The sequence below is a fragment of the Lissotriton helveticus genome, chromosome 7, assembly GCF_964261635.1.
Source record: "Lissotriton helveticus chromosome 7, aLisHel1.1, whole genome shotgun sequence".
Taxonomy (NCBI): Eukaryota; Metazoa; Chordata; class Amphibia; order Caudata; family Salamandridae; genus Lissotriton; species Lissotriton helveticus.
In genome coordinates, this window is record NC_136068.1 from 551,573,648 (window position 1) to 551,717,826 (window position 144,179).

Genomic DNA, 144,179 nt, shown 5'->3' on the forward strand with positions numbered 1-144,179 from the left:
TGGCCAGCCCCATGTATGCCCCTCAGAGTAGATTTCCCAAGTCCTTATCAGTGCAGGCAAGCATTGGGTGACAGTTGGCACTCACACATCATTGGACTTTGGATTTTCTAAAGGACATTGGACTACATTTCATTGTTGGTTTTCCCTTCCAGATGGCAGATTGCTGATTAAAGCATTTTTTGTTCTCCTTGTGCATTTGATTTAGCTGTAGATTTTGTTGGTACTGTTTAGCCTGACCTTGGTGTGATGATGCAGGATTTACAAATGTCTCTTACTAAGGTGTTGATGTGGTGTGCTCCATGTGGCCCATGAGATGTGTTTCATGTTCAGGTTGGTATCCATGTCATCCTTTGCAGCTGAGTGGGTGTGTCATGATTAACTAATTTAGCACAGGGATGGTAACATTTAATTGGCATTGCCACATCTGTGGCTTGCACACATACACATATGATGTGCTTTACAATGTCCAATTTGACAGTTTCCCTGACTGTTGACCCATCTCCACTGTACATGCAGGTGTGAGCATCATTGGTGTAAAGTCAACTGTGTCCTCTGTGCAACTTGGTAGACATATGTATTGTCTATGTGCAGGTGACTTAAGGGGCAATACCATACCCAGGCGAATGTCACCAGTGCCTACATTGGGTGGTGGTAGATGGAAGTTGACTGTACAGGTGTTGTGCTGACATGCCCAGGAATCATACATACTGTTTGGCATGTGCTGCTATTTCCATGATGACACCTACCTTGTGGTCACTGTGATGATGGGTGATTTTTACCCTTTGCCACAATGCTAAACTTTAGCTGCAGGTGATGTCCACACATTTTACATTGGATGTACACACTGATGGGTGGGTTTTCGCACATTGGCCCAGTGCTATTTCAAAGCTTGACTTGTGTAGCCCACACTCTGGTGTTGTTCACACATGTGATGGTAGTTACTTTGTGTGTCATGAATCAAAATCACTGTTAGGGGTATTTTTCAGGCACTACACACTGTTGCCATGATGTTGTTGTGAAATGTATTTGGCTGACATGCCTGTGGTTGATATTTGATGATGTGTGACGCATCATCCTCCCTATGGGTGGGGGTGTCAATATTGTCTGCCACACTGACCGCTATGGGTGGGCGAGGCAGTATTGATAGGTAACATGCCCCTATGAGTGGGGTGGCATCAGTGATAGGCAACATGCCACTATGGGTGGGGTGGCATCAGTGATAGTCAACATGCCCCTATGGGTGGGGTGGCATCAGTGATAGGCAACATGCCCCTATGGGTGGGGTGGCAGTGGGGGGGGGTAACATGTCCCTATGGGTGGGGTGGCATCAGTGATAGGCAACATGCCCCTATGGGTGGGGTGGCATCAGTGATAGGCAACATGACACATATGGGTGGGTGAGGCAGTAGTGATACACAACATGACACTTATTGGTGGGGTGGCATCAGTGATAGGCAACATGCCCTTATGGGATGGCATCGGTGATAGGCAACATGCCCCTATGGGGTGGCATCAGTGATAGGCAACATGCCCCTATGTGTAGGGTGACTGAAACCAACACTGGGCTGGGGCACAGAGCAGTAAGGCCAAGCCTCAAATTACTATACAAAAAAATTACTGGCAGTACTGTCACTAGATTTGAACTCTAGTTTTCGAAAGGACACATTTGCCGGAAACAATATGTCAAATAGACTACTCTTTCTGTATGAAACAAATCAAATTCTTTTATTTTATGTTTACATATCAAAAACAGTTTTTTCTTTTTTATACATTTATATACACTTGATTGACATTTGCACCTTATAACATCCTAACACATTCTGTATTTTATCTATTCCAACTTGTCATGCTCTCTTCATACATCCAACATACAACCTATCTACACACTCTCACTTTCAAAATAAAAAAAATAACATTTTGCTTATATTATTTACAAACAACAGCCATGGGATATGTTTAGCCAATTATTTTGAAGTTTGTATCTCTTAGAAAACATTCCTAAGACTGAATGAAGAACTGGTCTACGCGTTTCGAACTCCCTAGACTTTGGGGAGTTCTCTTCAGGACCACGTAGCTGAAAAACAATAATAATATTGTGTAAACTGGGGGATGCCCTTGACCTCTTAACTCTAGTCGGCAGACTGTAATAAAACACAAACACAAAATGCAAACTTAACTTAAGCCACCAGTTTCTTGCTTCATTTCCTATCCAATTTTTACAGGATATGCCCGTCGCTTGACATATAACCAAATACTTTGTTTCACTTACGGAAATATGTTCTAACTGTGCCCTTGTAGTTTTAAGTAGGGGATGGAAGCGGTCGTCTCTACAAAGAGAACAGAATGTGTATAAGCTTGTTTGTACCGTGAGGCCAGGTTGTTCCTATTAGAAGCGCTCTAGGAATGGCTTCAAGCAATGACGAACTTACTTTTATCGAGGCGCTGATGAAGTAGTGTCTTTTTGTTTTTAAGGGTCTTAGTCCGTACGGCGTGAGCGGTCCCGCAGTCTCTGCAAATCGAAATCGGGGATATTAAACATGACTCTGTTCTCTTGGGGAATCTATCACTTAAAGTGCATTGTGGCTTATTCGATCTATTTATTACCTTAGTACTCCGCTTGGTGCGCAACGAGTGTTCACATGCCAATGCTTGCTTCCGCATTTGTATTGCTGATTCCTGCTTCCGCGTTTATGTTAAACTCACGTCTTTTTACTTTTTTCGCGTCTCGTGGCATCTACGGCGCTGAGCTTCCTGGGGCATGTAGTTCCAACAATTATTCCTGGATGTAAACGCCGATGTGAATAAATAAAACTGGCATCTTCTCTTTGAAATTATGACCCAAAGAGAACGCAGCATTAAATTGAAACCTGCTAGTCGCAATTCCTAATGTTTGCACGATCTATAATGACTTATCTCCCATTATAAATGAGTGGAGAAACAGTGTGTTATTAAGCGCGACTGGTCTCTATCTAGGTCAGATCTTTCTTGTTTGACTGATATGAGTGCAATGTTCTCCAATTATATCGAAGGATCATGGACCTCCAAATTTTGATTGCATTGGCTGAAGGGGCTGGGTTTGTGGGGCTCTGAAGTCGCCGGATGGGTTAAGAATTGTGTTGGGATCTGCTTTGGACTCATATGGGTGGGGTGGCAGTGGGGGTGGGGGTGGGTAACATGCCCCTACGGGTGGGGCGGCATCAGTGATAGGCAACATGCCCCTCTGGGTGGGGTGGCAGTAGTGGTGGCCATGGGTTCGCTAAGGAGGCATGGTAATGGTGGACAGGGTCTGGACCCACTGGATTTGTTTGTAGGGTGGGTGTCCGACTTACCGTCTGCGCCTTCCGCGTCTGTTCCTGATCCGATCATATATGTACAGGACTGGTATGACCTGTGCAATTGGATTCATGCTTCTTCTCGATCCGTTGTTGGCTGCTCCAGCTCGAATCCGTGGAATGGGTTGATGGCGCGAATCGGAGTTGATATGCAGCTCTTCCGGGTGCTGTGACATGCTGTACGTGGCAACCCGTCCGGAACGTAGGAACTGTGCATTGTACTTGACCGGCCGGAAGTAGCAGTGTTCATGTTGCCGTGCAGCACGGATTGGGTGTTTCCGGGTCAGGCTCGGACGGAAATTGATGATGGAGTCGGAGCGTGCAGATCGGTCTGGAATTTGGCACTTTTCCGCATTGTACTTCCTCGCCCGGACGGTCCCGCTCCTGGTACGGTTCTGCCGTAAGGTAAGGCTACTAACACGTCTCGGAGGGCTGACTGACCGAGATCAGAATTGACCCCTACACGCATTGCAGAAGTACTAAGAACTGGTAATATAAAAAATTTTATGTGTGAGGTGGGCAGCTGGGAGAGAAGGGGCAGAAAACAGCAAAGCCCCTGCACTATACAACAGTGATGATTGATAGTTCAGTATATAGAAAGTCAATGCAATAGATAAAAAACCACAATAGAACACCACCCTATTCAGTTGGACATTTGAGACATGGGCGAACAGTTTTGACAAACATAATGGTGTAGAGATAATCCGCTGTTGGTGTGAAAGTTCTGTTTATTGTTCCTATATGTAGGCCAACACGTGTTTCATCGCAGGGAAACAAACTGCGAATCTTCAGGGCTAAATAGAAACATAGAGAATACATTTGCGATCATGTTTACAATGCAAGTGTATAAAGAGGTGACTTGGTAGTGTCACCCATTGTGAAGAAAGCATGCCATTGTGTGACTCTGTGTCAATGTGCAAAAGAACATTACTTTGGTGCAATGAGTGAAATTCAATGTTGACTGATACTCTCAATACTAACTCTAGACGCAAAAGTTTAAGCCGCGGAGAGTTTAAGGTGAAAAAGTGAAAAGACGTGAGGTGTGTTCAAAAAAGAGAATTCGAAATCCCCAGTGACTGGAACAGTGTATTTACACATATCTAAAGAATTCCTATGTAAACCTCATTAAAGAAAACTTTGTATCGTCTGTCTTTGTTTCTGAATAAACGCCTGTTTTAAGTCAAGTTTGATCAGTTGTTTTTCTGAGGTGTATGGGTGGTAGGAAACTAAGCTACACTGTTCCTTATTTGTGTGTTTGTTAAATTTGTTATAACTGAGATATGTTCTCTATAATCTTTGAACCTTCATGTGGATAAAAAAAAGGACAAAGCTGGATTATTAAGACTACGGAGTTTCTGAGTTAGTGCACTATATTGCTATGCAGCATGTTTATCGTCTGCGTCTACATTTAAATTGTACTGAGAATGGGAAAAGGTGAAACGAATTACAAGAGAGGTAAAATAGGTATTATTCTCTTACAGAGGAGCGGTCCATGTGTATGACCCCCTAAAAAGAAGACAGCATATGTTAAGTCACACATCCTCTAAAAACAACGAGCTAATCCTTCAGGGGACAGTAGAAAACTCACCCTAATAGGCGAGGGGCATAAGCACCTCGGTCCGATATATGATAGGGAATCCTGTGTTTGGAGTTTAGAAGATACGTAGCATCCACTCCAAGAGACTTGATGAGTCTATAAAAAGTATAATCAGGTGGTTTGTTTACCATTCGGTTATTTGCTATGTTAAAGAAATGATAGTCTGTAAGTAAAAAAACACAAAAAGAAAACGCACACCGCTTAAGCGACATACCTTAAAGGTTTTGCAAGCTTGTATAAACCGGAAGGAGACGATAAAAATGTAGTATCCAAAAGACGTCGCTGTTTCAACGATAACAAGGCGGGTGCACCTGTATCTATGCGTAAAAATAAACAAACGACACAGAATGTTGGAAAGCCTCTGATGTACTGCCAGCGAACAGTATCTGGTGTTCGGTAGCTATAGAACGCGGGGAGGAGAGCTCGCTTACCTCTTATTTCGTGTTCTCCCTCTTGAAGTTCCCGGCGCCGTTTTCCTAGGACGGTCATGTGACAGGAAGTGAGGCCTGATTAAATACCGGTTCCTCACTTCCTGATCGAGAAACGACTAGACTGTGACCCGTGTTTCTGTTCTATTGGTCTGTCGGTCATATTTAGAAGAAATACTGCTAAACACCACTCGTGTGCGAGTGTGGGTGCACTATCATTTCATAATATGAGTTTTAATGGTCAGGAAATGTTAAAAACAAATATCCCAGTGGGGATAAATATTTTGATACTAGACTATAATAGTAGGCTGATCGGGTAACGTTGTGCGGCTCTAATTTTAGTAAAGTTCATATTTATGATCAAGCGTGTGCCTAAATAGTGCTCGTTGGAGTTTTGTATGTGTGATTTACAAAAGTTATAATGTATGCCTGTATAACGGAGGTTGCTAGCATTCTTCAATAATTTTACTGCTTAGTTATGAACACAACAAGAGTGTAAAAAACTCTATAAATGACATTAAAAAACTCTATAAATGACATTAATGACCTATTCTCGGAATGAGAATTGTAGATAATTTCATACATTTGCTCAAATATCTATATTCATGTGCAGTTGTGATTGAACAAATGTCATTGGGCATTATATACAAAAATTGGGCCAAAAAGAGAAAACACAAAAGCGGAACAAGGATCAAAATACTGTATATTCAAAGAGTTTTAATTTCCTAGAAAGAATTGCATCTCTGGGTCATAATTTAATCCGTGTTCAATGCTTTGCAGACGCATGATCCAAGTTGCTTCTTTGCGTCTGAGTGCCAACTCTCTGTTGCCACCTCTTACATGTATAGGCACGGTTTCAATTCCAAAAAAAGATACTGAGAAGTCTTCTGTGTTAGCCTGACAAGTAGCCACATGAAGAGCCACAGGGTATTTAGGATCTTGTTTTTGAATAGCCCTCATGTGCTCTGATATTCTTTCTTTAAGTGCTCTGATGGTGCTTCCGACGTATAGTTTGCCGCAACGACATTCTATAATGTATACCACATATTTCGTGACACAGTTGATGTTCACTCTTATGTCATAGATCTCTTTGTTTGGTCCATAGAAATGTTTAGTTTTGTGTTTTGCCCATTTGCACATGGTGCAGAAACCACATTTAAAAAACCCGTTGCTGCGTTGAGTTAGCCAGTTTGGGGTCATATCACTTCGTGGGACTGTAGGACTAAGTCTGTTTCTCAAAGTTCTTCCTTTTCGGAAAGTAATTTGAGGAGTTGTGGGTATTATTTCTTTTAATGTTGAATCTTCCTTAAGCATACCCCAGTGTTTGGTCATACTGTATCTAAGTGATTGATGCAGTGCATTATATTCAGTGATCATTCTCACTGTTTGTTCTTTCGGTGTTTGTAGGTTCCTGGGTTTCAGTGTGTCTGGTCTTTTGACTTTGTACAGTTTCTTTTTCGCTTGAGAAAGGATGGTTTTTGGGTAACCCCGTTTCTCAAATCTTTTTTCCATGTCTTGGATAGTTGTTTCTAGATTTTTCTTGTCACTGCAGTTACGCCTCGCACGGAGGAATTCGCCAAAGGGTATCGATCTGATCTGGTGGAAGGGATGAAAGCTGTCCGCTCTTAAGATGGCATTGCAAGAAGTCGGCTTTCTGTACAGTTTGCTTTGCAGTTTGTCCTTCTCCACATAAAATTCTAGGTCTAGGAACTCTATGTGTGTTTTGCTTGACTTCATTGTGAAGTTTATTTCCCAGGCATTGTGATTGAGATGATCAAAGAAGCTTTTTAGTAATTCCTCTGTACCTGTCCAAAGTAGGATGCAGTCGTCTATATATCGACCCCAAAATATGATGGAATCTGTATATATAGTACCTTTGTTGCCCCAAAAGTGATCTTCCTCAAAAGCACCCATAAAGAGATTAGCGAAAGATGGGGAACATTTTGAACCCATGGCCACCCCGCGTTTTTGTTGATACCATTGTTTGTGGAAAATGAAGTAGTTGTTGGTTAGGATTAGGTTCATCATTGAAATTAGCATCTGTGTGTGTGCCCAGAGAGACGCAGGTCTTTTGGATAGGATCCGAGTCATTGCTTCCATGCCTAGGGTTGGATTAATGCTAGTGTATAACGCCACCACATCCATGGTAACCAGGGTAGTATTAGGTTGCCATTCTAAGTCGCCCAATATACTTAGTATGTGCTTCGAATCCTGTATATAGGAGGGCAGGTTTTTGACCAGCGGGTTTAAGAACATGTCCACATATTCTGCAAGTCTCTCCGTGGGACCTCCAATTCCGGAAACAATGGGCCTGCCTGGAGGGAAGGGGAGATCTTTGTGAATTTTCAGGAGAGTGTAAAGCCATGGGTATGTGGGTTTCAGTACTTTGAGATATAGGTACTCGTCATCATTGAGGAGACCATCTTCTTTCCATTTCTTTAAATGGTCATTGATGGTAATTGTCAGAGCGCCCATTGGGTTATTGGCGATTTGTTCGTAACAGGAATGGTCTGCTAGTTGATTCAATATTTCATTATTGTAATCCTCTGTGTTCATAACTACAATATTACCTCCCTTGTCTGCCTCACGGATAATGATAGTTGGAGTTAGGGTGAGTGTGCTTAGTGCAAGACGCTCTCCTTTGGTCAGATTGTCTTTAAATGTAAAGGTTTCATTGTATTTTTTTATATTGACTCTGTTTAGATCTTCCAGAACCTGTCTATGAAAGGTATCAATGCTGTTACCACCCGGTAAAGTTGGAGTCCAGGTGGATTTGTTTTTTAGACCACTTACAACATCCAAATTGGTATCTATATTCATTTCTTCCAAAAGTTGCCCCATTTCCATAGGGCTGTCTTCCCGTTCCGTAATAGATAACAGTAAATGAATTGCTTGAACATCTTTTATTGTTAGTTCATCATTCATCAAAACATCAGGAATATTATTTACATTTTTGTCGCTAGGTGTTTTTCTTATAAAGTGCTTTTTTAACTTGAGATTGCGGACAAATTTAAAGAGATCTATTTTAATTTGACAAATGTCTCCTGTGGAATAGGGATTAAAGTTCAGGCCTTTAGAGAGAAGATTGGTCATGTCTGGAGTTAAGGGAAAGGAGGAAAGGTTTATTACTTGAACCTCTTTGTTTTCATGTCCTATTTCCTTGTTGTTCCCGATCTTAGTTTTTTGCGGTAATCTTCGTTTACCACCCCTGCTGCCTCTGTGGGTCTTGGATTTTGTGTCCTTCTTTGGGGTAGAGCCCTGTATCCCTTTCGAATCCGCTCCATTTCTAATAAAAAAGGAGTGCTGTTTGCATCTGGGGTGTCACCTGTTTCTGGTCCTAGTTCGCTTGTGCCTGCACTGTTGAGGGATGTGTTACTAGACGAGACAGAGCTTGGGGCAGAAGGGTTATCGCCCGATCTTGTGGGGTTTGTTGGTCGAATCATTGCATCGTATTTACGATCATAAGTGAAGATTCTACCATTGCGGTAGTCTCCATCGTCTCTCTTTATTTGTCTGGCTTTTCTTTCCTTTATTTCATCCTGATGTTTAGATAGATACTCATCTAGGATGGTGTAGTTTTTCACCGTGGGTTCTGGTAGGTTGAGGTCTTTTATTTCCTTCTCTAGGATCGCAATTTCCTCTAGCAGTTTAATTGATTTGCGATCTGCGCTCTCTATCAGAATATCCATGAGAGCAAAAGAGTTATTAGTTACACTCTCCCGAAAATTCACAAAGATCTCCCCTTCCCTCCAGGCAGGCCCATTGTTTCCGGAATTGGAGGTCCCACGGAGAGACTTGCAGAATATGTGGACATGTTCTTAAACCCGCTGGTCAAAAACCTGCCCTCCTATATACAGGATTCGAAGCACATACTAAGTATATTGGGCGACTTAGAATGGCAACCTAATACTACCCTGGTTACCATGGATGTGGTGGCGTTATACACTAGCATTAATCCAACCCTAGGCATGGAAGCAATGACTCGGATCCTATCCAAAAGACCTGAGTCTCTCTGGGCACACACACAGATGCTAATTTCAATGATGAACCTAATCCTAACCAACAACTACTTCATTTTCCACAAACAATGGTATCAACAAAAACGCGGGGTGGCCATGGGTTCAAAATTTTCCCCATCTTTCGCTAATCTCTTTATGGGTGCTTTTGAGGAAGATCACATTTGGGGCAACAAAGGTACTATATATACAGATTCCATCATATTTTGGGGTCGATATATGGACGACTGCATCCTACTTTGGACAGGTACAGAGGAATTACTAAAAAGCTTCTTTGATCATCTCAATCACAATGCCTGGGAAATAAACTTCACAATGAAGTCAAGCAAAACACACATAGAGTTCCTAGACCTAGAATTTTATGTGGAGAAGGACAAACTGCAAAGCAAACTGTACAGAAAGCCGACTTCTTGCAATGCCATCTTAAGAGCGGACAGCTTTCATCCCTTCCACCAGATCAGATCGATACCCTTTGGCGAATTCCTCCGTGCGAGGCGTAACTGCAGTGACAAGAAAAATCTAGAAACAACTATCCAAGACATGGAAAAAAGATTTGAGAAACGGGGTTACCCAAAAACCATCCTTTCTCAAGCGAAAAAGAAACTGTACAAAGTCAAAAGACCAGACACACTGAAACCCAGGAACCTACAAACACCGAAAGAACAAACAGTGAGAATGATCACTGAATATAATGCACTGCATCAATCACTTAGATACAGTATGACCAAACACTGGGGTCTGCTTAAGGAAGATTCAACATTAAAAGAAATAATACCCACAACTCCTCAAATTACTTTCCGAAAAGGAAGAACTTTGAGAAACAGACTTAGTCCTACAGTCCCACGAAGTGATATGACCCCAAACTGGCTAACTCAACGCAGCAACAGGTTTTTTAAATGTGGTTTCTGAACCATGTGCAAATGGGCAAAACACAAAACTAAACATTTCTATGGACCAAACAAAGAGATCTATGACATAAGAGTGAACATCAACTGTGTCACGAAATATGTGGTATACATTATAGAATGTCGTTGCGGCAAACTATACGTCGGAAGCACCATCAGAGCACTTAAAGAAAGAATATCAGAGCACATGAGGGCTATTCAAAAACAAGATCCTAAATACCCTGTGGCTCTTCATGTGGCTACTTGTCAGGCTAACACAGAAGACTTCTCAGTATCTTTTTTTGGAATTGAAACCGTGCCTATACATGTAAGAGGTGGCAACAGAGAGTTGGCACTCAGACGCAAAGAAGCAACTTGGATCATGCGTCTGCAAAGCATTGAACACGGATTAAATTATGACCCAGAGATGCAATTCTTTCTAGGAAATTAAAACTCTTTGAATATACAGTATTTTGATCCTTGTTCCGCTTTTGTGTTTTCTCTTTTTGGCCCAATTTTTGTATATAATGCCCAATGACATTTGTTCAATCACAACTGCACATGAATATAGATATTTGAGCAAATGTATGAAATTATCTACAATTCTCATTCCGAGAATAGGTCATTAATGTCATTTATAGAGTTTTTTAATGTCATTTATAGAGTTTTTTACACTCTTGTTGTGTTCATAACTAAGCAGTAAAATTATTGAAGAATGCTAGCAACCTCCGTTATACAGGCATACATTATAACTTTTGTAAATCACACATACAAAACTCCAACGAGCACTATTTAGGCACACGCTTGATCATAAATATGAACTTTACTAAAATTAGAGCCGCACAACGTTACCCTACTATTATAGTCTAGTATCAAAATATTTATCCCCACTGGGATATTTGTTTTTAACATTTCCTGACCATTAAAACTCATATTATGAAATGATAGTGCACCCACACTCGCACACGAGTGGTGTTTAGCAGTATTTCTTCTAAATATGACCGACAGACCAATAGAACAGAAACACGGGTCACAGTCTAGTCGTTTCTCGATCAGGAAGTGAGGAACCGGTATTTAATCAGGCCTCACTTCCTGTCACATGACCGTCCTAGGAAAACGGTGCCGGGAACTTCAAGAGGGAGAACACGAAATAAGAGGTAAGCGAGCTCTCCTCCCCGCGTTCTATAGCTACCGAACACCAGATACTGTTCGCTGGCAGTACATCAGAGGCTTTCCAACATTCTGTGTCGTTTGTTTATTTTTACGCATAGATACAGGTGCACCCGCCTTGTTATCGTTGAAACAGCGACGTCTTTTGGATACTACATTTTTATCGTCTCCTCCCGGTTTATACAAGCTTGCAAAACCTTTAAGGTATGTCGCTTAAGCGGTGTGCGTTTTCTTTTTGTGTTTTTTTACTTACAGACTATCATTTCTTTAACATAGCAAATAACCGAATGGTAAACAAACCACCTGATTATACTTTTTATAGACTCATCAAGTCTCTTGGAGTGGATGCTACGTATCTTCTAAACTCCAAACACAGGATTCCCTATCATATATCGGACCGAGGTGCTTATGCCCCTCGCCTATTAGGGTGAGTTTTCTACTGTCCCCTGAAGGATTAGCTCGTTGTTTATAGAGGATGTGTGACTTAACATATGCTGTCTTCTCTTTAGGGGGTCATACACATGGACCTCTCCTCTGTAAGAGAATAATACCTATTTTACCTCTCTTGTAATTCGTTTCACCTTTTCCCATTCTCAGTACAATTTAAATGTAGACGCAGACGATAAACATGCTGCATAGCAATATAGTGCACTAACTCAGAAACTCCGTAGTCTTAATAATCCAGCTTTGTCCTTTTTTTTATCCACATGAAGGTTCAAAGATTATAGAGAACATATCTCAGTTATAACGAATTTAACAAACACACAAATAAGGAACAGTGTAGCTTAGTTTCCTACCACCCATACACCTCAGAAAACCAACTGATCAAACTTGACTTAAAACAGGTGTTTATTCAGAAACAAAGACAGACGATACAAAGTTTTCTTTAATGAGGTTTACATAGGAATTCTTTAGATATGTGTAAATACACTGTTCCAGTCACTGGGGATTTCGAATTCTCTTTTTTGAACACACCTCACGTCTTTTCACTTTTTCACCTTAAACTCTCCGCGGCTTAAACTTTTGCGTCTAGAGTTAGTATTGAGAGTATCAGTCAACATTGAATTTCACTCATTGCACCAAAGTAATGTTCTTTTGCACATTGACACAGAGTCACACAATGGCATGCTTTCTTCACAATGGGTGACACTACCAAGTCACCTCTTTATACACTTGCATTGTAAACATGATCGCAAATGTATTCTCTATGTTTCTATTTAGCCCTGAAGATTCGCAGTTTGTTTCCCTGCGATGAAACACGTGTTGGCCTACATATAGGAACAATAAACAGAACTTTCACACCAACAGCGGATTATCTCTACACCATTATGTTTGTCAAAGCTGTTCGCCCATGTCTCAAATGTCCAACTGAATAGGGTGGTGTTCTATTGTGGTTTTTTATCTATTGCATTGACTTTCTATATACTGAACTATCAATCATCACTGTTGTATAGTGCAGGGGCTTTGCTGTTTTCTATAGTTTGTATGGATCGATCTTGGTCCATCCCTGAGCGGTTGTGAGGATTTACCGTTCGCTCTATTGCCTATACTGACTATATAATAATCTCTGAAACTTCACCTTACGGGCACTCTGGCTGTGCGCCTTGTAATTCTGGAATACCTAAAAAACCTCCCAGTTGTTTTTTGGGAGAGAAGGGGCATTTGTTAATAAGGGAGAGGGTGCTGAGCAGTGCCTTTACCTACTTGCGCTAAGCAAGCTGTGGGTTTTATGTAGTTCCACGTGTGCTGAGCTCCCAAGCCAAGTGAATATTACAGCGTAGGTCACACGCTCCATGCATGTCTGTAGACTGTGAAAGCAGGCCAGGTACATTTAACTGTAAGCTGTTCACTTAGTGAGAGGCAAACAAGAGCGGCACTACTCAAGATTGTAAATATGAGCACTGATAATATTTTTCCAGAGAAATCCAGAGCTATCCTAATAATCCTGCCTGCTGGCTGTGATGGTAGATGGTGCGTGGCAGCAAGGGTCTGTGTGGCATGGTCCTGCACTTTTATCCAATAAATCCTGCCAGTTTCATTTGCACATACAATTTGCACAGTGTGGCAGTCTTTGGCCTACCCAGATATTAACACAAATGATGGCATGTTTTTGGACACCTGTGACTAAAGGGACTGACAAAAAAATGATTTTTTAAAATATGTTTACATTGTCTTTCGGAACAGACCTTCGACAGTATAGCTTATACTTTTATAATGCTCCTGCAAAAATGTTTCCTTATATTACAACATGAATGTTATGTTGTCTATGAATAATGAACATCCTTTAGCTGAAAAAAACTACTTGGAGCGTAAGAAAATGGCTGTACAACGTCCTCATTCCAGGTACATTAAGCCCTTTGGAACACTGAATGGGATCCTGGATGGTACTTTAAGAACTACGATGTACCGGCATGGAACGTGGTTGTCTCAGGGTCCATCAGAACAGTGCTTTAAACAGGAAGAGACAGAATTTCATTTTGATTTGCTAGGTAGATATTCTTTTGTGTCCCAATAACAGGCAATCATGCACTCATGTGAAAGCTGGACTAAGCTGCAGGCAGGCATAAGGCCATCAAGCCGACAGTCCGCTGAGACCAAGTAGACGCATATGTGAAACTGGTGTTTGTTTCAGTGATGTGGTGGGTCATCAGCAGGGACAAAAAGAGCTATTCTAGCCTTTAGTACAAGGCTGATCCTGTAACCTAATGCTTTTGAGTTAAACACTGAACAGACAGATGACGGATACAATATCCTGGTGAAAGGGTGTCCAGAACCGGCAGTGGTTTGTGAAATGGAAAACTGCATTATTTTTCAGCTATCTGGGTAGCAACATTTTAGGACCTCGTAGGAGTGATGTGCACTGGCAAAGCAGCCAGTGCTTTGGAAATGGCACCTGTAATGGCATGATGGAAGGGCCATGAATACCAGTGCTATTGTGGAAAGAGCATGCTATGTTTTTCCCCCTTGTCAACTTTTTTACAAACTCTGGAAAACTCACAAAGGTTGTGATGTATATATTATAGGTAACATTTTGGCACTGTGAGTGAAATGCAACATTTCACTTTCAGTGGGACATGCCTTTCAAAGAATAGTTTTGGAAAGACAACTGTTCTGCAATAAATGTTTCCCGAGAATTAATAAACTGTACAACCCTCATGGAATGCAATGTGTGTAAATTCCACTGGCAACATGTATTTGTTGACCTTTGTTCTTGTATTGGAAATGTGCAGTCACTACCTGTATTTTCAAACATGTGTTTCCCATTTATACAGTGCTCAGTAGCACATTTTTCTGGAGTGATTCTCAACAAGAAACTGGGTAAAAACGTTCTAAATGTGACTGGCTTATTTTCACAAAACAAGTTCAAGAGTGGATGAATCCTGCCTTTATTTTTTTTTGCTACGATTTAATTTTTTCTTTACGATAGTTTGGAAAGTGTAACTGGAATTATACCAAAGGTTGTACTACTGGGTTTTACAGCACTTATTATATAATGAAATCACTGGCTATCTGCCTTTCTTTATGTTTTAAACACAACCAGTGCTATTACAAAAGTTGTGTAAACCAGAGCTTTTTAACTCCAATTCTGATTGGCTTCAAAAACGCCCAACTATTTACCTCACGAGTAAAAGTTACGGACTGTCAAAGCAGTACAAGGACATACAAATGGCATACTGTGTGCTATTCAACTGGTGTTGACTATGAAACTGAATGTTATTTAAATACACTTCATGCCTACTTCTCTCTTGTGTCTATTTATGTTGCCCCATACTGTAGCACTGTGTATGCATAGTTGAGATTAACAGTTATGTGTAGTGCCTACTACAGACTAAACTGTTCCAAGGCAATGCAGCAGATGCCAGCACTCCATCGAAAAGTTTTCCACCTGAACAGTTTACTATCGGCAGCGCAGGTGGTCCTAGCAGTCACCAAAATAAGTAAAATTACCTAAATCCTGTTTTTTCCTCCTTATCTAAACAAACTTCAAGCTGCAAATATAATTAGAAAGCCATTCTAAATGTGTTCTAGAGATGCGCTAATGGTCCCTGATTAATAATTAAAAGAAACCAAGGCACAAAACTCAAGTTATAAATGAATATATACGATTTTGATTTAAGCCCTATGTAGTATGTACGGGCCTCTTCAATACAACAACCGTCCGGCTTTTTTTTTCTTTTTGAAAGAAAGGAACCATGGGAACAGCAAGGAGGCATTCTTTCTAGAACAGATGGGCTTTAAGTCCTAACAATTGCTCATTAGTGAATGATTTTGTAGGAGGAATAGTAGCAAGCAATTCTACAACTGTGGTTCGGTGATAGAAAAACATCTTTCTTCTTTGGCAAAAGCAAAATTAAATGATCAGCAGAAACACCCGAGTAGGTGTTTAGTGCCAGATTTTCCTAAAACAGGCTGCGATTAATTCACCAAGGCGTTTTAATGTCAGAGAGATAGTTCAGATTCAACTGATGAACAATGTGGGAGACGTGGCGGTTCGTCCATTGGGGGCGTTGGGGCGTTGCCCCACTAGCCATGGGCCCCATGGACGAACGTCACGTCACTGACACTGCGCATACCAAAAAATTAAATTACGAGCGCAGCGCCGGCCCGACAGTCATAATAATCGATGATTGATTTTGAGGTCGGACCCGGTCGGAGTAAGTCACTAACTACTAACGGAAGCGCCGAGGGTGTGGGGGGCGGGCCTGCGGCAGTGACTAGTGAGTGGCGGGCTGGCAGCAGATAGCAGCGTGGCAGGGGCAGTGTGTGCGCATTTAGGACAAGTCATTTTTTTGACTTGCCCACGCATGCGCACACACGCAGTAGCCCCTTCCCTCCTCCTCCTCTAGCACGAACACAGGCAGAGACCCGGGGTAGCCGGGTCTCATTATGGGCAGTATTAGCCCTGCTCTTTAACCAATCCTGGCGCAGTGGCGATGTTATGCTGCGCCAGGATTGGCTGAGTTACCGCCGCGCGTGCCCTAGATGAATTTAAACTAGGCCCACCACGGGCACGAGGAGCGCTGCACAGAACCCGCATCTCCAGCGCTGGGTGTCCCGGCCACAGCGTCAGCGAGGCCCGGAAGATTGCTGGCCTGCGAGAGTGTCAGTGAGCAGCTTATGAAAGCTGCCCTGCAAGACCACCAGTCTGAGGAGGATGCCACCACCAGGATGAGAGACAGGGCACGGCAAGCCCCGATGTGGCACTTAGAGAAGTTAACAGCATAAAAAAAAAAAGCCAAACTGTACTCCCCGCGGCCCCGCCTAAACTCTCTGTAGAGCTGCGTGAGATCAGATGGATCCGACCTAGTCTCCTGCTTTATAATGAGGGCGGGAGCTGTTAAGGTCAGGAAAGCTGAGACTGAGAGACTGGGTGAGAGCGCACTGTGAGTGTATGCCCCCGTGGGGTCCGCCACCGAGATGTTCATGTTCTACTCGGGCAGACGGGCATGCTGTCGGACTCGGAGTCGGGGAGGAAGGAGGCCGAGATCAGGGAGCAAGTAGCAACAGTGCTAACAAGCTGCTCTGCAGCGAGCGCGCCCACACTGCGCAGAGGCTGGCAACTCTTTCGTACCTCTGAGAGGCACAGCGACAGCTCTGTCGGCACACCTACATCACTCCGTGAGGCTCAGACCGGTCAGTACACAACTCCACCATACCTCTCTGTGAGGAACAGCACAGTCAGTACACCTAGCTGAGCTCACAGACTGACAGTTGCTTGGGTACCTCTGTGATAGGAGCAGCACTGTCAGTACACCTAGTTCACTCTGTGAGGCACACCTACATCACCCTGTGGTCAGTGCACAGCTCATTCACACCTTTCTTTGAGGCACAGCTATGTCGGTACTACACCTGTTGGTACACCTACCGCACTCGGAGGCACAGCGCAATCAGACACCTAGCTCAGGGCCTAGCAGCTCCTTCATACCTCTGTGAGGCGCAGCACTGACTGACCGTACACCTTGCTCACAGGCTGACAGTTCCTTAATACCTTTGTGAGGCATAGCAGTGACAGTACACCTACCTCACCGGCGGACACGTTTCATGTCTTCAGTGAATCTGCAAACTCTAACTCTACACACGGGCTCACGGTCTGACAGCTCCCTCAGCCTCACCTCGTGAGGCGCAGTAATCCTGCACAGCCAGGACACCGCCCGCGCCTCCCATGACTCCCAGGAAGATTGTGCTCTTTGCACATGGCTCGCGAGCTGACATCTCCTTTACACCTGAACCTCAGTGAGGCACGGCGCTGTCTGCACACTCAGCGCACCTGCAGACAAGTCGTTTCTCCCATCGAGACAGCAGTCTCAGCACACGCAAAGCAGATCGTGTGCTGACAGTCGGCATTCAGAGGAGGATAAAGAAGTTGGTGCAGCAGTTAGTTCATGCATAATGACAATGACTCAGCCGACCTGCTGCCTTTGGACGGGCTGAAGAAACTGGGGACATCAAAGCCGGACACTGTGAGTGAGCATTTACTAATTACATCCCTCCCTCACCCTTACTTTCACTTAGGAACATCTCTCAATATATATAAATGTTGTAACTGGAGTGGGGAAAGGACGTGTTCAAGGTGCGTGAGCACGCAATGAATATTTAGAGAGAAGAGGTAGTAGCATCCTATATGAAATGGGGGGAAATTACTCTTTCATTCGTTTTGTCCCCTCCCCCCTGATTCTCTTTAGTGGGAGATTTACAGCAGCCTGTAACCCTAGAGGGAAGTATGACATGATTATTATATGTTTTAATAATTATAGTACTGCTGTGCCTGTGTCGAAGTTTTATAGATTAAGCTTTGGTTTTTTATAATTTTGTGAAGTGTCACCATCCATCCATGTCGCAGCATAACTGCTCAATTACAAATCTTTTACTTGATTTGTGGGACACCGCATTATCGCATCAGTTTATTGAAATGCAGCCTAATCTCAACTTAAGCATACTAATAATGTAGGGGGAGGAAATCCTGTTGCTGTTGCTCACCTGCCACACGGAGCCATTTGTTGATCATCTCGCCACCGGACGCCATCTCGCACCTGGGGCCCTGACGCTGTGGTCTCGCCGCTCCACACCATCGAGGCGGCTGGAGACTACAGCTCCCAGAGGGCAGTGCGATGACTTCCGGCTGGCCATTTCCTGACGCTGCGCGCCCGGAGGCGCTACTTAAGCAGGGAGTCTCCTCCGCGTCGCGGACGCGCGCGGACGGCGCCGGGTGAAGCCCGGGCAAAGGGCGGGCCCTCTATGGCCCTCAGGGGACAGAAGGAGACAGGGCAGGGCCCGAGGTTCTGTTCCATTTGCTGAAATAGTAAGTAGCGACCTACCTACTATTATATCTCCTCCATTGTATTACGATGGCCAGTGCTGCTGCAAGCCTCGCTACTACTGGCTTAGATAAAAATGGGGGCATATTAAATCGTACTCTGGATGACTATTTTCCCAAAGTAGCTCCTGAGGGCAGTAAAGAACTATTATTAGCAGAGCGGCGGGCTGATCGTCGTCATTCAATTGAACGTATTAAAAACAGGACCATGTCAGAGCCTATCATGTCTGTTACTTTGGACAATGACATGAATACCATACTGTCCGACAATATATCACCGACCGCCAGTGTGCCCCTACTACTTAAGGAATGTCTAGCTCCTGTTCCTTCCCCTACGCAAACCCAGCCAGAAACACTAATCATGACATATGATGGTCCCACTACACCTAATCCTCCCAAAACTATGATCTCCCCTACAATAAGGCCAGGGAAGGTTGTAAGAGGCAAAAACCTGGGGCCACTGCCACATAAAATACACGGGCCCCCACCGTCCAAAAGAAGACGGAACAATTTGGACCTAAACAAGCCTCGACTAAGCCATACAGAATTTGGGAAGAAGTCCAAGCCTGTTACTAACACAACTATGGGAGAACATGTTAGTATACAAATAACTGGATCTGATTTAATCCCCCCTACATCTGCGATATCATCTTCCCAAACTGCCATAGCGTCTGATATAATCCATACTTCTGTGGAAGAAGGAGCGCATCTTGACTCCCCGAAGACTTTATTGGACAATATAGAATTGATTGTGCGTAGCTACATGTTGGCCATAGCGGAAAGACTCAAAGGAGTAGAATTAAGGTTGGGGAAAATAGAGCTGGATCTGACAGTAATTGGGAATTCTGTCAGGTCATTAGGGCCCTTGAAAGCATCACAACTTCCTAATACCCCGACTCTGATACACACACCCCTAACACACATAGTGGCTGCAACACCCTCCACTTCTACCATTGATAATAACCAGAAAGCAGCTATTTCTGTCGCTTCTAATTATCCGCCAACAGATGCATCATCTGTTAGTAAACCTCCCATTAAATCTATACCAAAACAGCCAAAAACATCTATAGGCAGACTAAATACAACATTTAACCACAACACCAATATTCCAGCCAACACCCAAGTAAGGGAATTAAGTATCTCTACGATCAGACATCAAAGACCGGAAGAGAAAGAGATTAGTTATGAAGGAGGGGGACAGGGAAGGAGACCACCCACGGAACTCCCGCCGGAAGCTCTACCATATGTGGTGGTACTCACTGGTGTCCCTGAACTCCCAAGTGGTAAACGGGAAGGTTACTATCAACTAAAAAACAAGATAATGCACTGGTTGTCATTGTATAGACCTAAAGCCAGTCATGTAAATGGAGAAATAGCCCATGTTCGTCGTTTATCATGGTTGGGAGGAAGAATAAAAGATATAGGGGGTGATATTGTTGTTGTAAACTTTAGGGACAAAAAAGCTGTTCAATACATTCTGAATTGGCCTTATGGCAACGAAAACAATTGTATTGTACCGCGCCCCTTAACTTACTTTTATCCGAGAGCAACAGTACTTCCCCCCCAGCGCTTAACCAACAATTTTCCCTTCACCAACCATTTCCTTAATATGGAGATGGCCAGGAATTCTGCTTATATGCACCAACCAGCTCCAACTCCCGCGACGTATGCTTGGAATATTATTCCGACTAGCCACAATGTGGGAGGTAATGTAAACATGGCCCACAAGATACCATTTACTCCCTTAGAATTATCAAACAGGTTTGAGGTATTCAGTGGCTTGGAAGAGTGCGATTGATGTTTAAAGAACAGAGAGGATGTTGGGGGAGTTGAAAATGTCTCATGCTCTGTGGGGTATAATGAAGAACCAGGAAAGAGTTACCTGGAGTTAGGTTTACGTACTGTTGTAACAAGTGATGTAGTTACCAGCAGTTTGTATGTTGTTCCACCCGCAGTGTCTCTTGGGACAAAAGAGGGATCTTCCTTGTTCTCACCCGCTTCAATTCGAAAAAGTAGAGATGATGCCAGGGGGGACGAAAATATTTTACGCACAGTGGAGTGTAATGAAGAAAAAGGAACAAGCTGTCCAAAGACTGGGTCAAGTATCATTGCAACATGTGATGTAGTTAATAGCAGCTTGTACACTGCCTCACTGGTAACGCCCCTTGGGTCAAATGGGGGAACACCTATGTTTTCATTTGTTTCATGGAACATAGCAGGGGTGCGAGCTAAATTATGTGATCCTGAATGGAACAAATACATGAATAGCTTTGACATCTGTGTTTTACAGGAAACATGGGCCACAGTACAGTTACACAGGGTTGGTTATAAATCCTATCAAATAGAGGCTGTGCCATCATCAAGAGGTCGCGCATCCGGAGGTCTTCTAATATGGATTAGTGTTGCTATCAAAGTAGGTATAAAAATGCTTAATACCGATTCCCCAGATATTCTTGGGCTGGAATTAACCACAGCTGACAGCAGGGTGATCTACCTCTTTAATGTGTACAACAGTCCCCACTCTCCCCACAAGGAATCACCATGTATAGGGAAATTAGAATCATTTATGGATACATTAAAAACAGATGGAAGTGTTATCCTATGTGGGGATTTGAATTGTAATTTTGAACCAATCACAGGCATAGCTCAGTTATACGAGGATGAGGATACTGCTAATGGAATACCAGCCCTGAATGAGAATAGAACGGTTGTTGGTACTGTATTGGCTCTTCAGATCACAAGGTTGTTAACTTCTCACGGTCTGAGAGCATGTAACGGGCGTATGCCATCTGATAGCCCGAAAGCCCCCACTTTCAAGAGGCGTGATTATGACAGTAAACTAGACTATGTCATTGTCTCCTTTGACCTGTGGCCATTTGCAGTAGACCTAAAGGTCAAAGAGAGATATGAAAGCGACCATTGCCCCTTAGAAACTAGTTTCTTACAAAGTATGTTAAAGGGGCTGGGAGCTATAGATGGAGATCATAGCCTAGTACCCCTATTTACTACAGATAATATTGTTCTTAGCAATAATCGCAGGGCGGTTAAATGGGCCTACATATTGGGAAGAGAGGACCTAATGGCCAATATTTACCGCACTTTTGTAGATACCTTTCACTCATATTGTCCTCAAAGTTGCGACTCCAAAGAATTCCTTAAACTACACAAGTCGCTTTTCAGTAAATTACTAGAACTCCTTACAAAAAAAACCAAAAAAGGTGTATGCACGACTAATCCTAAATCTATAGGTAAACCCTGGTACAACAAGGAATGTCGACTCGCCAAAACTGCCCTGATTGATGCTGTTAAAGGGAAAGGTCCAATAGAAATCAGAGATAAAAGGAAGGCTTACAATAAAATAATATTAAGAGCGAAATCCACTTGGGATGAGGAAATATGGCTCAGTATGTTAGTAGCCGCTAGAGTAAAGGACCAGAAACAATTTTGGGAGCTTGTAGCCAAGGAGAATAAATGGGAGAAAGGCTCCAGGGAGGTCTATCTAGATGAGGACACATGGGTTAAGCATTTTACATCACTGTATGCAGCCAAAATTTCAATTGATGCTGCAACAGATGTATCCTCTCCTATAACTCCAGTTAACACCCACCCTGTAGTTTTTGACTTGCAAGAAACAGAGACAGCAATTGCCATGATAAAAAAAGGGAAGGCGCCCGGGCTCGATAAAATTCCAGGTGATCTTTATCTGTATAACGTCGACGTGTGGGCACCCTATTTGAATCATTTATTTAATATAATTGCGGCTAGTGGCCACATTCCGGACACATGGAATGGCGCAGAAATTATTACAATTTTTAAAAAAGGGGATCGTGGCGATCCAGCCAATTATCGCCCCATTAGTCTTTTAGACATAACCCAGAAGATATATGCCAGGCATATTTTAAATCGAATAAACTCATGGTTAGAGGAGAAGTCAGTTTTATCCAAATATCAGGCGGGTTTTAGGAACAAAACGGGAACCATTGACCAGGTATTTAGGCTATGCTGCTTGTATTGGAAATACGTTATTATCCGCAAAGGTCACTTGTACGTGACCTTTGTAGACCTACGAGCAGCATTTGACCTAATTCCTCGTGATTCACTTTGGAAAACTCTGAATAGACAAGGACTACCAGGCGAATTGCTAGCACTTGTGATGGGCTTGCATCAGGAGAATTTTGCTAAGGTTAGGTGGGGCCCAAATGGGGAACTTACAGATCCAATCCCCATAAAAAGGGGAGTGCGCCAGGGATGCGTACTGGCCCCTACACTTTTCTCCCTTTACGTAAACGACATAGCAGCCTATATGGAAAATTGTGAAAATGATTCGCCCCGATTGGGGGGGGAACGTGTTGCGTCCCTCCTCTTCGCGGACGAAACAATTTTAATATCACAAACGCCACGTGGTCTACAGATCTTACTAGATAGGTTCCAACAGTACTGTATCTCAAAAGGATTAGAAATTAAAATAAAAAAAACAAAATATATGGCACTAAACCCGCATTAAACTTTTAAAAGGAACTTAATGTTAAACGGCCAGAAATTAGATTACGAGCAAAGTTTTACATACCTGGGGGTCCTGCTTGACTCGAAAATGGGATGGGGCCCACAACTAGAGAAATCAAAATTGGTGTTCAAACAAAACTGTTTTCCAATATTACAGAGATATAATAAAAGTGTGAACAAGGCAGTCACCCCAGCATTAGAGCTCTATAGATACAAGGTTCAATCTGCTGCACTGTATGGGGCGGAAATGTGGGGGTCAGTATGCAAGAAAACTTTTGAAATACTGGAGAATAAATTCATTAGGGGGCTTTTAAAAATTCCCATCAGTACCCCCTTGATCCCCTTATTCCTTGATCTAAACATCAAACATACAGATTATCATGTAATACTGAGACCAGTATTGTTGTGGGTCAGATTGTGGACAACCCATGAATTATCTGACTACAAAAATGGGTTGGAAGAAGTCCTTGAGCTCGATAGTGACAGTAAAATGTATTGGTTCAAACATGTAAAAATTTGGTTGACTAAGCTCGGATTAACACATTATTGGAACGAGCCTGAATCCTTAAATTCAGCATCCAAGAAAATAGTCAAATTGTCCTTTTGGTCATATGTGAGCCATGATTCCGTGTACGTAAGAACACACGGTCCTCTTACAGAAAAATTCCTTATGGTAAAAAATGAGGCATCCTTTGAACAATTTTTTGATGAAATCCAGCCACCATTGGCCAAAACGTTGTATATAAAATTTAGATATGGAATGCTGAGGACAAAGGTAACCGAGAAAAGATGGGGGAAGACAGATAATGACATTTGCACCATGTGCACTAACAACCAAAGGGAGGACATTTTTCACATATTGCTTTTCTGCCCTAGTTATGGTAGGGCAAGGAAAAGATGGATAGCTCCATTGTGCCGCAACATTGGTTCCATTTCCCATAGGGAAGCTGGCAGGATCTTAAGCATGGACACTAGCCAAGTAATTGTGTTCGGCACCAGCAGATTCTTATTGGCCGTATATTTTATTAGACGGAAACTAACCATTCCATTTTAACCAAGAAAAACTGCTTACTCTGGACCTGTTTATTCATGAATTATGTCTAGTTAGCTGTTTCATCTTAAACTCCTGGCTGTTATAAACTAATTTAATGTTTTCTTAATTTGCTTTTTAACATTTTTAAATATTTATTTAATTTCTGTGTTAAATTCAAACTATAACTGTGTGACCAAATATGATGAAATGTGATTTTGTAAATAGGGTCCTTAAATACAATGAATTGTAAGTTGATTGTTGTTATATGTTGCATTATGTTATGCTTATTTTTATTGCCATCTTTTATGTTGCAATTAAGCCTGGGCGTAGTGGGCGTAGTGGGGCTCCGCGGAGCTACGCGGAGTGGGCGAGAAGCTACGCCCACTCCCGCACTCCGCGTAGCCCCACTACGCACCTCCCTCCCGCTCTCCCCTACATTCATTATTTAAGCAGCTAGCCTGAAAAATACAATTAAAAAGCACTTACCTTGTCCGGCGCTCGTCTGGGGCTCCCTCATTGAATAGCGTCGTTTCCTGGATACCAATGCGCATGCGCGGGCGGCCGTGCATGCGCATTTCTCCCGAGAAATGCGCATGCGCGGCCGCCCGCGCATGCGCATTGGTATCCAGGAAACGACGCTATTCAATGAGGGAGCCCCGGACGAGCGCCGGACAAGGTAAGTGCTTTTTAATTGTATTTTTCAGGCTAGCTGCTTAAATAATGTATCTAGGGGAGGGCGGGAGGGAGGCGGGTGGCGGCCGACTCGGCTACGCTCACGGAGTGGGCGTAGTGTTGCCGGCTACGCTGTCTACGCAAAATGCGTAGAAGGCAACACTACGCCTACTCCGTGGGCGTAGCCGAATCGGACGCCCAGGGTTAGTTGCAATGCAACGAAATAAAGATTGAACTATTCTTACTTACACATGAGTTTAATGAAACACCACTCGACTAGCAGGTGGCTTGACAGTACAAGGCAGCAAATTCGACATTCCAGTGCTTTGAGTCTCCGCCACATGGCATATTTTTCCACAGAAATTGTACAAAGTCCATAGGGGAAAACGAAAATGCTAATTTGTGACTATTTATAAACATCTCTAAAATGAGTTCCCACATTTTAGAATTAGCCTGGTTGAGTGATGTCTGTGTGAGTGCAGGTTGAGCAGTGTGCCTGTGTGAGACCAGGGTGAGTGATGTCTGTGTGAGTGCAGGGTGAGTGATGTCTGTGAGAGTGCAGGGTGAGCAGTGTGCCTGTGTGAGACCAGGGTGAGTGATGTCTATGTGAGCGCAGGGTGAGCAGTTTGCCTGTGTGATTCCAGGGTTAGTGATGTCTGTGTGAGTGCAGGGTGAGCAGGGTGCCTGTGTGAGACCAGGGTGAGTGATGTCTATGTGAGCGCAGGGTGAGCAGTTTGCCTGTGTGATTCCAGGGTTAGTGATGTCTGTGTGAGTGCAGGGTGAGCAGGGTGCCTGTGTGAGTCCAGGGTTAGGGATGTCTGTGTGAGTGCAGGGTGAGCAGGTGAGCAAAGTGCCTGTGTTAGGCCAGGGTGAGTGATGTGAATGGGTGATTGCTGGCTTAGTGATGTGTCAGGGAAGGGTGAGTAATGGGTCTATGAGTGCAGGGTGACTGTGCCTATATGAATGCAGGGAGAGAGATGTATCTGTGCAAGTGCAAAGAGACTAGTGTGGCTACTCCCAGAGATGTATTCGACAAGCCACCTCTTTCTCAAATCATTGTGCTTGAGACTGCACCATTTGCCCACTTTTTTCAAAATGGTCTCGTGGGAGAACCCCCCGAACCCCCCATAGGTCGTTCGGCCTCACTCGCTCGCCACAGTGCAGTGTTTACGCCTCACCACTTTCAAATGTCACCAGCCGCCAAACTGATCGATCTAAGGAAGGCATGAACAAGTATGGGTTCCTTACACCAGAAATCAGACTGCCAGTAGTTTGCTTTTCAATATGCAAACCTCCAAATTCCTCTCTGAGAGCAAAGCTTGTTGAATTTCAAACAGAGTAAAAAATAAAGTAATGTAAATACACGACCCAGTAAAGTCATGGCATGACAGGCTTATTAAAACTGAAAAAACGTTTTAGCAGTAGTGGGTTAGGGCAGATGATGTTGATTTAAATCATCTATCTTACCCCTCATACCACTGTCCACTTTTTAAGCTTGGTAACATGACACGAGCGACAAATGACTCGCCCACTAATACAATTATGGCTGTGATATTTCATAGCCGAAAGTCCATGGGCGGCTCGACTGTCAGCATCTTGCACACTCGGTGAAACTGCTCGAGGCTTTGCTCGTGGCGGCTTCCTGCTTAATTCATGCATTCTGAATGACAGATTCCTAGGCGGTGTTGAGTTTCCCGCTATCATGGCAACTAACGGAGAGGCATTTCCATTCATCATTTAGCGCACATGAAGTCTCTGCCAGTCTCATTATGGCATATAGAGTAACCTCCTAGCGCCGCTTGGGACTCCATTGAGTTGAATTAAACAAGCATTAGGACTCGCATTTATGCAAGGCCTATTGCATTGGAAACGAGAGTGTGGGCGAGCAAGAAGGCACCACCTTGAGTGCGGTTGGGGAATGGGGGGCGAGAAGTCATGGACTGCGGGGGGGGGTGGGGGGCACAAGAAGAAAATTGTGTTTGAAGTAAAGGGGCCAGTACCATAGAAGGATACTAATGAAGACATGGCAATCATGAGGAGGGACTAACAGGCCTAAAACCAATCGAAAGGCAGCATTTAGGACCTAAACCAATGAAAAGATCGGCAGAGTGTTGGCGGAGCTTCCACAAAGCTTCCATGCCATACTGAATACTGCATGCCTCGCAAAACCGCTATAGGCTCGACCTAAAAATAGCTGAAGAAAAAAGTCTTTATTAAAAACATTCAGAGACATGGGGGAGATTTACTAAGGTTTTGAATGAATGAATGAATGAATGAATGAAACAGGTTTTTATAGAGCGCAGCGTTCATCGAATGAGCATCTTGGCGCTAGATGACAGAAGACTGAGGGGAAGACAGGAGTGGAAAAAGTACAGAAAGGATGGTTGCAAAGGTATTAAATGAGTTCTAGGGTTTCCTGGTCCGAAGTGCTAAAGATCCAAGTTTTTAATGCCTTCCTAAACATGGACTCGTTGTTAGTGTGTCTTAGTTGGGTGGGCAGGAGATTCCAAGCCTTTGCTCCCAGTGTAGCCAGGGTTTTTCCTCCTTGGGTTTTCATTTTGAAATGGGGACTAGCGAGCAAATTCTGGTTGGAGGACCGCAGAGTTCGTTTGGTTTGGTAGGGTCTAAGATGATTTCTCAGATATATTGGCCCACTTCCAATGGTGGCTTTATAGGTGACATTTAGGATCTTAAACAAGATCCTTTTATGGATTGGTAGCCAGTGGAGGGTTTTTAAGGCATCGGTCGAAGATGACCGTTTGGGGAGTCCCAGTACCAGCCTGGCAGCGGCATTTTGGATAACTTGTAGTCGTTTTATCACCATTTTTTTTGTTCCAGCATATAGTCCATTGCCATAATCGAGGCGAGACAAGATTAAGGCCACTGCAACAGTTTTCCTGGCGTGCAGGGGAAGCAAATCAAAGAATTTCCTCAACATTCTTATTATTTGAAAACAAGTACCTGCCACTGTGAGGGCCTGTTTGTGAAAGGACAGCGAAGAGTCGAATTTAAAACCTAAGTTTTTGGCTGTCTCTACTGTGGCGGGCGGTGGATCTGAGTTAATGGGCCACCATAGGGTTGGGTTAAAGTTGTTAGCTTTCCCAAACAGCATAATCTCTGTCTTGGAGCTGTTACACCTAAGATGGTTTGACTCCATCCATTTCATGACTGAGGTGAGGCAGTGATGAAATCTTTCTTCTGCCGCTGTGGAGTTTTTATCCAGGGTCAGAATCAATTGGGTATCGTCTGCGTAGCTGATTGCTTCCATATCAAAAGAATCAATCAGTGTAAGCAGAGGGGACATGTACAAGTTAAAAAGGGTCGGACTCAGGGAAGATCCCTGTGGGACGCCTGAGGACAGTTCTTTCCCTGTGGACTTATATCTGCCTAAAGTGACAACCTGGTTCCTATTTCTAAGAAAGGCGGTTAGCCATTCGTGGGCTTTGTCGCTTACACCAATGTGCTTCAGTCAGTTTATCAAAATGTTATGGGAGACCGTATCAAAGGCTGCAGAGAGGTCCAACAGAACCAGCACTGCGTCCTTGCCTTGATCTAGTGCCCATTTCAGGTTGTCTGTGGTGTGGAGCAGTGCTGATTCTGTTGAATGCCCTGCTATGAAGCCAGATTGCTTGGGGTGAAGGCAATTGCAGTTTTCCGAGAACTCATTCAACTGAGTGTTCACCAATTTTTCCGCTATTTTACTTAGACATGGGAGAAGGGATATGGGTCTGAGATTGGAAAGTATGGTGGGGTCAGATAGTTTCTTTTTTTGGAGAGGTTTGACCGTGGCTATTTTCCACAGATCAGAGATTTTTGCTGTTTCAAAAGTGGAGTTGATAATTTGGTTTATGATCGGGTTCACAGTCTCGATTAGTGCGTGAAGAATCTTTGGTGGACAGGGGTCGAAAGGGGACCCTGATTTACATGAAAGAATAGCCTTCTTAGATTCGTCTAAGCTAATTTTTTTAAAACATTTGAGTTCTATTCTAGGACCTGGGTTTAGGGCTGGGGGGTCTTGGGCTATACAATCAGAGAAATTGTTTTTTAGCTCGCTGATTTTATTCTCGAAGTACTCTTCGATATCATTACAAAGTTTTTGTGAAGGGGGTATTTCAGAGTCTAGGCTCGCTGGATGGGTGAAAGATTTAACTATTTTAAAAATAGACTTTTGGTTGTCATCTGCCTTTTCAATGAGGTGCGTATAGTATTTCTTTTTTTCCACCTTTATAAGTAGATGGTAGGAATTTAATCCTAGTCTAAAGGATTTCAAATCTTCTGTTTTGTAGTGCTTTCTCCTTATTTTCTCTAGGGTCCTACATTTATCTTTCAGGATTTTTAATTGGGGTGTGAACCAAGGGGCTGACTTACGTTTAGTGTTCTTGCCCTTCTTCCATGGTGCTAGCGTGTTTGCTATCGATAGCATCCATGTAATAAACAGATTATTGTCTGTGTCTGGATCATTAGTAAGGGTGGGTTTAGTGGATTCCGCTAAATGAAGTAGGTTGGGGCTAGATAGCAGATTTTTCCAGTTGCGGACAGGCGGGGTGGTGATATCATGCCCTATTATAGGTCCGTTTCCATAGTATATATTAAAAGGCACCAGTTTGTGGTCAGTCCAGGCAAGGGTGGACGGGGGAGGTGTTACTATGTTAGTAGCATTTGAGCATATCCCGTTTAGGGTATGCCCAGCTTGGTGGGTGGGACCTTTATTATAAATTTTTAAACCAAGGGCGTTGGTAATTTCCCTGAAGTTTCTTGTGTTAGGGCAGTTTTCCATTTCCAGGTGCAGGTTAAAGTCACCTAGAACAGTAAAATTGGCATAACGTATCACCATGGGACTTAGAAAGTCACCCAGAGTGTCTAGGAACTGGCATAAAGGGCCAGGGGGTCTGTACACCAGTACTCCCGCGAAGGTGTTTTGATTATTTATTTTGATATTGAAGCAGAGGCTTTCTGCGTCCTTCAGTTCAGAAGCAGGTAATATGGTACATTTTAGATGTTCTTTGTAAATGATCGCAATCCCCCCCCCTATTTTTCCTGTTCTGTCCAGTCTGGATATGGTATATCCCCGTGGGAGTGCTTTTGCTAGATCCGGGTTAGAGCTCTCGGCCAACCATCTTTCCGTGATAAACAAACAATAAAAGAGGTTGTCAACGAGCAGGTCATATACTTCTGTCGCGTGTTTGGCAAGGGACCTGACATTTATAAGGGCACATACTATGTGATTTTGCCGAGTTTTGGATGTAAGTTGTTTTGTAGGGTTACTCCCATGGTCCAAGTCCATGACATTAGTCGTTTTGATTTTGTTACCTGTTTGGGATGGATTTTTCGGTTCATAGGATATAATGGGATGGAGGATTTTTAGCTGAGTGTTAAGACTAAGTAACTCTTCCCTGGTGTAGATTGTTCTTGGTAGGCCGCCGGCAGCATGTCTGGTCCCGGTCGCCGGTCTGGTGCGGACGGGCGCAGACGGGCTTGCATTTGGCGCACCTTCGGCGCACAGACGGCGCGCCCGCTGTGCTCGTCCGCTGCGCGTCCTGGTAATGCACATGATATATAGGGGCGGACTTGGGGGGGGGTGTGGCTAGAGGTAGTGGGCGTGGCTTGAGGGTTCTCTGGGAATGGCGGCCAGCAGCTATGTTCGTATCCAGCAACAGCGCTAAAATCCGCTGTGCGGAGATCACCAGAGACGTGATAGCAAGAAACAAGTGCCCAAGGGAGACGATTTGGGTAAGTGAAGCACAGTATCACAGTGTAAATATTAAAAGCTTAAAACGAAAAGGTCTCCCGGCTTCCGCCTCTGGAGAAGAGTATCATCTGACTGACTGCGCTGTGTTTGTGTCACAAAAGTGATCGAAATTGCAGCAAAATCATTTTTACCCAATTTACTTTTCAGCGCTATAGTTGTTTAGCACTGGAAATAACTGAAAAGTAATGTGAAGCAGCGCATAGCGCTTCTTTGCATTATTTTGCGCTGTGAGGGCATACCAAGGGTGGTGCATGGGCATTCCCATGCAACCACCCAAGGTTTCTCACACTAAACCCAATTTACTAAATAATGTGGATTTGATTTAGCGTGAGAAAACTGCACCCTTTTCAAGTAGGTGGAAGGATGGAGAAATGCTTTTATTTCTCCTTCCTTTTCTGACTTTGCATGTGTGCTGCACTTTACAGCACACATACAAAGTGGGAAAATGGTTAAAGTGAGTCTGTGCGTACTGTTTTGTACTGGAAGGGCTCCTACCAGTACGAAGCTTATGCTAGACTCACAGAGGTGTCTCTGTGACTCACAGCAGCTGATTTCAGTGCTGACACTTGTGAGTGGAGAGGAGAGAACCTTATTTTAGTAAATAGGGTGCTCTCCTCCTCTCTCCTTTTCACGTAGGGCAGTGCAGCATTTGTAAATCTGCCCCTCTGTGTTATGCTGATTCCAACAGGTCACCTTCCTTGTTATTTCCTCCAGTCCAAAGTGAGTCGGAATTTGTGACCTACCCCGCTAATATTCATGTGGTTGGTTGGATTCCAAACGATTTCATTTAGTTTATTAGCATTATTTGATAAATGAAAAACAATCATAAAAGCATCTGGATCATGAATATTCAAAGAGCAATAATATATAAGTAGAGTACAAAAACAATTAAAAGTAATTAGGAGATACATTCAGATGTTCACAAAGTGTCTCCTACAATTATGATTCAGATTTTTAAGAATTGATGTATTAGTGTATAGGTCACTTCCTAAAAATCTTTACTGGTTGTGAGACTACTGGCCGCAGTTCTTGATCAGTGTTTGGCAACCTGATATTCCTATAGCTGACACGGTATTCTATACCACCATCAATTTACAGCACTGTGAAACTGCAATTTGTTGGTGACATTTGTCAAAACATTTATTGTTGACATAGTATATTGTTTTTGGTATAAATTTGAAAAGGTGGTCATCAGACGTTGGTCAAAACAATGTTATTTTGCCTGAAATTGTTAGCATCTCCTGTTTTCCATTTCTAGTCCACCAATTTAGAAAGATTTGTTTGTGAGTATATGTGGGATTTATTAGCACCTACCTATGATGTGTAGTCGGCATGAAAGGTACATGAGGATATTATGGCAAAGTCACTTTACTATGGACAACGGGTGTCAATCACTGAATTGTGGGTTACGCTCTTAAGATATGCTTACATAGAATTAATCTAAATGCAAGCTATTTACATGGCAAATCTTTATGCTGAAAATTTGGCATATACCCAGCTCTCCTACATCTACATCTATATCTACCTCTGCTTTACCTGCACACTTTAGTTTGGCTGTGATGATTCCTTCCTGCCTGCTGTTAAAACATTTGTGGACTTTGGAGGATCCTTCAGCCAAATGAAAACCTTCATTAAGCTCTGATGAGTATTATGTGGAGCAGACAAAGCATTGGCCTACACAAACATCACACAGAAGCCCCCTTCTCAGTTTCTGTTCACTCATCTTACAACATACTCTGCATAAATTCAGATTCTTCCCTCGAGTGCATGTTAGAAGAACTCACAAATATCTAAGACTTGCTAATTTTATCCACTTCAACAGCCTCTCCGAGACCCTCCATTTTTTACTTTTCCTCCTGTTAAGTTAGTCCACAAAGATCTTCATTCCCAGAATGTGCCATAATCTTCCATTCTTAAGTAGCAAGTTCCAGCACTACTGTGTTCGGTCTGCTGCTTCATATTTCTCATCTGCCTAATTTTTCCAAAGAGGTGGCTCTTTTTCATGTGGAAGATGATTACCTGAATGGCAGCAAATCAAAATCTAAGATTGCTCTTTGAAATGTAAAATTGCCTTCAGACGTCAGCAAATGTCACATGAAGGTCACCTCTCATTGCTAGGCACACAAAAAATTGATGACATCAGTATGGATGATTGCCGTAAATTGATAACTAATGCCAGGGACAACCACCTCTGGAGACATTTGGTGTTGAGAAATAGTGTTTGCAATTTTAAATGGTCATGCAAAAGGTCGGAAGAAGATACTGAAAACATGTCACTTGGGAAGGAAATAAAATACAACAGCATGAAAGCAGGACTATTTAAAATGAGGGCACTTGAGATGAAAGGACATGAGGGAGTTGTTTCTGGAACTGTAGGAAAAAAGAAAGTGAAAGTTCCAGTTGTGGAAAAAAGGTTTTGGAGAGGGGAGTGGCATTGGAGAAGAAGGCTCTGGAAAGAAGTGGAGAAGAGCGATGGGATAGTGGCCCTGAAATGTCGGAGGAAGAAATGCTGGGAAACTGATGAGGAAAGAAGGTGACTTGGGGACATGGAGCAGCAACAACTGAAAGAGTGGATCCAGTGAGCCAAATGGTAGATGAGCCACAGAGGAGTTTTGTGACCAGCATTAGACTCGCAACTTGGGCCCAGCGAAAACTCCAGTCCAGATGGCTATCGGAATAGGAGGCTTCACCAAGCATCTTAGGCAAAAAGAGGACCAACTTTCCCTAGCCCCAGTCCTACCGAAAAACTTTGATCTCAGGTAGGTGATAAGGGAGTGGCAGATGCAATGTGGGAAAGGAAGAAGGGACTCACCACAAACCCTTGATACTGGGAAGCCTTGGGAGAAGAACAGATGGCTAATGTTCAAACCTTGAGGTTTGAACATTCCATTTAGAAAGATGGTAGTTTCCCTATTTTTGGAGTTAGAAAAGAAGTGGCCACTGCTCAGAAGGAGGAGGGCACATACAAATCTTCTGTTGCACTAGTGATGTGTGGAAGTGTGAGTTCCAAGACAACGCTAACAAACAGAAACAAACTGACTTGTCTCAGGTAAGTCTTGGCGGTGAACTCTGCTCGGGGAGTTTTCCAGCCTTCTCGTTATGCGGAGCTCGTGGAGTTCTAAAAAAACTCCACTTTGCATAGAGGAGAGGAGTTTTTTCCTCGTTCGCGTTCATCAACATCAAGTTGGCGAGCGCGAGCGAGGAAAATTTACCTCCTGGCGAGATTTTCCCCCATTCGCGATCGTCAACATCAATTTGGAGAGCCCGAGCGTGGAAAATCAACCTTCCGGCTAAATTTATCAATGGGGGCAGTCAGATTTCTCCTTACGAGTGATTGCGTATGCTTGCTACCACTCAAGTTGAGAAACCATCTGTTCGCCTTGAGAAAGCTGCAGCTTGAGTATAAATCTACTCGAGCGGTAGAAAGGAAGAAGCACCGGCTTGTGCTGTGCATGATGCCGTTGATGATGATTGCACAGTGCGGACACACACCTGGCACGAAAATCACTGCAAACAGCACTTATCTAATGCACTCTGCTGCTCGTGGAGATCCACGTAGTGCAGCAGAGTTTTTTTCGCACAAAATCCGCCCAGGCTTAGTCTCAGGAAGAATGAAGCAAATTGGAACTTTCTTTATGGGGATCATCGGACTGATGATTTGAAGTAAGTTTATTTATTAACTGTTCAAATGATTAAAATCATTACAGTATAAAAGAATCGTATTAATACTCAGCAAAATCCCACCCTCCTTTCCCTGGCGCCCTCTCGTTCAACCAGAACCAGGATTTTTAATGATCATGTGCCCTTAAACAAGTTTGTACAGCCCCCAATGTTCTGTAAAGTCATACTGATTAAGAGCACCTCTCAAAAAAAAAAAAAAGCACAGTCATAAAGAGCTGATAATAGGAAGTACACTCCTCAATACTTCTCAAGGACCAGTCTGCTTGCTTCCGCAGGGATTGGCGTACCAGGCGCCAAAATTAGATTGCTTTCATTCAAAGCTTTTAAGGCAACCCTAATCAGATGCGTGAATTTCCCCAGTCTTGCTAAGAACATTGTTTTTGTTTTGGAAAAGCACAAAGCTGATGCTTCACTGCAGGTCTTTACTCCGTTAGCGATGCAGATTGGGCGCAGGAGTTGCCGACGTTTGTTGTGGAGGTTGGGACAGCAGCATAGGGTATGCAACCAGAATTCCCTCATGTAAGAACACACCCTACATTTTATATTTCCTCCCTTGCGGCCCATACAGGATTAAAATCAACGTTTCCTAATGTAATTAGTCTCATATAACAAATTTTGCTTCTAGCTTGTAGTGTAAGGGCCTGGCTTACGTAGGGTTATGCTTTTCCTAGCATATAGGATTTATTCAATGGATCAAGATGAGAACCTTAGTGTCTTGATCGAAAGATATTTCACACACTTGTCTATTTATTGCTTTTTTCCAAGCATTTAGTGAAATTTCCCGTGACTGCAGACTTGCTTCCTCTATCTTCAGTGTGCCCATGGCTTTGCCATGATTTTAAGTATATACCATTTGCTGTGATAAATACAAGGGTGGCATAAAATCTCATATGAGACTTGCCCTATAGTGATTTTTGTGAGACAGGGCTTCAAATTTTATAGAAGTATGCTGCCCATTTTTTTGAGGTAGCGGACTCAAAACAAGTAAGATGTCACTGGTTGTCTGTGTCTACTTCTGGAGGCCAAGGACTACCAGCACTATTTTAGTTGTGTAAAATCTACAGACTAGAAAGTAGCCCATGGACTAACATTCACAATTTTTTAACACTGTCTCTCTCTCTCTCATTCTTCTGCAGTCTAGGGACCAGGGCGTGTTTACATTGCCCTCCTATGTGACCCTGTTGTTTTTTTCCCATTTTGTGAGTTGAAGGGAATATGCCCACATCTTGTAATAGCAGGCACAAGAATGTTTTTTCTTTTGTGGCTGGTCAACCAGAGCCTGCAGGCCTGCTGTCCCCTTCTTGCTTTCGGGACCCGAAAAAATGCCCAACGTGAAGCCTTTATTTGTTACATTTTTCAGTCCTCAGATGTCTCCAGATGTCCACAGATCTTATTCCGTCAACCTTGATGGATTAAAAGGCAGAGATTTATAAAAGTGTTAACAATTTCAGGCCCATTCGGCACTGTTTCATACCCATCTTTCTCAAATACAAAAATAGATTAAACCAATCTAAAAACAGCAAGGATTCCAAGTAAAGTTCTACCCTAATGCCAAGTTTGGTATACATCCATACGGATGTTATGTTCTAGTTGCAAATAGAATTTCAGAGAGCAGGGACAATGGGGACACGCATCCCCCCCATGACATTTAGCCCCTTAAAAGAAGTGCATGAAATTTGGCAAGTCAGGCATAAGCTTTCATATTTGGTGATAAATTGTATACAAGGTAAAACATTAGAGGCAAATAAAATGTGCATTTTTAATGGAAAAGGCACCTGAACCATAAGTGTACAAGGAAAAAATTTACACTTTTTGGGGGGGCAAAAGGTGAGGCTGTTGTGGGTGCGATAAGTCTGGGAAGAGGTGCTGTAAGATTGGGTTTTTATAGGGTTAGAGAGGAGGGTGGTTCTATTGCAAGTTTTGTGTTTTTAGGAGTTGGTAAGCAGTAGTTTAACATATCTGTTTTTTTGTGTACACAGAGGCAGAGGGTCTCTTGTGAGTGGTGTAAGGGGGTTAAGTTTTGTATATATAAATATTCAGTGAAAAAAACATAGGTTTCAGTCATGTTATAGTTAGGAATTAGCATTCAAAAAACCTTAGAAATTCACTGAAAAAACCATAGGTTTCACACATGTTATAGTTAGCTGAACATTTCAATCACACAAAACCATTGAAATTCCCCCGTTATAGTTAGTTCAGCTAACTATAACTTGCGCGCCCGCAATGCATTGCTGACGACGTCTCATATTACATCACTCATGACATGGTCAGTGACATCACTCATGACATCACTGATGATATCTCAAACGACATCACTGATGACATCACTGATGACATCATCCAGTGAATGTGTGTCTTTCCGAAAAATAAATAATTTTTATGTATGTATATGTAAAGGTCAATGGAAGAATAAATGGGTAAATAAGTGTCTAAATGGATGTTTTTTTTGTAAAATTGATTGTATAACTGACTTATTAAGGGTATCTTAGTGAATACATGTATTAACGAGTAATGATTAAATATTTAAATATCTGTATCAGTGTCTCACTTTGTGTATAAGTGGCTGCATGGGTTGGTGATTACCTACATGAGTGTACTACTCAGAACTTGGCGATGAAAGGTCAACTACTTGGCTGCACTAAAGAGCAATTCGAAAATTAATTATGCTACGCTCTACCACCCTCAGAGGCACCGCCCTACCTCCGTATACCTTGTAAATCAACCAACATGTGAAGGAGCGTACTGGTAACACTAACTTACTATACAATAACTTTTAAATTCACAATGACAATTATCCAAAGCTTCTTCTGTATTTGAATATTCGGTTTATTCTTTTTGTTAGAAATCAAATGGTCACAGTATAATCAACAGCCGGCGCGTTTCGTCCTGAGCAGGGACGTCCTCAAGGCAGTGAAAGAGAGTACAAACTAAAATTACTGATATATTCATCATTGAACATGATACATAAACAATCTAATATAAATCAAACTCCTAATGTACCGAGTACCATAAGCAGGCTGTGTATCTAATTCTTCATCACATTCAAAACATTATCTGAACAATTACTTTTTACCTCAACAGATTACCACTACCTATTGAACATTCTAATCCATCAGTAGAGTTTCTACGACCCTCCATTTGCAATAATCATGTCTACGCCTGGTTTCCATGGAGCTTCGTGTTCTGGATCACATCTTCTAGACAAGAACATAACTTATCATAGTATAATGTCTCACCTTAAAGACTTTATTTCATCCAACATGTATAAAGCACACGGATCCTATCTTCACGTGGATATTCAGAAGGCGACCCAAAATTCAGGTTTATAAAATCTACAAAGTGACAATGAATATCATATCAATGTTACTGTAGACTACGGTTACAATAACTGAGTTGTCTCTTGCTGCTATGTTTGCCCCACTCTTTAAAGTTCAGTATTCTGTAATTATAGTGTCCTCATGTCGTGCCTTTTTTGCAAAACACCCCCTATATTCCACTCGCTCCAGATATCCTCTATATTACTACAAATCAAATGTCTATAGTTACCTATATCACACTAAGTGCGCTCTCCTTGTAATCCTCTTCTATATTCAGATCAATGCGCATGCTTAATCAGCCTGATAATCCCTTAATGAAGCGCTGGAGCAAAGCAAATAAATGAATACATTGTATGATTATCTATAGACCACAAGATATTGCCTAGTTTACCAAAAGAAAACTATCTAAACCAACTGACTGTGCTTCTCACCTTATTCTATTATAAAGTGCGAACTCCTTTCTGGTTCCCCTCGTGTTAAAGTATCTTGCATATCTCCTTATCCTGTTGTTTAGCTGATCACTAATTGCCATAAAAATCGACACTGTATAAAACAGACAAAAAACAGTCTGTTACCCCAAAGACACCAAGTGTAACACGTGTCCCATACAATTACTATTCTATTCTGCTCTCATCTTATGTATTCCTCATGGTTGCCTTCCCATCTACATCTCCGCACAAAAACGATCCAGTGTGAGACAACACCCTGTGTTGCCCGCATTTTTATACTGTGTTTCTCCAATCCGTGAAAGCTTGCAATCTGCCTCGTTATTCGTAAATGCTAATCACCTGTACATGAATGAGGGGTTCCTCTCAGGTCCGCCAGTCCTATTACATCCGGTCAAGCATGCCTACAGTCCCGCTCCAACTTCATTCATTTCCTGTTAGTTCATACTAACTTCTGATAGGCTAGTACACGGAAATTAGCCATCCCATTTGCTAAGCCCCTGCCAATCCCAATCTCTGTTTGTAGAGTGAGAACCGCTAAAGACGACCTTCCATACACCCGTCGTGCTCTTTAGGAACTGAACATTCAAATCATGTCACCTTTATTAAAGTGCAGCAATGTTTACGATAACACAACCATTAAAATCGACATATCAATGATTCGCTGATGCTTAATCGCCGAGTGTTATTGAATATCTGGCACTTTGGAGTGCCTCGGCTCAAAATACTTGTATTGTTTCCAACGTCTTTCCTGATAGGCCGTAACCTAGAAGAGAGCAATCCCATAGGTTCTGCCCAAACCAATCCCAAGACTGTATACCGTGTCCGGCTGCTAGTTAGGACTTTCCGGTACGCATTCGTTCTGTTAATTGCCACTAACTCTCGGATCCTTTCCCAATATACTGCTCTGTTGCCATATATCTCACCAAAGTTAGAACTACAAACAAGGGAAAAGTATTATTGTTAAGATCAACCAGTAAATAATGAAAGAGAGTAAGGATAGGAAGAGCGCTACACTCCACAGCAATCTCTCGGCGCATGTTTCGAAGCTCCACCCGATCAAAAGTATACTCGGAGAGGTTAACCCAAAAAATAATGCAATTCTGAATCCTTATTAAGCCCCTGTCTCACCGATCTGCATTGCAGAGAGGTGTTCAGAGGGCACGCCCCCTTTTTACAACACTCTGCAAAGCAGCTCCGTGGCGCTTACTGGAGGTACCTGTTGGACTAGTTGCCCCTAGGGGACCTCTGGATTGAAGAGGAATTAATTCCCCAACTTAAAACGTGACACAGGGCATGTTTTCACACATATCACCTCAAGCCCCGCCCCCTTCCTTCACCACTGTGCAATCACGCCCGTAGCCGGGGATTAAGTTTCCTTGCATACTGGGGGTCTATGGGGGGCAACTAGCCCACCAGGAACCTCCAGTATGCGCTAGGGGGCTGCGTTGCACAGAGGTGAAAAAGGGGCGTGGCCTCATAACACCTCTCTGCAACGCAGCCCTCTGGCGTGTTTTCAGAGGGGGAACTAATTCCCCTTGCTTACTGGGGGTCCCTGGGGGCCAACTAGCCCACCAGGAACCTCCAGTATATGCCAAGGGGCTGCGTTGCAGAGAGGTGTAATGAGGCCACGCCACTTTTTACACCTCTCTGCAACGCAGCCCCATGGTGCGTTTGCAGAGGGGGAACTAATTCCTCTTGCATACTGGGGGTCCCTGGGGGCCAACTAGCCCACCAGGAACCTCCAGTATGCGCCAGGGGGCTGCGTTGCAGGGAGGTGTAATGAGGCCATGCCCTTTTTACACCTCTCTGCAACGCTGCCCCCTGGTGCGTTTGCAGAGGGGGAACTAATTACCCTTGCATACTGGGGGTCCCTGGTGGCCAACTAGCCATCCAGGAACCTCCAGTATGCGCCAGGGGGCTGCGTTGCAGAGAGGTGTTCTGAGGCCACGCCCCTTTTTACCCCCTGGTGCATACTGGAGGTTTCTGGTGGGCTAGTTGCCCCCCAGGGACCCCCAGCATGCAAGGGGAATTAGTTCCCCCTCTGCAAATGCTCCAGGGGGTGAGTTTGCAGAGAGGTGCAGGGAGGGGGCGTGGCCTCCTCCCGATCCCGTTTTATTTTTCTTTACTTTTAAGAAGGGGGGCTGTGTAGCCCCATTCTTTTTTTTGGGCCCTGGGGACCCCCATCCCCCAGGGCCTGCCCGCAATTTCACAACGGCGTCTTGGTAAACATGTGCTGTGAAGAGAAATAGTGATTCGATTTACCGGTTCGAGCTCAAGATAATTATCAAGCTACGAGAACCATTTACCTTTTCAACTAGATGTGACACGTTTCCCTAGTTGGGATTTGAATTCAATACATCGGTCTAAATATAGGCTGTTATTGACTTGTCTATAGAAGATGAAAAAACTATAATTATCACCACTCAGGAATCTTATATGTATCTGGTCGTTTGAATTTGGAATCTTACTCCTTTTTTTGATATTGCCTCTGAAATATAATTAATTTGTCCTGACGAAGTCATTGGCCGAGGAGCCAGACGAAACACGTGTTGGCAAAATCTGTTTGGTATTTGTAATGCTGAAGAACCCTTTATGATTTGTACCCGGTGATTGGACTGAACTATGAATATGAATTGGAATAAATGACACAGAATTCATAACACCTGGAAAAGGCTGTCATTAATTTGGACATTTGTACTTACTAGCGTTGCTCAGGTTGAGAACTGTATTTGTAATTTAGGATAGATATTTATCTGTCCGTTGTTACAACCTTTTGGTAGGGGTTGTACCTCTACCTTAGAGCATATACTAGTTTAAGATATATAAAGAGTAAATATTTTTACACTGTTTTGCGCATCATTCCCTACTGCCAATCTTTTGTGAAGTGCTTCAACAATGTTACTTCGGTGGCAACAAAAGCGATCCTTACACGCCGATTTGAAGACTTTGTTATTAAATTCTTCCAGTATGTTGGCAGCTGTATGCGATTCTTGATAGAGAATATTGAATCTGCTGCCTGCTGATAAATGCTTTTGAAAAGCATCAGTACAGGTGGTACCTAGAAAGACCATACCCTTAACTATCTTCAAGGAGATGCTGCCTCAGACTTCGCTAGTAATAAGATTCCAGGCCTATATCCTCCCTGCTGGGCCAAGTTATTTACTTCTCTCTCCAGTAGAGGGAACAAACATCTCACCACACAAAAGGAGCAATTACGAGCAAATGACCAAGTTCATGAGAAGGAAGGGTAGGGAGACCAATCTGCATCTATTAATTAGCTGTTCACAGTGTACTAAGACAGAGACAGTCCCGGTCCCCTGTGCTTATGTCTGGTGAGGTGGAGGGTGCACTTTAGCTGGCTCCTGCACTAGCTACTGGAGCTTGCTAGGCACAAATGAGCCTGACAGGTTAACGGAGCCTTGGCACTCCCCTGCGGCTTCCACCATGAAAGTCAGCATCTGGGTTTCCTGAGTGAAACAAAGGCAACCAATAACAACAGAGACAACCCTGCAGTCAAGATGTAACCTAAAGGAAAGCAAGGGGCAAAGCAACTGTTCTAACATGCAGGAAACTGAACCGTGGAGTGCCCCATAATACCCTTTGTGAGCTGATTTGTCTTGTTTATGATCCGTTGTGCTTCAAGGAGTGGCAGGGGCATTATCAACGATCTGACCATCGGGGGTGGCTTACATTGTTTAAAGAAGTGCAAACTCAAGAACTAGAAGTGTCTCCCGTAGGACTGCATTGTGGAGATTCATCTAGGTCGAAGACATGGTTGGCACTAAATGCTGGTAGTTCTGTGAATGAGGGAGGATGGAGGACAAGAGCCGAATGGAGCCGAATGGAGTACATAGCGTGGAGCACTCTTCATAGCTCGTGGCTGGTTACTGGATCTCTGGGTCACACTTTGGGTGTCCCCGGCATTTTTCGTTCTCCCTGGTATTGTTCTTCCCCCACTGTGCCCCATTTTGGATTCTGGTCCACATTCTGACCTTGAGGCTGCGGTTTTTCATGGTTATTGGTAATGCAGGTTAGGCAAACATATTTATTTTATTTCAGCAGTTTCCGCAGTACCCTCCACCTCTTGCCTGCTTCTTGTTCTACCTGTTTGCTGGCTGGGCACTTTGCAATACCCTTTGTCCATTGCCAATTGCATATTGCATATTGCCTACTGCCTACAGGGATTCTGTTGAGACTAAGACCTTTCTTAGGTCTGCTATTAGAGGTGTGTTTGATGGTGGGTTTATGAAGGGAAATTGAAGATGTTTCCAGAGACTTCATATAGTCCAATCCAAACGGCCAAGCCATGTCTTTCTTGGACGAGAAACAAGCATCCTGGACCGGTTTCAGGCTAATCAGCCGTCATCAGCCAGGCTACCTTAAATCCACTGGCAAAGTAAGCAAGGGACCCACGTCTGGGCATACCCTGCCAACTTAGGGCGAACAAAGCAAAACCAAAGGGGATGATGGACGGAGTGTTGAATATTGCAAGCAAGTACCCCCAGTCAGCTGATCTGGGTTTAATCCATCATCCTTCTTTAGCTCATTCCGCCACCCCAGTTCAGACATTGCCATAAGCAAATCAGTCTGGCCCTGTGAATCATGGGAACAGTCCAGCCTGAACTGCCAAGCCATGTCTTCCCTGGACCGGAAACAAGCATCCTGGACTGGTTTCTGGCTAATCAGCAATCATCAGCCAGGCTAGCTTGAATCCAGTGGCAAAGTGAGCAAGGGACCCACGTCTGGGCATACCCTGCCAACATACGGCGCACAAAGCAAAACCAAAGGGGATGATTGATGGAGTGTTGAGCATTGCAAGCACTCACCCCCAGTCAACTGATCTGGGTTTAATCCATCATCATTCTTTAGCTGACTCCGCCACCCCAGTTCAGACATGGCCATATGCAAATCAGTCTGACCCTGTGCCTCATGGGAACAGTCCAGCCCGAACTGCCAAGTCATGTCTTCCCTGGACCGGAATCAAGCATCCTAGGACCAGTTTCGGGCTATCAGCCGTCTTCAGCCAGGATAGCTTGACTCCAGTAGCTTAGTGAACAAGGGACCCACTTCTGGGCATACCCTTCCCACATAGGGTGAACAGCAAAACACATAAGATGATGGACGGAATGTTGCACAATGGCAAAACATTCACCCCTAGTCACAGATATGGGTTTAATCCATCGTCATTTTGCTCACGAAGCCACCCTAGTTCAGGCATGGCCATATGCAAATCAGTCTTGACCCTGTGCCTCATGGGAACAGTCCAGCCCGAACTGCCAAGCCATGTCTTCCCTGGATCGGAAACAAGCATCCTGGACCGGTTTCATGGCTAATCAGCCGTCATCAGCCAGGATAGCTTGAATCTAGTGGCAAAGTGAGCAAGGGACTCACGTCTGGGCATACCATGCCAACTTAGAGCGAACAAAGCAAAACCAAAGGGGATAATGGACGGAGTTTTGAACATTGCAAGCGCTCACCTTCAGTCAACTGATCTGGGTTTAATCCATCATCATTCTTTAGCTCACTCCGCCACCCCAGTTCAGACATGGCCATATGCAAATCAGTCTGACCCTGTGCCTCATGGGAACAGTCCAGCCTGAACTGCCAAGCCATGTCTTCCCTGGACCGGAAGAAATCATCCTGGACTGGTTTCTGGCTAATCAGCCATCATCAGCTAGGCTAGCTTGAATCCAGTGGCAAAGTTAGCAAGAGACCCATGTCTGGTCATACCCTGCCAACTTTGTACCACATTGCCATCATTGCTGATGTTCCATGATTGTTATGTGTGTGCAGCATTGTATGGGAGTTGCCCCTGCAGCTCTGATTTCAGGTACCCTTCTTGCTCTGAGGTGGGGTGCCTCAGAATTGTGTGCTTTTCAGGGGCTGACTTGTTTGCGACTTGGGTCATATGTGCTCTTTGACAGATCTTGAGGCCTGGTGCATTGTTCGTCTGCTGCGTATATTGTGCTGCATGGGTTGTGGGTGCACGTGGATATGTCAGAGTGTGACCTGCTCCTTTATGGATGTGATCTGCACTGGGCCTCCTCCATGTCGATCTGTGAACCATGTCATGTTTTTGGGCTGCTGCCATGCTATCGGTGTCACTTGCATAGTCAGCGTGGCTCACAGAGACACTGCTTTGCTAGATTCAGCACATGTGCATGGGTAGGTGATGGTATTGGTGATAGGGAGGGGGGGCCTTCTTTGTGCACATTGTGGACGGGGGCCTACTTGGTGTTTCTATGTGTGCTGCAGTGTGCCAAGGCTATCCGGGACATGTTCCACAATCATTGTGGGTGCGCAGTGTGCTAAAAACATAATTGTGCATGTGTGCCATTGTGCCCATCTCCCCCTGTCTCCCCGGTCCATTGTCATTACTCACCCTGTTGCTGTTGGGTCATGTCGTATCAAGCTGTGTCCAGGCCCCCAAATCCTGCCATCGTCTCCACACTTCTAACTGTGGCCACCATTTCCTCCAGCTCATCCAGCTCCTCCTGTGTCCCAGGACTCCCACCTCCAGTCGCCGTTGCTGCCTTCCTGCTGGCGGCGAGTTTCTGTTTGGCCTGCCTTTTAAGATCTTGCCAGCGCCTCTTGACCTCCTCGACACTCCGACTGCACTGACTTTGGTGACAATTGACTGCCATATTTCCGGTTGGGTTGCCAGTGCCGCATCGGAGCTGCCGAAAAGTTGTTGATGGTGTTCGATCACCTCTGTGACGATGATCCAGTCTTCCTGCGGACTGAACCCCTTCTTCCTATTCCTCTTCTCCTTGCCGTTCCCGGAACATGGTGTACCATGCTGGTCCTCCGTGAGGCTTGTGGAGTTCGGCTTGCCCTCTGCACTTGGTTCGGGTGCATCCATGGTGCTACGCAATTTGATTTGGTTTTGGTGTTTTTCTTTTCTTTCTTTTATAGTGCATTTTCCCGCAAGACGTGTGGGATTTACAGGCCTGTGGTTGGTTTTTGCAGCTTTTTGTATCGTGCTTGGCCTCATCGCCGCTTTTTTTTGTGTTTGTGTTTCACCTTTTTGCAGCGTGGCGTTGTTTTTAAGGCACCCATTTGACGCGTTATCTGGTGACTATCGCATGATACCGCCTTTTTGTGAATACTTGGTTAACACGAGGTAAATTTTGCGCAATAGACTGCGATGTTGTAGGTTGTGTTAAGTTACTTTTGCGATGATTATCACACGTTCTTGATAATATGCCACAGGGTCTATTTAGCGACACTTTGGTAATGTGCATACACCCACTAAGAATGTGTACAATGGAAAATGGCACTATAAATACTTTTTTATGCACTTGTACTTTTTGTGAAAAATAACATTCGTATGTGCATATAATAGAATAATATTTGAGGTTGTTAAGAAATAAATTCTGTGTAAAATGAGGACATTTCTCAATGTGCCTAATGTTATGTCCGGCTATGATACCAGATACAGTTTTCAGACTTCTAATATATATTCTGAACACACTGTGCACATTTGCTGTAAATCAATGACAAAATGAAATGGTCACAATATTTAGCCAATGATGATATCAGCTCCATTGAGACAAATTGCCGATATACTGAATTGATCCAGAAGGGAATTGTCTTTTCTACACACATTAGACACAATAGGCTACTCGTACTAAGGCTCAAAGTAAATGAACTGATGTCAAAATAGCTCCCAGCTGTCTCTTTCAGAAAGGTATCAATGTGTCAACAAAGATGGCGCTCTAGTATTTGGGTATCTATAGACCAAGGACAAGGGCACCATTTCTGCCTATCCGAAGGATAGGCAGTAGTGCATCCATGCATCTGCACAGTCATCGATAACCAGGTCACACTACATTGATCTTGCTGATAATTCGGGTGAGCATTATGTTTCTGGGGATGATTTTTAATCTTTGTTGTGTTTGTTTGTACTTTTACTTTGTGTGTTATTTTATCTTTTTACTTGACTTCTGACCGACTACTCAGTGGCAAGCAGCAACCATTTTGGGGGAAACAAAGTTAGCAATCTAGTCACTGGGGATCCATAAAACATGTGCAAGTCTGCCATTTCTGTTTATTTGAAACGAGCATGAGAATATCTGCATAGCAAACATGCCAAAGGCGTGCTATAGGTAAGCTCTTCTGTACCAGTCAGTGCCCGCTAAGAGACCAGTGCCAGCTTTGCTATTTTCTATTAGTCATTTTAAATTGTTATACCTTTTCATACCTTCCACTCCTGACAAGAGCTATGTTTCAAAATCAAGTGTTTCCATTTTCCATTCTCCACATTTAAGCCTAACCACTGCCTAAACATCATGTAGAGGTACACAACCTTCTCCTTCACCAACATTCTTCCTAATTCACGGCTGCATATTGGCCTCAAAGAGCTTCTATCAGAAGCCATCTTTCCTGGTTTATTAATCAGACTTGACAAAAATGCTGGTAGAGGAGAGGGGCTATAATAATGTTTAAAGATTCATCTTCTGTTTGCTCTTCACAGTTGGACATTTTCGATGCTGCTGAATTATTTGCCTTCTGGTTGGAACTTTCCCCTTCCTTTACCGGGATTTTGTTTGATGGTAACCCTGCTTTGGACTCCGATGTAAACAAAATGTTCTTTATATATGTATGGTCACTTGCTTTATCTACTTCTAATTTGTTATTTAAAATTCTTTTTTAAACTATGTACAGACTGCCCCATGTGGGGTCTGGAGATTGTTTGGAAATGTGTTTTTCCCTTGACCTCAGTCTGTGCATGACCCTACACAAGTTAAATGACAAACCCTGCTTTTTTTTACAGTAATTTATAAAGCACATGGCTACACCTGACAGGAGTGTCCCAGCGTTAAAGGTCAGAAGCAATTGAGTTAGACAACTTGACTGCAAGAAAGCTAAAAGAATTTCACCCGGATCAAACTTTTTTGAATCTGGGGACTTACAGTAGCAATGCTTCCAAGAACCTGAAGCATCTCCTAAGGGAATAGGGCCTGAGGAGAGAATGCAAGTAGGTTGGACCAGTCTTCCTGAAAATCCTGTAGCAAAAAAATAGGGCTTTGAAAGAAAGGCACTTCTCCACTGGGAGTCAATGCAGTTTGTGGAGTGCTAAGGCCATAGAAGCTTGCTTACGGAGTTTAAGCAATAAGCGGGCTACTGAATTCTTGACCCACTGGAGTCTATTAATCCTAGTGTTAGAGGCTCCCAAGTAGAGGACATTACAGTAGTCCATAAGGGAGACTACAAAAGCTTGAGCAGGTAAGAGATGATAAAACATTTAAGGGATTTAATGATCCCAAAGCACTTGACGGCTAAGGCTGTGATTTGACTGTCAATAGTAAGTGCGCTGTCAAACAGTAATCCCAAGTTTTTAATCTTGGGTTGAGGCTGGTGACCAAAAGGAGGGTTGTGGCCCAGGATCAGGACCTCCATCTTACCTGCATTTAACTTCAGGCAGTTGAGGTCCATCCATTGGGACACCTCCAAAAGGTAAGCCCTCACGGAATCAGTGGCAGAGGTAGAGTTCTGAGATAAGGTGACAATTAACTGGGTATCGTTGGCGTATGATAATATTTCAAAGACATACTGCACAATAATGTCTGACAGGGGGGCAAATGTAAAGGTTAAATAGGGTAGGGCTCAGCAAGGAGCCCTGTGAGACCCCCTGAAACAAAGGAGCCACCTTAGAACAGAAGGGGTTCTGGAGAACTTGAAAGGTACGACCAGTCAGAAACGATGCTATTTTAAAGCCTTGTGACCTATACCATAGTCTCACAGACACTATAGAGGGCGACCATGGGAGACAGTATCAAATGCCTCACTTAAGTCCAGCAGCAATAAAGCTGCAGAGTCCCCTCTGTCTATAGTCTGGTGCAAGGACTCAGAGGCTAACAGAAGCGCCGACTCTGTGCTATACCGGGGGGGGAAAAACAGATTGTTTGCTATCAAGAAGATCCTTCTCTTCAAAAAATCCTGACAGTTGGAGGTTGACATGCTTATCAACCACCTTCAACAAGAAGGGGAGCAGAGAGGTGACCGTCCTGACGCTCTCAGTAGCGGTCGCTCCCCAGGCTCCCTGCTCTGATCCTAGCATCGGTTGGCCCCCTGATTGACTACTGACATCGCTAGGCTGCTCATTTGATAAGTATTGTTTTGCTGCCTGCCGTGCACGTTCGCGCTATTGTGTGACTAGCCCTGCCAATCTGCATATTGATTTATACTAGCTGCGCTCTGCCGTGTTGCTCGTAGCCATAAGTGTGTGATTTGAAATAATATTTGAAGCGCTTGTCAGAATTGAGATTTGGAGATTTGCAGCGCTTTACAGATTAGTTGCAGAAGCTGCTTGATTGTAGCCCAGCCTCTCTGCAGTCTCGTTCCTGGGACTGCTACGGCCATTTTGTTGATGTTTTGCACTGCAGACCCTCCCCTTCACCTCGCACCCGCCTCCCAGCTGACCCTCCCTCCCACTGAGCACAGAGCCCTGCTCCCGCCCTCGACAGCGCTGTGACCGTCCTGATGCTCTCAGTAGCGGTCGCTCCCCAGGCTCCCTGCTCTGATCCTAGCATCGGTTGGCCCCCTGATTGACTCCTGACATCGCTAGGCTGCTCATTTGATAAGTATTGTTTTGCTGCCTGCCGTGCACGTTCGCGCTATTGTGCGACTAGCCCTGCCAATCTGCATATTGATTTATACTTGCTGCGCTCTGCCGTGTTGCTCGTAGCCATATGTGTGTGATTTGAAATAATATTTGACGCGCTTGTCAGAATTGAGATTTGGAGATTTGCAGCGCTTTACAGATTAGTTGCAGAAGCTGCTTGATTGTAGCCCAGCCTATCTGCAGTCTCGTTCCTGGGACTGCTACGGCCATTTTGTTGTTGTTTTGCCCTGCAGACCCTCCCCTTCACCTCGCACCCGCCTCCCAGCTGACCCTCCCTCGCCCCTCCCCCTCCACCATCCGCATATGATAGATGCTTTTGCGCGCAGCGTTCACGCGCAGCGGTCGCGCCGAAGGTAAGCCAAAGGTAAGCCCGTCTACGCCCGTCCGTGCCTGGACCGCGCCCAGTGCCAGACCCGCTGGCCCCCGCTCACCTCACCCATCCCGCATAACGTACGATGCCGCCACCCTCCTAGCCCTTAACACCGGACGCACATCACAATGCTACGAAGCTGTCCCAGGACGTACCCACGGTCCGTTCGCCTGCCACTCCTGCAAATTTACCAGCATCAAGACCCATACCACACCCACCAACCCCAAACACAGCTCCGACTCTAACCACCTGAGGTGCATCCTGCTTAACACCCGCTCGATCCACAGACACGCCACCGAACTCTGGGATCTACTCGACACTACATCACCTGACGTCGCCTTCCTTACTGAAACATGGATGAACGCATCATCAACACCCGACATCGCCATAGCCATCCCGAACAATTACAAGATCATCCGAAAAGACCGCACCATCCAAACAGGAGGAGGAATCGCCATCGTCCATAATAACTCCATCAAAATCACGACTAGATCCGACGATAACCTTGCAACCGCCGAACACCTTCACTTCCAGATCCACACCGACCCTAGGACCACACTTAGAGGCACCCTCATCTACAGACCACCAGGAACCTGTAAACAATTCAGCGAAGATATCACTGACTTCATCAGTCCACATGCCCTCGCCTCCGAGAACTACATTCTACTAGGAGACCTCAACTTCCACCTGGAAAAGAAAAACGACAACAACACCACCACCTTCTTGACAACCTGGCCAATCTCGGCCTCAAACAACTTGTCGACACCCCCACCCATGTAGCCGGACACACGCTCGACCCAATCTTCACCTCGAGCAAACACATCTCCTTCGACCGCACCACAGCTATCCATTGGACGGACCACAGCTGCGTTCACTTCAGCTACAAAACCACCTCGACCCACAACCCCCCACAACCTATTCCCCGAAGAAAATGGAACAAAATCACCACCAACCAACTTCTCACATCGCTCAACCAAAACACACCCGCCCTCTCATCGGATCCAAACCAAGCTGCCATCAAATTCAAACAATGGATCACTCACAGCGCTGACGAATTAGCACCCTTGAAAAATCATCACACCAAACAAGACAGCAAAAAGGCCCCCTGGTTCAACGATGACCTTAAGAAATCCAAAAAGCTATGCCGTACTCTCGAGAAAACATGGAGAAAAAACCCATCCACTGACAACATGACCACCTTCAAGACAGCCACCCGCAAACACCACCAGCTGATTCGATCCACCAAGAAATCAGCATTCAAGAATTGACTTGACAACAACGCCCATAACAGCAAGGAACTATTCAACATCGTCAAAGAATTCACCAACCCCACCGCAGCCTCAAACGACATCACTCCCTCCCAAGACCTCTGCGACTCGTTATCCTCCTTCTTCTACAACAAAATTGCCGACATACATAACAGCTTCGAAAACAGTCCCAACGAACAATCCTCTCCACCCCCCTCTGAACCTAAACCGCCATCTAACAACCTCAGCACCTGGAACCCAATCAACACTGAAGACACTATCCGCCTAATGAATTCCATCCACTCTGGCTCGCCAACCGACCCCTGTCCCCACCACATCTTCAACAAAGCAGACTCCATCATCGCACCCCATCTCCGTGATGTCATCAACTGCTCCTTCAACTCTGCTACCTTCCCAGAAAGCTGGAAACATGCCGAAGTCAACGCCCTCCTGAAGAAACCCACAGCAGACCCCTCTGAACTTAAAAACTACCGCCCCATATCCCTCCTCCCTTACCCGGCCAAAGTCATCGAGAAAGCCGTTAATAGCCAACTCGCCGCCTTCCTCGAATCCAACAACTCCCTCGATCCCTCACAGTCTGGATTTCGAGCCAAACACAGCACCGAGACTGCCCTCATCGCAGGAACAGACGACATCCGAACACTACTGGACAACAGAGAAACAGTGGCCCTCATTCTACTCGATCTCTCCGCCGCCTTCGACACTGTCTGTCACAGCACTCTCATACAACGCCTCAGCAACATCGGCATAAAAGGAAAAGCCTTGGACTGGATCATCTCGTTCCTAGCTGGGAGAACTCAGAAAGTCCGACTTCCCCCTTTCAAATCAGAGGCCACCGAAGTCATCTGCGGTGTACCACAAGGATCATCACTCAGTCCCACCCTCTTCAACGTTTACATGAGTCCACTCGCTTCCATCGCGCATCAACACAACCTAAACATCATCTCCTACGCTGACGACACCCAGCTGATCCTTTCCCTCACCAAAGACCCCAACACCGCCAAAACCAATCTTCACGAAGGCATGAAAGAAGTAGCCGTATGGATGAAACACAGCCGCCTAAAACTTAACTCAGACAAAATGGAAGTGCTCATCCTAGGATCATCCCCCTCTGCCTGGGACGACTCATGGTGGCCTTCGGATCTGGGCTCATCACCCATACCCACAAACCACGCACGCAACCTTGGCTTTATCCTAGACTCCTCACTCTCGATGACCAAACAAGTCAACGCCGTCTCATCCTCCTGCTTCAATATACTCCGTATGCTCAAAAAAATCTTCCACTGGATCCCCACCGAGACAAGAAAGACTGTCACCCACGCACTGGTTACGAGTCGACATGACTACGGAAACACCCTATACGCCGAAATTACAGCCAAATTACAGAAAAAACTCCAACGCATCGAAAACGCATCAGCGAGACTCATTTTGGACATCCCTCGCCAAGATCACATCACCGGCCACCTGAAAGACCTCCACTGGCTTCCCGTCAACAAAAGAATAACATTCCGTCTCCTCACCCACGCACACAAGGCCCTCTACAAACTAGGACCCGAATGCCTCAACACTCGACTATCCTTCTACACACCCACACGCCAACTAAGATCCTCCAGTCAAGGCCTCGCCGCAGTTCCGCGTATCCAAAGATCCACCATGGGAGGTAGATCCTTCTCCTACTTGGCGGCCAAAACCTGGAACTCACTCTCCACTCACCTCCGCCTTACACACAACCACATCTCCTTCAGAAAAGAACTTAAAACCTGGCTATTTGATAAATAATGATCCCCCTCCCCAAGCGCCTTGAGACCCTCTGGGTGAGTAGTGCGCTATATAAATTCTTGAACTTGAACTTGAGAGATCGGTCTATTGTTCTCTGGCTTAGAAGGATCAAAAGTAGGTTTCTTAAGCAATGGCACAACAGAAGCATCCTTCCAGCTCTGATGTACCTGAGCCCTTATAAAGGAGCTTTTAAGCAGCTCTTTAAATGCAGAGAAAAGTTTAACACCCCGCTTCAAAATGCCCAGAGCAGCTAAATCTAGTGGAGAACCCGACTTGATAGATGACATATAGATCTGCAGTTCTTACTCTTCAATAGATTCACACTGAAGCGGGGCAGTGGTGGTTCAACCAAACATCCAGACAAGGAACAATTCTCGACGCCTCTTGGAAGGAAGCATAAATAGAGGCGACTGTATCCTAGAAAAAGTTAATAAGCGTATTGCAGCTCTCCTCCCATGGAGAAGTTACAACAGATACTCTATCCAGCGATGTGAGCCCTTTAACAATAGAGAAGATTTTCCTAGCATAATTTTGAGCTGACTCCATTTTATTACCTTAAAAATTACGCCACACTTGCCTAATGCGACTGTGGTAAGTTTTTATAGCAGACCGATATGCCTCTTTACTAGTCTGATCAAAGTGCCTATGCCAAGCACACTCCCATTGCTCTCAATTCTTTTTAAGTATAAGCAGTTTCTCATTGAACCAATCAGCTGTCGATTTGGTTCTGCAAACGGTTCTCTCTACCACGGAGCAATGGAATCTAATGTTTCAAAAATCCAATCTTTAACTTGCATGTTGGCAACAGTGGGGGAGCCATCATTAATAGGGTAATTCCCAGAGAGCACTTTAGTGAAATTCGGTGAGGTAGCCTTAGCCTATCTCCGATTTTTTACCTTCACTTCGGATGTGGCAGTTGGGGAAGTGTTATGAAATGAAAACCAGAAAGGGCCTAACAGCCCGAACGTAGGGGCCAGCCTTAGGTTAAGAGTCAGGGCTTACCTCTGGGCCTTAGGCCTGTGACACTGAAAAACCAAAACCACAGTTATCACACTCCCAGGCACTGCTTTCTGGATCCAGCATCTGGTGGCAGACACACAGGAGCAAATCCCCTACCCTCCTGATTTCCAGGGATATATATTGTTTGAGGGCTGGTGTAACACTACCAAGGGTCCTAACCCTGGTGCCTTCTGGACGCAGACAGGTGCAGACGGGCTTTCCTATGGCGCACCAGCGATGCGGACATGCAGATCCTATCCTTAAGTAGCCCACCTCTAGAGGGGCATGGCCATGGTGCAAAATGCCGAAAATGGGTACAAAGGCAAAAGAACTTGAGCACAGCAACTCACCTTCTCTCAGGTGGGTGAGTAATGGCACAGAAAACAAACTAACAGAAAATAACTTAGAACAAAAGCATTTACATTGTACACAAAGGGCAACCTGGCCTCAAGATGCCCCCCCCTGGTGACTGGAGCCAGGCACTACAAGGAAACAAACTGTGTGGATGTCAGGGAAGTAATTAGTTGTCCAGGAGTCATGGGAGCTCCCCTTGGGAGCTTCAGCTTTTATTATCATCCAGTACTAATACTGAGGTTAATTATTGTGGACCTTTGTCTTGTAATGGCCATCATCTATTCATGTTCACTTGGGACCTTGGTGGTATAAGCCATTCCAGTTTGGACCCAGCCATATGCAAATCAGTCTCGAGCCTGCTCCCTATGGGAACAGTCCAGTCCGAACTGCAAGGCCATGTACTCCCTGGGTCAGAAACAAGCCTCCAAGACTGGTTTCGAATTATCACCCTCATCAGCCAGAATAGCTTGACTACAGTGGCATGGTTAGCAAGGGACACAAGTCTGGATACACCCATCCCACTTAGAGTGACAAATGCAAAAAGAACAAATGATGGACTTAATTCTGACAAACACTCACCCCCTGTACAGAGATCTGGGCCAACATCAATTGCTTTTTTGCTCACCATGCCATTCCAGTTTGGCACTAGCCATTTGTAAATCAGTCTTGATACTGCTTCCCATTGTAGCAGTCCAGCCTGAACTGCCAGGCCAGCTCATCCCTGGACCAAAAACAAGCATCCTACGACCGGTTTCAGGGTGTTGTGTTCATCAACCAGGATAGCTTGACTCCAGTGACATGATCTGTTCAGTGGCAAGCAAGCGTGCCATTCGCCCTAATGCAGGAATGCTAAATGGGATTGCTTGCTGAGTAGGTAAAATAATCTATGATTTGGCCCCATGTGGCCTAGGCCCCGGTGCTATTGAACCAGCTTCAACATTGATAGCTACACCAAAGGTTCAATTATCTTTCCCACCCTTTCTGCTCCACTTTTAAAAGAAGAAGCCAAGCAAGAGGATTTAATTTTCCATCACTAATCTTCCCAGGAAGTGACAGCATTGGATTTTTCATCATCCATTTGCACAGGAAACAACATCTCTAGCTTCCCACCACAACAATTCTTAAAAGAAGAAGCCAAGCAAGAGGACTTAATTTCCCATCAATCATCTACACAGGAACTGACATTACTGAATTTTCCATCATCCATCTGCACAAGAGGCAACATCATTGGTTTCCTCCCCACAACATCCTGCGTTCCTTTCTTCTCTCAGAACTTACTTAACCTCAGCACTTATGGGCCCAGCAGGCCTGCCAACTGAGCCTCAAGGCAAGCCGGTCTGAGATAGCCTTCTTCAGGCCTAGTGCCAGGAACCATGGTTCTCCCCTACCCAAACACTACCCACACAAGACTCCACTCTTGCATAGATTCTCCTCAACACCTGCTCACTCACCAAACACCTGACAAAGATATTGGAGCTACTGCACTACCACACTCTGGACCTGTTCTTCCTCAAGGAATCATTGCTAAACCCAACCTCTGCATCAGACACCATCATATTCAAGGAAACCATTGTCTGCACCATCTACACAGACACTCGCTCTAGCTACATGGAACACCTCAAATCAAGATATGCATCACAGCCAGCTTCTGCCTGAATGGAACCCTCATATACAAACCACCAGGAGCCAGCACAAATTATGCCAGCGACATCACAAACTTTGTTGCACTCTTCATTATCAATGCCAGCACCTTCATCCTCCTTAGAGACCTTAACTTTCACTGAGATGTCGACATCCATCCAAACTCTATGGCCCATCCAGAAAATGTTGCAAACCTTGGCCTCATCCAGCATGGTACCAAACATCCCACATAGCTGGAGACTTACTTGGCCTGATTTTCACCTCACTCAGAAACATCCCAGTCAACAAGCCAGCAACCATGACCTAGACTGACCCCACCCTAATCAGTTTCAAAATACCTATCCGGTTCCACAAAAGTTTTACCACCGCCAGAACTTCTAGCTGCAGCTGGAAAAGCATCAAAAAGAAAAACTAGTATCCGCACTTTCCGCGTACTAGCCAAGCACACCAGCAACTTGTTGAAAGCCATCAAGAACCTCAAAGGCTAGAAGCATGCACTAACACCCTGGCTGTCATTGTCATCACTGCATCCTGCTTCCATACACTGAAGATGCTAAGGAAGATATTCAAATAGCTCCCAAGCAATGCTAGAAAATATGTCAATCATCTCCTAGTCACCAAGTCCTTGGATTACCTGAGCAACTCACTAGAAGATTACCAACCATCAAGAACTCAGCAGTAATGCTCACCTTCAACCTCCCACAAAGAACTCCCATCAAGCCACACCTAAGGGAGCTTATTTGGCCTGGCGTAAAAAAACGTCCTCATTTCAAACTCTTGAGCCACAAATTCAAGCCACTACACAACTTGGTCCCTACCTACCTGAACAGTTGCATCTCCTTACACCACCCACCGAGACCACTCTTCTCTGTAGGACTCCTGCTTGCAAACATTCAACACATAAACAGAAACAGATTAGGAGGATGGGTGTTCTGTTACATCGCTTCTAAAGCATGGAAGTGCCTGCCACTCCACAACAGAGCCCCCTGCTCTCTTCTTGAATTCTGTACAAAGCTGGAGACCTTGTTTTTCAATTAACTACGTATCATAGGCAGGGATAGGCAAACACAACTGCTTAGCGCCAGGATACCATTGCAGATGATAGTGCGCTTTACAACTACACATAGCATAACATAACACTTATGTCTTTGTTGCTGTGCCAAAAAATGCGTTGCAAGTGTAGATCTTTGTGGGAATGACATGGCAAATGCTATGAATGTCCTGAAAAGTAATGATTTTGCAGGTATTTACCTCTTGTGTTGCATTTCTTAAACCACCAACCTGACATTCCCTTGGGGAAGAAATACTATCGTTGTGACAGTGAATCAACTATGCAAGTGCAGTTTGCATGTTCAGTTTTGAAGCAAAAGGTGAATTTAAAAAGTGACTTTTTAGAATAGAAATATATGTTTCTCCTGCCTTTGTGAATCTGTTTGCAGTTTTGCATGTGGATTTGAGAACATTTCAACATGCAAGGCCAACTCACTTGTGGAAAAGGTTTGCTGAATCAGGCTCTAACATGTTGTTGGTCTAAACTAATTTATACGTATGTTATAAATTCTTTTTTGCACTCTTTACCACTTCCTTGTGTTCAGGTACCTGTCTCCATTTGCAGTGAGCCTTGCCGCACAGGTTATAGAAAAACAGCTATAGAAGGGAAGCCTAGATGTTGCTTTGAGTGTGTGCTATGCTCTGAAGGAAGCATTACTAACCAAACAGGTGAGTCATATTAAGAGGATAAGTTAGTTAAAAAAATATAAATACAATTAATTTAATGGTGCAAGGCATTAATGCAAAGAGGCTGCTCAGACTTTGATCGATTATCTCTCTCTTCTTTCTTTTCAAACAACCATCACATGGTGTTGATAACTTTATCAATGAAAGCAGTTTTTGTAAGACATCTTTGATGGCACTAATGTTCTGTCGAGTCACTAGTAATTTCATGTTGACTATAGAGTGGCAGCCTGGTGTGCATATGTGTCTGTACAGATTAAATCCTCCCCCATAAAAGCTTATCTAAATCTGTAATGTATGGGTATTTAATTTCTGTAATGCCGACATGGGATGAAATGCAACTCCCCAAAACATTAGTGCCATAAAATATGCCTAAAAAAGATGGTTTCATTGATTATACCATGGATGACATTGCAAAATCTGTAAATACTTACCTTGATAAGATTATAAAAGGGATGAAAATATGTTGACTGGATGTCTATGTGATGGTTGTGCATGAACAGGAATCAAAAAATAGTATAAGGAAATATAAGGACTATTACAAAACTCTCTTGTTGTGTGGATCATGGATCACTAGATATCATGCAATTGGATGTGAAAACTCTGGTGGTCATTTACATCCAAATTTGGAGATCTCTTCCTGCCTGGCAGAGCTTGCTGTGTCTCCAGCAGAGCCGCCACCACAGCAACTCCTCTGAAGCCACCGAGGTTTGATAAGCAGCCACCGTCATTCATGGAGTGACGTAGTAAACATTTTTGTTCTCAGCACGGGATCCCTCCCCGAACAGTTCCAAAAACATATCCAACACCACCAAAGAAATCTTTACCTTCTTGAAAGAATTCAAGTCCCCATCAGCTATTTCCACAGCCATCATCCCAGGAATTCTGTACTCAACTGTCCCAGTACTTCACAAGCCAAATCAACTGCATCTACATCAACTTTGCCCTCCCACTGAGCCGTCTCACCCCCAAAGTCCTTCACTTCGACAACAACACCCCACTAGCAACCATATTGACCTGCTGGAAACCACTAACAACATGTGCTCCATCCACTCTTGGGTCCAACAAATCTTTGTCTGCAACACATCTTTACAAAAAGCTTGACCTCATCTGCTGTGTATCGTGCAACAGCTTGTTGGATTCCAAGAAGTTGGATAGCTGTTTCTGTACCTCTTTCTCCAGAACCTTGGCTGGTGCTGGCAATAAAGAGATGGGTCTAAAGTTTTTTAGAATGGCCGGATCTGCATTTTCTTTTTTGAGGATGGGTTGAATGAGAGCTGTTTTCTAAACGGACGGATACGTGCCAGATGTCAAGAATGCATTCCATAGCACATTTAACCAGGGGTAATAAGGTGGGCCAGTAGTTTAAAGAATCTAGATGGGAAGGGGTCCAAGGGGGAGCAGGATTTCATTTTTAGCAGTAGATAAAGAGAGTTTTCAGGACTGATCGGGCTAAAGTGTGACCAGGTTTCTGTGGGTGCGGAAAGAGGTGTCTTCAGGGTCTCATTCTCAGTGAACGTGGTGTAGATATCTTCGATCTTTTCTTGAAAAAAGATCGGAAGATTCTCACAGAGTCTTTGATGGGGTGATCTTACTTTTCATTGCCTCTGGTTTCATGAAGTTTTGGACAATTTTAAAAACGTATCTAGTAGAGTTGTTTGATAATTTGATTTGGTTAGCTATATGATTTTTTATAGCGGTATGTTTTAGTTTATAGAATTGGTTCACTGCTTTCCTGTAGATGTTTTTCATTTCGATGCATAGGTTTTGCGCCATGTCCGCTCGAGCTTTTTGCAGATGCTTTTTTCTGTTTGTAGTTCCTGCGTGAACCAAGGTGCGGAGAGTTTGCGCCTGGCTGATGTCATGAGTTTCATAGGGGCGATGGTGTCTAAAGCAGAGGCAACCCATTGAATGATAATGGCGTGTTATGCAGTGCAGGACCAATGGTTTCAGAAGTGACTTTCCGCCAGTTTCTTCGAACTTCTTGCTTGTTTTCCCTGTAGCATAGGTTTGTAGGATCACTGACATAATATAGAATGACAAAATATAGACTTACCAAAATATAGTTGCCAAAATATAGAATGCAAAAATATCGAATTCCTATCTACAAACAGGTAAGTACAAAAATATCGAATCCAAAATATAGTCTGTAAAAAATATAGTCAGTCAAAATATCGATTTTTTTAAATGTCTTAAAAGTAACTTAAAATTATTGAAATAATAAATATAATTAACTAAAACATACTTAACATACTCAAATAACCTTAAAATTAAGATATAATTAATTTAAGTTATTAATAAAAAAATGTACTATATTTTACCATAGGATAGCAGGAGGGTAACATTTAATATTACCACTCCAGTGAGTGCAACAGTAGGGAAAGCGTTGGATAGCGTAGGGGTAAAAAATACTATTCCCACTTCAGTGAGTGCAACAGTAGGGAAAGCGTTGGATAGCGTAGAGGTAAAAATTACTATTCCCACTCCAGAGAGTGCAACAGTAGGGAAAGCGTTGGATAGCGTAGGGGCAAAAAATACTATTCCCACTCCAGTAAGTGCAACAGTAGGGAAAGCGTTGGATAGCATAAGGGTAAAAATTACTATTCCCACTCCAGAGAGTGCAACAGTAGGGAAAGCGTTGGATAGCGGGAGGGTAAGAATTACTATTCCAACTCCAGAGAGTGCAACAGTAGGGAAAGCGTTGGATATTGGAAGGGTAAAAATTACTATTCCCACTCCAGTGAGTGCAACAGTAGGGAAAGCGTTGGATAGCGCAGGGGTAAAAAATACTATTCCCACTCCAGAGAGTGCAACAGTAGGGAAAGCGTTGGATAGCGTAGGGGTAAAAATTACTATTCCCACTCCAGAGAGTGCAACAATAGAGAAAGCGTTGGATAGCGTAAGGGTAAAAATTACTATTCCCACTCCAGAGAGTGCAACAGTAGGGAAAGCGTTGGATAGCGTAGGGGTAAAAAATACTATTCCCACTCCAGAGAGTGCAACAGTAGGGAACGCGTTGGATAGCGGGAGGGTGAAAATTACTATTCCCACTCCAGTGAGTTTAACAGTAGGGAAAGTAATGATTTAATATATTATTAAAAATAAATTAAATATCAATACCAATAAAACATTAATTGAAATTAATAACCAATTTAATATTATGTAATAACTAATTAGGAATACAAATACATATTAGTTATTTAAAATTAATAACATATTCATAATTATTTAACAACTAATTATTTTTCAACAACAAAAACTAATTAATAATAACAATTAATACCAATTAATAATTAACAGTAAATTAATTATCAATACACCAAAAGTATTTTTATTATGTAATTAATTACAATTACATTACTTCCCACCCTATTCCCCTATAAACCCACATCCCACTACAGAAAATACATTAATGCAATTATCATACTTATTAAATATTTAATTAATTCAAAATAATTACCAATTAATAAAACTTAATTGCCAATTAATAGAAATTAATTACCAATTAAAAATTAATTGCCAATAAATTTAAAATCAATACCAATAAATATTTTTTTTTTTTACTTAATTACAATTAAATTACTTCCCAACCTATTCCCCTATAAACCCACAACCCGCTACAGAAAATTAATTTAGAAAATTAACATAATTAACAATTAATCAATTAATAAAAATTGATTGCCAATTAATAAAAATAATTACCAATTAAAAATTAACAATAAAATCAAAATGAATACTAATAAATAAATAAAAATATTTAATTAATTACAATTAAATTACTTCCCACCCTATTCCCCTATAAACCCACAACCCGCTACAGAAATAAAAAGCTACATTTAATTAAAAATTTATAATAATTGCTTAAAATTAATATTTAATTCAATATAATTAAATTACTTCCCACCCTATTCCCCTATAAACCCACAACCCGCTACAGAATTAAATTACGCAAAAATTAAATACCATAAAATTCATGACTTAAAATAAATTAAACATTCATTACAAAAATGAATATACATTTTTCACACCTATACTAACATACAAAACACTTTAAAAATGTTTATATTATTATAAATTCGATATATTTAATGCCTATATTGTATACTTCGATATTTTGACTTCTATATTTTGAAAATCGATATTACTTACCTTCAATTCGATATTTTTAACCACTATATTGTGTCCATTCGATATTTTGTCCATTCTATATTTTGGAATCGATATTATGTCCAGTCTATATTTTGGAATCGATATTATGACTGTTTACCAGGTTGGTAGTGAAGGTAACGTTGAATGGTACCAGGTGGTGATCTGACCATGCAAGAGGGATGGATTTCTCTGCTGATGAGGTAGGGATATTAGTAAAAATTAGATCTAATATATGTCCTGCTATATATGTGGGAGTCGTGACCAATTGGTTAAGATTTAAACCTCTGAGGGTGTCGACTAGTTGGGAGGCTATAGGACATTTGGAGTTGTCTATATGGATGTTAAAATCTGATAAGACTAGATAGTTTGTATATTTCAAAGAATGGTCATCGATCAATTCACAGATATTCCATAACTCAATGGGTTTAAGTCGGGCGGTCTGCAGATCAGTATTCCTGCTATGGTTAGTGTGGGGGAGATGGGAACATTAAAAGACATTGCTTCCAACAAATCTTTGATCTCTACCCTTTTAAGTGATAGCTCCCAGTCCTTTTAGATGATAATGGCTTGTCCACCACCAAGCCTTTTGCCTGCCCTGTTTTCTTTTATTTTATAGTCGTCAGGGATGGCCAAATGGACAGCTGGTGTGTCTACTCTCTTGCATTGTTAGTTGTGCTTCCTAGTAATTGAAGCGTCCCAATGGGCTCAACCTTGCCTGCATTTGGGCTAAAATGTTGTTTTGTTCCAAAAAAGTAGATCACAACAAAATTCTTTAAATTCTTGCTGTTCATATATTTAGTTTTTTCCTTAAACGTGCATTTCCTTGGTGTTTTAATTCAAATAAAAGTGTATCCCAATGATATTCCATGTATTTCACATAAATGGTCCAATGCTTTTCGGGGCATTAGCCCTTCATCAGGAATCCATGCCTTAATACAATATAACTAACGTTGTATTTCGAGGAGACTACCCTGTCTCGATTACTCTCTATCTACACAATGCAGAGTCCTGTGTCATCGTAGAGGATGCCCTTGACGAGGGGCTTGTGATGCGAATGCCTGTATTGAGGATGCATTATGCAGTGGTTGTTCGGATGAGGCAGCAGGGGCAATGTGAAGCCCTGAGTCGGGGTTGGGATGCTTAGCTGTTTCAATGTGGAGTTCTGAGACACAATGCGTTGTCCAGCTGCTCCGATGTGGAGTTTCTGAGAGGCAATGCATCCTGCCGCCTTGCTTCTCCTGGGACCACAGTTGGGTTGACAGAGCACATTTAGGGTTACTTCTGAGGGTCCATGGCTGTGGTATGTAGAAACAACAAGAGAGGAAGGGTTCAGGGACACTCCTATACCCCAGTCAAAATATCATTTAAACAACAAAGGAGTGACTCAAACAGTGAAAAATAACAAAATGAGACACAGAAAAAAGCATGTGGGTGTGTAATAGAAAAAGTATCAAAATGATTTTTATAGAACCCTCACTCACCCATCTATTGGGTGACATGCTTCATCATTGGGTTGTTCACCGGGTATGCCAAGTGCATGCCCGGTGTGCTACTACACCTGCAACTGCAGTGGAGCTGGTTACTAGATTAAAAGCAGTGCAAAAAAGTGATAGTGAATTTAAAGTGTAAGAATAAAAGAGTGCGGGTTCCAACCTAGACTTAATTTAATAAAGGTTGAAGCAGGCACGATGTTAAAAAAGGATTGACGGACAGGCTTGACTATAAATTTGAGTCAAACAGTCCTGCTTAATGGTTCAAATGGTCGACATGTTTCTGCTCATAGCGGCCCCTTTAGCCGAGCTTTCTTCAGGACCAAACTGCGACACTGGGCGGTATACACACGCTAAGGCGTACCCTAACCTCAGTGTACCAGAAAGAGAAAGGACTCACGGTTTTTTACCAGATCACCCTGGTATTTCCAGGATTTTGTAATGTGAAAGCACAATTTTCTTCACTTCATAGTTCGGTGGGGGGGGTTATCTTCACACCGGAATAATCTTCATTCCGGTGACTCCCCGCATTTACACCTACGTAAGGCACTGCCACCGCCTGAATAATGGCTGTGGTGGCACTATTTGGGACTGCAGGACTCACAGCTGGCAGAGTTCAGATGATGGTGTTAAAGGTGAATGAAGCCTGTTCTCTCCCTGAGGCTTCTGATCAGGAGGCCAGCTAACAGGCCCCCGTGATTCACTGTGGTGGTCTGGGTTAAAAAAACAAGTCCAGTACTTCACTCAGACAGCAGGATAGCAGGCAGTATGGAAGGAGGTAAGGAGGGCAGCAGAATAGTAGTTGTTCCTGCAGAGCAGCACAGCAGTCCTTCTGAGTCTCCCCACTGGTCCAGTTCTGCAGTGAATAGTTGGGTCTGAGTCTAATATTTATACCTGGTGCCCACTTTAAAGATTGAGAAGACTCTGGAGGTTTTTATTCCCTGAACTTTCAAGCATCCCCTTCCTCCCTGCCCTGAAACCAGCTAGTGGCAAACCCTTTCTGAGTGTGCCTAGGCAGAGGCTTTGTGATGTGCAAGTGTGGTAGGTGACACCCCATCACCCTCATCAAACTCATCCTGAACACCTCTCTTCTCTTTGTCTCACTGTCCAGGAGCAACACACAGAGACCAACTGCCAGCTACACCTAGTCATGTGACCTAGAGACTGGCTGCAGGCACCAAATGGTTAGGACAAGAAAATGCTAACTTTCCAAAAGTGTCATTTTAGGATTTGGGATTGAAATCTGGCTTTACCATGAAAGCTTGTGACTTAAATTCTGACTTTATCATTAACAAAGGCTTTTAATTACATTTCGTGGGACTCCAAACTTGACATTCGTACCTGCTCCCAATTGAAAGTTATCACTTATTAAATGTGATAAGCTAATCGAATGTTGCCCTTCAGTAGAGGTAGGCCGCATAGTATTGAAAACCAAATTTAAGAGTTATTTTCTACCAAGACATGTACAACTTTATATTACATGTCAGATTTTTTAAATACACTGCACCCTGCCCTCTGGTATTTCTAGGGCGTACCCTGAGGGGCACTTATATGTATTAAAAAGGAAGGATTGACAATAGCAAGAGGTTTACCTAGGTAAGTTGAAATGGCAGTTTAAACTGCACACACAGGCTGCAATGGCAGGTATGAGGCAATTTTAAAGGGTTATTTAAGTGGGTGGCACAATCAGTGCTGCAGGTCCGCTAGTGGCATTTCATTTACATGCCAAGGGTATATGTAGAACTACTTTACTAGGGACTTACAAGTAAATTAAATAAGCCAATTGGATGTAAAACAATCTTACCATTGCTAAAGGAGAGGGGCAAGCACTTTCTCACTGTTTAGTAGTGGTAAAGTGCACAGAGTTCTAAAGCCAGCTAAAACAGGAGGCTGGAAGGCAAAACGTTGGAGGAAAACCACACCAATGATTCAGGTCCAACTGTTTTTTTTTTTTTTTTTGTGTTCAAAACTCATACATTTCTCAAAGGCTTCAATTCCATGCTTTCAATTTATTGCAAATGTACAACTCATCTATGAAACCTATTTTATGTTCAACCTGCACATTAGCCTACATTTCACCTGCCCTCTGCATTGAAACTTTCTTCTATAGTGCTAAGTACATTTTCCTCTTTTTGGTGAATAGTTTCCAGCACCTTTGTCTACTTAACTTTTTCCTCTGTTCCCTGGAAAGATTCTTCATGTCTGTTCCACTTTCCGTGAAATTTACAGATTTCATGATGGTGAAAAACATATTTCAAGCTCTTCATCAGACAATACGTCCGATCAAAAATTCGTACTTGTGAGTTTTAAGCTTATGAACTTAATTTATATTCAGAGGTTTTACTATTCCAAGCATGACCAACAACTTTTCAGATATGAATATCTCTAACTAGTAGGTTTACATAAAACAACAAAAAGCACATTTTCTGAGAACAGTTTTACTATAATGAATACATTAATGACGGAGTTTATAAGGCTCTCAGCTACTCCAACAGCTTGTCTCAGCGCTAATTCCAACCTAGATCACAGTTGCTAAGACCACCTATGCCACCGTATACCAGGGAGAACAGATGCCTCTTAAGGGCCTTTCTGAAAGGGATTTCTTGGGAGATGCTCTTTAAAGCAAGAGGCGTTCCATTCTTCGCAAGCCAAACCCTAAAAGGAAAGTCCACCGCATCTAATGCGCTGAAAGCATAGAATTCTAACAGTGGGCAGACGAGGATCTAAGCTGGTGAGAGGGAGGGTAATGATGAATCCTATTAATCGGTTATAGAGGGACACGTTTATAGAATCTCTGATGCGTAAAAAGCAGAGATTTAAAAAATGATCTTTTTTTTAATAGGACGCCAATGTAGATTGTAAAGATGTCTGGTTACCGAGAGCTGGTGCATTTTGTATAGTTTGCAATCATATGACCCTTTTTAAAGTATATTCTCGAAGTCCAGCCTGGCAGTAAATAATACATAGATAACCGTCTTGTGGGCAGATGACGGGAGAAGTTCTACACATTTTTTGCGCGACCACAATACACCAAAGCAAGCCCCAGCTACAGAAAGGATCTGGGAATGGAAGTTAAGCTTGGTGTCAATCTTGACCCGCGAGAATCCTGGCTCTGAGGCGAGAGGAGGAGGGGGAAACTTCTTTGTCCAACTATTACAGACCCAGTGTTCCTTCACCAGCCCCAAGTGAAGAAACTCCGTTTTATCTGCATTCTACCATACAAGGCTCTCCTGCAGCCAGATCAGCGCACCATGCTAAGTTTCGTATACATTAATTCAGAAGCTTTTGCTGTAATGTAGAGCAAATTTATCTATGGGAAATTGAATGTGAAACTTTTTTTTGGGTTCACCGCTAACTTTTTTTCAATATATATGGACTCGCACAAAACTTGCCCTGTGAAAACGTAGATGTATGAATGGACCGACCTATGCAAAATTCTCTGAAACTAAAAAAGTTATAAACCAATCAAAATTCCTCTGATTTATTACTAGCTATGTTGCTCTTTGATGAATTTGCATGACAGTTGAAATTACAGGAGTGGATCTCATGCTGAAGGTCTGCCAAAGTACATGCAGATTTGACAAATGACAACCCCCATCCCAAACCTTCGAGGCCTCTAATTCAGAGGTTGATAGACATGTCTGAAGCAGCGGGGTGGGGTGGGGTGGGGCGTAGGATGATTAGTCAGCAGACAACAGAATAGGTTAAATTAAATAAATAAATAAAACCTATCTCATCGAATTCCCCTCCGCCCCGCCCCGCTTCCCCCCACTGCCCCACCGTGCTAACCTGCATCTGCCATGACTGGTCTGAAGGTCCAGCACAGTTAAAGCCAAGTTCTGTGTCCAGAGCAAATATTGTGCAGTAGGACACATGTCGCAGGCACTAGTGAAATTCCGACTGCAAGTTAAGGCCTTGCATTCAGAGCTTGCAGAACATAACTAAAGGACATGTGCAGCAGGTACAGATGCATGAGTGCTGATGCAGGCCCTTGGATCTCTGTCTGTTGAGCATAACTAAAGACTGAGGGGCATATTATCAAGGGGGCGATATGCAATTTTAGCCGCTAAGCGGCGAAAACTTGATCGCCCTATTATCAAGCTGTCGCTAACAGCAGTTAGCAACAGCTTGAAGGCGATAGCTAGCGGTTTGTGGCCCGCTTTGCATGTCAGCGATATTTTTCGCTAATGACATGCTAAGTGGGCGTACCCAACCCGTTAGCGACTGAAATCGGTCGATAATGTCGCTATCGCCTATTAAAAAGGCTGGCGTAGCAATGGAAATATTCCCGCTATCGCCAAAAATGCCTGCTCAGACCAGTTCTTAGCCATGTTATCCAATGGGAGGTGGATAACATGGCTAAGAGCATTTCGTCGCTAATGCGAGAATATCGCTGTATTCTCAGCGATATTCTCGCATTACGCCACTATCCCTGGATATTTTAGCGCAATGGAGAAAAACGTTGCTAATAGCATGTTTTCTCCGCTAAAATATCCAGCGATAGGCAGCGATAAAAAAAGTCGCTAAGCGCATTTAGCGATAAATTTCGCTAGTTGTTGGTAATATGCCCCAAAGTTAACTGACCTGAATGTGTGGTTTTTGACACAGAGCTGAGGTGAGCCACACTCTGCTTCCAGACCCTTCATGTAGCAAGCTTGCCGTTGTATGGGCTGGCAGCGCCCTGTGCCCAGTGGTAATTGTAAAGAGCCATGAATTGTCAGACCTGTGGTAAAGTGGTGACACAGGCCTCACTCCACGAAACCAAGGTTGTGTGTACAGCTGATACAATGGTGCAGTATCCTGGCCGAAGATCTGACAGGCCTTGAGGCCTTAGCCCATTGCTCTCCTCTGTGCACCTTGGAGCATGGACTGACGCAGGCCTGCTTGCACACGGCTGAAAGCTCTTTACCTCCATTATAACCAATATGTGTGATAGATGCAGCTAGCATGAAAAAAGCCTCAATAAATCACTAAAAATATTTTTTAAAGATGTATTTTGGATACCTTTGCTTGTAAGTCATTAATGTAAATTAACAAACAATCTCAAAAAGCCATTGAAAAACCTCACATATAGTGAAGATATGATTCCATGGCAAAATCTAAAAACCCAACATTTCTCTGTTAAGTTACGCTAAGCAAACCATAACTCAAACTTCCCATGTGGTCTTCATAACCTTGCAGATAAATCATTGGTGATATCTTAAATGACATTACCAGTGCTAACACTGATGATATCACATATGAAAAGCCACATATAACTGAGTGATATTATTGCAATGAACTGAGTGGTACAGAACACCATATTTAACAACCGTTGCAGTATGGAAATATATTTCAGGGGTCCCTATAAAATATTCGCCTTTCACGACAGCTTCAACCTATCTGCAACATTAACATTGGCCACTGTTTTATAAACATTTTGTTGACGAAATGTGACAAAACATGAATATTCTGTTGCAGGACAACATCCATTGTAAGCTGTACCTTGCAGATAACAACGTTAACAATATTTCCCTTCTACAGACTTAATATGTTTTTAACAAACCAAAGCATGATTTTCAAAATTCTTGAATGACGTCACAGTGAGAACTCAAACTACTCTACAGATCTTTACATTGGTGTGTTGTTTAATTAACTTTCTGTTCATGAAAGAAAGGTAAACATTTTAATTCCAATCAGTACTTGTTGTTATATGCACTTTGCAGGCAGCAGCCTCAAAAATCTCTTCCTTTTATAGATAGAATGATTTTTAATAAAGCAAATAATGTGTTTTAAACGATCCAATTAATTTACAACAGCCAAACATATAGTCCAGTATTTCACCTACTGTTTTCAATAAACATTTCCTTCTTTGCCAAAGCACATTCTGAAACTAACTGCCCCAAAATAAATATTTGATTCAAAAAGCATATAACAGATATCCTGGGAAAATTAAGAAGCCACTTTACCTTCGGTCTTGTGATTTATGATGCACGGAATGATACAATCTGCACAGATTGTCTCGTCCAATCATGTTCCTTGCTACTGCAGTTTTTCATTGACTGACTTGGACTATTCAGAATGGCAGCCCCACATTCTAGATGCCTATAATTAATTTGAGTTCAGTTGACCCTTAGTTTTAAGGCATTTTTGCAAAAGGTGCTGAACAGATCTTCATAAAATCCAACCATATCACAAGTTGCACTGCATCACTTCACCTCACTCAAGTTCGTTAACATCCTTCAGCAGTCTTTCATGCAGCTGCAACGGAAATTTCCCTATATGGTTTCATGTTTAGCATTTCTGGCAGCTTTCCTACCCATAACATTTTTCTAACGTGAAGGCAAATTCATTAAATTAAACATCAGTGTTAAGGAAAATATGATGTGACTATTGAGGTTCGGTGAAACTGAAAAAGAGAATGTACTCAATGACTAGAAATTTATTTTTTGCTTTTACTTACCATTGTTATATCCATACCACAAATCTGTTTTTTACATTTTGATTACCTCAACTAAGTTTTCACTGTCTTTCCTAGATTCCCCAGACTGCATGAAGTGCCCTGATGACCACTGGTCCAGTATCTTAAGAGACAGATGTATACGAAAATCTACTAGCTTCCTGTCCTATGAGGAGTCTCTTGGGATGATATTAGCTTTAATGTCCACTGTCTTCTTCCTAAATGCCTTCGGTGTCTTTAGTGTTTTTGTTTGGTACCGGGACACTCCAGTGGTGAAAGCTAATAACCGCGGCATCAGTTACCTCCTGCTCATCTCACTCATGCTGTGCTTCCTCTGTGCATTGAATTTCATTGGCCGTCCCACAAAATGGACCTGCATGTTACAGCAAATCATCTTTGGAGTCATCTTCTCCCTGTGTATTTCTTGTGTGCTTGCTAAAACTATCACAGTTGTCATAGTCTTCAGAGCCACAAAGCCCAACAGCAATCTCAAGAAGTTCTTAAGTCCAAAGATTGCTTACACCATTGTTCTGACCTGCACTTTAATTCCAGTTACCATTGGGGTGGCTTGGCTGACAACGTCCCCTTCTTTCCCTGAACATAGCACTAGCCCTGCCATGAAAGAGATATTCCTTGGATGCAATGAGGGCTCCGTTGGATGGTTCTACAGTATGCTGGCCTTCATGGGGCTCTTAGCTTGTGCCAGTTTCTTGATCTCCTTTCTAGCCAGGAACTTACCTGACAGCTTCAATGAGACTAAATTCATCACATTCAGCATGCTAGTGTTCGTCAGTGTTTGGTTGTCATTCATACCAGCTTATCTGAGCACAATGGGAAAGTATATGATTGCTGTTGAGATTTTTGCAATTTTGTCATCTGGCGCTGGACTTCTCTTTTGTATATTTGGTCCCAAAGTATTCATAATATTTTGGAGGCCAGAGAGGAACACAAGAGACTACTTATCTTCAAAATCAAAGTCAAGTTCGAAAAATAAATAACAGTGCTAACAATGGTCCATATGTGGTTTGTTTTCCATATAATGTACTTCACCTACTGGAGAAAAGTGTACATTACATATGTAGCAGACAGATAAGTAATTGTTCAATTGCACAAACTCTATATCATATCACAGGAACAACTTGAGAATGATATCCTAATAGTTCAACAGCAGATATAATAGAAGTTTACTATCAAAAAGCAAGTTTTAATTTGGTGTACAATTCATGTAACTACAATATTTAAAATGTATTTATTAATATGTTAAAGCGATGTAGAAGTTGTATTACAGCTACTTCATAGCCGGTGTGGCTCTAGACCACTAATAGTCATTGTGTTGCCTAGGGGACACATGCGGCGACATCAGGTCATTTTCTGAGGGACTGCTTGTGAGCTCTAGCATTGCAATGTTAAGTATGAGCAAGAGAAAGCAGCCACTTTCATTTCAGAGTCCTGCCTTGTTTTTATCATAGAATTGTAAACAAAGTAGCGGTGTGTAAGAGTCGCACTATGGAAAAGTACTGCTGACAAAATTAAAATATCTTTCTAAGACACTTTGGTTTGTCATGTTAACGTTTTAAAAATGTAAACCATTTAATTATTTTAGGATTACTTTCCCAGGTGAACACATGTGGTCTTTATTTCTGTTTTCCATAATAACTTTTCTTTTGATTCAATTTTTATTGTGAAATAAAACTACATAGACTGAAAAGAAGAATGAATAAAAAAATACATTGAAACATTTGCCTCCAAGGCTGCAGTAAATCAGAGTGCAAAGTAACATCCTTAAAAAAACAGACGAGGCCATATTTAGTAGTAGGCCTTTCACATTACAGTTTCCCACCTTAACTATTTTAAATTTTTCATAATTGCATGAACACATGGTTTTTTGATGCACCCTTCTGCTGCAAGTGATCCATACTTTTAGTGTTGATTTGCTGATAACCTTTTGGATTGTCTCATTATTAGGTCAAGCCTAGACAGAGCTTGTGCTGTCTGCACGACATGTTCTATTGTATTCTATGTGTATCAAAAAATGTACTGCTTTCTATTGGCTGTTGGCTGTGCCATTAAAAAATGTAGCCTTTGTATTGGTGTTGGGTTGTTAAAGTCCCTCCCTTCTCTCCTTCTGGCGATTTTACTTAGTGAGTATTTAGTTTAGCTATCACACTGTGTAGCGTGTGATGGCCCCTGTTTACAGGGACGTGGATCTGTTAGTAATTATCCCTATCGCAATGCAATCTTACTTTCATTCTGACCTAAAGAAGCTCTGTGGCTTTATTTCTGTTTCAGCGTGCATCTCTTAGCAATTATCCTTATCTTAACTGCAGTTTCACTTTAATTCTGACCTGAAAAAGTCCTATGCCTTTGTTTATGTTTTAACGTGCATCTGTTATGAAATATCCTGATGGTAACTGCAATATGACTTTTATTCTAACAGTCAAACTTGTAAATGATATTAAAAAACCATGGAGCATTTTATTTTACTAATATTAAACATTGCGTGTTATTAATGAAATAATATGGTAGAGCATTTTTACTTTCCTTTTCTGCTGAAATTGTTAGGGTTTGTTTTCCGTTTTGCCAGCGGACATGGGCAGAGATGCTGGAGTCATGTAAGGCATGGCTGGAAGTAAATCGCAGTGCATATGCCCTTGTTTCGGCACCAGCTTTTTAGAGCTAACAATGGTGAACACCGGCAGGACCCGGCCCAATTAAAGCTGGCCTTATTGGAGGAGGAGCTTTGCGGGCATCCAAGATAGTCGCATGAGCACAGAGCTCCCGAGACCCGCGCCGCCCTTTCGCTAATATCCTGACTATATCCTGATTCTGAAGATGGGCTTTTGAAGGCGAACTTTGGCTGACCTGAATATTCTTTTCAAAATTGAAATCGGACGTCGGGAGCCGCTTTTACATCGACTCGAACTTTTAAGGCCTGCCCCGGGACGAGGCCGGGGGCTATGTTGCTCTGCAGGCCGAGGAGTAGTTGAACAACAACGGCCAGAGGGGTCTTCCCCCAGGTGGCCTCACTTCAACTTTCAGTTTCACTTTCCTACTCCGGGCTCTGTTTGACCAGCATTCTCTCAGATCCACTCCCGATCCAGCTTGGCTTCGCTTTACTGCTGAGTGCCATCTTCCGTGAGCGTTTGGCCTCCAGCCCTGTTGGCATTTCCGTCAATTTGGCCCATTTTCGTTCACTTTTGGCCTCATTACGATCGGCCATTTTCACCAGGTCTCGAGGGCCCCTTTGGGGCACTTCTTCCAATATGGCCACCAGACCGGACACCGAGAGGCGCAAGAAAAAGACGCCTCTCCGAGGGGGACAGACTCAAACCAACGTGATGGATCGCTACACCCATCTAAAGGGATCCCCCAGTGGTAATGACCGTACTCCTGAAGACCCTAAGGCAGATCCTGCTGCGCCTACGGAGGTATCGCTTCACGATGTCATGAGTGCCATCACCAGCATGGAGGGCTCTATGGGACAACAATACGAGGCCCTCGCCTCCAAGATTGATACGGTGGCCGTCGATGTCACGCTGATTAGAGCGGACCTGGCGAAGACTAATGAGAGGGTCAAAGCGTTGGATTTGAAGACCTCCAGCCTGACTACTGATGTCACGGACCCACAGACTGAGATCGGCAACTTGCGTTCTTCGCAGGACTTGATGGCCCGTAGGCTTGAGGATTATGAAAATTGGGCCCGGCGTAATAACGTCCGCATCATTGGTGTTCCGGAAAACCCGAGAACTCTGCCACCGACCTCCTGGTGGAGGATCTGGTCCTGAATTGTCTCGCCCCCGCCGGACTCAGTAAATTCTTTGCTGTTGAGCAGGCCCATCGAGTTCCGGGCGGCAGGCTGAAGCCGGGTGCTCCCCCGAGACCCATTATTGCCAGACTCTTCCACTTTCGGGACAGAGATGCTATCCTTCAAGCCTCTCGGAGAGCGGCCCTGTGAAGTTTGAAAACACCACCGTGAACTTCTATCCCGACTTTACTCCACTGGTTCAACGGTAGAGAATGGGGTTTCAGGGAGTGAAGCGACAGCTGTGAGATTTGGGCCTTAAGTACGCTATGTTGTTTCCAGCCAGACTTCGGATTGAATATGAGGAACGAACCTTTTCTTTGATCGTCCGGACAGTGTCAGTGACTGGCTTGATTCCTTGCCAAAAAGAGATGAACGAACTGGGCACGCCGGTGGCGCCGACGGTGGCTCGCCGGAGCAAGAGTGACATTGTGGTTCCCGACGTCTGAACTTTCCAACTGTTTGTCAGCTGAGTTTGGATATTTGCTCTTTGTTCTTATTTTAGGTTAGCCTGAGGGTGGCTGGGGTGTAAGGGGACTCTTCCTCCTCCTGGGTTCTTTGTGTAGATTAGTTTTATGACTGGGTGACAGGCACACTGCAAGTTGGGGTGGCTATTGAGTCGTACGCAGGGGTGTAGGGTGGGGGGCGTTGTAACGGGTTCAAGTTGGGGGATGGTGGGGGGGTGTTCGTGTGTTTGTTCTTTTTCACAAGGCATCGTATTGTTTGCTCGTCTGCATCGATCGTTGGGTCTCGTGGGGGGTTTGCTCTGTTTCCTTCTTGGGGATGGGGGTAGTGAGTTGAGACTGCTGTCCTGGAATGTTAATGGGCTGGGAGACAGGATAAAACGAGGGGTTGTGCTGCAATTCCTTAGACGTCATTCCCCCGATATTGTTCTCTTGCAGGAAACACACTTAATTGGTAACGCATGCCAGGCTATGAATAGACGTGGATACCGACTAGTCGCTCACTCTGGATTCACTTCCGGCTCCAGAGGGGTGGGCATTCTAATCCGATCCTCTCTCTCCCTTGAAATTGATGAGGTAATACTCGACGACAGGGGGCGCTACGCTGCGCTCACTGGAAGATGGGAGGGTAAGACACTTTCCATACTCACAACGTATGTCCCTCCGGGCCTGCAGGCGTCCACCTTTGCTGAACTTGGGCGGCTCGTACTGGGGCTTCCTGAGGGTCTTCTGATTCTGGGTAGAGACTTTAACTCCGTTGTCTCATGCACTTCGGATCGCTACCCTCCTAGGGATTTAGCTAGGTCTCAAATGTGGCTGAGCAATCGAAACCGACATAACTGTGCTTGAGAGTGCTCTTGAAGATGATGTTACTCGTTCTAAATTGCATTCCCTCAGTCTGAAACAAGCTGATTATAGAGCCCTTGTGACTGACGCGGCGAAAGTGATGAATAGAGAGCAACAAGGCAGGATATATGATGTGGGCGACAAGGCTGGTAAACTGATTGCGTGGCTGGATAAGAAAGAAAGAGTGAATCGTGTCATCCCTGTGATTGAAAGGCCGGATGGTGAGTGTGTTACTGATCCAGCTGGTATTGTTGAATGCTTTTTTGACTATTTCCGAACTGTGTATGCCTCGGTCAGTGATAGGGATGAGGAGGATTCCCTATTGTTGTTGCGGGACATTGCACTGCCTCCCCTTACTGATGATGATAGAGACCTAATGGATGCACCTCTTACGACAGATGAAGTCACTGTCGCCATTCGTTCCCTTCGTTCTGGTAAAGCAATGGGCCCCAATGGTTTGCCCATTGAATTATACAAGCTGCGACCTGACAAAATGGCGCCTTACTTAAGGGGTATGTTTCTTGAGGCTTTCGATTCTGGTTCCCTTCCCCTTGATCAGCGCCTTGCTGCCATTGTGGTAATCCACAAGGAGGGTAAGCCGCGCGATCGTTGTGCCTCGTATAGGCCCATCTCACTACTCAATGCCGAACCCAAAATACTGGCCAAATTGCTAGCTAACCGATTGATTAAGGTGATTAGCGATTTGATCCATCCGGACCAATCTGGTTTTCATTCCACACCGGAATACCGCCCTTAATCTTCGGAGACTTCACGGAGTTCTCGCTCGAGCTGGGACTCTTACGGAGCCGGCCATTTTGGCCTCCCTGGACGCCACTATGGCTTTTGACACTATAGAATGGCCCTATCTTTGGGCAGCTCTCTCCAAATTTGGGTTTGGCCCGACATTCAACGCCTGGGTGAAGCTTCTCTATGAGAAGCCCCTGGCTCAGGTGGTTGTTAACGGGAAGGTCTCCAGTGTTTTTACACTTGGGCGAGGCACTCGGCAGGGCTGCCCGCTGTCCCCGTTGCTTTTTGCCCTTGCCTTAGAACCACTGGCGGAGTGGCTCCGTTGGGAGCCTTCGATGAAAGGCATACGGTGGACTCCCGACTCCCGACTTTGAGGATCGCATCTCTCTATACGCGCATGACCTATACCTTACATCCCCCCAGAAATCCCTTAATGTGCTTTTTGATGTTCTGACCTCCTTCGGAAAGAACTCGGGTCTCATTTTTAATTGGACTAAGTCATGTGTCTATGTTTTGGCAGGAGGTCTTCCTCCATTGCCTCGTAGATTTCCAATCCAAGTAACTGAGACTGGCTTTAAATACTTGGGGATTTATGTTTCCTTGGATCCCACCGTTCGCTATGAACGCAATTTGCTACCCCCTTTTCAACGGCTGAAGCTCGATGTTGCACGATGGCGTCAGTTGCCTCTGTCACCACTGGGTCGTGCGGCTCTTTTCAAAATGATGTCGCTGCCCAGATTCTTATACGCACTCCAGAACTCTTTTGACCCCATTCCTTCGGGTTATTTTCGTGAAGTGGAGAGCCTGCAGAGGCGGCTGATTTGGGATGGGCGTGCGCGCATTGCTCTGTCTAAACTTACGCTTCCGTGGTATGATGGAGGTATTGCCCTCCCAGATATCAGGCGCTATTATTGGGCTTCTCAATTAAGTGCGGTCAATCACGCAACTTACGTTTCCGGTCCTTCCCCGGCCTTTGAAATGGACAAACACCTCTTGCCAGGGGGGAATTTCAATAGGGCGCTATATACTAAAGGGCTCTATAGGACATTGGCAGGGCCTACTAAAATCGCTGTACGAATGTGGCATGAAGCAAATGCGGCCTTGGGATGGTGTGATAGACTGACCCGCGCAACTCCATTGTATGATTCTGAAGGTTTGGGCAATTTGTGGAGGACGAAAGGCTTTGATAAATGGGATACGATTGGCATAAGCAAGGTGGGCGACCTCTTGTCTAAAGGAAATGTTAAGACCTTCAAGGTACTTAAGACGGAATACGGGCTTGGAGACAGGGAATTCTTTAGATACACTCAGGTACGTCATGCCCTGCTGTCAGTCTTTGCTGTGGGACTGATATTCCTGAATCCTCCCCGCTCGAGGACTGTATCCTGGACGGCTACGTACCTGATAGTACAATTTCATTGATCTACAAAAAGTTGATCAATAACAGGGCTGACCTGCTTGTGCGCCTCAGGGCTTTATGGACTGCTGACGGACTGGAATTGGATGACGAGGACTGGCAATCTTCATTGTCCTCGCCTAAAGAGGTTGCCATACCCGCCCGCCTTCGGTTTGTCCAACTTAAAATCCTTCACCGTGTGTATGTCACTGGTCCGAGTCTGGTTCAAATGGGTTACTCTCTGGATGGGCTGTGTAGGCGTGGCTGCGGCGTGATTGGCACCTTCCTTCACATTCTATGGGAACGTCCCGAGGTGGCTGACTTTTGGTCCCGAGTGCATGCTATTATGGAGAGGGTCACGGGGGTTTCGCTTCTACCCGAGGCCCGGCGCTGTCTCTTGAATGTCTGGGAACCAAATGATTATAATACTGCACAGATTAGTTGGGCGACCCTCGGCAACATGATTGCAAAAAGAGATATTGCACAGTTATGGGGCTCCCACAGGCCACCCACTGTATCGGCATGGAAAGAGAACATGGACTGGTGCATGTTTAGGGAAAAGACTGTGTACCTGTCACGGGGCAGACCCAAAAAATGGAACAGAATTTGGTCACAGTGGAATGCTTATCGTGGAAATGTATGTACTCCCCCACATGACTTTACCCCTGATGTTCCCCTGTCCCCCTAAATGACATTCCAAGTACTTTGCTTCAACTGTATATATTGCATTGTTTCATCGCTGCCCCCCCCCGCTGCTGATTCTAACTATACTGCACTTACTGTACTGTTCGGAGCTGCGCCCGCATGGTCTCATGATCACTAATATTGTATTTTTGCCTTGTGAAATGTATTATGTTATTTATTGTTAATTTCAATAAAAAGTTTAAAAAAAAAAAAAAAAAAAAAAAAAAGCTGGCCTTATTAAAAAATACGGTAGAGCATTTTAAGTTTCTTTTTCTGTTGACTTTGTCGGGGTATGTTTTCTGTTTTGCCAGCGGACATGGGCACAGATGCTGAAGTCATGTAAGGTGTGGCTGGAAGTAAACCACAGTGCATATGCACTTGTTTCAGCACCAGCTTTTTAGAGCTAACTATAGTGAGCACCGGCAGGTCCCGGGCCAATTAAAGCTGGTGTTATTAAAAAATACGATAAAGCATTTTTCGTTTCTTTTACTGTTGACGTTGTCGGGCTTGTTTTCCGTTTTGCCAGCGGACATGGGCAGAGATGGTTGAGTCATGTAAGGTGTGGCTGGAAGTAAATCGCAGTGCATATGCACTTTTTAGAGCTAACTATGTTGAGCACCGACAGGACCGGGGCCAATTAAAGCTGGTGTTATTAAAAGATTAGTTACCGCATTTTTAGTTTCCTTCTGTTTACATAGTCATGGTTTGTTTTCCTTTTTGCCAGCGGACATGGGCAGAGATGCTGGAGTCATGTAAGGTGTGGCTGGAAGTAAATCGCAGTGCATATGCACTTTTTAGAGGTAAGAATGGTGAGCACCGGCTGGACCGGGGCCAATTAAAGCTGGTGTTATTAAAAGATCAGCTAGAGCGTTTTTAGTTTCCTTTACTGTTGACATGTCGTGGTTTGGTTTCCTTTTTGCCAGCGGACATGGGCAGAGATGCTGGAGTCATGTAAGGTGTGGCTTGAAGTAAATTGCAGTGCATATGCACTTTTTAGAGCTAACAATGGTGAGCCCCGGCAGGACCAGGGCAATTAAAGCTGGTGTGATTAAAATATACGGTAGAGCTTTTTTTCAGTGTCCTTTCCTGTTGAGGTTGTTGGGGCTTGTTTGCTGTTTTGCCAGCGGACATAGACAGAGATGCTGGAGTCATGTAAGGTGTGGCTGGAAGTAAATCACAGTGCAAATGGACTTGTTTCGGCACCAGCTTTTTAGAGCTACCGATGGTGAGCACCGGCAGGACCTGGGCCAATTTAAGCTGGTGTTATTAAAAAATACGGTAGAGCATTCTTAGTTTCCTTTTCTGTTGTCATTGTCAAGGTTTGTTTTCCGTTTTGCCAGCGGACATGGGCAGAGATGCTGGAGTCAAGTAAGGTGTGGCTGGAAGTAAATCGCAGTGCATTTGCTGTTGTTTCGGCACCAGCATTTAGAGATGCACCGGCAGGACCCCGCCCAATTAAAGTTGTGTCTGTTTGTGTGATTAATACCACTATACCAAACAGTCAAACTTAAAAATAATATTAAAAACCGCAAAGCATTTTATTTTACTAAGATGAAGCATTGCGTGTTATTTAAAAATACGATAGATCATTTATTTTTTCCTTTTCTGTTGACGTTATCGGGGTTTGTTTTCCGTTTTGCTAACACTGCTCTTTAATACTTTCACTGCTCTTTGATACTTTTTATATATTAAACTCCAATATACGGCGAGACCTATTGGCACTGCCAATGCTTGGTTTTGAACATGACACAGGTGACAAGCAGTGTGTTATGGGGACAGCCAACCTTGATCTTTATCGAATGTATGTTCAATTTTGGACTTCTAGGTTTACTTTCGACTTGCCATCATAGGTTAAATAATTCAAGCATTCACAGTGCTATTGGCAACGCATTCAGACTTTGCAGAGTCAAATAACAAGAGATGATGTGACAGTGACAGCCAGTAATTTTGTGAGGGAAGGGGGTGGACGGGACACACACATACACCTGTGCATTCAAACACGCGAGTGCACACACACATGCATTCACAGCACTCATTACCAAATATTGAAACATACATGCAGACACCAAACATTAATAAAAAAGACAAAATAACACTTACCTGCAGATCTGCCATGAAGGTCCCAGAGGGTTAGGACTAATGGAATTCCTAAGTTTGAAGGAAAGTTGCATGGAATCAAGCTTTTGCACTAAGACAACCAACGGGCTTCCTCTTACGCTTCAGTCTTAATCCAGCCCTTCCAATTCCAGAAAAGGTTAAAAACCCATCTTGTTACTATTTACTAATGGCCCATTCAGTAACCTTTACTATTTTCATCAACTTTAAATAAAACTCATTCCCTCTCTGTTCCACTTGCACCTCTCTGCATGGTCACCCCCAAACGTTTTGCATTCGCCATTCGTTCTTTCTGAACCCACTTTGTTGGCATTTAGGGCTCTGTGTACTTTCCAACTGCTAACTAGTGCTAGTGGTCACTTTCAAATTATGAATATGTCCACAGTACTGTGCTACCTAATCGGTACTTGCTAAGGAATTATGCATAGGCTAAGAAAAATCTTCCACGCTACTCGTGAGGGGGGGGTGGTAAATCAGTCAGCTCAGAAGAGCGCTTGGGGGCAACTGCAGCAGAAGGAGTTCTGAGGTGAAAAGCGCCTCAGAGTCACAGCGCTTGGCAGGTTAGTCAGCCAGGACTGCAGGCAGGATGGGGGCAAATTGTAGCGCTTGCCACACAGTTCAGTCAGGGGGAGACAGGTAGGCCCAGCTGTGGGCAGGGGATGCGCAGGGCAGCTCAATCCGGTACCTGGTCCCAGGAAGTAGGTTTCTTGGCGCTTGGATGGTTCTGCGCCCTTAGTTGCTTGTTTCTTGAAGTTGCAGAAAAGGGGGGGGGGGTGATGAGTTGAAGGCTTGAAGAATTTCTCCTCAGTCACTGCAGATGGGCCCTGGGGTTCCCTACCACTGGGCCAGATCAGGGGGCTAGCTTTGGACTCCTCACCCAGCTTAAGAGGCAGTACCTAGATCCTGTCACTCCCAGTAGCATAGGTTTCTCACTAGGCCCTCCCGCCTAAAACTCCTGCGTGGGTTCCCCAGGTCAGTGATGCCCCAACTGACTAGAAAAAGTTTCCTCCCTTGCTTATATATGCCCAGGTCAGGTGACCACTCTCTAAGGCAGGAAAAGTCAGGTCCGCCTTCCTTCTGGAAGGTTCCAGGAGCTTCCCCACTCTAACTATGGACAGGGGCTGGGTGGCTGGTGTTACAACAATGTATGGGGACCCAGCCTGCTCCTGGCAACTAGGGTGCTACACTAAAAAAAACACGCTGCAGTAGCAGGGGCCAGTGGCAGCCATGTTGAAAGTAGAGAGCACCTGCACCCTAACACAGATTAACTATGCCAAGGTGCCCGAAGACCTAAGGGCCAGCAAAAAGTAGGTGGGAAAAATGAGGAAAGGGCAAAAAATTACCGGGAAAGACCACCCTAGGGCTGACAGGTCTAACATGCGTCCCCCCCAGCTGAAAGTGGGGAGAGCTACCCAACCTCAAGGGAGTTCTCGTCACTAAGGAGGAAAAAACGGGAGAGACCGTCAGCATTGGCGTGGTCAGCTCCGGGCCGATGTTCCACCCTAAAGTCCATCCCCTGTAGGGAAATGGACAACCTTAGCAACTTGGGGTTTTCGCCTCTCATTTGCATGAGCCAGCGAAGGGGTTGGTGGTCGGTTTGAACCAGGAAGTGAGAGCCAAAGAGGTATGGCCTCAACTTCTTCAAAGCCCAGACCACAGCGAAGGCTTCTCGCTCGATGGTACTCCATCGCTGTTCCCGAGGAAGGAGTCTTCGGGAGATGAAGGCCACAGGTTGGTCTTGACCATCATCGTTGAGTTGCGACAGCACAGCGCCTACGCCATGCTCGGAGGCATCTGTCTGCACGATGAATTCTTTTTGGAAGTCCGGAGAGGCCAGCACCGGAGCGGTGCACATCGCGCGCTTCAGTGTTTCAAATGCCTCCTGGCAAGCAGCCGTCCCGGTGACCTGACGTGGCTGTTTTTTGGACGTCAACCTCGGTCAAGGGGGCCACAATGGTACCTGCGGTAATAGCCAGTGAGGCCGAGGAAAGCTCGGACCTCAGTCTGTGTTTTGGGGGGCTCCCAGGCCATGATGGTCTCAATCTTGGCCTGGAGGGGTTGCACCTTACCTCCGCCCACCAAGTGTCCCAGGTACACGACAGAGCCCTGTCCAATCTGGCACTTGCTAGCTTTGATGGTCAAGCCAGCCCGTTGTAACGCCCGCAGCACCTCCTGGAGATGCTGCAGATGGTCCTCCCAGGTGCTACTGAAGACAGCTATGTCATCCAGGTAAGCTGCTGAGAAGGACTCCAGGCCAGATAATACCTGGTTCACCAACCGCTGGAAGGTGGCCGGAGCATTCTTGAGCCCGAAGGGCATCACTCGAAATTGGAAGTGGCCCTCGGGGGTGGAAAACGCTGTCTTCTCCTTTGCTCCATCGGCCATGGCAATCTGCCAGTACCCCGATGTCAAGTTGATGGTGCTGAGGTACTTGGCTGCTCCCAGCCGGTCAATCAGCTCGTCTGCCCGTGGTATCGGGTGAGCATCTGTCTTGGTGACAGAATTCAACCCCCGATAATCCACACAGAACCGAAGTTCTGGTGTGGTGCCCGGTGGAGCTGCTTTCGGCACCAGAACAACCGGACTAGCCCACGGGCTGCTGGAGGGTTCAATCACTCCCAGCTCCAGCATCTTGGTCACCTCACCCTGGATGCTGTTCTTTACTTTATCGGACAGCCGGTAAGACTTGGTTTTCACTGGCGGACTGTCCCCTGTGTCCACATCATGGGTACACATATGGGTAACTCCAGGCGTGAGGGAGAACAACGAGGCGTGCTGCACCAAAACCTGGCAGCAGTCCCTCTGTTGTTCTGGGGTCCGGGATGGGGAGAGGACAACTCCCTCCACTGAACCATCCTTCTCCTGAGCCGCTAGAAGGTCAGGAAGAGGCTCACTTTCCTCCTCCTCGCTCCCATCCGTCACCATGAGGAGAGCAAGTTCCGATCGCTCATGATGAGGCTTCAGGCGGTTGACGTGGAGCACCCGGTGGGGCTGTCGGGGGGTCTTCAAGTCCACGACATAGGTGGTCTGGCCTCTACGCTCCACAATCTCGTACTGACCAGTCCACCGGTCCTGGAGGGCACTAAGCTCCCCAGGCTCCATGACCCACACCTTCTGTCCGGTGTCCAACTCCACCGTCCGAGCGTTGTGGTAATACCACTCCTTCATGACGGCTTGGCTAGCCTCCAGATTGTCTGATACATATAAAGGGGGGGTCCACGTCGACGGCTCTTTCCCTCGGACATCCGGCACATGCCCCTTACAATTTTTGAGTCCAGTGTGTGACCGTTGAATGTCACTGTTTATTTGTTTACTAATGGTGGCCTTGATCCTTGGCTTGTGTATTTGAATTGTTTCAATTTTGTTTTGAGTATTGTATTCATCACATGGCTGGTTTGTACTGTGTTTATCTTCTTTGACTTTACACTCCCTTGAGCACCACCCCTTCCCCTTCCTTCCTTCCCTTCCCCCCTTTGGGGCTATTTATTGAATGTGAAATCATTCCACAGTGATAGTTTTCTGGTGTTGAAAATAAATGACAATACCCTTGTATTTCTTGTGATAATTGTATGTGTTAGTCTATGAGTAGTGTTAGTGTGTGTAGCATACAACACGCTTCCCTTGCGGGGACCCCCCCTTTATATGTACCATATAGCGCCCAGGTCCTCGCGACTGCATGGGTAAAAACCCCCCTTGTGTAACCTCCAGATTGTCTGAGGCTTCCTTCCACAGCTTAGCCATCTGGCTGCGGAATGCCAGCATGTAGCTGACAACATCACGGGGAAGCTTCTTCGAAGTCTTCTCCCAACTCTCCTTGACCAGACTAAGTGGTCCCCTAACGGGGTGGCCATAGAGCAGTTCAAAGGGGCTGAACCCGACTCCCTTCTGGGGTACCTCGCGGTACGAGAACAGCAAGCAAGGGAGGAGGATGTCCCATTTCCGCCTCAGGTCTTCTGGCAGACTCCGGATCATCCCCTTCAAGGTCTTGTTGAAGCGCTCTACAAGTCCGTTAGTCTGGGGTGGTAAGGAGTGGAGAACCGATAGGTCACTCCGCACTCCTTCCACATGGCCTGCATGTAGGCCGACATGAAATTTGTGCCCCTGTGCGACACCAGGACCTTGGGGAATCCCACTCGGGTGAATATCCCCATCAGGGCCCGCGCCACTACAGGTGCAATAACGGTCCTCAGAGGGATGGCCTCTGGGTACCGAGTGGCGTGGTCCAGTAACACCAGAATGAACCGATGTCCCGCAGAGGTCGGAGGGTCCAATGGCCCAAAGATGTCAATACCGACCCGCTCGAAAGGGGTCCCGATCACTGGGAGTGGTTCCAATGGGGCCTTCAATTTGGTCCCAGTCTTGCCACTGGCCTGGCAAGTCTGGCAGGTCTTGCAATAGGTGTCAGAGGCAACTCTCATCGTCTGGACCGACAGTGGGTTGGGCCATTGTTTCAGGCTCCAACCCGGGTTGAACTTCTTGCCGGGCAGCCATGGACCGCTTGACTACGCACGTCCACCCTGGTAATCCCAGCATCTCAGTGTGGGCCTTAAACTCCACTTCCTTCCAGGCGGTATGTTCAAGGTCATTACCGAGCAGACAGTCCACAGGCAAGGCAGGGCTGATCGCAACTCTCAACGGGCCTGACACTCCTCCCCAATCAAAGGGAACTTGAGCCACGGGATAGTAGCTCATTCTGCCGCCAGCCAACACGGCCGGATGGCACACATCAGGAACAACCTGCTCAGGGGACACCAGCCGCCTCACTACGGTGGTCATGCTGGCTCCTGTGTCCCTCAGAGCGTCCACCTCCTCCCCATTGACCTTCACCCTCTGCTGGTACTTAGCAGTATTCGATGGTAAGGGCGTCACTGGGACCATCTCCTTATCCCCGAGTGAAACCAGGGTCAGGCCTGTCCACTCCCCTTCCCTATCTAGGGGCAGCTCCAACCCAAGCGCTATACTAGCCACCCCGGGACTCTTGCCACCAGTGGGGGCTGGGGGTCATTTGCGACACTGGGGATCTCCCTTGTAGTGCCCGACCTCTCCGCACTCATAGTACCGGACCACTTTTGGCTGCTGACTCTTGTCAGGGTAAGTGGGTTTTGGGGAACGGTTCTGAGGTGGGGTACCTACTCCTTTCCCAAACTGTGTAGTTTGTGGGCCTCGTGAGAACTCTGTTCTTTTATCACCACCCTCTTTCTTCTGAGGGGCGCCCTGTCCACCTTTCGGGCCATCTCCCCCGGGGCCCTTGTGTGACACCCGGGTGCTAACCCAAATATCCGCCTCCTCCGCGAGCTCACGGGGATCAGTAAGCTTGCGGTCCACCAAATTTTGGCGCAACTCCGGAAAACACTTATCCAAGAGGTGCTCTCTCAAAAAAAGGTTATACAGACCCTCAAAATCACGCACCTCGCTGCCAAGCACCCAACCATCCAGAGCCTTTCGGGCATACTCAAAAAAATCCACCCAATTCTGCGTGGACAGCTTATGGCTGCCACGAAACCTCTGGCGATACCTTTCAGGGTTGAGGCCAAAATGTTTGATAAGCGCCTCCTTCATGGGGGAATACCTAAACTGGTCTGCCTTCTCCAAATACAGGAGTGAGTCCCTGACATCAGGAGGTATATACCGGTACAAACAACCTCCCCAGTGTTTCTCAGGCACCCCATGGGCAGTCAAGGCCACTTCATACGCCTCCAACCACCTGGCAATGCCATCCCCCTTGGTGTAGCTTGCCATCACCTCCTTGGGTAACCAGAATCTGGGCTCCTGCTGAGCCTCTGGTACGCTGCCACCATTAGTACTTCCTGGCGCACTCAACTGCAATGCTTTCAGTTCCATTTCCTTGAGCTGAAGCTCGTGCGCCCACTTCCTTTCTTCCAATGCTAATTTTTCTCTCTCCAAAGCAAACTGCTTATCTTCCCTTTCTCTCTCTAATTCTAACTTGGCAAGCTCCCACTTCAATCGCCTCTCCTCCCTCCTGTCCTCGTACTCCTGCGGTGACACACCCTCCCTAGATACACTGCTCCCTGCTCCGGAACGTCTTCCTGGCAATACATTGTCTGATATGTCAATGTTGAGCAGGCCTGGGTCTTCTTGAGTGTCCACCTCCCCTTGTGTGACCTGTTCCCCATCCTCTTCTTCCTCTGGGTGGGCCCTTACCCATGCCATTAAGGCAGTACGGAGCTCTTCTTTTACAGCTCTCGTCCCCACAGGCACCCCAATCCCCTGACAAAACTCCCTTAACTGCACTGCCGTGTACTTATCAAGGTCAGCCAGCTGGAACTCCATTCTGTCAGGTGAGGACCTAGATAACCTGGAAGAAAAATTCTAGGACGTGGGCAACAATACTGGTTCAACACACTCTGTTGCAGGCTAGACAGTGGTGAGCAATTGGGTTTGCTTGAAGCACGATAGGTGTCCAATTAATTGCAGCACACCCTGTCCCACTGGAGGGTGTTAGGTAGCTACAGGTCCTGGATCCCACCGCTCACCACCAATGTAAGAACTGGGACCGCCAGTTCTCCGGGGCGTAGCATGGCTCGAGCAGGAAGGCAGCCAGGGGCTTACGTGTAAAGCAGCTACTTAACACACGCATCCAATGAAACACACAGTGGTGCAATAATGGAGACCACACCAGTAGTTGTATTTGGAAAATCAAGATCTTTTATATAGGCTTTCAATTAGAGCATTGCATTGGTAATTTCATAAGCGTTTCAGATAAGCATTTCATCAAGACATTTCATGAATCACGGGCAGATTGCATTTTCCTGTAAAGGGTTAAACATTTCAGATAAGCATTTCAGTAAGATATTTCATTAAAATAACAACCAGCTCATCTATGCAGTGAAACATTAACTAACCCCGCCTGTCGCATCAGACTCTTTGACAGGCAAAGGGGTAATGGTATGAACCTGGAGGATCCTACAAGAAGCGACAATAGTTATGCATCTAAGTAACACATCAAACCTTTTAGGGATGCTTTTCCTAGAACAGAATAAAACACATCGGCAAGTACTCATCAGTCTAACAAAGAACTTCAAAGAACACAGCCTTTAGTCATTCGTGACAAGCCTTTCTTTTTGTGAATACGGGTCGGCTGCGACCCAGATCAGATCAACAGAATGTTATGGAAGTCCATCTCTGCAAGAAAATTCAGTACAGTGAAGTGACTCTCCCTCTCATTAACAGGCTTGTAAATATGGTACACTAGGAACCTTCCAGGATTGTAAATATGGTGCACGATGAGTAATTCAGGCTTGTAAATATGCAGGCAAAACGATAAAATGAGGCACATTCAAAAGGGGGGGCCAACAAGACCCAGTCACAGTTAACCCCGGGGAGGGGCGACCTCGGGCCTCACTCGGCCTACCCCCCTCCTCCCCAGGGGAGTTACCTCTCTTCTTCGGCCCTCCGAGGCCCTTGCGGAGATGCTGGTTCTAGCAGAGGGGAGGGGTGTTCGTTCCTCCCAGGGCCTCCCTCGGCCCGGCACGGGGTAGGGGCGGCCTCGGGGCACCCGCGCCGGGGCCGTGGCAAGGCCGATATGTGGGGCTGAAGGGAGGGGGCACTGAGGCACCACGGCCCCCTCCGCGTTATTGACGGGCCTTCTCAGGGCCCACCGGCAAGGCTCCGGGCCAGGGCCGCTGCAGATTGTGGCCGGGCGGCTCCAGCCAACCACGTGGCCCGCCTCGTGGGTGCGTCTGCCTGGACCAATGGCAGCGCGGCGCCCGGGGGCGGGGCAGAGGAGCTCCCCGGTCACGTGATCGGGGACAGCTTAGCTTTGGGCCTATCACGGCCCAGCGCGATGAAGAACGGCGGCCCTCTCCTCACACACGGGGCTCCCAAGGGGGGGTAATTGATGCTGGCACGGGTCGCCACACACCGACCGGGCAGCCTCACCTCAGGGGGGTCCCTGGGGCAGCGCGAATGCCGCGATGGTCGCCGGACCTCGACAGGGGCCTCTGATGGCTTCACACAGCTCCGGGCTGCGGCGGTGAGTGGGGATCTGTAAAGTGCCTCATCAGGCACCGCAGCGCTACTCGTGAGGGGGGGTGGCAAATCAGTCAGCTCAGGAGAGCGCTTGGGGGCAACTGCAGCAGAAGGAGGTCTGAGGTGAAAAGCGCCTCAGAGTCACAGCGCTTGGCAGGTTAGTCAGCCAGGACTGCAGGCAGGATGGGGGCAAATTGTAGCGCTTGCCACACAGTTCAGTCAGAGGGAGACAGGTAGGCCCAGCTGTGGGCAGGGGATGCGCAGGGCAGCTCAATCCGGTACCTGGTCCCAGGAAGTAGGTTTCTTGGCGCTTGGATTGTTCTGCACCCTTAGTTGCTTGTTTCTTGAAGTTGCAGAAAAGGGGGGGTGATGAGTTGAAGGCTTGAAGAATTTCTCCTCAGTCACTGCAGATGGGCCCGGGGGTTCCCTACCACTGGGCCAGATCAGGGGGCTAGCTTTGGACAGCTCACTCACTCCCAGTAGCATAGGTTCCTCACTAGGCCCTCCCGCATAAAACTCCTGCGTGGGTTCCCCAGGTCAGTGATGCCCCAACTGACTAGAAAAAGTTCCCTCCCTTGCTTATATATGCCCAGGTCAGGTGACCACTCTCTAAGGCGGGAAAAGTCAGGTCCGCCTTCCTTCTGGAAGGTTCCAGGAGCTTCCCCACTCTAACTATGGACAGGGGCTGGGTGGCTGGTGTTGCAACAATGTATGGGGACCCAGCCTGCTCCTGGCAACTAGGGTGCTACACTAAAAAAAAACACGCTGCAGTAGCAGGGGCCAGTGGCAGCCATGTTGAAAGTAGAGAGCACCTGCACCCTAACACAGATTAACTATGCCAAGGTGCCCGAAGTCCTAAGGGCCAGCAAAAAGTAGGTGGGAAAAATGAGGCAAGGGCAAAAAATTACCGGGAAAGACCACCCTAGGGCTGCCTTCAACGACGAGCCCACCACCACCACCAATGACACTGAACTCAGCAACCGCGCGACTATCACCCCTAACTCAGGCATGGTCCCCCCGGAAATTCTAACGTTTGAAAAAGCGGTGTTGAAAGAGATAGCAGCAATACACACCACATCCAACTTCATGAGCACCTCCAGTAAAGAGACAGAGGCTATCAAATCCCTGGCGAATGATCCTACCATCACTATCAAGGAGGCTGACAAAGGGGGTGCCATAGTAATAATGGTAACCACCGACTACAGAGATGAATGTTTACATCAATTACGTAACAAACTTTACTACACACCTATCACCGAAGATCCAACAATGCGTCTGACCACCAAGATTAATTCTACAGTCTCAGCTGCCCTCAACCAGGGCTGGATCACCAAACATGAGGCAGCTTTTCTAATCCAAAAAAACCCAAAACTCCCCTACTTTTACAACCTCCCAAAGAAACACAAAGGGGTAAGCCTACCCCCAGGGAGGCCAATAATGTCGGGGATAAGGTCCATTCTGGAATCCCTTTCCAAATTTTGTGACCACTTCTTTCAACCCCTGGTCCGCACCACGCCTTCATTCCTTCAGGACACAAGGGATGTCCTACGACTGAGAAGATCTACCAATGAAGAGGGCCTGCTACCTGATGTACTACCAGCACTTGACATAGAGGCCCTCTATACAAATATTTCCCAAATCATCACTCTAGAAGTTGTTGAGTCCATCTCACGCAACTGCACATGGACATCCCCCACTCCCATCAGCTTCATCATGGAGTGTGCCCATATCGCTCTAACCGAGAACTTTTTTCAATTTGAGAACAGTCTCTTTCACGAAATGCAAGGCACATCAATGGGGAGCACATTTGCTCCGTTCCTCGCATGTCTTTACATGTCAGACTTCGAGGGCAAACACATACTCACTGAAACTAACCCCTACGGGGATAACGTCCATTCGTGGCGACGCTACGTAGACGATATCCTGGTCTTCTGGAAAGGCACCAACGATAATATCATCAACTTCCTAACCTGGATCAACAGCCTGAATCCATATCTCGGATTTACAGCCAACAGTTCCACCTGTGAAGTCCCCTTTCTGGACCTCCTGATAAAAAAGCAACACAACAACCTACAAAAAACCCACATACAGCCACTGCCCCCTCCTCGATCAGAGCTTTCACCCCAAAGCCCTTAAGGAAAATCTTCATTTTGGGCAATTCCCATAAGGAAGAGAAATTGCACCGACATGGAGGACTTTAAGAGACAGTCATCTGAACTTAGTGTCAATCTAGCACAACAATATTACCCTACCAGGCAGATAAAAATGGCCAGAGAAGAGCCCAGAATACCACGTGCACCTGGAAAATCAAGAAAAACCCAGAACCGATGTATTGACATGCGTCACCACCTTCACCCCAGAATCCAATATGCTCAAAAAGGTGAACAACAAACACTGGAAGATCCTACAAGTGGGAGACAAGATATTCAGTAAACCCAGGTTCGCTTTCAAATGCACGGCTAACATTAAAGACATGATCATCAATAAGAGACCAAGGCGACAGACCACACTCACACTAACACCTTTTGGGGTTTACCACCTGTTACTGGCCATTTCTCCTGTGGTCAATACATGGCATGTCCACTGACAAAATTATTCAAAACCATCACATTGACAGAAAACTGGATATGGAAACAAAACAAACACACCAACTGCAACACAGAGCAATTGTGTGTATCTCCTCAAAGTCCCTGCAATCGCCAATACATTGGCATGACAAAACGCCCAAACAAAACAAGAATTACGGAACATAGGAGCAACATCCAGTGTAAAAAAACAACCACCAAGTTGTATACACATTATGCGGAAGCACACCACTCCCCAAGCAACCTTCATTGCACTATCTTAGAACACTCCAAACACATCTCCAAGGAGGCATTGTTCAGAAAAGAACACTGCCTGGTTTTCAAACTAGCATCCCACACCCGTGGGCTCAATGATGACATCCCATGGGCAGCATTAAACCACTAACCTGGGAGCCCCATCTCTTGTCCACAGCCCCCCTCTAAAAACTTTACATGCTAGGATTTTTTTTTACATGCTAGGCTTAAAGTGGATTATGAGCACGCTCATTACCAGCCCTTAAAATACCTTATTACTGCTGCCACTCTCAGCAGCTGACCTTTCACTATCTAGGGCAACCAATACCCCAGCCTATGACTTTCGCTTTCTGACTAACATGGGGGCACCACTGAGTAACGCTAGCACACCACCTGCCCATCTAAGGTCTTTGAAACACAGACCCGCATGTACGATTGAGCTAACATGCTATGAGTGCCGCGCCTGAATTATATTGCATATACAACCTTGCATCCATCTATATACAAAATAGGGGCTCGGCCTCTGAAAATCCCCCTCATTTACATTTAGCCGTAACCTCCGCCAGTTATTTTACATTACTTAGACTCTGGTACTCCTCCCACTAGGCCTGCAACATGAGTACCTTAAACTATCCACTCACCACAAAGCTGTCATACTGAGTAGCAGTTTCATTGTCAATTATTTTTTCATTTCCCACATAGTGATAGCGCAGCACAAGTGACAAGGGCTCCCTATCCATATGGGACCTTTTCTCCCCTTACGAGAGTCATCCACACTGTGCACAATTACGCTTCAATAAAGTTTTATCCCCCCTCCCAAGATGGCGGTAGCGATTAGCGCTCCTATCTTCCTCATGTATCTATACAAAAACATAGCTTCCAGGTACGCACCTCACGGGGCACACAGAGTGAGGGTAGGAGACCAGCTAGTTGGCGTCTACCCAGCCATGAGCATGCCTTCCCTTCCAGCACTGACCATCGAATTCTGGTAAGCCACAGGAGCAGTGTGACGTGTGGATTCTGTTAATTAGATCGACCATTTTTCTTTCCAGTATCGGAGCAACAACGTGCTATGTCACATTCCCGTCGGGCAGTAGACCTTGAACTGGGGGTGGGTTGCCTGGCTGCAAACTAGTTTTGGTTTATGTAGCTGTTTTATCTTTTATCTTTAGTTGTATCCGCAATATTGTTTTGAATTATCTAATAATGTTTTAACTACTATGCATGCCGCCGATAAGCCCGGCACATAGAAAGGCAGTCCGCACACAGTAGTGCAGGCGTCAAATGCACTCACAGTGGCGATTAGACAATGCCTCTCTGCGGGGCAATCTGTACACTTTAACAGGCTAAAAGGATCAATTCCCTCAAGCCCTGACAAGGCCCCTATGTCCGAATGCCTACGACCGGGAAAACTGCCTCCCTCCACGCATTAGGCACCCAAACCGGTCACGTTATTCTTTCTTACTACCGGAGTCCTCACAGCACCTTCCCCACTGCCATGACCAGCAGGTAATAGGTTAGTAACAGCAATACTCTATGCATAGATGTGAGCTCACCTCTCTACCTAACACACTACAACGCAGTATAGGCCAATCCATCCCCAAAGGCTCATAGTTATAGAGGGTTCCACCATGGCTGTTGAACCTGACCTAACTAATTCACACGCCGCCTTCTCATCCTTAACTCTAGAGGTCGACTCCTCAGCTGCCCACCATTTACACTGCCAATGGCACTTTACTACATAGTCTCACTTTGTTGTACCCTTGGGCTCGCCAACTCCAGACAAACCACCACTGGCACAGCACCCCACCCTTAATGTAAGATTCTGTTGTGCCTTGTTTTACTTTCTCAAACCTCAGCTTTTTGTACTCCTTTACCCCCCACAGGTCTTTAATCGCCCAGTACAGACCTACTAGGGCCCCATGTCAGGCTACCCCCCCAAGGTTTAGGAGCCTGACCATTAGTTGTGCACCACACCACCATGTAGGTCCTGAGGAAGTGCCACATGACTCTTTAGGAGCTACCAGGCATGAAACATGTCGACCCTACACACAGTGACAGCCCGTTAGGAACATTACATCCTCATAGGGTGTCTATTCATTTTTAATTAGGCTGGATCTACCTAAACCATTAAAATTGCCTTTGATTAAGACTGATACAGACTTATTTTAAGTTCCCCCTCACGTGCACTACACGTCCTTTGCCCTCTTACCCGCACGCACCCCACGGCTTCTTCGAAAAGATCTCCGGCAAAGAGCCCTGTTTATGGTGAGCCCATTGGTCATTGCAGCACCGGCCCGACGAGGATCAAAGCCCAATGATGAAGCATGACACCTCTCGGGCTGTGTGAGGGCATCATGAAGAAAGACCTGTCCTTTCCCCTCCCCCTCTCACTTTAGGAACTGCATACCCTCTCGCAACTCAATTGGCATAAAGCACTCTTCTGGGTGGCCCCAACTGGCAAACAGTTTTGCTGACTTAGCTCCACACATAGGTGATGGCCCATTTCAGCACACCAGCATTCTTCACAGCGGCCCCACTTGGCATACATGGTTCCGGAACTACAACCTGCATACTGGTGATTACCTCATCAGTGCTGAAATGTTCACAGATCACTTCACAGTGGCACTCCTCTGGCAGATGGGGATCATGAATATTTCCCTGCACACTGGCAACCTGATCGGTACAGCAGCTGCCTCTTCACACCTCACTACGGGACCCAATTGACAGGTTTCCCCACTGCAACTCGCTCCCGCCAGTGCTGTATTCTTTCTCACAGGGCACACTGATCTTGGCAGCTGAGGAGCACTGGCTCCCAGTACTGGTCACAGGCAGGAGTCTTGCAGAGCTTCTCTGGCTAGCTGCTTGAGAGTTGACAATTTAGGGGGCTTCAAAATCCCCCGCTTTTATACCATTTCCAGGCTCCAAATGTGTAGTGTAAGATGGAGGATTGTGCCCTCTTGATTGGTCAATGTTAATCCAAAGAAAAATGATTCTCAAACGTTCTTTTAAGGTTTTGCGTGCGTGTTTTTTATTTCTCGTTCCATAAACAAAAGAAAACAGCCGACACGTGTTTCGCCCCAGTGGCCTATTGGCTGTGGACTCTTTCAAGGCAGAATTCAGATAGGTTGGCAGGTAAAAGGTCGTGAGACTTCCACTCACACATTAACCCGTGGTCCAAATGTGGTCTAGGGTCTGAGGCTTTGAAGTTTATATTGGAGAACTGTTTCCTTTTGAAGTCGTCTGTCCTCTGCCCTGCAGCTGGGGCGACTACAAATATAATAGGCCAACAACAGAGCCACATTGATATGTGTATCAAACAGTTAACCCACAGCCGCAGCCCTACATTTTATTATTGTCTTATCATCCCCATCACCTTTCTGATGATGTGCCCAGGCCCCTTCCTAGTTACCCCTCTCTGAATCCAAGAGTACTCTTTGAAGTGTGATGATGTGCCTTTCTCTCCCCTCCGCCAGTGTGTCCCTTCTAGTTCACAGAAATGTAGCAATCCACAAACATACCTGGGAGGCAGTTCTTATACCTCCTCATGTTCTTAGAGTTAGCACTGGGTCTCCCAAATCGAACCCAGAATCTTTCATGTATTGTACAATTCACAGGGACACAAACATCCAGCACATGTATATAATGTATATGCACTGCACAACACTACATCCTCCATTTATTGTATCATTCACAGTCACATACAAATCCAGCATTTATATGACACACACACACACTGCACACTACCCCACACAAAAATGATGTAGGCAAATGGTGAGTTAAGCACACAGCAGTGGAACTTTAAATGAGTGAGCCTGTAGGCCTCAATCCAATGACACAGGTAAAAAGTCCATGTTCAATTCTACTGATTACTATATGGCGTGCTTCTTCGACCTTGCTCATGTGGCTTACCTCCTGGCGAAGGCAGTACCTTTCACCACTATGAGAGTAGCTGTTGTGGCAGCTCTCCGAGTCTAAAATTACCGCACTTTCTGAAACAGGCCTATATCATGGCACATTGGCATGATTCGTATGACAACAAAGATCTACATCAGGGATCCAGACATCATTACAGTTGGGGCACTCATGGCAGGGGTGCATGTCCATCACCATGGAAGACACATGTCAGTTGCAACCTATGAGGACAGTTACATGATGTTTTTGCCTTTGAAACAATTTTGTTATGAGCTGTTAAAGCAACCTTTCTCAACTTATGCAACGAGGCCTCAACTAGGCTTTAACACCATCTTGTTCAAAATGCATGCCTAACCCTGCACATTCACTGTTTGTTATTTCTGCTGCACGTAGTCATGCAAGTCATGGGTGTTTATTTATGAATGGCATAGTTCTCGAGGAACACTCTCTAGCATGTTTCAGCACCCAAGGTTTCTTCAGTCTGCTTTCTGTATTCCATTAATCCACAATAGTTCTTTGTTGTTTTGTAATTAGTTTGTTCTGCCATCACTAGGTGGCATTAATTTAATTTAATTTAATTTAATTGTGGGTTTATATAGCGCTAGAATCAACTCCCGGAGGAGTATCTCCGCGCTTCGACCGCTGGGGAACCCGTCCTGGCTCACCCTGAGAGATGGTCCCTAATGGGTATCTCTAAGGTGCGACCAAGCATCCCCGGCGGTCTGGGGGGCCGTTGTGAAGATGAGGCAAGCTAATGCCCAGAGTTGCCGAGTGTGGTCCCTGACTGGAGTAGGCACCGAGGCGAGAATTATCGAGCCCGCTGACCCTGGTCCACGACCCTGCCGCGTCGGGAATCGAACCCTGGTCCCGGGCCGTCCTCTGCTTACGGGTCTGCCGCCTCTAACCAGTGAGCCACACCATTACACATTAGCATTGATGGGGTTGATTGAATATTCATGAAGTTGGATCGTCCCTAGTTAGAAAGGCAATAAGATGCTTTTCATCAAATGCTCTGCAGCATGATAATTCTGCAGTGTTCATGCCTTTTTATGATAATATATCTTATAAAAATCCTGAAATTGGGGGGAGCTAAAGACCTTTCCAATGGTACTAGGGACGATTTGATTTTGCTGCTCATTTTGGACTATAGAAGTCTAAAAAAAGAATAAACAAATAGTACCGGGCCTGATTCACTGAACTAACTTAGGACAAAATCCTAAACTTACTACTTTTGGTATTCACAGAAGGCATTTAGTAGTAGTAAAGTTAGGATTTTGTCTTAAGTCTGCCTAAAGTCTGTCTTAAGTCTGTCTTAAGTCTGTTCTGTGTTTGTCTTAAGTCTGTCTTAATTCAGTCTTAAGTCTGCCCTACTACTTTTGGTATTCACAGAAGGCATTTAGTAGTAGTAAAGTTAGAATTTTGTCTTAAGTTTGACTTAAGACAGACTTAAGACAGTCTTAAGACAAACTTAAGACAAATTTAAGACCAACTTAGGACAGATTTAAGACAGACTTAAGACAGACTTGAGACAGACTTAAGACAAACTTAGGACAGACTTAAGTCAGACTTAAGACAAAATCCTAACATTACTACTACTAAATGCCTTCTGTGAATACCAAAAGTAGTAAGTTTAGGATTTTGTTCTAAGTTAGTTATGTGAATCGGGCACACCAATCCTGTCAGCACATAAGATAAATATAATGTGATATAGGTCAATGAGATATTGCAAATACATGCAGCACTGAGACAGTCAGACTAGCCATTGAGTGTCTGAGGAAAGGAAGTTTCCGACAGCTTTTATTGATAGAAACCACAAAAGGAAAGAGCGTCATTATGCATGTAACACAGTTTAAGCTTGAATATATGTCCAAGCAGCAGAGGACAAGCTGTGTGATAACTTATATGGTCTTTCTGCTGTGTCAGATTAGTTTGCGGCCCCATCTAACGGCCTTCAGGCTGTCTTACCTGGATGGCGCACAACAGCCTCATACTCAACAGCTCCGAGAACAAAGGTTAAGATGGCAATCAGTATTTTGGAATGCGGAGATCATCCTAAATTCACAGATCAGCAGGACTGTTAATAGTTATATGTTTCCTAAATATTCTTTACAAAAATATCGTCCCAATAGTGGGCAATATTTTTGTAACTTATATTTAGGATTTGATATTTAGTTCTGAAGAATGTTTTATTTCCATAGTCTGGTACAAGACCAGTTGTATGTCCCTAAATTGACCTTGATTATGAATCACAGCGCAGGCTCCCTGCCTCTCGAACAACCTTACCCAGACATCAGATATGGCTCTTCCCTCAGTCTCTTCCTAAGGAATTTCAAAATGCACCTTTTCCAACTTTTGTATGATTGTGCCAAGTTGCTGTTTAAAAGTTTTATAATGTTAATCTGGGGCACCCAGTTTGTTGTGGAATTTACGATGTCTATAAATAGGGCTGTATACTTACCAATCAACTACTGAAATCTATATAACCTTGTTATATCTTTCAGTTTAAGCTTGTGTCTGAAATTCACATGCTGTGCTCCCTTTACTATCTAGAAACAATGTAATTGTGCTATGTGCACTTTCTAGTTAAATGAGTATGAACTCGCGATTGCTCTGCATAGTTTGCAGCACTCGATTAGTAACTTTGACAGGCCATTATTGAGAGACATGCAATATTATTTCCAGACACAATTAAAGGAGAAAACTCCCTAAATGCCAGGACTGTTGCTTTTTGTTTTTTTTCCAAAAACAAAATTTCAGTTTGATAGTTTGCTTTTCAGAAATCAATAAATTTTGCAGAGCAAGGCAAACAAGATGTTACTTGCTCGGCAAAGTATTCTCTCTTCATTGCAACCTCCACATTTGTGTTCACATTGACGGCAGTGAGAAACCTGCCAGGAAGGCAGAGGATGTCATAATAGGACTGGTGGTCTCCCTCCATGGTAGCAAAGTTCCAAGCCCTAGGTGGCCCGGTGTGCTGGAGTTTGAGGTCCGTATTTACCAATTTCTCATACCGCACCGTGAAGCAGCTGCAAATGCTGTGCTACCTGAGGAGAGAGCAGGAGAGCACCAGAGTTACTTAAAAATGGCACTCTCCTCCCCTCTCACTAGCCCGAGCGCTAAAGTTAGTTGCCATGAGCCACGGAGACAGCTTTGCGCCATAGTGCAAGTTTGTCTCCGTGAGTCAAGCATAGGTTTTGTACTGAAAGGATACCCTTCCAGTACAAACTACGATGCTTGAACTCATTTTAAACATTTTCCCCCCTAATATTTGTGCTTTACAGTGCAGCACACATGCGAAGTCAGAAAATAGAGGACGAAAAAAGCATTTCTCCTTCAAAGCGCCTGGTTGAAGGGTGCACTATTTACCTACACTGAAACCTACTTTATTTAGTAAATTGGGTTTAGCGTCAGCAACCATGGGTAGTTGCATGGGAATGCCCATGCACCACCCATGGTATACCCTAGGTGCTAAGTATTGCAAAGCGCTGCTTTGTGTTACTTTCACGTTAAGCACTGGAATGAAAATCTGACAAAAAGATTTTGCACTAATTTTCATCACGATTGTAATGCAAATATGCCATAAAATCTTTTTCAATCTGCCCATAAATAACCCAAAATATTTCATTTTATTTTATGAATGTTGTGTTTTTTTTCCTCGGACTGTCATGCACGGCATTGGGGTCCCTTGCAGGAAAGAAAGAGCGATGCTCCCCAGGGCGTTGGGCAAAAAAATTACAAGCAGGGGGACAGTGTTTTTTTTAAAACCAAACCACACCTTTAGGGTTTTGTCTTTAAAAAGTATTAAAATCCTAGATAACCCATCATATTGTCATGAACGGTAGGCAATTAAGCACTGAGCATTTTCACCAAAAGTGCTTCTGCGGTGTGTGTATGGACAGTTTTTGCAATTAATTCCTTACTGCTTGGCAGTGATCTATATTTGTGGCAAGTGTGTCACCATGAAGCTGTCTGGGATGGGCTCTCTGTTCTAACGTCAAATTGGTGGCCCAGCCATTGTGTTTTAATTGCGCTCTTACATTTTTAAGCAATACAAAAGGGGGATGATGGACGGAGCGTTTGAGCCAATCAAACACTCACCCCCAGTCAACTGATCTGGGTTTAATCCATCACCATTCTTTAGCTCACTCAGCCACCCCAGTTCAGACATGGCCGTATGCAAATCAGTCTGACCCTGTGCCTCATGGGAACAGTCCTGCCCGAACTGCCAAGCCATGTCTTCCCTGGACCGGAAACAAGCATCCTGGGACCGGTTTCGGTCAGACTGATATGCATATAGCCATGTCTGAGCTGGGGTGGCAGAGTGGGCTAAAGAACGGTGATGGATCAAACCCAGATCTTTTGACTGGGTGTGAGTGTTTGATTGGTTCAGATGCTCCGTCCATCACCACCCCCTTTTGTACCGCTTTGGCCGCCATAAGTGTGGCAGGGTATGCTCAGACGTGAGTCCCTTGCTCACTTTGCCACTGGATTCAAGCAAGCCGGGCTGAAGACGGCTGTAATGCCGGAAACCGGTCCTCGGAAGCTTGTTTCCGGTCCAGGGAAGGCATGGCTTGGTAGTTCGGGCTGGACTGTTCCCATGAGGCACAGGGTCAGACTGATTTGCATATTGCCATGTCTGAACTGGGGTGGCAGAGTGGGCTAAAGAACGGTGATGGATCAAACCCAGATCTTTTGACTGGGTGTGAGTGTTTGATTGGTTCAGATGCTCCGTCCATCACCACCCCCTTTTGTACCGCTTTGGCCGCCATAAGTGTGGCAGGGTATGCTCAGACGTGAGTCCCTTGCTCACTTTGCCACTGGATTCAAGCAAGCCGGGCTGAAGACGGCTGGAATGCCAGAAACCGGTCCTCGGAAGCTTGTTTCCGGTCCAGGGAAGGCATGGCTTGGTAGTTCGGGCTGGACTGTTCCCATGAGGCACAGGGTCAGACTGATTTGCATATAGCCATGTCCGAACTGGGGTGGCAGAGTGGGCTAAAGAACGGTGATGGATCAAACCCAGGTCTTTTGACTGGCTGTGAGTGTTTGATTGGTTCAGATTCTCCGTCCATCACCACCCCCTTTTGTACCGCTTTGGCCGCCATAAGTGTGGCAGGGTATGCTCAGACGTGAGTCCCTTGCTCACTTTGCCACTGGATTCAAGCAAGCCGGGCTGAAGACGGCTGGAATGCCAGAAACCGGTCCTCGGAAGCTTGTTTCCGGTCCAGGGAAGGCATGGCTTGGCAGTTCGGGCTGGACTGTTCCCATGAGGCACAGGGTCAGACTGATTTGCATATAGCCATGTCTGAACTGGGGTGGCAGAGTGGGCTAAAGAACGGTGATGGATCAAACCCAGATCTTTTGACTGGGTGTGAGTGTTTGATTGGTTCAGATGCTCTGTCCATCACTACCCCCTTTTGTACCGCTTTGGCCGCCATAAGTGTAGCAGGGTATGCTCAGACGTGAGTCCCTTGCTCACTTTGCCACTGGATTCAAGAAAACCGGGCTGAAGACGGCTGGAATGCCAGAAACCGGTCCTCGGAAGCTTGTTTCCGGTCCAGGGAAGGCATGGCTTGGCAGTTCGGGCTGGACTGTTCCCATGAGGCACAGGGTCAGACTGATTTGCATATAGCCATATCTGAACTGGGGTGGCAGAGTGGGCTAAAGAACGGTGATGGATCAAACCCAGATCTTTTGACTGGGTGTGAGTGTTTGATTGGTTCAGATGCTCCGTCCTTCACCACCCCCTTTTGTACCGCTTTGGCCGCCATAAGTGTGGCAGGGTATGCTCAGATGTGAGTCCCTTGCTCACTTTGCCACTGGATTCAAGCAAGCTGGGCTGAAGACGGCTGGAATGCCAGAGACCGGTTCTCGGAAGCTTGTTTCCGGTCCAGGGAAGGCATGGCTTGGCAGTTCGGGCTGGACTGTCCCCATGAGGCACAGGGTCAGACTGATTTGCATATAGCCATGTCTGAACTGGGGTGGCAGAGTGGGCTAAAGAACGGTGATGGATCAAACCCAGATCTTTTGACTGGGTGTGAGTGTTTGATTGGTTCAGATGCTCCGTCCATCACCACCCCCTTTTGTACCGCTTTGGCCGCCATAAGTGTGGCAGGGTATGCTCAGACGTGAGTCCCTTGCTCACTTTGCCACTGGATTCAAGCAAGCCGGGCTGAAGATGGCTGGAATGCCAGAAACCGGTCCTCGGAAGCTTTTTTCCGGTCCAGGGAAGGCATGGCTTGGCAGTTCGGGCTGGACTGTTCCCATGAGGTACAGGGTCAGACTGATTTGCATATAGCCATATCTGAACTGGGGTGGCAGAGTGGGCTAAAGAACGGTGATGGATCAAACCCAGATCTTTTGACTGGGTGTGAGTGTTTGATTGGTTCAGATGCTCCGTCCTTCACCACCCCCTTTTGTACCGCTTTGGCCGCCATAAGTGTGGCAGGGTATGCTCAGATGTGAGTCCCTTGCTCACTTTGCCACTGGATTCAAGCAAGCTGGGCTGAAGACGGCTGGAATGCCAGAAACCGGTTCTCGGAAGCTTGTTTCCGGTCCAGGGAAGGCATGGCTTGGCAGTTCGGGCTGGACTGTCCCCATAAGGCACAGGGTCAGACTGATTTGCATATAGCCATGTCTGAACTGGGGTGGCAGAGTGGGCTAAAGAACGGTGATGGATCAAACCCAGATCTTTTGACTGGGTGTGAGTGTTTGATTGGTTCAGATGCTCCGTCCATCACCATCCCCTTTTGTACCGCTTTGGCCGCCATAAGTGTTGCAGGGTATGCTCAGACGTGAGTCCCTTTCTCACTTTGCCACTGGATTCAAGCAAGCCGGGCTGAAGACAGCTGGAATGCCAGAAACCGGTCCTCGGAAGCTTGTTTCCGGTCCAGGGAAGGCATGGCTTGGCAGTTCGGGCTGGACTGTTCCCATGAGGTACAGGGTCAGACTGATTTGCATATAGCCATGTCTGAACTGGGGTGGCAGAGTGGGCAAAAGAACGGTGATGGATCAAACCCAGATCTTTTGACTGGGTGTGAGTGTTTGATTGGTTCAGATGCTCCGTCCATCACCACCCCCTTTTGTACCGCTTTGGCCTCCATAAGTGTGGCAGGGTATGCTCAGACGTGAGTCCCTTGCTCACTTTGCCACTGGATTCAAGCAAGCCGGGCTGAAGACGGCTGGAATGACAGAAACCGGTTCTCGGAAGCTTGTTTCCGGTCCAGGGAAGGCATGGCTTGGCAGTTTGGGCTGGACTGTCCCCATGAGGCACAGGGTCAGACTGATTTGCATATAGCCATGTCTGAACTGGGGTGGCAGAGTGGGCTAAAGAACGGTGATGGATCAAACCCAGATCTTTTGACTGGGTGTGAGTGTTTGATTGGTTCAGATGCTCCGTCCATCACCACCCCCTTTTGTACCGCTTTGGCTGCCATAAGTGTGGCAGGGTATGCTCAGACGTGAGTCCCTTGCTCACTTTGCCACTGGATTCAAGCAAGCCGGGCTGAAGACGGCTGGAATGCCAGAAACCGGTCCTCGGAAGCTTTTTTCCGGTCCAGGGAAGGCATGGCTTGGCAGTTCGGGCTGGACTGTTCCCATGAGGTACAGGGTCAGACTGATTTGCATAAAGCCATATCTGAACTGGGGTGGCAGAGTGGGCTAAAGAACGGTGATGGATCAAACCCAGATCTTTTGACTGGGTGTGAGTGTTTGATTGGTTCAGATGCTCCGTCCTTCACCACCCCCTTTTGTACCGCTTTGGCCGCCATAAGTGTGGCGGGTATGCTCAGATGTGAGTCCCTTGCTCACTTTGCCACTGGATTCAAGCAAGCTGGGCTGAAGACGGCTGGAATGCCAGAAACCGGTTCTCGGAAGCTTGTTTCCGGTCCAGGGAAGGCATGGCTTGGCAGTTCGGGCTGGACTGTCCCCATGAGGCACAGGGTCAGACTGATTTGCATATAGCCATGTCTGAACTGGGGTGGCAGAGTGGGCTAAAGAACGGTGATGGATCAAACCCAGATCTTTTGACTGGGTGTGAGTGTTTGATTGGTTCAGATGCTCCGTCCATCACCACCCCCTTTTGTACCGCTTTGGCCGCCATAAGTGTGGCAGGGTATGCTCAGACGTGAGTCCCTTTCTCACTTTGCCACTGGATTCAAGCAAGCCGGGCTGAAGACGGCTGGAATGCCAGAAACCGGTCCTCGGAAGCTTGTTTCCGGTCCAGGGAAGGCATGGCTTGGCAGTTCGGGCTGGACTGTTCCCATGAGGTACAGGGTCAGACTGATTTGCATATAGCCATGTCTGAACTGGGGTGGCAGAGTGGGCAAAAGAACGGTGATGGATCAAACACAGATCTTTTGACTGGGTGTGAGTGTTTGATTGGTTCAGATGCTCCGTCCATCACCACCCCCTTTTGTACCGCTTTGGCCTCCATAAGTGTGGCAGGGTATGCTCAGACGTGAGTCCCTTGCTCACTTTGCCACTGGATTCAAGCAAGCCGGGCTGAAGACGGCTGGAATGCCAGAAACCGGTCCTCGGAAGCTTGTTTCCGGTCCAGGGAAGGCACGGCTTGGCAGTTCGGGCTGGACTGTTCCCATGAGGCACAAGGTCAGACTGATTTGCATATAGTCATGTCTGAACTGGGGTGGCAGAGTGGGCTAAAGAACGGTGATGGATCAAACCCAGATCTTTTGACTGGGTGTGAGTGTTTGATTGGTTCAGATGCTCCGTCCATCACCACCCCCTTTTGTACCGCTTTGGCCGCCATAAGTGTGGCAGGGTATGCTCAGACGTGAGTCCCTTGCTCACTTTGCCACTGGATTCAAGCAAGCCGGGCTGAAGACGGCTGGAATGCCAGAAACCGGTCCTCGGAAGCTTGTTTCCGGTCCAGGGAAGGCATGGCTTGGCAGTTGGGGCTGGACTGTTCCCTTGAGGCACAGGGTCAGACTGCTTTGCATATAGCCATGTCTGAACTGGGGTGGCAGAATGGGCTAAAGAACTGTGATGGATCAAACCCAGATCTTTTGACTGGGTGTGAGTGTTTAATTGGTTCAGATGCTCCGTCCATCACCACCCCCTTTTGTACCGCTTACATTTTTAAAGCAGAATAAAGAGAAAATGAATTACTGACCGTATCACTCTATCAGCCTGTTCAACAATGGCCACTGAATGATGGTTAATGGAGAGTGATTCATGGCAGCATCGTTACTGAGCTCCGCTGGATCCTTCATTTATCTGTGGATCAGCCTGTTCAAGCTACTCCAGGCCTGCGTTAACTGCACTAACACACAGACCCCCTGATGTGTAGCTGCGTGCGTCGCACGCAGTGGGTCCTGTAAAAGGGCAGCCCCCTTAGTGCCGCATTAGGTACTGCACTGTGCCCTGATGCAGGGACCCCCTATTCTGGGAGTCCCTCCCACATCGGGCACTTCTATGGTGTCATTTCCGGTGAGCAGTGGGCTGGGGCCAGGTATACCTGGCCCCACCCACTGGCCACCCTCTTTGTCCCCCGCTGGACACGCTGTCTGGCTTCGTCACGTAGAGTTCCCAGGAACTGAGTTGCGTTCGTCATGGCACATTGAGTTTGTATGAGAAGGCCTTTGGTCTCTGCTGTACCTCAGCCGGTTGCTTGGCAGGCGAGGGATGGTGCATTCAAGAGGACAATTGAGCCGGGAGCAGGAGGGGTGGCTCCCTGCCCCATCGGGTACAGAGACTCCCACGTGTTTTTTGGAAAAGTATTCAAAGTTTGGTATATCACCAGGAAGTTTTCCACGGGGCGCACTGTCATTGTGGCATGATGTGCACAGTACTATGTCATGGGCTGGGTATGAGTTGCAGGGATGGGTGGTTTTCTCTCAGATTTGAAGCAGGGACACTGGACATTCTGTCATCAGTGCAGAGTGAAAATGGTGACTGGAGCCGCGAGTGCCCATGGCACAGAGCTAGGTGCCGCTGCAGCAGGAGCTCCCTAGTGGTGCAATCCCCTGAAGTGCTGAGAGGTGGTCACCACTCCCTCTCCAGTCATTTGCAGCTAATGAGGTCAGGGGAGGTGCCGACGGGCCTACAGACATGGAGCCCCCTAAACTGTGTGAGGGCAGCAGCCTGAGGGGATATCGCCATGCCCATGAAGCCGAATCTGCTCTTCCTGCACTTAAAACACCCTCTGCCAGTGGTTAGAGGGGAGCCATATACAGACCTGGGAGCCACTGGTAATAGCTGCGGGGGACAGCGCCACATACACCGAGGTTGCGGGTTAGATGAGTGGGCCCATCTGGACCGGCAATCTGATAATGCGCTCGTGGCACGATTGAGCCGGAGCATTGGTGGGCTGGGGCCATGGTAAAGCACAGGTAATATACAAGTACCGCAATCTCAAGTAATACAAAGATGGGATGTGCTGTCACCTGGCGACTTGGACTCCATGTCACATAAGGGATCTCTCTCAGGGTCATCCAGAGTGCCCCGACTCTGGAAAGACCGAGATGACCCTACAGCACACGAATAAACCCTTAAGGTGTACAAACAATCTGCAGAAAGCAGCAACTCCAGGATCTAGTCTTGATCAATTGACAAAGGACTCAATACACTGCAGGAAACTTTGGGGAGACAGGCCCTGTTGTACTGGCAGCACAGACACCCTCAGCACACAGAGTTTGGCCCTCTTGTACTCCATGGTGCATAATGCCATATTAATAAATACGAGGTCATTTATTCAAATTTTTCCATCAAAGGGGTCCATCAGGATGGCGGGTGGACTTTTTCCGCCGGCCAACCTTTCGGGGATTGGGACCGGCCGCCATAGGTGCTGGGGTCCCGTCACAGACATCACACTGGCAGGTGCATCCTGCATTCCTGACATTGCGGCGACCGGTGTTCTCAGCACCGCCCGCCGCAATGCCAGGAAGGCATGTCGTGCACTTCTATGCACAACATCGCAGGCACCGCGCAGTGCCCGCCTTGTTGGGCATGGAACTGCAGGGGGGTATCATAGGTACCCCCCATGTGCACCCCCACTCCCCAGAATCTTTGGGGGCCTGTTACGGGCCCCCAATGGCAAAACCGCATGCCTTTCCGTGGCACCATTGTAATGTACGGGGGAGAAATGCAGAGCGGGTGGTGGTTTTTAGTGGGCAGATTATCACCACCATACAGGTGGTGGCGATCCGCCCGCTAACCTAATGGACCCCAAAGTCTCTGTTTAGGTTTTGTTAACTAGGAAAAACACACTTTTTTAAATCAGGTGTCGTAATTCTTTTCTCCCAGTCAGGGCTTTTTTATGTGAGGCATGTGCGGGTAAAAAATGACCATGTGACTCTCCTAATCACACAAACTTCCAATGGGCCAAGGGGACCAGCAATGTACTGCTACTGTGCCAATAGTTAGTTTTAAACAAGTGTTTGCACAGATTGTCTTTTTTGTATCTGTTTTTTCTTGACATAGCTACTCTGGCTGGTCCATCACCTGTACCAATATGGCAGGAGATAGCAGCCCGACTGCGGTGGCAGAGGCTGGAGACAATCCAGCAGGAGTACCATCAACTGGAGGCACTAAAGGAGGAGGAGTAGGAGGCTGAAGCAGCTGCCACTGCCACGGCCCCAGATTCATCAGCCAGCCACAGCCTCCAGCCTCCCAGCAACAATACCACTGCGAGTACCGCCAGCAGCTGTCAACTTCCCTGGTTGACCACCACTGCTGCCCTCCCTTCACCAGTTTCAGTGCTGTGTCCTACAGCATCTGGGGTAGCTGGATGAAGGGGTGTCTCTGATGAAACTGAAACTTGATTGCCAAATGACCCATGTAGAGGGTACCCTGTTCTAAACACATTTTGTTTGGTGGGAGAGACTTTTGTTGTGGGTAAAGATGGTGGGAAAGGGATTTGGGACCAGGGTTTGGTCTTTGGACAGTTAGTTTTTCTTTGGGCATTCATTGGGGATGGGGTGAATTGTTTGGAGAGAGAGGTGGGCTGTTGTGGGTGGAAAGTGTGGGTTTTATAATTTTAAAAATAAATCTAAGGGAAATCAATATTTTAATTTATTTATGCCTCAAATCTTTATTTTTGTGTTTACTTTTGCACTGCTGCCTTTTAGTGTAGCCTGTTTTGAAAATCTTCTTCAGAAAATGTATACCATTTAGTTATGCCCTTGTTCTATTACCCTATGTAACTATATTGAGCAGTAGGAGTATTGCCATTGTCTATACTGTCTACAATAACCTAGGTAAACAACATCTTCAGTAGACGTTAGTTACTAACTAAATTAGTTCACTTTACTGCATAGTTATCCTACCCAAATAGCCAGAGCAAGGGCTACTACGTCTCTCAGTCTTTCTTACTGCAGGTTCTCCCAAGGTTCGATTTTATGGTGGTGGTGGCAGTTGTAGAAGCTACAGGGAAGGATTCACAAGCGACGTCCCACTCCCATCCAGGTGACAGAAGGATTAATCAATGGATTATCCATCACATGTAACTAGTTTGAAAGAAAACACAGAGTTAATAGGTTATATAATTTGTATCATAGCTTTTTACTGAGATCAGACTACCACCATAACACAACAAAGAAGAGCTGATATGATAATACAAATCAGCAATAGTAACTTCATCTGAGCAATGGGGAGCTAACATTTAATTAAAACTAAACCTATTAAATCCTTGAGTCAATGAAAGTAGAGACAGAGTCAGGAGTGGGCAAGGATACGCATTTACACAACACAGCACAAGGACTGAATGATGACATTGATGAATGATGTAGGGGTGTGTAAATGGGGCAGTTGTGTGCTATTGTTCAGGTAATAGAAAATCCCACAGTGAGTTGGTGTCCCTTTCACCACATCTACCCCACCAAGTGATTCCTTTACGGTATAAAATTAAGTCATGCCTCAATAATCACACAGTCCATGAGAATAGGGTTAGGGGCTTGATAAATGGATGGGAAAGGGGATTTTGGGAAAGGTGTGACAATGACAAACACTACACAACAAAACATTAATCAGGGTAAGGAGCAGCAAATCATCATCAATCTGTTGTTGAAGGAAATGAATGAATGAGTATGACATGGTAAGAAGGGGTGTTATGAAGCTTTTGTCTTTTTTGCAGGAGACTAGTAGGCCTGCAGATTGTAAAACAGTAAATTATATTGTAGAGTTAAGAAAAAAATTGAAAGGAAGTGAAAGGAAGACGACAGGCAGTCCTTTAGTGCCACCAAGACAGAGTAAAGGACCGCTGGACCATACGGCACAGCAGCACAATAGTAACTGACTCCCTTTCCCGAGTGTCTAGTTCTGGAACCTCACGGGGTGAGGATTCCGTGAGGTCACGGGAAAACCCAACACATCTTCCTCCTATATGAATAATAATAAAAAAAACATAATGCAAGAATTCATAACAGAATAACATAACGGCAAGTATAAATAAAATACGGATCATGCTAGTACATAACATGCTAGTTTATACCATAGTCCTTGAATTTGTTGGGTAATCTCGTTGCTCTGGAAGAAGGAACACAGTTATTGAGATCATTACACACCCTTCCTTGATTAGAACAATAAGGTGTCAAAACATGGGATGACTTGGGAACAGAAATCTTGTTTTTATTCCACCATCTTCCGTCTTTCAATTGTACAGCACTCTTGTTAACTCTTACAACAAACTTGAGATCAGAGAACTTGGATGCACCCTTTGGCAAAATCCGAGAACATTTTACTCTGACTCGATCACCCACTTTCACATTCAACTCTCTAGAACTATGTTGGGCATACTTGTTTTGGGCTTTTACCCTATTCTTGTTTACCTCTTTTATCTTATTATCTGGTAATCTAAACGCACCCATCCATTTCTTTAACAACTTTGAAGAAATAAGTGGGCCCCTAAGCAAAATAAACAGGGAAACCTTTGTGTCCAAGTTGGGGGTGGTGCGTACACCCACAGCAAGTTTTTAAGTTCATTTTTGCAATTTAAAGTACTTGCTTTGATAATTGAAGGTTGTCCTTGATCACCCTGTTAATGGTCTCAACAAGACCATTACTCCTATGGTGGTAAAGTGAGGTTCTGGTGTGTTTAATTCCCATGAAGTCTAAAACCTTCTCAAATTCTGATGTAGTAAATTTACAGCCATTGTCAGGATTGTCAGGACTATTTCATTGGGAACACCTTCTCTAGCAAATAGAAATTCAAGAAATTCTACCACACAAACAGTGGTGGGAGCTTTTACAAATTTCAACTCTGGCCAACGACGATAGTAATCCATTAGAACTATTCTATATTCAGAATTAAAGGGCCAATGATGTCAACGGCAAGTTTTGACCAAGGCTTGGAAGTAACGCTCACAGTTTGACCAGGAATGGGAACTGTCACTTGAGATTTATCGCCCACAGCGCAGGACATAAAGTCTCTAACAAAATGCTCAACTTGTTTGTCTAAACCAGGCCACCAAAAGTGCTCTCTAATTCTTCTTTTAATGGCACGTATGCCAATGTGGCCTTCATAAACCAGGGTAAGAACTTTGTCTCTCATGCTCACAGGAACTACCAGTAAAGAAGACCGATACAGAAGACCATTCACAACAGAAAGCTCATCACACAAGCCAGCCGGTGCCTGGCAGTGCCTGGACCGCGCCCAGTGGTAGACCCCCTGTTCCCCAAAAGCGCAACAACAACCGATGCCACTACGACACCACAACCCTCATGCAAGCCAATCTTCCTCCTGCTTCCAGGCTACCCCGAAACTCCCCCACGGACCCTTTACCTGCCGCAACTCCAGCTAGACCAGCCAGAGCACACCTGCACATCCTGCCCATCCCACCAAAGCAGGTCACAACCACCTCAGATGCATACTCCTTAACACCCGCTCAGTCAACAAGCACGCCGTCGATCTTTGGAACCTCCTTGATTCATCCTCCCCTGACAGAGACCTGGATGAACGCGTCATCGGCTCCCGACATAGCCATTGCCATCCCTCAGGGACCACGCCAACAAACCAGGAGGAGGAATCGCCATCATTCACAGGAACACCATCAGCATATCTACCAACAGCGAAGACTCCCTCAGCATGGCCGAACACCTACACTTCCAGATCCACGTCGATCATAAAACCACCCTCAGGGGAACCCTTGTCTACAGACCCCTGGGACCCCGACCACAGTTCAGCAACTCCATCATTGACCTCATCAGCACGCACGCCATCGCCTTCACAGACTACATCCTCCTGGGAGATCTCAACTTCCACCTTGAGAACGCCAAGAACAACAACTCCACAACCCTGATCGACAACCTCGCCAACCTCAGACTCAAACAGCTCATCACAACACCCACCCACTCCAACAGGCACACGCTCTACCCCATCTTCTCTGCCAGCAAACATGTCACCTTCAGCCACACCACCGATCTCCACTGGATCAACCACCACTGCATCCACTTCTCCTTCGAGAAACACACCACTTACAACCAAACACAACGTCTCCCAAACCGCAGCTGGAACAAAGTCACCAAAGACCAGCTCCTCACCACCCTCACAGGATACCCTCCATCCAAACCTTCGGACACCAACCCAGCAGCCCACAACTTCAGACAATGGATCGACAACTGCGCCAACACCCTCACCTCGATCAGGAAACCCTCAAACAGGCGCACCAGAGAGTCATCTGGTTCAATGCCGAACTCCAGAATTCCAAGCAGACCTGCCGAAGACTCGAGAAGTAGTGGCACCAAGACCAGACACCAGACAACCACGCAGCCCTTGTAAGCATCACCAACTCATCCAAGCCGCCAAAAGAACCTCCTTCAAGGAACTCATCGACAATAAGGCACGCAACTGCAAAGAGCTCTTTAACATCATGAAAGAACTCACCTCCCCCAGCTCCAGCTCAAATGACATCCCGTCATCAAAAGAACTCTGCGACTCCTTGGCCACCTTCTTCCACTGCAAGATTGCAGACATCCACAACAGTTTCAGCACCTAAACACCAACAACAGACACCGAATCCCCTGACTCAATGCTCACCAAACACACCGACCTCCTGCTCTCCTGGAACAATGTCAATGACCAAGACACCATCCACTCCAGCTCACCCTCCGACCCCTTCCCCCACCACATCTTCAACAAAGCTAGCTCCATCATTGCACCAAAACTCTGTAAGATCATCAACAGCTCCTTCGAGACCGCCACCTTCCAGGAGAGCTGGAAACACGCTGAGATCAATGCCCTTCTCAAAAAGCCCAAGGCGGACCCAAAGGACCTCAAGAACTTTTGCCCCATCTCCTTTCTCCCTTTCCCGGTGAAAGTCATTGAGAAAGCCGCCAACAGACAACTGACCCATTTCCTGGAGAGGAACAACAACCTGGACTCCTGCCAATCCGGATTCCGCAGCAATCACAGGACCGAAAGTGTCCTCATCGCTGCCAACGACAACATCAGGACCCTGCTGGACAACGGCGAAACAGCAGCCCTCATCCTCCTGGACCTCTCGGACGCCTTTGACACCGTCTGCCACCACACCCTGCGCACACGCCTCCACGTTGCAGGGATCCGTGACAAACTCCTGAACTGGGTCACCTCCCTCCTCACAGGGAGAAACCAGAGAGTCCGCCTCCCCCATTTAGATCCGAAGCCACCACGATCACCTATGGCATACCCCAAGGATCATCCCTCAGCCCAACCCTTTTCAACATCTATATGGCACCCCTCGCCAACATCGTCCAAGCACACCACCTCAACATCATCTCGTATACCGACGACACCCAGATGATCCACTCCCTCACCAAGGACCCGGGCAATGCTAAATCCAACCTCCAGGAGAGAATGAAGGCAGTCTCAGACTGGATGAAGATCAGCTGTCTGAAACTGAACTCCGACAAGACAGAGGTATTCATCTTTGGCCCACCCCCTCTACATGGGATGACTCCTGGTGGCCGGCCACGTTGGGAGTTCCCCCGACACCCACTAACTTTGCACGCAACCTGGGGTTCATCCTGTACTCAACACTCTCCATGAACTAGCAAGTCAACGCTGTCTCCTGCTCCTGCTCCTGCTTCAACACCCAAGATCTACAGATGAATCCCCACCGAGACCAGAAGGACGGTCACCTATGCCCTCATCAGCAGCAGGCTGAACTACGGCAATGCCCTCTACGCGGGAACCACAGCCAAACTCCAGAAAAGACTCCAACGCCTACAAAACGCCTCTGCACGCCTCGTCCTCAGAATCCCTCGCCACAGCCACATCACCACCCACCTGAGAGACCTGCACTGGCTCCCAAACCACAAGACGATCACCTTAATGCTCTTCACCCATGCGCACAAAGCACTCCACAATGCCGGGCCAGCATACCTTTATGAACAGCTCACCTTCTAGACCCCAAACCGCCAGCTTCGCTTCGATGACCTCGCCCTCGCCACCGTCCCACACATCTGTCGAACTAACACCGGCAGCAGATCATTCTCCCACCTCGCCGCCAAGACATGGAACACCCTCCCCATCCACCTGGTAAGACCCAAGACCTGCTGACCTTCAGGAGACTTCTCAAAACCTGGCTCTTTGATCAGTAGCTGTGGCATCCTCACCCCCTCCAGCACCTTGAGACCCTCAGGGGTGAGGGTCTCATGATTGATTGATTGATCACAAACATGCTTGAATTTGCCGAGATCATCATCGTGAGAACACTCTCTTGTCCAACCTGTGTGAACCACATCCATAAGTTTCTTAATGTCCAAATCAGAATCATATGCATCTTTCCACTTACTCTCTAAAATGGCTCCATTGGGGTAAGACACAGCGTAACAGAAAATGGCAGAATCAAAATTCTTATCATCTTCACTCACTTCATGCGTACTGCTGGGCAACCTGGACAGACAGTCCGCTAAAACGTTTTGTATGCCTGGAAGATACTCAACATCATAATTGTGTTCTAAAAGCCTATATTGCCATTTGTCAATCCGAGGAGTGGCTTTGTCTCCTCCTTTCATAGTGAAAAGCTGGACCAAAGGTTTGTGGTCCACTCTCACAGTGAACTTGGAGACCCATAAATATTGCCTAAGGTGAACAATGCCCCACCAACAGGCTAACACTTCACATTCTATTACTGAGTAAGTAGCCGCAGCACCCTTGAGATCTCTAAAAGGAAATGCTACTACTTCATCTCTACCATTCCTATGTTACATTAGCACAGTGCCAAGATCCTTGTGACTGGCGTCAGTCATGATTATAATATGGACACTGATGTCCAAGGGCTTGAGCGAATGGTATGAGCAATTTATTTTTTTATTAGTTAGAACTCCTCAGCACATTCATTGCTCCACTTGAAAACAACATTCTTTTTAAGGTTTCTCATATGAAGAGTCTTACTGGAACAACTGGGTAAGAATCTTGCATAGAACTCGATGTGTCCCATAAAAGACCTTAACTGATCTTTGTCGCCAGGTGCACAGAAATCTTCAATAGCATTAACTAAAGTTGCCTTGGGCTCAACACCATTTCCAGATATTCCGTACCCCAAATAATCTAGAGAAGTTACATTTATTTTACACTTCTCAAAGCTCACAATATATACAAGCTATACAGTTTAGTAAAGTAGACAAAGTACTGAATTCAGCAAGGGGTCATTTGTGTAGATCCTTCAAGGTTTCTTTATGGAAACTAACAGCTAAATATAGGAAAAAAATTAAATTAGTTGAAAAAACAGCCTTTTGTGTCAACGTTTTCACCTGTAACTTCTTCTAAACATGACAGCGCTTTGAAAACAATATACAGTTACATTTGCGGGACCTTACTGGTTGTGGGGATATATAGGACTTGGAGGTTCTCCAAGAACCCGACGAACCCAGAGTCAAAAACTGAGCAGCGACTTGCAATGTTTATTTAATATGCACCGGGTATATAGCAATTATTCTGGGAAAATGTATACATGGAAAAATCGTTATGAAAGACACCTATGTGTTTCTGAAATGGGAACAAAATATAGAGTTTAGAAACAGTAGATATTTGCACATTTCCGAAATTGAGAATACTCATACTAGAATGAGAATTATCTATCGGTCATTTTTCTAAATTATTTTTTTTTTTACACATTTTCTTTCATTTGGATGGTAGAAATGCATCGGAAGTCAATAGATAATAACAGTTGATTTACAAATCTAAATTATCCTAAGTCTCCCAATAAAAATGGTACCTCACTTGTGTAGCTAGGCATAGTGCCCACGACAGGAAACGGTTCAAAATGCAACGTGAACACACCGCATTTTGACAATGAAAAATGACCCTTCTTTAGCTGTAGTTTTTGAACCTAGGTCTGCCGGCACCTAGGGAAACCTATACATTTTTTTAAACTAGACACCCAGGGTAATCCAGGATGGGGTGACTTGACTGCCTCTCACTAGGTTCTGTTACCCAGAATCCCTTGCAAACCTAAGAAATTGTAAAAAACAAACACTTTTTTCTCACATTTATGTGGTGCAAAGTTCTGGAATCTGCATGGATCCACAAAATTCCACCCACCCCGCGTTCCGAAAAGCCTTTCAAGAGAAATGGTACCTCACTTTTGTTGGTAGGCCTAGTGCCTGCAACAGGAAACGTCCCAAAACGCAAGGTGAACACACCACACAATGAAAAATTACCCTTTTTTTGCAAAGTGCCTAGCTGTAGTTTTTTAACCCTAGCTCCTCCGTCACCTAGGGAAACCTAGCAAACCTATACATTTTTGAAAACTAGAGACCCAGGGAAATCCATGGGGTGGCTTCACTGGCTCTCATCAGGTTCTTTTACCCAGAATCTATTGCAAACCTAAAAATTGTCTAAAAAAACAAATTTTCCTCACATTTCTGTGTTGCAAAGTTCTGGAATCGGCGTGGATCCACAAAATTCCACCAACCCAGCGTTTCCCAAAGTCTTCCAAGAAAAATGGTACATCACTTGTGTGGGCAGGCTTAGTGCCTGTGACAGGAAAGAGCCCAAAATGCAAGGTGGACACACCACATTTTCACAGTGAAAAATTACCCTTTTTTTGCAAAGTGCCTAGCTGTAGTTTTTGAACCCTAGTTCCACCGGCACCATGGGAAACCTTGCAAACCTATACATTTTTTAAATCTAGACAACCAGGGAAATCTAGGATGGGGTGACTTGACTGGTTTTCACAAGGTTCTGTTACCCAGAATCCCTGGCAAAACTAAGAAAACTTGTCAAAAACACATTTTCCTCACATTTCTGTGGTTCAAAGGTCTGAAATCTGCGTGTATCCACAAAATTCCACACACCTGGCATTCCCCAAAGTATTTCAAATAAAGTGGCACCTCACTTGTGTGGGTAGGCCTAGTGCCCGCAGCAGGAAACGGCCCAAAACGCAAGGTGGACAAACCACATTTTCAGAGTGAAAAATGACCCTTTTTTTGCAAAGTGCCTAGCTGTAGTTTTGGAAACCTAGCTCGACTGGCACCCAGGGAAACATATCAGACCTATGCATTTTTGAAAACTAGTCATGCAGGGGAATCGAGGAAGGAGTGACTTCACTGGCTCTCACCACATTCTGTTAACCAGAATCCCTTGCAAACCTAAATAATGGTAAAATAACACATTTTCCTCACATTTCCATGGTGCAAAGATCTGGAATCTGTGTGGGTCCACAAAAAAGTAAACCCCCCCGGCATCTCTCAAAGTCCTCCTAGAAAAATGTTACCTCACTTTTGTGGGTAGGACTAGTGCCCGCGACAGGCAAGGGCCCAAAACTTATTGAGGCGACATCAAAATTGCTTATTACAAAACGTCCTGGTTTTGCAAGCGCGTCACCTGGGTTTTTGGCCCCGTGCTCGGCGGCCAGCTAGGGAAACCTACCAAACCCACACATTTATGAAAACTAATCACGCAGGGGATTCGAGGGAGGTAAGGCTTGCGTGGATCGCCCAATGTTTTCTTACCCAGAATCCCCTGCAAACCTCAAATTTAGCTGAAAAAAACACTTTTTCCACACATTTGTGTGTGGGAATGTTGTGGCATTACTGGCCTGACACAAATGTCCTAGCACCCAGTGTTCCCCGGGGTCTCCTGATAAAAATTATGCCTCACTCTTGTGGGAGGCCCGAGTACCCGCGACAGGCAAGGGCCCAAAACATAGTGAGGCGACATCAAAATTGCCTATCACAAAACAACTTGGTTTTGCAGGGGGGGGGGTCACCTAGGTTTTTGGCCCCGTGCTCAGCGGCCAGCTAAGGATACCTACCAAACCCACACGATTCGGAAATCTAAATACCCGGGGAATTCCTGGGAGGTATGGCTTGCATGGATCCCCCAACATTTTCTTACCCAGAATCCCCTGCAAACCTCACATTTAAATGAAAAAAAACACTTTATCTATACATTTTTGTGTGGGAAAGTTGTGGCATCACAGGGCTGACACAAATTTCCTACCACCCAGTGTTCCCCCGCGTCTCCCAATAAACATGGTACCTCACTCATGTGGGAGGCCCAAGTACCCGAGACAGGCAAGGGACCAAAACATTTTGTGATGCGACATCAAGATTGCCTGCAGCCACCTTTCAAAAACAGGTTGTTTTGTGATAGGAAATTTTTATTTTGCCTCACTATGTTTTGGCCCTTGCCTGTCACAAGTACTTGGGCCTCCCACATGAGTGAGGCACCATTTTTATTGGGAGACCCGGAGGAGCACTGGGTGGTAGGTCATTTGTGTCAGACCGGTGATGCCACAACTTTCCAACACAAACATTTGTGGAAAAAGTGATTTTTTTCAGCTAAATTTGAGGTTTGCAGGGGATTCTGGGTAAGAAAGCTTTGGGGGATCATGTGGCGATCCAGAAAACAGTGACGTCCGCACTGAGCTTGGGGCTGGGACCTCGGTTTTCAGAACTGTGTGATCGCGCGACCGTTGAGGCCTGAGACCACTGCCTATAGCGCGCAGTGCTGGTGGCGCCAAAACACCTAGGGAATAGAGACACTGTGATATCAGGGAACTGTTCACAATCCTCTCACTACCCACTGGGCCCCTGAATTTTCTAACCAAACCACTGCTGGATGCACCTTTTTGCCGCACTGTGTAAAGGCGCCTAGAGGTTTGCAAAAGCACGCCAGGGCATGCTGGCTCAGTGACCACACAACCACGGGCAAGCCAGACAAGTTGCAGCCGAAGATTAACTTCAAACAACGTAAGTCGAGGACCTGCGCTGCGAGGACGCGGCAGAATCTATGGCTGCTGAGCCCGACAAACCCACGGACGATCCAGTGGGGGACATTGAGCAAATTATCGCATCTATGCAGTGGGGTCTGATGGCATTTTATGCCAAAATAGACATTCTGGCCTACAGGATGGATAGAATGGCTGAAAGGGTTGACAAGCATGCGGAGCGCCTATATATGCCGGAGCGCCGCATCACAGAAACAGAGAAGGCCCAGTCTGACACCCACAACGTCCAGGGTCAGGTTGAGATGGCACTGGTGGCGTTGCAGGATGGGGCAGAAGATTTGAAAGCAAGGTCGAGGCGCTGTAAACTTGGCATCATGGGCCTGCCTGAATTTACAGTGAATGGCCCTATGGAACTGTTTGTCAAAAGTCTCCTTAAAACGCTGTTTGGCGCTGATGTCTTCTCCCCTATGTTCGTGTTAGAGTGAGCGCATCGTTCGCTGGGCCCCAGGCCTCAACCAGTCATAACTAAATTGCTCAATTATCAAGACAGTGACGCTGCTTTGCTTAAGGCAAGAGAACGGGGCACCTTTAAAATATGAAGGATCCTCCCTGTCCTTCTTTCCTGACTTTACCATCAAAGTACAGGAAGCCGGGAGGAAATTTGTCCCTCTGAAGTGTAAGCTGACATTGAGAATGCTATGCTGTACCCCGCACGGTTGAAAGTTCTCTTTGATAGTAAACCTCACATTTTCTTGAACCCGCAATCATTGCAAAAGGCTCTCAAATCCTGGGAGAAGGCTGGTAAGCGCAGGAGGCAACACGACGGTGGGGATGAAGATGAGTCCCCGCCGAACAATCTTGATGAGAATGACTGAGTGGTGACTATTGGTTGGTACATATCTTGACGTTTCATTTCTGGCTTATACGTGATTGACAGTATTAAGTTACCCTGTTGCCCTTGACTTATAGAGGGGACCTTTTGACCAATAGTGGGTTTCCTGCTGCAGCAATGCCCTTGTTTATGCGGGAACTCCTTAGAGAAGTACCCATACCAAAAGTGTGATTTGAATATGGTCTCCTCAGAGTTATTTATTTTATAACTGGAGCTTTCATATAAGTTCTTGAGGTGGTTTGGCGGAGGCGGTAATAGTTTGTGATCGCTGGGTAACATCTGCCCTAAAGCGTTTCCTGCTGCTGATGATGCGCTACAGTTGTTTGTTGTATGTGGAAGTCTGTTGTTTGATGATTGGGAATATTTGTTAGCGCTGGGGTGGGTTCTTATTCATTCATGCACAGTTGGGGGATGCATGGCGTGGGTGTGGGGCGGTACTGTGGGGACTTTGTTTTCGTTTTTGTGTCAAACGTTTTTTGCAGGTCACATGTCGTTTTTGCTATTATATGACAGAGGGGATGGTTGGGCTTATGGGGGGCGGAAACTATCCACACGCTGGCTCGCCCTATATGTGGATCATACAAAAGCATGGATCAAAGGAAGCGATTAATTCTACTACATGAAATGTCAGAGGTCTTAATGACCATAGAAAGGTTCGCAAGATGCTGGCCTATTTAAAGAGGGAAGAGGTTGATATAGCTTTATTACAGAAGATGCACCTACACCTGCACTGTAGTCTGTTGACGGATGGCCATCTGTTGGGTGTTTTCCATGCATCTGGCTTTACCTCACATGCCAGGGGGTACTGACGTGGGTTAATCCTAAGACATGGCTAAACATAGACCGGTGCACGAAGAACACTTCTGGTCGTTATGTCATTTCCCATTGCTATAATAATAACATGGACCTACTGATAGTAAACTTCTATGGTCCAAATTACGATGATCTGCAGTTCTTCCACTCCCTTTTCCAGATTATCAAATCCCACTCTCCTCTTCTGGTGCTTTGGGGTGGTGACTTTAATTGTGTTTTAGACCCGCTACTTGATCGCTCTAGGGGACCGATGAGAACCCCCTCAGCTGCTGCCAGTTGTTATTTCTGTACAGCTGCAGGTTGTGGATGTGTGGAGGGCACGCTCACACGCTATGGGAGGTTTTACCCATTATTTGGCACATTATGACATACACACACGTATAGATTAATGGTTCATGTCACAAACCAGGATGCCTAGGGTGCAGGACTGTACAGTGCTAGCTCGTACGCTATCCGATCATTTCCCTATTCTCTTGACTATTTCGATTGGAATTGCATAATGCCATAGAGGAGTACTTTGTGATCAATATTGGCACGGTAGACTCCTTCACCACAATTTGGTAATCGTTCAAGGCCTACATCAGAGGTATAGTCATCAGTAAACATGCGGGGGTTCTCCGATGTATAAGAGATAGGCTGGCCTTCTTAGAAGTCCGGATAGCTGCCTTAGAGGAGGAGCTGGCACGGAGGTCCACTCCCCAGCTGCTGGATCTCCTAAAATCCTCAAAAGCTGTATTCAACTCAGAAGCAGACAGCAAGGTAAAGCACATGGGCAAAAACCCACTGCCCGATTTTATGGCGAGACGGACAGACCGGGCGCTGTCCTTGCTGCAATGGCGAGGCAAAGATTGGAATCCGCCGGCATGACCATGTTGTCAGACGCCAAGGGCTAGGTTTGGACGGATCTGACAGACATTGCTCACCAGTTTAGAACTTACTATCAAGAGTTATACAGCTCTAAAGCATCCCCTAGCAATGCTGATATATTGCAATATCTGGAATAGCTCCAGCTCCCCTGGTCACAGAACTGGCACTGGGTGTTTTTGATGCATCTCCTAGAACTTGCAGAACTACGCTTAGCACTGAATTCTATGAGGGAGGGTAGCGCCCCCGGACAAGATGGGCTCACAGTGACGTTTTATAAGGCCTTTAAGCGATCTCTTACTTCCTCATCTGGCCGCATTGTTTCAGGAGATGGGTGCGGAGGGTGTTATGCCCCCAACTATGCGAGAGGCCCTCCTCCTATTGTCCACTATCTCTACTGAACGTAGATACAAAAATCTTTGCAAAAATTATCGCTAATCGGCTACCTCTATTCTGCCTCAGCTGATAGGCCCGGAGCACGCGGGTTTCATTCCAGGGCGTACTATCTCACATAATCTCTGAATGGTATTTGCTACCCGGCACGCTACACCATTCGCGCCACGGAGGACGAATCCTTTTCGCATATTATATATCAGCCAGGTTGTTTTATCCGCTTTACCGAACCTGAAAATCTATCCTCTGCATAGAAAAGAGCATCTTCAACCCGATAAAAACCAACTTGAGTATCATTACTTTAACGAGAGGTAAATCAAGTCCTTATCGTCTATACATCAACCACATGTCGCGATTACCGATTTTGGCACCACGACAGATGAAACATTCATTTTAAGATCATCGCTCTTTAGACTCATCCATTCCTCCTGATTTTATTACGAATTCCTGAAAGAAAGTATACCCTATCTAGGATCGCATACTACGTATATCTATCAGATCTATTTCAGAATATCAACTTTCACTCTAGAGCATTGACCGAACCAATCCCTGGTCTGTGTGATATTGTTTTGTGGCTCCTGAAGAAGGCGTTAATTCGCCGAAACGCGCGTCGAGTACTGTATTAACAACCTTGTCGGACACCCCTATTATTGGTGTTCTGTTCATAATTTTAATTGTACTATGCTCTGATATGTATTGCATATATGTAATTGTCATTATTGTATCAATCAAGTTGAATTATTCTTAATTCACTACTGGTGTTTTGTTTTTAATATTATGTTGTTTTTATTAAAAATTAATGATTTTACATAAGTCATCTCAGCCATTTAAGTGTCCTTGTTTTGGGTCCCTCACTTGTTTATTTTACTTGAAAGCCTTGACTGCCTAGGAATTTTTGCACTCAGTTGTTTACCCTGCCCTAGGAGTCTATTATAGCATTACCCAGGGGGTCCTTGTTAATTCCACATGGTATTTGGGGCCCTCCAGCATATACATCCAGAAGTCCAGGCTGCATTGGTCTTCTTAGACGCTGAAAAGGCCTTTGATTCCATTGAGTAGTCTTTTCTCAATGCGGTGTTGCGCCGTGTGAAAGTTGGCGAGGTTTTTTTACAGTAGCTGGTGGTACTCTATAACTCTCTGGTTGCTCGGGTCTGTGTTGGTGATCCGCTCCCAAATTCCATTCTGATATCGTGGGGCACTCATCAGGGGTGCCCTCTGTCCCCATTGTTATATGCTTTAGCTGCTGCACCTTTGCTGAGAGCTTTAGGAGAATACCACGGGCACAGGGGTCTGCGTTTTCCGAACTATAATTTAATAGTGTCAGCGTACGTTGACTATATGCTACAGTACATCAGAAACCCCGAATTTCATTTGCCCCCTGTTATACGTGAGGTACTGCAATATGGTGGTTTATCGGGATTAAACATGAATTGGGAAAAATCTTTGATCTTCCACTGATGCCCAGCATGACCCCCGCGCTTCTGGATTTCCCATTTCAGTGGACTTCAGGCCCAGTCTGGTACAGGTCCACTCGCATGCAGATTTAGTGATCTGGGCTAAATTAAGGCAGAGCAATAGCCAAACTAAGTGACGACGTTGACCGTTGGATTCGGCTACTGCTCTCGCTGGTAGGGAGGATCTCCTTGATAAAGATGGTAGTGCTGCCCCATCTTCTCTTTCTATTTGTACATTTTTCTATAGTGGAACCTCGCCACATGTTTAAGGAACTACGTACACTGATGGTAAAATTAGCTTGGGCAGGTAAGATGCCACGGATTGCATTCGATACACTGATGTTACCATGCACTGCGGGTGGTTTGGGCGTGCCAGATCGTGAACTTTATTACTGAGTTGCGCAGGCTTCACATGCTCATAGTTGGATTCATGGTCCACTGGATCTTCCCCATCTACACATTGAAAAGGTTGCTTCCGCACCTGCACCCTTACCCAGGTTCATGACTTCGGCACCGATAAGATGCTGTGGGGTTATTGACTCGGTTACCTCAGTGTTGCATGCTTGACACCTTCTTCTAGGGATGTTTGCTGGAGTAGAGTTGTATTCCCCTCACATGCATATTGAGTAGTGTCAATGGTATGCCCTTAGTTCAGAGCGGGGTACGTTTCGTTCTTTGCAAAGTTTGGGTCTGTCTAAGATGGGTGATCTTTTTGAGAATGGCAAAATGGTCTACTGGAATGAAGTGACTGCAGATGGGGCAATATCCTCTGTGTTAACGAAATTACATTTTTTCAGATCTAGGCATGCACTCCGAGTGGTGCTAGGATACGAGTTAGCTGAGCCCATGGATACACCTCCACTGTCCATTTTACTCTGTTCACAATCTCCTAATAAATTGGTTCCTAAACTATATGTCTCGGTGGCCTTACAGACTAAGGGCTCCCCATACTCGCAGGCTCGCTTAGCCTGGCAGGCTGATATTGGGAGGCAACTGTTGGACAATATCTGGTGTTATTGCTGTGAGGTCACTTGTAAAATTTCTCTTAATGGCAAACAAAGGCTCGCTCATTTTAATTACTTGAACAGAGTTTATTATACACCAGAAAGTCTACATCGCTATGGCTTACGCAAATTTGATTGCTGTGAGTGAAGTACTATGTCGCGCGCAGTCTTCTACCATCTAGCTTGGCAGTGCCCTCAGAGAGTTGACTGAGATTGTAGGTCTAACCATTGCTTTCGCCCGTTGCTAGCTCTGCTGGGTAATACGAAAACTTTGCCCACAAAAGCACAAAAATTAGTTGCCAAGGGTCTACTTCTGGCTGAGCGCAGATTGGCTATGAGATTGATGAGGGGGCCTGTACCCACAGTGACTGAGTAGGAAATAGATATGGTGTATTTTAATACACAATCTGACATTTACAATAAACTTCCACCCTCAATGCGCGGGAGCCTGTGCATGCACATTACTGGCAAGGTGCAGTTTCAAGAAGAAGGCGCGATAAACAGGAAGAGAAGTCCCCGCATTAAGGTAAGTGTTTTAAAGTTTATTTCAGGCTTTAATATTTTTAATATTGCGGGCGGGAGGTGGGCAGGAGGGGGGCGGGCGGCGGGCGGGAGCCACGTAACGGAAATGTGCGGAGAGGCACGGAAATTGGTTCAATTTCCATGCCTCTCCGTGAAAGTCCATTACGCAACTTCCGCCCACCCCTACAAATTAGTCTGCTCAGCAATCTCACTCAAAAATATATCAGCTATAACAACTGAAAAAACTGTATAGGCAAAACAATTTCACAATCCACTCTACACCCTGCAACACCACTAAAGGCCGGCAACACCGGCTGCACCATGTTTGGATAAACCCAGAGTGCAGCACTTCCAATGGGAAGCCTTAAAGCCCCAGGCTGCAATCCCGATTCCTCTTGCCCCATCAGCACAGCAGTGTCCTCCTCTAAAACAGGCACTTCATCCGCACTAAGAGTAGCTTCATCCGCGCTGAGAGTAGCTTCATCATCCGATGATTCCATGTGGAGAGCAAACTCACTGCCTGAATCTTCCCCTTCCTCCTCTCCCTCAGAAGCACTGTCAGTCTCATAATCCTGCTCAGAGGAAGATTCAAGAAGCATACCAACCACTTGGTGAGCAGTCGTTCTAGGGCTAGCCATAATGTTTACTAATAACAACAAACCCTTTGTTAAAAACAAAAATAAACAAAAAGTAGCTTTAGCACAAAGTCCTATATACTCCAACACTATACCACTCACTTGCCAGAAGCAGCTAGACTCACCACCACTTACTCTGCAAAGACAAAGTAAGGATAAAGAATATCCCACTAAAAAAGAAAAGGAAAATACAATTATACATAAGACAATGCAAAACACATCACAAAGAATTTCATGCTCAGAACACTAAGAAATATGCTGTCATTATGGCCCACTTACAAAAAAAAGCATTCATGCATGACAACAATACTTATTATGAGTAAACACAACAAAACAAAATTACTTACCAAATAAATGCAATTACACAAAATTGCAGAACAATCACTGCCGAAACCGCAAACAAGGATCAAAAGCATAACACTAGAATAAAAAGGACAACAAAACATTACAATCACATATGCACATAATGCACCAGTCTACACACAATCCACCAACTAAGCTAAGGGGTAGATGGGCCTAACAGTATAACTAAAATATTCACCCCCGTAAAAGGGGAGCAACCCTTGCCCAAGAGACCACTCCCCAACACCAGCGTTTTAAAAACCCTTGTGTCTCGTGGCTTCTGTCCCTCTTGGGGGAAGATGGGCATAAAAACATACTGAGGATCTGCCACCCAAAGAGGGCAGAAGTGGCCCCAATCATTCGCACATAAAGGGGAACAACCCTGGCCCAAGGGGCCGCTCCCCAACATACAAAAAACCAATCCCTGGTTGCCTAGAGGCCATATAAAAAACAAATCCGCTGATCCGCCCCCCAACTTCCAAATTAATGCTCCCCAAAGGGGAGCGAGCTTGCCCAAGGGGTCACACCCCACAAATTAATCCCTGGTGGTCTAGCGGGCACTAAGTAAAAAAAAGGTGAGATCTGTCCCCCTGGGGGGGGGGGGGGAAAGACAGCCAAAAACATTGTCCGCTAGGGAGAGCGACCCTTGCCCAAGGGGCCACTCCCCACAAAATAATCCCTGGCAGTCTAGTGGGCCACTAAATAAATAAATATAGCAAGATATGTCCCCCCAGGGGGCTGATAGCCAAAAACAATGCCCCCAAGAGGAGCGACCCTTGCCCAAGGGGCCACTCCCCATAAATGTATCCCTGGTGGACTAGTGGGCCACTTTAATTTTTTTTTTAAATGCTGCGATCTGCCCCCAATGGGGACAGACACAGCCAAAACAAATTGCCTCCACTCAGGGGAGCACCCATGCCCAAGTGGCCACTCCCCACAAACAGGTAAGCAGTTTCATAAAAAATGCTGCACGATTGCACGATTGTGCAGCAGGAATGCTCAAAAGAGGCATAAGGGGAGAGGAAAACCCTTTCCTTTCCCCTGATGCCTCTTTTTTAAAATACCTCCTCCCACGAGTAGAAACTCACCTCTCCTTTCACCAATGCGCTGGAAGTAAATGGCTTCCAGCGTGTTGGGAATCCCTTCAATGACGTCAGCGTGCCTCGCGTGCTGATGTCATTGATGATGTGGAAGGGGGGCGGGAAAGGCAGGGAAAGGGCTTCCCCTGCCAATACCTGGTGGGGTCACGTAGATGGGCGGCCCACAGGGGGAGTGCCAGCGCTTCTCCCGTGGGTGGGTGCTAGGATGGCCGGGAGCCGTCCTGAGCACGCACCCACCGTGGCTCAGGACGGCTCCTGGCCATCCTGAGCACAGAAGGGGTTAAACAAATTTGGTCCTCATCACTTGAAGATGAATCTCCGGTGTGCTTCTTGATGTTGAGAATATTTTTCGAAGAAGACCACTTGGAATTAGCAGATGGCTTTCTGCTAGATCTACAAACACTGGGAAAGTCTACTTTACTAAAACATTTGGCACATGTTTTTTCCAAAGCTGGACAAAATGTATAATTTCCGAAATGAGAGGTACTACCGCAACGGTAACACTCCCATGGCTTGTTAGAGGGTTTGGTGCCAGATGTCACTCGCTCTCTAGGTTTCTCTTGGTGAGGTATCACTTTTCAGGACTTATATTTACTTTTGATGGCCAAAACATTTTGCGTTGAAAAAGATGAAGTGGAAATTGACATTTCTTCCAGATAACAAGTAGTGCTCTCGATCCTTGTGGCTATTTCCAGTGCTTTTTGTAAAGACAAATCAGGTTTTGACAAAAGAGCCTCTTGGACTTTTTTGTTATTTGTATTTTCCACAAGTAGGTCTCGAATCATTTCTTCCTCAAATGTCTTATAATTGCACATAGCTGCTAGGATTCGTAAAGCACAGATATTCTGGAAGCAGATTCACCAGAAAGTTGTGCTCTTTTATAGAATTTATGCCTCTCCAACATGATATTCTTGCATGTTTTGAATCTGGTGTCCAGTGATTTGATGGCTGTTCCGTATTCATCTTTAACGCCATCTCCTTCGCCTTCAATGAACAATACAAGAACCTTAGAAATATGTTTAAGAATAAAGCAACCCTCTGTGTCTAGATAATGTCTTGTTCTTGTTCGTGAATGATTCACCACCAAGGACATCTAAATATTGCCTCACAACATTCCTTCCATTTCTCCAAATCAGTCTCAGGAGAGGAAGGATTCGGTGACAACGCAGAAGGAGGCTGTAAGGATGTGTGAGTCACTGTTAAATTTTCATACAAGGTAAAATGTACACAGAGGTAATTTCCCTTAAAATTCCCACTCTGTGCTATACTATAGATGGCTTGCCAAAACGGTGTTGTAGTATAAATGTTAAAGAACTGTGCACATCAGTGATTCCCTTTAAAACTGTGCGCTTGAGGACTGACAAATCGATCAGCTGTGCGCATCAGCGTAGAAAAAGATATGAACGTTGATATCGAAACAGTTGCATACAATTTGAATCCTTAATTAATTCTGGCAATGTTGACAAGCAGTGTATTATTTTAGGCAAATCCGCACATGTGCAAACGTTGCGCTGGAAGTCACAAGACAGTAGGTAAACAAAAGTTGCGTTGCTATGGTGATAAATCCAAACACAAATGCAGAGTGCTCAAAATGGCTTCTCATACGCTGTAGAAGCAGCGTTCAGGCAACCAGGCGGAAAGTCAAAGCCTGACATGCTTACGTCATAGAAGAGAATGGCCTGGAACACAAATCTGCATACAGCGCGAGCGAGTCATTTTTGAAGTTGCGAAACAGCTTAAAGAGTTGAAATGATATAAAATGTCACCACAACCTCAGATGAAGCTATGCTTTTCTTTCTCAGGAACGGCAATTTTCTTTTTAAAGAGTTCAAATGCTTTTATAGGTCTGTTGCTCCGTGTTGTCTTCAAAATGCAGGAAGACGAGTTGAAAAACTGGCAGGCACGCATGGACTTCTTGTTGGCCTCGAAGATCTTCGCCAGTGAAAGGAAGACAACAGGCAGTCTTCTGGTAAGTACTTAGAATCATTTATTGGCACCAAGATAGAGCAAAGGACCACTGGACCATACGGCACAGCAGCACAACAGTAACTGATTCCCTTCCCCGAGCCTCTAGTTCTGAAGCCTCACGGGATGAGGATTCCGTGAGTTCACGGGAAAACAACATATAACACCCAACAGTAAGCTTCATGAGGGGTGTGCCAAGAAGACTCAGAGGAAGAGCAAGAGCATAGTCTGTTGCAATTCATTTTATGACTCGTGTGCGATCAATTAACTGAGAATTGAAAGCAACTTAAACCCAATCATAAACAAGTGGCTGTATTTATCGGGCTGAATCTCACAACTTTCCTTATAACATTTAGCCAAGTGTGTGCATAATATGATGATGTGACATCACATGACTGTGTCCCATTACTTACAACAACAGCTCCCCACCTGACCACAACCACATAATAGAGGAGTTTCACATTTGAGCAAGCACACACACTCAACAGCATTGCATTTCCCAAATTAACACATCTCTCACCAGTCCACAGAACTGAGTAATCCTTTCAGAGTCGATATCATGTTGCTTTCCCTGAAGTTAATAGCTTCCTTTTTCTGGCTGTTGTTGTGGTAGTCCCACCCTGAGTCTTCCCATCATTCTCCTGACTCTGAGCAACCAATCAGTCCAACTCCATCCAGATCTAATTGAGAGAGATTGACCTGTAATAGACTACTATTGATGAACAAGAAGAGGAACATTGAGTATTTTTTTCTGTAGATATGAGTTTGTTAACTAAACTGACTGGTCTGGTCTTTGAAGACTGAGAACTGGTAAAAAGGAGTGGACCCAGCAACCAAATCTCGCTATGTGTCAAAGGGAAAGGGCTAATCACCTTCAAGAAAAATGATCACCCATCAGGCTTCAAATATTGCAAATAATCACAATTAAGCTTAACAATTAGTTGAACAACATCCCTCACCGTCTGCCACCACATGAATAATCAATTAGTACTCAAAATCACTCAATAATATATCACTAATTGGTGCTATAGTTACCTGTTCCGATGCAAGCATGGTGGTACACAATTATATCTCCTCTTTGAAGCTAGCACACACATTGGGTAGTCTGGTAACTCAAATGTTTGGGGCAGTCCTGCTAGAGTCTGGAAAAAAGGAAAGGCATTGCATGAAGGCAAGCATTGTCTCTCCATGAGGCATCTTCACTGCACACTGGTACAACTCCAATCTGGCCATAAATGTGCCTAAAACAGTAGGACTGCATAAGTCAGTCAGACACAAACAAACAAAATATATTACGCTCCCCTAGCTATTGCCAATATTTGTTCTGTTTTTATTTTTTTTGCAAAGCAGTTCTATGCTGGCCTACTAAGTGAGAGAAGTAGAGTTTATCTTCAAACTTAGGTGGTTCATCGAGAAGTTGGTCAGCTAACTCACTCCAAACTGCGTTTGATCAATTACCCTCATCCTCCTCCTGTGGAATTTCAGGAACAAAATAATTTGGTGGTAAAAATTGTTTGTTCATTTTGATCATGGTCAATCTCTCCACATTTTGAGGTGAGAGACTGGTCCTTCTCACTGTGGCAACTGCAACAGCTTCACTGAACACATGCTCAGCAGAAACTATTGCTATCCAAAAGCCAGATACTTTATTGTAATCCAGCTGAGCACTGGCCATTAGTAAATCTGCATATATCAACACACCAATGGGTTTTGATCCACATAGAAGTCTTTTGGGCCATTCAGATACTCCTGGGACATCCCTTCAATGGTCATTGGTGCAGCCACTTGCTCAACCTCATTTGACTCTGCCTCTGCACTGGACTTAAGCCCTGCCACTTGACACCAATACAATGCACAGGTTGGGGCCAATTCTTGTGCTTCCGTTGTTGCAGGGACTCTGCACATATACAGAACTACTTCCCAGAGTTGCCCATGCATTCAGAGGCGCACTCCTCCAGCCGGTGAGTAACAACCCTTTATTTTCACAAAACAGTTACAGCTCGAGCCATTCCTGTCCATCCGCCTTACGCGTTTCAGAGCAAACATGCTCTTTCATCAGAGGCAGTTTTTAAAAGGCACCGCAATTCTCCACAGTTTCTCGCATTGCAATGATTTATAGGCTTCAGGTGGGCCTTTTCCGGTCAGCCCTGTAAATTCATTTACATGCATGCTGGGACTCGTGGTTTTAATATCCTGCTCACTACCTTCAGTGGCTGTGTGCATTTTAAACCTTTACCTTTCCACATTTTGGATGGTAGTAGCATGGCACGTGGAAGCTCTGTGGGAATTGTGATGTGTGTTAATGTTCAGGAACATGTACTTACGAGTGTTTATTTTTGATAGATTAATTTGTGCGTGGAATAAATATACCTCATCATAACCTTGTTCCTGGCTTGACCATTACGGTTTGATCAGTATCTGTAAAGTGCACTACCACCCATGAGAGTATCCTGGTGCTGAGTAGATTTTTTAGGAACAATGTAAGATATTTAGACCAAAACTTGTGAATCTAGTAAGCCTCTATTGATACTCAATTGGCTATGGTACTAGGGTCTCTGATAGCAAATAATCCTATAACACTTGTGTAGTGCACTCAGAATGTGTGTCACCTTGGGGGTGTCTTCTTTTTATTGTGTATTAGTTTGGTGTTGAGTCCTTTTGAAACTATTTTACACACTTTTATATATGAGTAGACTCTACCATATATGTGTATTACTTGTGCATGGTTATTTTTCAAACAGAACATAGTACCTCATTATGATGTCGGTCGGAAAGGCTTCAAACCGCATTCGGATATTTCAAATACGAGTCAGAACCTATGTTTCTGACAACCGATTGCGATGGTAGGTAACCGTTCGGTCTATCCATCTTGGTTCCGACAAGCATTTGGAGAATCCTAGTCAGTCAGCGCCGAATAGTAAAGCTCTATGGATCACGCTTCCGACTGACGTATTAAGATGTTGGATTCGGACAGTCTTTCCGACATAGTTTGTCAGACACAGAACACCTGCTGGAAACCAACTTTGGGGGTCTGTAGCAGGCCCCCCCTTCACCTGGAGGCCTCTGGTTGGGGCCTGTGAGTGTACCCATGGGATCCCCCTTTGCAACCATGCACAGTGTGGTAGGCACTATGGGGTGCCCACCACAGGGTGCACGGTTTTCTGTTACCACCCCTTTCTTTAATGGGAGCCTATGTTGACCGTCTGAACACAGGCTTCCATTGACATCAATGGGAGTAGGATCGAATGGTGTTCGGAAACATCCTAATCTGTTGGTTGGCCTCCCCGAACCTCGTCGGTCGGAAAGGATTCCAACAAGGAGTAGGTCGGAATGCTTTACGACCGACATTACAATGAGGCCCTTATTGTTTTTTCTTAAAGGAAATGTTTTTTTATTACTCTAGAACCACCAAGATGTGTGATGTGTAGAATAATATCGGGTTATTGGTGCTGGTGATGGGCTACTTGATTCATTGTCCTTACTTTTTGTACATTATTTATATTTCCTATTCTTGAGGAAGTCATCTTTTCCAGATGAAACACATGCTGGCTAAGTGGTGTTACGGGAAAAAACAATAAAAGACACTGAACTTTGAGGCCACACAAAGGACTGTTGTGTGGTCCTTGATTGTGCCCACAAAGATTTGACACAGGTTTCAAAATATACTTCTTGGATTGCCATGCAATATATCCCATCAGGTCCTATTTTCCCTGTGTGGAATTGTACATAGGGTAGAATTCAAAAGTAATTGAATGGAGACCCCTGTACAAATGCAAAATGTTGTGTTTTCTTTGTGGCAAAAACATTTTTCCCCTGGGCTGCCAAAAGGTCAGAGCGTCAGCCCCCAAAAAGATACATTACACTAAGACAATGATTGCGTCTCCAGTAGTCTCACTTTTAGCTAGTGAGAGAATTGACAGCTCTTTTTTTGAGGCAAGGACGATCTTAGACACCTTGGAGTCGAATCACTCACTTCAGGTGTTTTGCTGAATGCGCCTGTTGCTCTATTTTTTGCATTCTTGTGCTATCCACAGGTCCTTCTGGCAATTTTTCTGCTGTCTACTGCTCAACAAAACCGTATTTGTTACATCACCACTACATAGGCTATTTAAGACTGCAACTTCCTTTGCCCTGGCCAGACGGCATGTCACTATGCCTCAGAGTTGTATCCTTGAGTGCCCCCTACTGACAGGGTCTCTATTGGCCTTAATTGCACCTACATTTAAAGGTCTGACAGTCTACATTGCTTCCCTTGTCTGGCACGCCACCACAAACACACAACACTGAACAGTGCAACCATTGAGTCTCACACCAGCTACCTGACACTGAAGTTCATCTGCCAAAACAGGTAAGAAAGACAACAAATACTCGAAGTACCCATCTGTACTGATCCCACCAAAAAGACATGCAGCCAATATGACTGCGTTGCATTTGCACAATAAACATCAGATTATACCTCTTTGGGGTAGAAAGTTCTTGACTCAGAACTGCCGAAATGTACTGGGCTACTGTAGCTTCAAGCGATTAAAAGTTATTTTCTTTAAATTATCAAAAAGCACTGCCTGGGAATTAGTGCCATTGTCCTTCCTGTGTAATTCCCCATTCCTCTATTGCAAGCAAAATTCAATAGTTGTAACATTCGCTCATCTGCCTTGCAGCCAATGTGGAGTTCTATGATGTGCTTAAACTTGAAAATCTGTAGGTTCGCCAACATGCAATTGAACCACTGCTTAGGGAGTAAAACATGAAAAACTAAGATGATAACTATAACGTGCGCCACACACTCCCAATTACTACCCCGAGCAAACTATTCCCCGTGCAACTGTCACAGTAGCAATTATATATGGGCATGGGACTGGTAGCTGAGTATAATGTTAACGTTACCCTGAAGGCTTCAGAGAATTGCAGGGCTATGGTTAGGGCCCAGCACAGGCATAAAAAGGGACGAAGAAGTCGCAGCAGGAGCTCGAACCCACGGGATGCCCCCTACCTCGTTCTTCATATAATTACCTATCTCCCTAAGAAGCAAAATTATATACTGACCAAAGGTAAGGTAGAAATGGTATTATAACTGAGCCTTTGTAAGAAGCTTACTTATGTATGAGTTTACATATTCAGCATCTGGGTGTTATTGCACGTGTGTCTGTGCGGCACGTGCTTGGTTGTTTTACATGTGCGCTACTGAGAATATGCACTTTTTCATTATCTAAAATATTCAGATAACTTAACTTTGGCACTCATTAATAAGAAGATGTGGATTTGTTTTTAGAGATTACCACGTAGAAGGGGGTGGGGGCGGCATGGATGAGTCCTTTTATGGAGTGACGATGTAAATTTGTCTGAATTTGCTACTTTGTATATGTGCGAGTGACGTGCGCAAAGTAGTTATAAGTGTATGAACATGAGGAAGAGTGTAAGTGAGGTGTAGGAGTAAACGAATATTAACGTGGGCGTACTACTGAAAGGTGGTGTCTTTGTGGAAGAGATCGTTAAGTCTACCACGTGACTATTTTCATTGACGTTTCAATTTCGTTTTTTTGGCGAACAAAATCCATTCAATAATACCTTACAATCGAGCATTGCTACATTGGCAATTTGTAGTTGATCTCCATTCACTTCAGTCGCCGTTGCTATCCTTGACCTGAAACAATCTCTGCATCCAGATCTATAAGAGCCTCGGAAAAGGTTAAACAGATTGAACTATTCCTCCATTCTTGGAAAGGCCTATTTCTAGGTTTGTCTCTAATCGTGTGTTTTCACATTTCATGCCACAGATCTTGTCACTGGAAAACACACAAACAGGAAAAAAAGGGTTCTTGTGAATGTAAACAGAATGCATAGGCTGCGGCCTGTGAGTTATATGGTTTCTCAGGGGGGCCTATCAATAGAAGTTACCTTGGTAGGATGTGCACAGATGAAGGTGAGGATTCATACCGTATAATGCACTTCTTTTGGTGCTATAGAGATCCCAATAAAATATAACAGTTCTTGTCCACCCAGGGGAGCGATGCTGCAGCCTTGGTAGTTGCTGGGATTTATATCCTCGCAGGAGCCCAGCTTCCCACACAGACTAGGTTACAGAGACTAGTTCAGTGCTGGTGACTGGTCGCAGGATTATCTTCCCATACTGCCTCTTCAATCTCACATCTGAAGGAGTATCACAGGCACACAGGGCCCTTTGGAATTGACAGAAATAATCAAGCTAGCTATGCTGCAGAGAGAACCATCTTCCACTGAGACTATTGTTTTCATAAGTTGGAAGTAGAGGCCTGAGGAGTAATGAAGTGCCCATAAAATTAACATGCTGGAGTTTGGAAGCTGAATGAGCAATATTTGCTGTGGTTTGAAAGAAACGTCAAATGTGATGAGGCTCTGTCTTCTTTCTTCTGTCAAATTGCTGCTTCTATGTTTTTTGTAGACTGGTGTTTCTCTGACAGAAAAGTGAGATAATTTGGTAAAGTAAACTAACATTCTGCTTTGGGATACAGCTATAAAAGGAAAGGATGTAGCTTGTCAGTTTATTCATGCTCCCAACAACATTTAAATACCAGTAAATTAACTTTTCAAATATTTCAAAACATATCAGTAGTTAGGAAAACACAGACAAACACATTTTTTGTAATTCGGAAGTGTGATGGAAGCAAAGCTGTTATAAGAAACCAAACAAGTCAAGACACTTGGTGATGTGAAAATGATAAATATTTTCTGAAATACGATTTCCACATGTGATCGTTGTTGCGCTGCATATATCAGTACAACTCATAGAGCACATTTTAATGCAATTACAAAGAAAAATATGTTGCCTGCAAACAAAAATGTTTAATCACACCATGCTTTCGTAATATATTTGTGAAACTGTGCCCCAAAATCCTGGATTTTTCACAATCCCTATGACTTCAGTGACATAGGGCCGGACTGGCTACCAGGGGTTTTAAAGCGCTGGTCGGGAGGGGGCTGGTTTCAGTCCAGTGTGTTTGTGTGTCTGTGTGTGAGGGGGAGGGGGGGGGGGGGTTGTTGCAGAAGACTTCCCGGGCACATTCCTACTTGCTGTGATTCTTAATACACAATTCACAAAAAAATGGTTGTAAAGCGTGCTTAAATGATTCTTACAGCCTTGGGTTCCCTAGAGTAGTCCACGTTGTCAAATTGTTGGACTGTAAAGTGGTTAGTAGGTGTCATTGGTACTGACATTTGGCACCACTGGCAGGGACTGTGGGTGGTGCAAACACAGTGGCCGCCTCAGAAATAGCTTGGACCCTGGCATTTATTAATTAAAAAAATTAAACACTGAATAAAGACCCCCTACTTGACGCTATTGGGTTTTTGTGGCCAAAGTCAAAGGAAAAGCGCACATTTTAAGAACGTAAAAGGCATCACAAGTATGTGTGTTTACATGACTACATTTGACATGGAGACTGTGAAAAGAGGGTTGGGCTGCTGGAGGCAACAATAACACAAAGTAGAGTAAAGTAGGCGGGGTGCGGGAGGAAGCGCTGAGATTCAGAAACACCCATGGCAAAGAAGGAAGGCGCACACGCGCTCCAAGGTTTTCTATCAGGACCACCCCAACACTGCTCCAATTTAGGAAAGAGTTGAAGAGTTACCTCTTTAAAGAACACTACAGTGCTATACATTAAGCATACCTAGACCAGCTAATTCTCCTTTTACATCCTGACCATGTTCTGCACTGTGCTGGCTTTTTCCCATAGAAATACCATATGTATACATACATATTTATGCAAAACAAATCGCTCAAGAGCAGCGAGAGGGCACACCACGGCACTTGCCATTTCCAGCCTCGCTGCAGCTCGTCCTTTGTTCCCCAAAATATATGGATCTGCCTCTGCCGACGCGTTTCGAGGCTAAGTACGCCTCTTCATCATGGGCTAGCAGCAAAAAGAACGCTGATCACGCACCTCCTTTACAACTTGCCATTTTATTCACAGTAACTCCCACAGTGGGCGTGGCACAATTCATTAGCAAAGAAGTGTTTGTGGGAAATGTAGTCCCCTTTGGAGGTGCCTCTTTTTTCCTGTAGTAGGTTCAGCGTAATTTCACCAGTGTCTCAGGCTATTTGTACCCTTGGTAGGGAGGGAATTCAGAAAAACGAGCTTGATTTTGCAAAGAAGTACCGTGCTGCGTCGGGTAGGAAGGGTTCCATCCTGCAGTCTTTAAATCAAATCAAAGCGGAGCTCCTCTCCACGGCATGAGCAGCCGTGAGTAATTTTGCAAAACAAATCGCTCAAGAGCAGCGAGAGGGCACACCACGGCACTTGCCATTTCCAGCCTCGCTGCAGCTCGTCCTTTGTTCCCCAAAATATATGGATCTGCCTCTGCCGACGCGTTTCGAGGCTAAGTACGCCTCTTCATCATGGGCTAGCAGCAAAAAGAACGCTGATCACGCACCTCCTTTACAACTTGCCATTTTATTCACAGTAACTCCCACAGTGGGCGTGGCACAATTCATTAGCAAAGAAGTGTTTGTGGGAAATGTAGTCCCCTTTGGAGGTGCCTCTTTTTTCCTGTAGTAGGTTCAGCGTAATTTCACCAGTGTCTCAGGCTATTTGTACCCTTGGTAGGGAGGGAATTCAGAAAAACGAGCTTGATTTTGCAAAGAAGTACCGTGCTGCGTCGGGTAGGAAGGGTTCCATCCTGCAGTCTTTAAATCAAATCAAAGCGGAGCTCCTCTCCACGGCATGAGCAGCCGTGAGTAATTTTGCAAAACAAATCGCTCAAGAGCAGCGAGAGGGCACACCACGGCACTTGCCATTTCCAGCCTCGCTGCAGCTCGTCCTTTGTTCCCCAAAATATATGGATCTGCCTCTGCCGACGCGTTTCGAGGCTAAGTACGCCTCTTCATCAAGGGCTAGCAGCAAAAAGAACGCTGATCACGCACCTCCTTTACAACTTGCCATTTTATTCACAGTAACTCCCACAGTGGGCGTGGCACAATTCATTAGCAAAGAAGTGTTTGTGGGAAATGTAGTCCCCTTTGGAGGTGCCTCTTTTTTCCTGTAGTAGGTTCAGCGTAATTTCACCAGTGTCTCAGGCTATTTGTACCCTTGGTAGGGAGGGAATTCAGAAAAACGAGCTTGATTTTGCAAAGAAGTACCGTGCTGCGTCGGGTAGGAAGGGTTCCATCCTGCAGTCTTTAAATCAAATCAAAGCGGAGCTCCTCTCCACGGCATGAGCAGCCGTGAGTAATTTTGCAAAACAAATCGCTCAAGAGCAGCGAGAGGGCACACCACGGCACTTGCCATTTCCAGCCTCGCTGCAGCTCGTCCTTTGTTCCCCAAAATATATGGATCTGCCTCTGCCGACGCGTTTCGAGGCTAAGTACGCCTCTTCATCATGGGCTAGCAGCAAAAACATACATATTTATATAGCTTTTCCTATGCTTGTAAGTAGTCTTCTTTGCTCTAGTGAACATATGTCTGTGCTCAGCCCAGTCATAAACAAAAACAGGACTAAATGTGTGTTTTTAAAAAAAAATCTTTTAAATTGCTCTTTATATTCTTTTGCATGTTTACATTACATAGGGCCTGATTACAAGATGCTGTGTAAAGTCTGTCCCACGCGTGGACCCCCTTTTACGCACGGGATGGAATTATGAGTTTGGTTTTATTTAACGCATCCAATAGCTACTGGATGCTTGAGTAACCCAAAATTTGTTACGTTTCTGCAGATCAAACCTGACCACTTTCAGCAGGGGAAAACATGAGGTATTTACAGTATCATGCAGATTTTGGTGCATAAAAACTAAAATTAATGTTAGTCACCAATAATTCATAATAGGTGTTATTTATCGCATAAATAAATAATGTACCTCGGGCAATCATCATTTATCTGGGGTAATAAATAACGACTCAACTTGTAATCAGGCCTTTGGAGTTTGCTTGCATCTCAGGACGTCACCATCTATTGTCTCATATCATCCGCATTTGCGGCAATAGCATTTACTGTATATCAATTTTAAAAAGTGTTGAATAACATGGTCTGATGAATTTGACTCTCTACACTTTGGTTTTTCACTGCACTTTTCGTTCACCATGCCAGGTCACATGGCTTCCTTGGGTTACCGGTCCCACACTTACTTCACATAATGGCATATTGGGTATCAGCATGCTTTGTCCTACAACCAGCTCATGGGGACGCCTGGGCAGTACTAACTGATGCACATGGCAGTGCGAGTTAATCCCGCCCCACTTTTGGCTCAACGATTCTTCAACCACTGTGTCTGCTTTCTTTATAAATTACCCAATCCTAGGGCCTTACATTCAGTTTCAGTGCACAGCTACTGACAATCAAGCCCCCAAGGTGGTCTTTTATGTGGTCAGCCAGAGCCAATAGAATCAGATCCCACATGTTGCATTCTATACAACCTTGTCTTTGTTTCTGGAGGGTGGTGGATACATTGGGGCAGATTTACAAGCCGCTTGCGCCTTTTTGCACCACCTTTGTGTTATGTTTTGTGACGCAACGGCGGCACAAACACTGTGACCAATTTACAATGTGACTCATCTAGGGAGATACGTCATGTTGTAAAGCCCTGTGTCACATTATACCTGCACCAGGTATAATATATGCAGGGTGGGCATTTCCACACAAAAGGCCATGTAGAACTCATTCAGTGAAATTTACAAAATCTCACTGTGACTCTACACCTTCACTGCATCAAAATCCCTACGACTGCTCAGGCCAGGTGTAAGGAATGATGCAGGGCATTTTGTATGGGACTCAGCGATCTGTTATTGCACATTGATGGAGTTGCGTCACTTTCATGCGCAACTCCAGCGATGCGTTACTTTTCTACCAACAGATGCGTCAGTATTTCTGACACATCTGTTAATCCTTACGCCATGGAGCACTGTATTATAAATACAGCGCATCCATGGTGGAGCAAGGACACTGATGCATCTATGCAGATGCGTCAGTTCCTTGTAAATCTGCCCCGTTGTTTCAAGCAGCAGCTAATTTCTGCAGATTGTTTAACCACAATCGAAAAAGAAGTGACAGCAAGATTAAGATGCAAACAAATAAAAGGTTTCCCACCGCCTCCTAGAGGCCAGAGCAGAATAAACGCTGTTGCTAGAAAGAGTCAGTTATCTGCATTACAGGGAACACTGTCTGTGGCGATGTCACGTCTAGGCCTGTGTCTGCATCTGTACAATGGTATTATGGACATATAGACAAGCAAACGTATCCAAGGTGCCTGCAATCTACATGCTCACTTATTTTTTACTTGTCCACGCATGCTAAAACACAGATATTTTAACGTGTTTATCAGGCCAATCCTTGCCGATAACCATGAAGAAATATAATCAAAATAGACAAACACAGAGGATTCCATCCGTTTGAGCTACAAACAACATTGTTGTGCTAATATGCCAATGGCAAAACCGATTCAGTAAATGTTTCAGTTTAATGCACTCACCTGCCTTTAGATGTGCGCAGCGAGGTTCATCACAGGGCCTTTGGAAATGTGCTTCCGGAGTTGGTCCCGATCAGACCTGCTGCCCGAGCATCACGGTCAGACGACCCACCTTGGGCATGGTTTTTAAGATGTATAACACCGGCTTGGCAACAGGGCCTGGTCTTCAACCTTTAGCCAAGCCATGCGCCCAAAGCTCTACATAAAGGGGGCCTGGCCTCGTATTTGACCTTTGCCTTTAACTTTGTACCATGATCAGTGGCCTTGGCTCATCTTCTTGCGCAAGCCAGGCACACAAGTGAAACAATACACATTCATTGACTCTGAATTTATTCTGTGGAAGGAAAGGCTGATTTTGCGCTTGATTTATGCTGGAGGATGAGATACTCGTCAACATTACGAATATCCCATCCACCGCATTACAATGACATTGTTTCTTCTGTCATTTGTAATATTGTGACGGGATTTCCGTCACATTTATGATGGGGTGTCCCATATGTCAAAGCATAAATCAGTCCCTTTGGCAAAGGATATCATATCCCTGAAAGATGCAGTTTACATTGGCACCCACATCCAAACTACAGTTCAATGAACTCGTGTAACGTTTGCAAATGGCAACAGCCATGTTGAAAGCTATGCAAAGATATGTTTTCTCCGGGCTCACAGCATCTTTTCTAGGCAATAGAACTTGTTGGTGCTGCAGCGAGGACGTTGCTTCCAGACTAAGAAATCAGGGCACACAGAGAGTTTGCAGAACTTCATTTATTTAGAACATCATAACGCGTTTCGGCGTAAGTGCCTTTCTCAAATGTAAATGACTCTGGGGCTCCTGTACAACTTTTATATAATTTTTACCTGGCTCTTATTGGAGGGAACATTATGGCCAATGTGGAAAGACTACGTGTCCCAGCATTCCTCATCTCTCCATAGAGGCACTGTTTATTTCAATACTCCCTTGCTACCAGCCCTTTAGTGATTGTACTCTCATATTATTCCCACAGTATATATATTACCTACTGGCGGTCGCTAGTAGGTAGTTATAGTTAGGACCTAGTTTCCATAGTAAATCCGCAACATTCTATTTAGAATAACTTTGGCGCCGGTGGATGAATCTTCGCAAATTTCTCCAAGAAAATGGCCTGCTCCGCTCCGCTCCTACCCTGAAAGTTTAGGGGTGATTCGTGAAGCCGGGGCCGAGAAAAAAGGGGGGTCCCCAAACATGTTTTCCCCATGCAATTTTCCATAGGACTTTTAGCCAGGGCTACAGCCCGAACGGCTGAACGGAATTACACCAAATTTGGCAAAAAGGTAGAGTTCGGTTTGCAGATCACCCTTTTTGTTGAAAGGTGTAAATCCGTTGAGTAGTTCCTGAGAAAATCATAAGTAAAATCATAAGTATATCTATGGGAGCTTACTGTAAGCTTACTGTACTCTGTACCTTCCCGAGCACGAGCTGAATGCTAATTGGCTGTCAACACTCCAAACCAGGAAGTGTTGGCAGCCATCTTGTGCCTCGGTAGAACCGAGGCACAAGAAAGCAGAGAAACATATGTGGAAAACGCAAAAAGGAGGCAGGGTAGAAACACCCGGACCCCCAGGCCTGCTCAGGGGGTCCCACAAGGACCCCCAAGGCCCCCAAATTTTTGATTTTTTTTTTTTAAATCGCTGGGTCCGCGTACGTACGCGAACTCTGCAAAAGAAAAAAAAACCTGGTCTGCTTTAACTTTTAGCCCCCGGGGGCCGCCACCTCCGGGACAAAGTAATTGTGATTGCGGGGAGGGCATAGAGCCCCCCTGCAGCCCCAGGGACCGCCACCCCCCGGGGCTTTGTTATGAGTGATGGGGGGCCTCTAAGGCCCCCCGAGCCCTGGGGACCGCCACCCCCGGAGCTCCATTTAAATAAAAAATAAAAAACCTGTGTGGGGGGCTCAAGCCCCCCCACGTGCCCCGGGGACCGCCACCTCCCCGGGGCTTTTATATTGAACATTGGGGGGTCCTATACGGACCCCCCAGCCCCGGGGACCACCACCCCCCGGGGCTTTTCTATGTTGGGAGGGTGCCTACCCCCGGGACACTGCTGTTTGTTATGGTAGGGCAGGAGTCTCTCGGCTCCCACCCTACCATAACAAACTGCTTTTCGTCAGAGAGAGCAGCATGTTCGCTGCTCTCTCTGATGAAAAGTAATGCCGCACCCGAAGGATGCGGGGAGCCGGCTGGGACCGTGGGGGCTTTGGGGCTCCCCCCACGGTCCCCAACGTTATATTTTAACCCCGGGGGATGGGGTCCCCGGGGGATTATGAAACATTAGTAATAGACGCTATTTTATTTTTTTACAATAGATTTACGGTACGCGTACCATACTCGCACGTACGGTGCAAAGTTTGTAAGACGTCCCATAAGCGTACCTAAGGTAGAAATATTTTTAGATATTTATGAAGTGTATGTGTTTATATATTGGGTGGCTCTAAAAAGAGCCCTTGTGTTTATTGGGAAATTTTAGTACCTACAGGTAAGTACCGATGCAGAGTCTAAAGTTCAAGACGAAGACTCTGTTCCCCTCATCTGTAAAATGTACACCATCTCTCCTATAGATGTCATGCATATTGAAGCGCAGATTGTTATGGTAAATGGATCCCATTCTATAGTCTCGGAGAAACACAGAAGCAGATTTATTCACATGTTTCCTAGCTTTCTCAATCTGTGGACGAAATTGGTTGGACCAGTTCCATTTTTGCCTTTGACATATATTAGAATAGACAAAGGTAGTTTTGGGGAAAAGTGACATCAGTTCTGTAAAGGTGTCCTTCATAAACATTTCCTGCCCTACCCCAGTCAAAGTGCCTAGGTCATTGCCACCACAGTGCACAATTATGAGGTGAGGGTGTTGGAGATGCATAAAGGATTTCACCAATGGCATCAATTGATGCCACTTTAACCCTCTCTGTCCAATCCATTTAATGTCTACATTTGGTAAACCTAGGTCTTTGTGAATTTGTTTCTGTTGTGTGTACCTTTCACTCCAGAAAATATAGCTGTGTCCCACAATCCACACTGTAAACATGTTGAATAGAGGTCTTGATGCACTCAGATGGTCTCTGTAAATGAAAGGGTAGTTTTAAGATTTTTTTTTCTAAAATGGTGGATAAGTGGAGTTTTGAAAAAAGCAAAGAAGTGATTGGTTGTTTGAAATGTTACTAGGTAGAAAAGTAGGGTGCAATTTTCAGTTTTTTAAAAGCCTGTCATTTATTGGTTAAGATAAAGTGATAGAAAAGAACATTACTTAATATTAGCTGGTGTATTGAGAAGTCAAGCACACTTGCTGTTTTGATTTGCAACAATGGATGATGAACTTTTCACCTGTGTTGTCAGTAAGTTGTTCCCTGAAGTGTTTCTATGGTAACTGGCAGAATGTGGTTGGGGGAAGGGTTGACATTTTTGTTAGTTGGAAAAGGTTCAAAAGTTCAAGCAATAGAAAAGTGTGTTTCATTTAGATTTAATGTGGGAATAAATGTGGAAATGTTTGCTGTTTGCTATAGGACTTCCTGATTCTCTTGGGTTAGGTAGGGGGTTTTACAATGATCCCCAATGTCCATTTTTTTCTTTTTTTTGGTTTTGTGCGTTTACGGGACGACTTACAGACTTTGCACCGTACGTCGTACGGTGCTTGCATGGTACGCGCACGGGACATTTTCGGTTAAAGAAAAATAGCCTCTATTACTAATTTTTTATAATCCCCGGGGACCCCATCCCCCGGGGCTTTAGGTATATGCTTGCGGGGGGCTCTTTGCCCCCCCGCAGCCCCCGGGGACCGCCACGCTCCTGGGGCTTTGTTATTAGTGATGGGGCCTTTAAGGCCCCTGAGCCCCAGGGACCGCCACCCCCGGGGCTTTCTTTTTAAGTATGCGGGGGGGCTCACGGCCCCCCGCAGCCCCGGGGATCGCCACCCCCGGGGCTTTTAAAAAAAAGAAATTTTTTAAAACCTGTTTGGGGGGGTCTTAACCCCCCCACACACCCCAGGGACCGCCACCCCCCGGGGCTTTTCTATGTTGGGAGGGGGCCGCGCGGCCCCCCTCCTGGAGCCTTGTCTGACCGCCACCTCCCCAGGGTCAGCTTCTGCTGTGTCCCGGGGTGCATACCCATGGGAAACTGCTGTTTGCTATGGTAGGGCTGGAGCCTCGCGGCTCCCGCCCTACCATGGCAAAACTGCTTTTCGTCAGAGAGAGCAGCATGTTAGGTGCTCTCTCTGACGAAAAGCAATGCCGGCTCTTGAAGGACGCGGGGAGCCGGCTGGACCGTGGGGGCTTTGGGGCTCCCCCACACGGTCCCCAAAGTTATATTTTAGCCCTGGGGGATGGGGTCCCCGGGGAATATAAAAAATTTGTAATAGAGGTTTTTTTTTTTACGAATGATTCACCGTACGCGTACCATGCTCGCACATACGACGTACTGTGCAAAGTCTGTAAAACGTTCCGTGAGCGCACCTCAGCTAATTATACCTTTTCTATTTATTGGTACTTATATGTAACTATATGTAACTGCATAGTCTAAACTTGTTGAGTAGCAGTGTTTTATAGAGTGCTGAACTTTTGACCTCTGTTGACAGTTAACTTTTGCATGATCTGCTGGGGGAGGGTGGAAAGTTATGTCAGTTGGAAAGGTTTGAAATGTTGAACCAATGAAAATGTGTCTTTGGTTTTATTGTGTGAAGGAATTTGATTTGTTATTAATGTGTATATATGTGTAAAACTGAGAGGGAAAATGTGCCATTTGTTTGGTTCTGCTGCACGCACTGAGGCAGAGAGATTCTGTCTGAGACTATCTGCTGTGTGTGTGGCATTCTTCTCTTGGGCAGATTTACAAGCCCCTTGGTTTTTTTTCGTGTTTTATTGTGTCTCATTTTTGGATGTATTGCTGGTAAAAAAAATAAGAGTGCAAATTGGAAATGTATTTGCAAAATGAGTCAGGATTGTCTACTGAAATGTAGTGGTCATATACATGGAATGTGTTTAGTCACTAAAATGTTTTGGTGTGTTTTAATGAAATGTATGGTTTACATTTGTTTTGTCTAAAATCACACTGAGTGTCTGTGAAAATTAAAGATTTATACTTGCTCTTTTTTCTATAATCTCTGCTGTTTCTCTCACAGTATATCTCTCTCTGCCTATAGTGTTCTCTCTATTCTGATATTTTACTTTATTTCCTTATTTTAATTTGTCTTTCTTCACAGTGCCATTTCTTTTCATACTCCCTCCTGTCCTTTTAGTCCCCCTCTGTCCTTATTGTGTCTTTCTGTCTCCTAATACTGTCCCTTCTTTTTATAGTCTTTTCTTTGACCTCTTAATCCTCCCTCTCTCATCATATCTCTCTCTTAATCATTTTCACTCAGTATACATAGACTGTTGCATACACTGTTGAGCAGATTTACAAGCCCCTTGGGCCTTTTATAGTGTATCCTCTGACCTCTTATTTCTTCCTCTCTCATCATATCTCTCTCTTAATAATTTTCACTCACTATACATAGACTGCTGCATACACTGTTGCAGGGAAAAGGGGAAAGGCTTGGGTCTTGTCCCTGAGGACCACTCTTATAGAATAAACAAACAAAGGAGCCGGTCAGTTAACGTTTTTAGAAACAAATGCACACCTAGTATAATCAATTGCTAGGCTGAACAACCATTTGTGTTGAGTCACTTATTTTTTTTATGAAAGATTATGAACCAAGTTTTTTAGCATCAAAAGATACACCACCACATTTACAAAGGTTCACAAATACATTGAATAAACCAAAAACAATACATTCAATCAAATAATACACATATAAACAATTGTGATGAAAATACATATAGACAACTGTGCAATGCCTCAGCAAATTACATCATTGAGGCACCAATCCTGAATACCAATTGAACAAGTGGACCGGAAAGATGAAGAACTAGCTTACTTGTTTCACCCACCACAGAATACACAGTGAATTTATCACATGGTGCGGAAAATAGGAAAACACATAAACTATACAACAGTGTAGAAATGTGTGAGTTCTATTCCTATTACGCCCTAGTAGTTTGGTATCTTGGTGGAACTGGACGCCGACGCGTTTCGAACCCAACAACGATTAACGGGTTCTCCTCAGGACATGGACTGGGGGGGTCGTTGTCACTGTGAATTAAGTTAAAAAATGGTATCAATGATTAGCTAACTAACAACTCACTGAAACTCGAACACTGTAAAAAAACGTGCAAGTACCTTATACTTGGGGTGTCAGGATACTCCCTGTGAATAAGATGGTGTACAAAACCTCAGTTACTATCGGTCTTATAAAAGTCACTATGAGCCCCCATGTTAAATACATGAATTTTGGCACATACCTCGATGTGGTAGACACTAGAAAGTGGTTGGGGTGCCGGTGCACCTAAAGTGGATGGTATACGATTTTGGAGCGCCTAAAAGAAGCAAGAGCACTTCTTAGTATAGTCCTGAATGTTTCAGCGTGATAAGAAGATGTAATAACATATAAAATCCTACCTTCGTATGTAGGCATATGGATTTATTTATGCGCGTACGCAGGCGGCAGCCGCCGCAAGAGTTGAACAACTGCAGGGACAGAGAATGGGCGTTTTAGAAAAGGTATAATATAGCGCTCGCTCAACAAAACTAACATTTGTATTGTGGGACTTACTTCAGAGACGATGGAATGAAGCCCTGCAACCGGCACCCAGGCGATACTGAATGACAAGTCGAAGCTAGGGGGGGCGTGTCCAATTGTATTTAACGCGGGCCGAGTCCTCGTGCATTTTGGGATATGTAGTTCCAAATTGCGTAATAGCGCGGTGTCCATTGCTGGATTGGAAAGGGGGGCTCAAAGAGGGGGTTCACAGTAGGGGAC